This window comes from Zosterops lateralis, assembly GCF_965231275.1.
Source record: "Zosterops lateralis genome assembly, chromosome: 5".
Lineage (NCBI taxonomy): Eukaryota > Metazoa > Chordata > Aves > Passeriformes > Zosteropidae > Zosterops > Zosterops lateralis.
Window position 1 is genome coordinate 42,872,602 of NC_139766.1, and position 144,179 is coordinate 43,016,780.

At 37.1% G+C, this 144,179-nt stretch overlaps 2 protein-coding genes across 4 annotated transcripts; both read right to left on the bottom strand.

Annotated features, from left to right (window-relative positions):
- Positions 1 to 7,015: 7,015 nt before the first annotated feature.
- GUCY1B1 (guanylate cyclase 1 soluble subunit beta 1) lies at positions 7,016 to 48,130 on the bottom strand. Its single transcript, XM_083861166.1, has 14 exons — positions 48,123 to 48,130; positions 47,787 to 47,860; positions 32,874 to 32,974; positions 31,764 to 31,882; positions 27,237 to 27,434; positions 18,606 to 18,836; positions 18,066 to 18,182; positions 17,123 to 17,256; positions 16,228 to 16,425; positions 14,291 to 14,528; positions 13,321 to 13,461; positions 12,050 to 12,204; positions 11,627 to 11,753; positions 7,016 to 8,319 (listed from the first exon to the last, which is right to left on the bottom strand). The coding sequence occupies exons 1-14, from the start codon at positions 48,123 to 48,125 to the stop codon at positions 8,296 to 8,298; spliced, it is 1,860 nt and encodes a 619-aa protein (XP_083717292.1). The 5' UTR covers positions 48,126 to 48,130; the 3' UTR covers positions 7,016 to 8,295.
- Positions 48,131 to 52,955: 4,825 nt separating this feature from the next.
- GUCY1A1 (guanylate cyclase 1 soluble subunit alpha 1) lies at positions 52,956 to 89,121 on the bottom strand. 3 transcript variants are annotated; one of them, XM_083861045.1, is made up of 10 exons: positions 89,045 to 89,110; positions 87,072 to 87,214; positions 66,626 to 67,043; positions 63,902 to 63,963; positions 62,259 to 62,317; positions 60,809 to 61,515; positions 58,841 to 59,326; positions 58,188 to 58,331; positions 56,440 to 56,594; positions 52,956 to 55,279 (listed from the first exon to the last, which is right to left on the bottom strand). In XM_083861045.1, the coding sequence occupies exons 3-10, from the start codon at positions 66,872 to 66,874 to the stop codon at positions 55,078 to 55,080; spliced, it is 2,064 nt and encodes a 687-aa protein (XP_083717171.1). In that variant the 5' UTR covers positions 66,875 to 67,043; positions 87,072 to 87,214; positions 89,045 to 89,110; the 3' UTR covers positions 52,956 to 55,077. The 3 variants fall into 3 exon arrangements, with proteins under 3 accessions (XP_083717171.1, XP_083717172.1, XP_083717170.1); XM_083861046.1 differs by lacking the exon at positions 87,072 to 87,214 and adding an exon at positions 77,302 to 77,401 and having other exon boundaries at positions 89,045 to 89,060; XM_083861044.1 differs by lacking the exon at positions 87,072 to 87,214 and having other exon boundaries at positions 89,045 to 89,121.
- Positions 89,122 to 144,179: the final 55,058 nt, after the last annotated feature.

The following is a 144,179-nucleotide window of genomic DNA, read 5'->3' on the forward strand; positions in this document are numbered from 1 at the left end:
TCCAAGGGTGAATTGGGGAAGAGGAAGGGATAGTTTCCAACTGAAAAAGAGAGTATTTCTTGTGATGGTATAGTTAATATCTCTGAAGAAAATCAGGAGGGCAAAGGATCCATACAGTTGCTTGCTAAGGGAAACACTAGACTTCTGCTTTCTTAACCTCTGTGTCTTTCATAATGCCAAACAGGAAATAAACCTTCTAAAAGTATAATCTTCTACTGAGTTTGCACCCAGCAATGGAATTCAGCTGTTCAGCTCCATTAATTAACCCTTACGTAAAATACTCACCTTCTTACAGTGTAAAGTCAACAAATATTGTTCTGAATTCAACTGCATAACTCTAATGTTTTTTCCTTATTTAAGACAATAAATAAGACAAATGGATCAATAATTTACTTGTTATCAAGACAAGACCTAGGATATCCTGTAAGGAAAATACGCAACAGCTTCTTATCAATGTGAATGTCATTAACAACAAACTCTATGCAATGGTGATTAAAGCTAGCAAAATTCTGGAGGGTTACATCAAGGACACAGTTTGACTACTTTTTTTTTTTCTGTCTCCCTGTCTTGATTTATAAATACTATGTTACTCAAAAGCTTTCTACCTTCAAATAACTAGCAAAAAGAGGTTGAGGGTTAATTTTCAAAATTGTTCAGCAATCAGCTGAGCAGAATGGCTCTCCTGCTGAGAAAGCTACAAATGGAATGGATTTCTAGCACATATTCTGAATGCATGCATTTGGTTTTGTATTACTAAAAGCAGATTAATTAAATAAAGTATTTACAGGACTTGATAATTAAAATGAATGCATAGTTCACATTCATCAATAGATGAGTATTTGCCCTAAGGGGGTGAAGGACAGCAGAACAGAAAACAAATGCCAGGCTGCTCTCAGATCCATAAACCAAAAGAATTCTTTTGGCCATGCTTACAGAATCTGTTAGTTCTCAAATTCTGTCCCTCTTTTTCTTGTTAAAAGTGGAAAAGCAACAACATTGCTTGGTACTGTCATTGCTTTGGATGCTGACGAAGATAAAGTCCTCAGCAAGGACCTGGGCCTCCAGCCCCTTGCCCAGGTCCCCTGCATCCACAGAGCCACACTGCCTCTGCTACAGGGCAAGGCAGGTGCATCCCAAATGCTGCTGCTTGTGGAAGTGTCCAGAAAATGAGAGAACTCCAAATGAGGCCTGGTGCTCAGGAAGCAACAAGTCTCTTTTTCTTCACCCTCCTGATTATCTGTTCCACCTGCTCCTGCAGGAAGGAAAGAAGCATAGTTGGAAAAGCCATGGCAGTACTTAAAGTTATTGCCCAACCAAGCTGTGTGCTGGTGGGTGGGGACTATTCCTTTCATAGCCTAATTTCCCACTCAGAATCCTGTTCCACTGATTACTACTAATTTTTTTTTTTTTTTTTTTTTTGCACCAAGCTGTGCACTGATAGAATTCACTCACTTGCACATCAGCCAGAATAAAGCTGCTTTTTGTTCTTCCACAAGCAGGCAACTTTCCAGGATATGTTTTTTGTTTAGGAGCAAGAGATGTTCCAACCTGACCTAATGACTGCAGTCAGTAACTCTAATGACCTGTGGATTGTTTCAAGTAGACTGAACAAGTAAAACTGATAAATACAACCCAAAATTCAAATCTGCATTACTGAGATGCATAGAAGGGAAAGGAAATTGTTAAAGAAACAGATGAGGGAAAGAAGCAAAGACTCTCTAACATAAGTCCCTCTAGTTGTCCACATCCTCACAATTAACAATGGAAGTAGTTTGAAGGCTGCAGAACTGCAGAACAGAAGAGAAACAGATGCAGGGACTTTTGGCATACTCCAGGTACGGGCAACAGCCTAGAAATAATATTTTAGTTTTTCCTGATTTACAAGTATTTTTAATTTCTGTCTTCAATTCAGAGACACTTTCAGTAGTTCTCCATAGAACTATTCCTGTGTATTTACTAGAGAGGTGTTGAGAAAATGAACATTAGGTATAGAAAGAGATGTGTAAAATGGACTTCTCTGCATCAGGAGTAGTTGGTCAGCAGAAACTCCTAGCAGGAAAGTGAGCACTGTACAACAGAAACCATTCCTGAAGTGCTGACAAGATCTTTCAATTAATTAACAGACCAGACAAAATTTTTGCAGCAGTGTTAAACTCGCCATGGGCCTCCACATTCATGGGGACAACAAAATCAATTGCTATGCAAGCAGAAATGACCCAAAAATATTTCTGTGAGAAACTATACATGAATGATAAATTTGAATGTTTAGAAAGACCTGTCAGTGTACAGTTAAAACAATCTCTTCAAATAATGACCTACATTGGAACAACCTTTAGTTATTTCTAAGATTCTTTCCTTCTAAGAGCCTCCTGTAAATGTAGCTATAGGAATGCTGGTGCTGCTTGGGCAAAGTTAAACTCCTTTTCTTGAACTGAAGTAACAACACTATTGTTAAATAATCCTTACCAAAATGTTACCAAAGATCCATGCCACTGTAACCATGTCTTATGTTAGATGTTGGACTATTATATTTTCATTTAAAATGACAGCTTATATTACATACTTTTACAGGAGACATGTTACAATACAAATTACTGACACATCCATCAGAGACAAAACACCTGACTTGTGTATTCCTGACCTAAAATGTAATGAGTTACATGATGTATGTGTTTTGGATAGCAACAATAGCACCAGTAACAGATGAAACAACCACAAATATTGCATTGACATCTGAAGTCCAAGGCAGAGTTAGGAGTCAAGAAGGAAAATGCTTTTGATTTTCTTCAGCAGGCCAGGGGTAGTCAAGGGTAAGGTGAAAATTTAACACTTAGTAAAATAAAAACCAATGAACCAAAAGGATGGACAGTGTTCCTCAACAGCTATGCAGCATGGTTTGGAAAATAAGGTTCAAGTGAAAACTGAGATTGAGTCTCTCATAGAGATGTTATCATTAACCTAGCACTTCTGCCCAGCTAGCCTCTCCTTTCAGACTGTTAAAATGAGCAATGAAAGGAAGCAATTGCTTTCAAAACTAAATACTTATCTGTAAAAACAAAATTGATCCTTCTTTTCTTCCAATGACAAAAGCGAAGCAGTAGCTATTTCCATGGTCTTCCTTTGGAGAATCCAGACCTCAGGAAAGCAAGTTCTTCCAATATCTGTTGACTTTAGATTTAGCAGTCTGTACACCACTTATGCTACTTTATGCAAGAGCATGCAGCACTCCAATGTGTGTATGTATATATACACATCCATCTATAAAGTCTGAAGGGTAGGATGATTTGGAAAAGGCTGTGTGAAAAGGCATGTATCCTTATTTTGGGGGCAAGTTTCTTATCTTCTAGATCATTACAAAATTGCCCAGAAACACATCTAAAATGTGACAGAAAGCAAGGCTTTGATTTCCTGTACACGTAGTTGAAACTCCGAATGCTTCACTATGCCCTCTGTGGAAAAAGGATACTCACTCTTCAACCTTCTTATATATATATATATATATATATTTTTTTTTTTTTTTTATTAGGTTGTTTCTGAACACTTTGCGTAGGAAAGCTTACATTTATTAAGTTGACTTGCACAAAATATCTGAAAATAACAAAGCATAACAGGCTGCCTTTTCTTTCCAGGAACCCTACACACAGTGTTTAGGACTTCCAAGAAATAGATGTGCATTTCTTCCCACTTAATACATTGCATACTTCAACGTGATTTATGAAGCTGGTTTATTTTTCATACACTTCATTAGAGCACTATGCTTATACTGACATAGGTGCTGAAGGCAGCAAAACTGAACCCAGAGCTTTAATTCTCATCTGAAAGCTATGGCCATGTAGTTTTTGTGGGGGGTTTTGTTTAGTTTTATTTTTAAATAAAGGCTCAAGGACTATTGGCTTAATTGGTCTCCAGTTCAGGATCATGATTAACACCAGATAGGAACTGTGAACATTTTCAGCCTTTTGTTGGGACTCAGCTAAGTTCTGTCATTTTAATCACAAGTCAGCTGTTTGAGCACTAGACAGGATAGCACATTTATCAAAGCGTAAAATCTGTTTTGAAAGGCTAAATGACCCTGAGAACCTGCAATATAAAAAGGCATACAGGTTCCTGCCAGAGTGTCTAGCATATAAACATATAGATCCTCAGCACACAAAATCACTGCCCTTGAAAGCACAGCTGTCCTGTGGTGTTGAATCTCTACTTAGTGCATAATCATCTCTGGAAAAAATCAGTAACAAAGACAATGCCAATCTGACTGCTGGATAGGGGAAATAGTCTGGAACAAAATCTTAATAACATATCTTCATCACAGAATAATAATAATATTGTTTTCACATTCTACTGTTGTCATTATCTCCAAAACACTTATATTGGCAAAAAGACCCGTTGATTATGATAAACGTCAACATTAGCCTTTCCCTGTTACTAACAAAGAATGAATTGGTGGAGACAGCATGTGTTGTTGCAGTTTTTCAAAACTGTCATCCAAAGTCAGATAAATACCTTACAAACAGTAGAAAAAGCCCCAGTGCCTTCCCCTATAGACTGGGAAATGGAATCTCTTTTTTGTTGGTTTTTTTTTTTTACACTTACATTAGCACAGCTCTGTTTACCGGCTTATTGCTTGCTCCCTCCCTCATGGTCAGGTTGGGTGCATGAAATGACAAGAGTTTCAGACTCTCCCTCCCAGGAAAGTAAAGATCTTTCTGGACTAAAACAGGACTGTAAGTCCAGTAACTTCCCTTTACTTGGAGACAATAAGGCAACAGAGTGAGTGGCAGAATTAACTTACAAGTGCCCAAAAGCTCTCATTTGTACCAGTATGCTGACTGCCTGGAGAACATGAATACTAAATTGTCTTCCAAGTTCTCATAGTGCTAGAACCTGATGAACCAACTCTTTTCTCTTTCTCTTTTTTTTTTAGCATTTGATGGCTCTAGAAATGCATGGAATAACCATTTCAGTTTGGGACAATACAGTAAAGTGTTGACTGTTTACATGGTGAATGAAAAACACATTTCAGGATACAGATGCCTCAGGCCTTGCTCTGGCTCCATGGAGACAGGTGTTACTGACAATGTCATCAACATTTTAGAGTACAAGAGTGTATATTGTAGTGAACAACTGCCTGCAGCACACTCGTTATTAGCTCTAGATTTTACTAGAGGTTTGTCCAAAGCAAAGGTTCTGAGGTCTCCAGTACCACCCAGTTTTTATTCACATCAGATGCTAGCACATCCCTTCCTATTTCCTTCTTGTGCATGTGACTGTCTTTCGAAAGTGAGCTTGGGATCAATCAGATATGATTTGCACTACCACCTTAAACACTTGAACCAAGTCACAATAAAAAATCTCACATAACCTTATTGGTTTTGTCTTCATGTGTCCCTCCTGGAGGATGTCCTTTACAGAGAATCGCAGTTTGGAAAACAGCTCTTAAGACCATCAAGTCCAACTGCTAACTTAGCACTGCTGTGTTCACTGCTAAACCACATTCCCAACCGCTGCATCTATGTGCCTTCTGAACACTTCTAGGGATTGTGACTCCACCACATCCCTGGGCAGCCTGCTCCAGTGCCTGACTATTCTTTCAGTGAAGACATTTTTGTGATAATCCTGTAAGCAGATATCCAAATGAGCATCTCATCCATTGTTTATCATTCTGTTAAAAAAATCAGACATTAAGTTATGTTCCCAGAGGTTGTTCCTATCAAGGACTGAACCAGCAGTTTGGAAGCCAACTGCAGCGTCCACCTTAAGACAGCAAGAGTCACAGAGCGCCCTGCACAGCCAAAGCACAACCATCACTGAAAATCAATTTCCCTTGCCTGTCTGAATTCAAATGAATGCATAAGATCCAGGAGATTGCAAACTACTAAGCATTCCTTAATTTGCAATTTCATGGCTTATCTCCCCTTTCTTCTCCTTGTTCCATTTTTTTATTTTTACAAAAAAATACAAGAATAAAATACATCCATTTATAAAGACCTTTGAAACAGACTTTGATAATTACTCTGCCTCATGTTTCAGCTAGAGAGCTTCTATTGAAAAAGCAAATCACTACAGTTAAATACAAGAGGCAGTAGAACACACATAAAAGAACTAAATACCTACAGAAGTGTTTAACTGTTAGCTGAGAGTAATATTTAACCGAACTACAAATTTAGTAGTTGAATGCAGCATTTAAGTGAAGACCAGTTTTAGTAACAGAAGTGGTTAAAGTGCCTAAATTGCACTGAGATAAAAAGCTCTTACATGAACACAGTATGAGCTATTATTCAACGCTTTAAGAAATTGTTATGTTACAAAGTAGCTAAATGGGAGCTTTAATATTTTGAAATTATTAAGAAGGTACAATATAAACCCAGAGCATTATTTAAATTTTCTGGCACGCCATCTTCCATCAGCTTGAAGTGTGATACAGAACGTCAATTTCACCATTTGGATATGAATTATACCAATACACAACCACAGCTGTCACAAATTCCTTGTCTTTCAGTGTCACTATAATGGTTCTGTAAGCTTCAACAACTTGATCAATCCAAATTGCTGCTGTGCACCTGAGGGAGGGCAACTTCTGATGATGTGCTGGGATGTGTTTGCCTGGCAGTGAGATGATGGGGAAGAAAGTATGGAGTTTCCTCTCTTCATTTCCCATTCCTAAAGCATTGGTTGCTAATGCACATCCTGTTCAAAGTGTACAGCTTATAATTTTTGATTGTTAAATATTGCCCAAGAGTTTCAAAGGAAGGTTTTATGCATTTTTGTCACCTCATCTACTATTTTTGAAGCATTAACTTCAATTCATTTGTTCATTTTGAACAGTACTTTAATTTGAGGATGTGATCCATTAACATGAATGTGTGAGACACTCAGACATTTGCAAACATTGGAACAATGACTCAACAATTTATTTAAATTTGAACTGCAAATTATTTAATGGAGAAAATACTTGCTTTGTATCAAACAATGAAATAAAATGTTCTACCAAAAGAAAATCACAAGATTTCTGGAAGTCAGTGGAAAAAATAATTTATTGCAATTTCTTTTGCACATTAACATGAAACATTTATACATATATATTCTGTGCTAATAAGGTATACTAGATATAGACAATTTTTATACACAAAGTAATTGCACTATTCTATTTTATAATGCAAATATTCAGAAATGATCAGTCAGATAAGAACATATACTATTCACATAAAAACGCACTATATATTAAAGTTATGGAAGGTCTATGCATCTGAAAACTTGTCCACTTTTACTAATTGTATCAGCTGATAAAACACTCTAGGTCCCTTTCCAAGTTTTACATCCCTTAATTATGTCATGATGCCTAGAATATTATCAGGTCCTCTCAAGGAATAAAATAAGATCATTTCTGAAATTAGAGAGACCAAACCAAAAGGCAACCATGTCCCAGCAGCATGCCTTCCAACTCCAGGGGGTACATCAGATGAGAATCAATGCACTATGAGTGGTCTAAAATTGTCCAGCAATCTATTATTGATATGACAATTTAATTTAGTTTATATAAATCAATGAGAAATACATTGCAGGTTAACAGCTTTTCAGTAGAAGTACATTGGCACATGCTTCAAATTGCAGTATCAGAAAAACAGCTGCCCCCTTCCAATACAGAAGATGTTTACAGTGTCCACAAAGGGAAATGCAGGATGATATCAAATGAGAAACCTTTTTCTAACCAGGAATTTACAGAGCATCAAGTGTTATTCACAAAATGAATAAGAAGCGTGGTAATAGCAGAACTAAATCTGATACTATTTATGCAATAATTTTCATAATGCTGCTTTAGTTTGTTTTTTTTTTTTTAATATAGTTCCTTAGGTTCATTGTTCTGCCAATCAACTGAAACACCTATCCTTCCAGTAATGTCATCAATTCACATAACCACAGTACTTCAGAGATGAAGATGAAGATGTGAAGCATCAGACTGAAGTGATTAGTTGTGGTGTGCATATGACATGGTTTCATTCAATATCGTCTGGTGGTAGGAATGGCCACATGACTGACATGCAAAAATGCATATCAAAAAAAGGTAAGCTTGAAATACATGCTCATAGCAGAGATACAACAGTACCAAACAATAAGCAAGCAAGCCTGGAGAAAAATGGTAAGTATGACTTCAGGAGTAGGGCAAAAGACAATGGTATTGCACATGGCAATGGGAGATATAATGTTGAAGAACATCCATAACATAACCTTACTGCCTGGCACCTATTTACAGACAGTATTGCACCCTGTTCAGCGTCCTCTTCCTCTTCCCTCAGCTCAGAAAGCATCTTGCTTTGTTTCCTTGAGAGCATGCAAGCAGAATTTGAGAAGTAAGGAATTTTCTTTGAAGCAAAGACATGGTGTGTTAAATCAGTGACAAAATACATTTTACAAGTTGCAACCAGTATCAGTAAATAATAAAAATTTAAAAAGCATAGGTAGAGCATGTATTCCTTTCCTATGTATTGTATGTAGGAATAAAACAATTCCTACATGCCCTGGTGAACTACCAGCTCTGCCTGTGATATTTCAATTTGTTCCCACCAGTAATGTGGGAAGAGGGCAGAAGAGAAAGATATCAAAAACTGGAGAGGGAGTAAAATTGCAGTCATACATCTGAGGCTCTCAGCAAGATTTATTTTTTACAACAAATCTGTTTCTCAACAGAGAAACTTCAGCTGAACCTCTGTTAAAATAATGAAAACAGTATTAATCAATCTTATAACATGCAAACAAGCAGATGCAAAATGAATAATTGGTCACAGTTGCTTTGTTCTTTGTATATTTCTGATGCAATTCTACTTATTGCTGTACTGGTATCATGGAAGAGATATCAGAGAAAAAAGGTGAAGGAGCAACACTCCAAACCAACACTTATTCTTGAAAATTAGGCCTTTCTCAGAACTGCAGCTCATGGGGGCTGATATTAGAGATGCCAACCCAGGAATCAAGTCTGAGGCATGCTGAGCTGCTTCAGCCCTATCATTTTCTACCAGCCTAGTAGAGCAAAAGCATATTTTAAGCCTTGATTTCACATCTCTTACGGCATCTGCAAATATTTTGTCCTTTATCCTCACCATGTCCTTATTACTGATCTTCAGAGTAAAATATCATGCTGATAGATTTGCAAATGCTGAGCTAATAACTCTCTAATGGATATAACAAAAATAAAAATACATCACTAATGTGCATCAATCCTAGATTGAAGATATTGGAGGTAGAAAACTTCACAATAAAAGCATAATGAGCAGAAGTATCTTCAGGATGATTTAAGAAATATTTTCATGCTTACTTCTATATGCCACTTCTTGCAATATTCTGGAGTGACCTTTCAGGAAGTTTACCAAATAGTTTCTGAATATATGTTAACATGCCCTTATTTATTGTTATGTACAGTCCCCCTGAAATAAACGGCACTGTACATAATAATACATTAGCATTCTGAAAAACTTCTGGAAAGAAAACCAAGACTATATGTGTTCATAAAGCAAAGTGATTATTTTAAAGTGATCAAACATTAAAAAGTTGGTTATCTGATTCTGCCTTTGGATTAAAACTATTATTCACAGCCTATAAAGTACCAGAAAAAAACATGAAGAGTACCATCACAGCAGAAACTGCAAACAGTTCAGAAAATCTTAAAGGAATAAAACTTAGTGCATTCTTTGTGTATGGGCAGATGAAATCATGCAGGGAGTGAAAAAGAATCCAAAGATTAGAGGAATATATTCTTTCACTTTTCAAGATCACCTCTGACAAAATGATTATCAGTTCACATCATCACATCAGTGTATTTTTCTATTCTCTAATGCTCCCAAACTTAGTACTATTTAGAAGAGATACCTGTCTTGGGAGAAGCCCTTCCATCTCTAAGAATTACATCTATATCTGAATTTCAGAATTAACAAAAACTAAAAAAATTAGACTGTTTTTGAGTGTGCTTAAACTGTGAGTCTTAAGTGCTCTTGAAAATCAGGCTCACAGTATTTCTCGGTCAGGTTTATTCCTGCCCCCATGTCTCACTCTACAAAGCTCAATTGCTGGATAATTGTATCAGCAAGTGTCTCTCAGGACTGCTGTGAGGATTAACAAAACCAGCTGTTGTACAAGATTTCTGAAAAGCAATTGCAATATTTAAAGTCTTAAACTACTTGAACCTTATATTCATATTAAATGGGTTATGCTTAAACAAGGAAAATACCCACTTGACTCAGTACCTCTCTGAAATTTACATTTAAAATTATAATGTGCCTTGCTACAAATGATAGGACATTTATAATGCAGAAAAAAGTGAAAGGTGTTTAATTAAAATATATTTTAAATACAACAATAGATTTGAAATAATTGTAGCCATGTGAAATTATAGTTATCTTACTGTAGAATAAGAAAAGAAAAATATTCTCAAAAGTGGCACCCAAAATACAGTTGTAAGTAATATATATTAAAATACAGAATTAAAATGCAGAGGTAAAGTATAGGGGGTTAATATTGGGAGTTACCATTAAAAAGCCAGTATTCATATACTTGGGTTCCAGTGGTAATAAATCTGGATTAGATCTCCTAAAAAGCCTAAACAGTTTAACAGCTTAAATTATGTTTTCAGAAGTACATGAGCATTAAGATACATAATTAATTTCCTCTGACTTACAAGAATTATTTCAGCCAAGGTAACTGATTACTTTCATTATTTTAGTCAAGTGTGTTTTTAAAATTAAATCCATTAGCTGAAAACTCATTCTTTTTGTATTACTTTAGGGCAAAATCCAAACTATGTAAATTATTTTCATCTTTTTCTTCTTCCTGTTGACAATGGATGGAATATATGCACCTGCTCACTATGGCAAAGCAGCTGGAATACTATAACCTCATTGTCTAAGTCTGTAGCACTCTTTGAGTCTGTTGTTCATTGGCTTTTACTGAAATTCTGGATAATACATGTCCAGAATTCTGAAACTGAGGCATAAGCTTAAAGGTCCCTCAGTGCTTGAAGAGCTTTACCCTACCTCATTTTGAGAAGAGGACTTAGGCTGATATATCATTTACAATAAGTAGTTTTCACCCTGTATGTTTCTAAAGCAGGACCTCTGCCATGCAACAGTCTCTGAACAAGCAGGTGCTATCTGGGGTTAAGACACCACCATACACATCAGGTGTGAACCTGCTTGCAAACAGTTGCTTGACTGTTGCCTAAATATTTGAAGGCACATTTTTTCACTCACTGCAAGAAAGCAAATGGCAAATTTTGAAGTGCTGATAACCAGACATGTCAGCTAAACAGAAACCAAAATTATATTGCAAATCTAGTACAGTGCAGAAATCTGTAAGAGGGAGATATAAATATTTAAACACTTGGCATTCCCTCAAGGACTTTTTGAAATCAAAAGTATTCTTTCAGGAACTGCACAAACTGCAATGACAAATAATCAAGGATTTTCAAGTACTGTCAAGATAATAAATGTGTTAATGAAAGAGTGTTGCACAAAACTCTTCATTTTTTTCCTATGGAACATTTAGTTTTGCAAATGTAAATGGATCTCCGTGGTTTAGATTAAATTTTTAATGTTTAGGTTTGAAAAAAAAACCAAAATTATGCTCTAGTTACTCATACCTCTGTCTCTGTACTCTTTCTGGACAAAAACCAAACCTGCATTGGCTCTTTTTTGCCCTTCATAGAAACTGGACCTCTGTACTCCAGGTGGAACTGAGGATCTGAATTTTCTGGTGTCATAAGACACCTGAAATTGAAAGAGAAAGCATGTAAATGAATGGACTTTGCATACACACCATACACTGTGTAAACTATTAAACATGCTACATGTACATGAGCAAGCTATCAAAAGATTCAAATCTATCATTATTATATTTGCACACCAATAATTGTATATCATAATACAGTTTCATGAGAACTCACATATTTAAATAATGCTTGCAGGAGGACTGTCACTTTCAACTCCAAAAAAACTTTTATGGTATGCTGACAACGTGATTTATTTTAATATGTCAACATCAATAAAAATAATACATCACTCACCTGTAAGTATATTCAGAGACATTGATCTTCCCCTTTTCTCCAGTGGTTTCTGTTCTGCTTGTTAGATTGACAGTATTTCCAAAGAGACAGTACCGTGGCATCCTTTGACCTATGACACCTGTGACTACCTCACCAGTATGGATTCCTATGGTTATCTTTAGAGAAAAAAAATTAATGTAACTATTCTGATGCTTTTGACTAAATACAGGCAAAATGCCACTTATATCTACGACAGTTTATTTTTCCAAAGTGCTACTCCTGCTTCTTCAAAGCCTTGCATTTTGTTTTTTAACTTTAGTACAGCATCATGCCTCTGTCTTCCACATGAACAATCAAACTCTGTAATTTTCCAGCATGCAGCCTGCTGTTATGATGTACTATGAAAATAAAAAAAGAGGTGGGCAGAGAGACATACTCTGCAGGTCTGTGTTTAACGAGTACTCAGAAGGTGCAGAAAAGGATGGCATAGGTCAAGAAAAAAGATGTTTCTCAAAGGAAAAATCATGGTCTTTTGTATTCAGTGGGTCAAGAGATAGGACAGATGTTTGGAGAAGCTCATTCCTGTAGCATGTTACAGTTACTGCAAAGCCCCAAATCAAGCCTTCTCACTGCTTTGCTCCCTGATAAAATGAAGTACACAGCTCTAAGCTAGGTGACAGAACAGCAGCATTCATGTAAATAGAAATATGCATCACACTCATTAATAATTTTCTGCTCACAGCCTTCTGATGAGGACAATCAGTGCTGCTTGCCCAGTTCTGTATCAATGCTACAACATCTCCAGAAAGTCCCACAATGAGTGAAATTCCACTAATATACACTGTGCCAGTAATCATTGCTGTAACTATCTATGGAACTGTAATCCTCTTTTTAATGCAATAATTTCTCATTCTGCCATGAGGATCTGAGGCATGATCAAAAATATCAGGGAGGAAATATTATTGTCCTGCTCCCTGAGTTGAACAAGATTCAACAGATTGTACTTGATGCACAATAGGAATTCATTGATTATATTAAAATGATCAGAAAACAGACATAAATGATGTGGACCTAAATTAGTCCTTTACCTTTTGAAGCACAATAAGCATTTTAAGGTCTGGGAACTGCACATGTCACAACTACATGTGACTTCTCATATTATTTGTATATATCAGTCTCAAAATCTAACAGTAACAAAGTTCGCATGGACTGGGACTAGAGCATTATCTTATTTCAAAACATTATCATTCTATCAAAGAATGGGTTTTTCATTCAAGCCCACATTTACTAACCTGTACAGGCTCACCATCTACTTGAACTTGGCCTGCTATTTCCATCATATCCAAAGCCAAGTGGCAGATAGATCGTGCATGATGCATGCAAGGCTCTGGTAGACCACTCACTGTCATATACTTGTCCCCAACTGTTTCCACCTATCAAGACAGATATTTTTCAATTACTTCATTATTATGGCTTTTAGAGTACTAAAACTCATGTAATGCTTCCTTCAAGACTGCTTCTCCTTTAAAATAGTTCCCTTTCATTCAAGTCATCCTAATTACTGTCATCTCTGCTTGTTATTGAAGAGAATTTACTGTAAACTCACAATGTAACAACTTACTCTGACACTGTGATAGTGTAAACCTGAGTCTCTCTTCTGGTGTCTTCTGAACGAAACTGAGCTCTATTTTTGTTCTGACTCACACCCTTGATTCACATGGTACAGGGCATAAAATTCAGTTTGAGCAAAACCTAGGAATGAACTTCCATAGATACAAACACAGAAACACACATATGTACATATGGGATGCATATGTATCTATCTCCATACCTTCCTGCTACCAGCTATTTGCAACTACAAATCACTTCTAATGAGGGAATGAACTTCACATTTAGTAACTGAATAATAAGTTATAATTTACAACTAGAAGACCCAGGAATAGAACTGAAAAACTTTAAGCACAAGGTCAGAAGAACTACAAATAGCTTGTATAAGTTCACATCTCCTAAATGTGGAAGTACATTTATATGTCCACCTAATGGGTGACTGCAGAAATCGTGATGAGAACTTAGCACTTTATGTTCCTTCAGACATTTAGAGATAACCAACATACTCTACTGTAGCTATCTAATATCAGGTAACATGGTTGAGACTGAGAACATAAGGGTTTTTTTAAAAGCCTGAAGTCTAAGAAAGAGTGGAAAGGACTGACACTATAGTAAATCATGGGAAAGTAACAGATTAAAAAAACTTATGCTTACCTTATAAACAAATGGATTCCTTCGTGAATCAGTCAGAATATCAAATCTTGTGTAAAGATCATTTAAAAGATTGACAATTTTCATGGCTCCCTCTCCAGAGGCATGTTTACTACAGAAGGCATTGAACCCCACAATGCCACTGAAAAGAATGGTGACGTTGTCATAGCGCTTGGCGGGAACAGGACGCTTGTGTCTCAGCTCATTTGCCACTGATGGCGGCAGAACAGAGTACAGTAACCTACACAGGGAAGGAAAGAAAGGCAAAAGCAAAACAGGAAGAATGTGGAGAAAGATGTTTTCAGCAGCACTCATCATATATTAATTTCCTACCCTCCCACAGGGTTTATAATGTACTCCCACCATCAACAAGCAATAGAAAAGGTGTTTATGAATGTTATTTAGAAAACAGGAAGTGATCTACATCAGCATACCATTTCAAACACATTAATACATCTAAATTATCAACAAAATGAGACATGTATTACTAATTCTTCTGATAGAATGTGTTAAGAGTGTCTTGGATCATTTTTACTTCTTTCTGCCACATCCTTGGCTAATATAATCTGGTTTTGCTCACAGAACCATAAAAACTGAAAAAAAGACCATGAAGAGATCAAACAGTTCTCCATCTCTGATCAATTCATGCACTTCTAAATGCTTCCTCTCTGTTGAGCAAACTGCTTTTAGGGTCTAGAGTGTCTTTTTAAATTAGCGGTCTATATGATATAAAAACACTTGTTCATATTATAAATTATGCAAATAAAATTCAATCACACACATAGAAAGTCACCCTATGTGTACTCCTTCAACTGCTATCTTAAGGTCCATTTCCCTCCTGACACAGCTAAGTGGACAAGCTGAACATCTCTGCTTCACAAATCTTGAACATCATTTTGTACACAGCCTCCTGCACAAACCCTCATTACTTGCATTTTTGGCAAGTTCACTACTTGAGTTATAATTAGTGAATACTTTTGGCACATCATACAGTAACTGACACTATCTGTTCCAGCAGCTGCCACGAAGGCTAGAATTCCTGAAGATAAAATGCCTTTATAAAGCAAGCCAACAGGAATGAAGAGAAAAAATAATTCTTAGGCTTTGTTTTCTCTGGTTCTCCTGTACATCCCTTTCAAGTATTTTTAAAATAATTTCCATTACTCCATTACAGAAAAAACATATCTGTCAATAGAATTAATACAGAGATGGGACTGTGTTTTATAAATAAGAGTCAATCATCACACAAGCTTTTGTTTAATTTGCCAGTGACTGTTAAGCTGAAATGTCACAGACTAATAACATCTGAATTTGACTTTATAGTTATCTGTAGAACTGGATTTGGGGCCCAATTCACACTTACTGTTACATGTTATTTTTATGTATTTATATCTAGATAAACCGAAATTCATTTCTACAAGTAACCGTTAAATCAAATTCATCGCATTAGGCTATTGCAATATTTCAGCTTTACACAAACTGTTTTCAAAGTTTGTAAGATACGTTTTTCTGTTCTATTATCCTGTGCCAGAAATACAAAAGTTGGTTTACTGAGCTCTGTCAAATAATGACATAATAATAAAGAATACCCAGCACTTGGGTATTCATCAAATTCACCTTCGCCACAGTGACTGTGTGTAAGTTTCCAAAATTTTAAGTAATTCACAAATAAAACCCAATTGTCAGCTCATTTTTCATAACTTTTCTTGTCAGGGAGAGAGCCATCAAAACATCTAGGCATATGATGGCCTAGACTGTGGGTGACATTTGACAATCTAAATAAAGAAATACCCTATTAAATGTTCTTTCTTGACTCCAAAATTACCAGTCCTGATTATCTCAGATATTCCTTACACGATTCTGTTATTCTTTAAAGAAGGTAGCTATAAATAATCTATTGCTTTGAGTGTTTCAGCTCAAAATCAAGATGTGGCTCTTACGTGTCTGTCTTTTTCTTTTCATCTTCCAGTGCTCTCAGTGTGTGCTGCAGTCTGTCAGTGAGGATCTCAAGCTCCTGGGTCAGTTTATATTCCTCTCGGAACTGCTCTCCCAAAAGAACCAGATCACGGGTAGCATCATGCAGTGGAATATCACTCAGATATAAACCTCTTCTGGTTAAATCATCCAAGTTCATCACACTGCAAAGCAGAGAAATATACAATAATACGGGTAAAATTAAACTTGCCAAAGGAGCATTTGAAACTCAAATAAACTGTTTGCTAAATAATAGTAGAGAGATGAAGCTTCTGAATGTGTGATGATGAGCTATGCAACATATCCCTTCTATGAAACACCTTATTTGTGGTCATTCATTTTAACCCACAGCTCTTGAGTTTTGTGTTGAAGTACAGAATTCTCACAAAGAATTCCATGAACATATCGAATATATGTACTTCAGCACACGAAGTGAGATTATGTAAAGAATCTTTCCATTCAATCCTCCATTCCAACCACTTCTTTATCACCAATCTATTACATTAAAACTACCGCAAAAATCCATGAATCCACATAGAAAACCAAATCAATGTCCCATTTCTTAGCATTCTCTGAGTAAAAAAACAAAGGATAAAACTTGCAATAAAAAAAAAACTGAATATGAGGAATAACCATATGTACAAACTGGGCCAGAGTAAGTCAATATTTATATTGAGTATTTAATAATCAGTCAAGTTCCAATGTTTAATGCTCCTACCTCTTTTAGTATAAACACACCAAAACAAATTAAATCAATACTTGAACCAATTAGTCTCTGTAGTACTACTCTCATAAGTGTTCTTAAAATTAGTGATTGTAAAATGAAAATCAGTATTATAGAACTCTCTAGGTTTAAAGTACCTTGGTGAACAAAGAAAGAGAATGCTGTCTGCTTCAGGCAAGTAGATCATTTGCCCTTTCAGGCGTAAGCAGCTGATTTCTGTGCCAGTCAGTTCATCTTCACACTCCAACTTTTCCACATCCAACAGCCCCTCCTGGTGATAAAAAGCCACAACTGTGTAAGGGCAATGGTGTATTATGCACCAGGCCTAGTAGGTAAGTGCATTCACTATGAAGGCAGTCAGAATATCTGGAATAGACTTTAAGCCCTGATTAATTTCTCATCTGAATGCCATGCACTACCTGTATTTTAATACTACGATTTGCTATCTTGAAGACACAAAGCATGGTATCTTTCTTTACATTCATGTTCGTAACTCTTTATTTCCTTCCACATAATTTCTTAAACAATAGTTTTGACAATAGTATTGCCTGTTCTGTGAAGTTCTATCTGTGCCTGGGACTATCTCTAAGAAATCACTCTGGTTTCTCTCAGGTACAGTTTTCTTTAAATAAACAAGCTCCTTGATGCAGTAGGTGTTACTCTACACACTACATCTGTTTTTATCACCCACCTTGTCTTCTGCCCTATTTAGAGAACAGGACATAGACCTTTGTATGAACATATGGATGCAAGCAAGAGCACATTTCATATTTGTCTCCCGCATTCTTATGAGCAGAAGTAAATGTAATTACCTTTCTACATTTGCTTTGATTCAACACCAAAACTAAACTAGTCCCTTGCAGAAAAAGCATCAGATATGAAGTACATTTACTTCAGCATTTCATAAAATGTTCTGCTTAACAGCTTCTCACAAATTCATACCTCTGACTCTCTCTTGGCTTAAGACTCAAAAAGCATACTATATAGAATTTTCTCTGAAGACTTCTGAGCTTTCTGCACTTCTTATCTCTCCAAAGCACACTTCCTTAAAGAAATGCTGGGAAAATATTCTCTAGTTACCTTAGTCCTCAGCACGAAGACTGTATTGATATGGGACAGGATCCCATGGAAGCTGATATCAATATGAGGCCGGACCAAGGAGAAAACTGACAACAGACTGCAATTTCCTGGCTGCAGCTAGAATATTAAAAAAGAAAAAAAAAAAAAGAAAAAAAAAGGAGAAGAAAAAAAACCAACACAACGGACTGTTATGCTTTTTAATACAAATACACGTAGAGCAATTAGATCCCATTTTCTTAGATGACAATACTGAATCAAAGAGAATATATACTTTATATATTTATCCATTGAATCACAAAGTTTTTAAATTATTCTCTTACTGCATAGGAACATGACCATAAGGAAGAAAGCTGTTGTAGAATTCAGCTATTTTCAAGTCCTTTTTCTAACAAGAGAAGCACAATTTAGCAAATATTATACATTTACATTGGAATGCTGTTTAGAGAATCCTAAATCTATTTTATTCATCTTTAGAATTAACTTGTGAAGCATCTATCACTATGAATTTTCTATGGCTATCATGCATAAAAATCATCTAACCTGTGGAAGGACTCTGTATATAGCATTGCCACATTGTGTGACCACCAGATCTCTGTCAAATATGATGTGGAAAGGAAATGCTTTGCAGAAAGTATAGGGACTGATGCGAGACTCTTGGGTACCATTTTCTTCAAATCTGTCAAGATCCTCATAGTAATCTTCTTCTTTAGACTCTTTCTCTTCAATTAAAAACTGAATGTGGTCACATTCCTCATTTCTCTGTTGAATAACCTAGAGAAATTAAGAAAAAAATAAAACCTGAAAATTCTGCTAATCATTAGTAACTGGAATGCTACTATGGAGACAGGAATGTATTTAGAGGAGAAAGATAAATTCAAGAATGATATTCAAGAGCAATGTATTGAAGTATACCCAAATACAATTTATTAAGCCTGAGTGAAATGCACATCCTGAAATGAAGAGTCAAGACTCAGGTCATGCTTGCTTCTACTGGTACTTCCCAGAAAACAGGGTGGGCCCTTCCCCTGAAATGAACCTGTGTGAGTCTTGAATCCTTATTTTGACCAAAGCTGTTTGCAAGGTCTGTAACACAACAGCAAATAGTGCTGACTGTTTAGTGATGACTAAATAGTGCTAAGAGGGTGGGCATGTCACTGACAGCAAGAAGGAAAGTGGATGGAGAAGATATTAGGATATAGAGTCCTTATACATTCCAGCAGACTCCAAGATCAGAGCCAACAGACAAAATTAAAAGCAATTACAATCCTCTCTGGGCTGTATTCCATATTAAAGAAATGACAGCTAAACTAGAATCATCTACATCACTGTATATCAGAAAGGTGTCCTTAACATAGCATTACACTCTTCGGTAATTTTACTCAAAGTTAGCAAAAAATATGAAATTAATACTTTTATTTGCAGTGAGAGTCATGTATGGCAATATAATTTAAGCTAACAACTAGTAGAAAGTAGAATAACATCATTTACCCTGAGAAGCCAAATTCACCTCTTTTCAAATTTAATTAGACTTAATGATTGGAAAAGAACAATTCTATTTACATGGTATTGTTTAGCAGCAATTTTATGGAACATGTTCCACCTGATACTACTTTCATGCTGAGTCTGATCCTAAAGTCACTGGAGCAAAAAAAAAAAAAAAAAGATTTCTTAAAATGTCTAAGGCATCTTGATTCTGCCCTTTACACATAGTCTTAATTACAGAGATTAACATTTACAATTTAAAAACAGAACAGATATGCATGAACATTGCAATTGATCCCTAAGATGTTAAGTTTATAAAATACTGGTTCTCCAAAATTGCCAAAAATACCAGTTGATGGGTTGGGTAGTGCTGATACCTTTATTTGTTCCTATACAAATGAAGGAGTGTAAAACAAAAAACCAGTATTTTTGTGTTAAATGATGGTTAATTTAAAGTGGCAGTGTTCTTTGATCTACAAATTGACTACTCATTTGAAGGAAAGGAGGACTGTTTAGAGCAAGAGCTCTATAGCTGTGTGCTGCATTATTCTTCACTTTCTATTACTTATGTAAGTAACTTAGATAAAGATCAACCTACTAAATTTACCAGCTAATGTAGGTAACCAAATCTGGATGTACAAATAAATTCAAATGTTGATGATAAAACCTAACTGCCTCAAGAAACTGTATTGGTAATCTACATGCCAGTGTGTGACAAAGAGAAGTGGGAAATCATGACCTAAATAAGGGGTAAGCCTCAGAAAAAAATGTATGGTGGTCATCTGAGGAAAACACATTAAGTGGGTTTGTCTAGGAGAGTGGAACATAGCAGACAGACACCTACTTTTCCTCTGAATTCAGTGTTTAAACGTTTTTCATGTCTTTCTTTAAATCATTATCCCTGAAATTATGAGAGACTGTGGTCATATTGAAGATTATCAGAATGTGGTTAAGAGTCTTAGTTCTTACTTTCTATCACTCATGCACACTCCCACAGGTTTTATTTTAATAGCACTGTTATTGTGGCCAGAGATAGCTGAGATTACACATAGAAACCTTTTTCAAATTGTGAAGATTTATCTCTAGAACTGATCTATGCTTCCACATCATTTCTAGTCTTGGATCTTCAAAGTGCTGCTCTTGCCACAAATGGAAAAAAAAACCTGCAAATTTTGGATGAAAAAGTTCTTAATTCAGCAAAGCTGATTTTAAAGAAGCTAATAATTTTTAAAGAAATGTTCATATTAACAGCACATCGCCTTCCAGAGACATTATCTCCTTATAGCCATCTTACTCATTGCACACTAGAATTCTGTTATCAACCTGTACTGACTTTTTTCTGCTACCATGCAGCACCTAACAGGTTGTTTTTAAAAACTTCCCATTTTATTTCATTTATTAGAAATGAATGATGCATCAGTAAACGAAACTCAGGCTTAGATAAAAAAAAAATACCTATAAAAATAGAACTGCTACATGCTTCAAGATGTCTAGCTAGTCTGAGCCATGACCCTCTGCAGATCCCACAAGCTCACACAGTGACAAACTCAGTCCTTGCACATGCTGTGCTATTTTCCTAACCTTTACAGATTAGAACTGTGCCAGTAACAGTGCAAAGCTGCAAATTTCCCAAGCATCTTCAAGTTCATTTGAAAAACTATTTTTGATCAGACTCCAGGGCATCTAGAAATGCTTGCTGTATTAGTGCAACATGTTAGTGCAGCAAATGGACACCAGGTCAAACACATGGACATGTGTCAGACCTGCAAGACAAGACACAGCACCAGCTGCACATTCCTGATAAACATGATATGCTGTGGACATGGCTGGTTTATGCAATTTTATTCTGATCACTCATGCACAGAAACTTATTAACAGATGCTTTAATCATACCCCTTCTCCAGGCTAGGAAATCTACTGATGTATCTCTAATTAACTTCCCAATGGATATGCAATTTCATGATGTCTTTTCTGCTCATACAACTTACGAACTATCTAATCTTCCTATCTCGTTACTTCATCCACCTTGTCAGCAAATTTAAAATAAGCGCTTTTGACCATTAACGTAAGATGTTAAATTCTGTTCCTTCACTCTTGCACCTATAGATCCAACCTAATTGGCCATATATTTGTCTGGAATAAGGACCTGATCTAGATACTCTGCTAAGATAAGTAGAACAGAATTTAAATCTGTTTATTTCTGCAAGCAAAGTCTGCAAGCCACACAATTTCAGTATCATTTAAATGTTGGTGAAGAAGCCTCTGATAAATGCTTGACAAACCAAAGTTCAGTCACAAAGCAACAAAGCCAGCAATCAAGTTTAATTCTTCCTCCCCCTGCAGTCTTAGCTGGTGAAGTGACATCAGTTCACAACGTCTAAGAGCTCAATCACCATAGTAACTGCAGTTAAAATTGAAGGGAGAAATCACTCTCTTGGTTTCAAAGAGAATATAGAGCATCTAACTGCTAACCTGCCTGTGCCTTCCAGGAGATGTACCTTCAGAGTTTGTCCTTGCCTAATCAAGTGAAAAGTTATATCAGTATTGCAGGGAACGACAATTCAGAGAAAAGTTATTTTAAAATGAATGTGGTTTAATGTTTTTGGAGCTTCACACAAGATATTAAATCAAGTATTGCTGTGATACAGAATATATAATGAGCACATGCTATCTGTTAAGCTGTCATTGATGTGTCTACAAGACTCAATTCTGTAGATCTGAGCATACCCCCAGGATACACTCATATCTTGTCATGGCAGGACAGAATGTCCTTGGACAGGGATCTTTTTTGATAAGATTGAGAAAATGAATACAAAAAACAGCAGGTTTTTGTCCTTTAAAGGTCAATACAGGATGAAATTTTTGATCTCTTCTGATCCAAACTGACTGTGCAATGCTGCTTAATAAAGCTCATTGTAGCTGCTTCAGAATGACCCCAAGACAGAGGGGTTCACTGTGGAAATAGCACCACTTTCAGTTTTGCATACCCAAAGATAGAACCATAGGGATATCTTCCCCTGGCAGCTGGTTTCAATGCAGACTGTGTCACTGCACCAAACCACTGTGCCTGGAGATAGGGAAGTTTATGGCTGCCCCAGTGCCAAAATTAGAGGCTGATCATGCTCCATGACTGACTTATCTTCACACACAGTTAGGATTTTCATGTGTGGACCAGTATTGCTTGTCCTCCATGACAAGTACCCAAGTAGTTTTTAGATCAGCTCTCCAGCTGGTCACATCTTCACTTTGTTTTTTTTTTACATTGGCATTAAGCTTGAAATTATCATCTTGTCAAGAACTTCCCCTGTTCTTTTTTCATTTTACATTTTAAAACATCTTCCCTATGTAAAATATTTTGATAGTCTGCTCTCAAATAACAGAACTGCAGAATTCTGTCTGCTCTCCCAACAGATTTTTGGGCTTTGCTGGATTATGTACAACATTCTTTGTTGACCCATATCATTAGTAGCCTTGAGGGAATCCCTGTCCTGACTTCACCTTCACAGGTCACCCTCATTTATATACAAACAACCTCTGACAAGTGAAGCAAGAGAAGGCATAGCCAGTAGGCTGCTAACAGAGAACTCATGACAAAGTTTGTCACCAGCATTGTGATGGTTTTTTAGTTCTCATACTGAGACTGGCAGAACATGAATATTCTTAGTGCATACACAAAGTCAGCAACAATTTTTGAGACAATACCTGCTGCAAAAATGAAACAGTCTTAGCTCTATTTGCTAAAAATTGATTACCGTATCAGAGAAGATAAGGCAAAATGGATTTGAACTAATTAATCGATTAATGTCAACTTGGGCTTTCCAGAACTATTCAAATGGAATTCTGAATCCAAGTTCAAAAGAAACTGCTTTCCTTTCAGTGCTAACAAGATCCAACAGAAACAAAATGACACTTCCCCTCCCCAAACCCCATACCCCCTTTCCTTCTGCACACACATACTCTAGGTGTTAAAAGAGAATGTATATTTCCTGAAGGACACCATTCTGGATGAAGGAAACTCTACTTTATTTATGTATTGTTTTTATATACATATACATGTATATTTATATACACAAAATTGTTCTGTGTGAGACTAAAGAAAGATAAAACTTTTCTTTTTCTATTTAGCTATTTCTCCACTCAAATAAATAACGTGGGAGAAAACAAAAACAATATTTTTCTTAATATTTAGTTTCCTCTTGTGATCATTAGGTTTTCTCTGCAGGTTGAAGTGATCCTTCCCCTCTCCTCAGCACAGAAAGGCCACACCAGGAGTGCTGTGTCCAGCTGTGGGCTCCTCAATACAAGAGAGACACAGAGCTACGAGACAGAGTCCACTCCCTCTAGAGAGGGACTCTAAGATGATCAAAGCACTGAAGCATCTCTCATTAGAGGAAAGGCTTAGACAGTTCAGCCAGGAGAACAGATGGCTCAGCAGGATGCACACGAATACCTGAAGGGAGGGTGAAGAGAGGAGGGGCCAGGCTCTTTTCAGTGGTGTCCAGTGCCAGGACAAGAGGCAATGGGCACATCTTGAAACACAGGAGGTGTTGTTTGAACATCAGGAAACACTCTTCTACTGTGAGAGAGATGGAGCAATGGCACCTGTTGTCTAAAGAATTTGCTGAGTTTCCATCCCTAGAGATAGCTGAAAGATGGCCCAGAACACCTGGCCCTAGGTGGCCGGGCATGAGTAGTAGGTGAGCTTGAACAAAATAACCTCCTGAGGTCCTTTCCAACCTCAGCCATTCTGTAACCCATGAAACAAAATCTAACCACTTAATGAAACAAAACCAGCATTACCAAAACCAGTTAAGAGCTGCTACCACTTTCACAGACTTGTAAATATATTAGACAAATTCAAACGAAGTTTCATGAAAATGCAGAGACTTAGAAACATGTATTCTCTCAAGAAGATTTATATAAGCATTTGTTCGAAACAGATGGAGAAGAAAAGTGGATAACGAAGTATTAAACATCAAATTGCAGATATAAACATTATACTAATATAAAGAGAACTGCAGAATTTACTAAGCCAGTCCTGTGTTGGACTGTTATGTAAATGGTTTGGATTAAGAAATCTGAAAGGACAACTCAGGAATCTCTTTTTGCAAGACAGAAGATGATTCCTGTAATAACCTTGGAGACTTTGGGCTAGGCACTAAGCTTTTTTATCAAATTCAAAAAAGCCCCTCATTCTTTCTTAGGCAAAATTCTAACTGAGGTCCAAATCAAAAATTTTACAGTAGAGGCACTGACTGGTCCACAAAAACTGAAGGAATTAAAAGCAATTCCATTGTTTTTCTGCGCTGTGCTGTTTCAAACAACGCATTGCTAACAGATTAAAACACAAAAGCATTAATTTACTAAATTATGAGGCACAGAATGGAGATGAAAGAAGTTGGTCTGTCTTTTCTCCTATTCTCAATATTTTGAACAGTAAAACTACCTAGTTATTACAATTCTAGACTTTAACACCTTCACTCCATACCATTCATGATTAATATCTGATCTGTGGAGTAATGGAGGAAGACTTTCTTTGTCTGTGGATAAGGTGCAAATTTCAGCACTCTCATCTTAGAGAATCAATTCTCTGCTTATTTACCACTGACGTTTCTGAGAACTTGTGGAGTACAGCAGTGTGTAATGTCTTAGAGATGTCAAACATAGGCTATATTAACCAGGACAGACATGAAAAAGTTCAGGGTTAAGGGTACATGATTTTCTAAGGGAAAAGGTTAAAACGGGATAACAGACAAAATACGACAATATACACTTTCTTCAGTTTAGAAGTTAACACTATTTTTTAGGCACCTATGTGCTTTTACCTCAGTCTAGAAGAATAGTGTAGATTTAAATTAGACATGGCATTCAGTTCTAGATTACTAATATTTGGTTTGACTAATATTATTAAATACCTATTTACTTACAGTACAACAGTAAAATTTCCAGAAAAGCCTAAAAAAGTCAAATTAAAATAAGAAGTAAATACAAAAATACGTATGTAAACCTCTTTAGAACATATATTATTTGTGAGAAGTTCTAGATGGCTATTACTACAATTTTCTCATCAAAGTAACCTTCAGAGAGAGCACAGTTAATCAAAAGTTTGTGCTGCTAGCTGCTTTGGACAACCCAAGATTTCTCCTCTGCCCCATGGATCACTTTTGTCCCTATGAGAGATAGAACACTGAAGCATGTAAAGGAACACATGAAAGTAAAGAAAAAATAATCCCAAAAATCTCCTGTTGTTTTGAACTCAGCTCATTTCCTCAGTATAGTTTATTTTATAACTTGACACCAGCTGCAAGGCACAGCTGAAGAAACTGCTGTAGGACAAGCCTGAACACTGAGAGAACAGGGATTGCTTAAGCTGCCTGTGCTACCAAAAGACAGGCTTGTCAAGTGAGAGCTTCAACATTTTTGCAGCCAACTTTCCAACATGGTCCTTCTTGTCTGTCTCAACACTTCAAATAAACAGGGATCTAAAAACAGGATTGTTTTGATTCTGTTGTATCCTTCTGTATCTGATTACTAACACCTGCTGCAAAAGTTTGAACTGTGGTTTTCTACAAACTAGAATCTAAACAAGAACACAAGTATATCAACACACTGTACACAACTAGACACCTACTATAAACCTGAGCTAGCTTAGAACAGGAAACCTAAAAGGCAAATACTCTGATACAGCAGTACAAATATCTTTGTCATTGGATTGCTTGCAAATCTCTTACCTGAGGAAGGTCGTATTTTTGTGATAAAATAATGAAAGGATTTTCTCAGCAAGCATACAATGAACTGTGCTAGAAATGTAGTATGGAAAGGAATATTTTAAAAAACTGAAGAATAATTGGTGTACCTGCTTAGGTTATTTCTACTTGATTAAAAAAGTAATTGTATCATTTGCAATATTTCTAACAGAAAAAAGCTTTCATTTTTTGTTTCTCCTTCCACATATATCTACACCTTGCACCAAATTCTGATTTATGCTATTACATATGCAAGGCGTGATCAATTAAATCTTTCTGTTGCTCTGTATGGGCAAAGCAGAAACCTCCTTCTCATTTCACAAGTGACTAAGCAAACATGTCATCATATAAACTCTGTCACTGAAGAACACTTTTTCATTTCTAGAGATTTAGATGCATATCCAGTCACACTTCCACGCAATGACAGCAAGAAACCCACAAACATATATTTTTTCCTGGGAAGAACCTGGCATGCTGGCTGGGAGGAAAACACTACTTGCCACCCAGGCCTCATCAAGGCACATCAGCCTCAGAGTCTGCACACAGATGAACAATCTAGGATAAAGAGGAAATGTCTATGTTCTCAGAGAACACAGTAGACAGTAAGAAATATATGACAAATATAAAATAAAGGGGTAAAAAGCACCCCAAATAAGCCAGTATCTAATGTCTTTACATGTCCTCTTTACAATCCTTTTCTGAATAAGGGGATATTGCTCTGCACTGTTCCCAGTTGCGTCTGGTTGCCAATTAGAGCTGTCCTTCTCAGCACAACCTTCAATTAACACAAATGATGATGGCTCTTCCTGAGAGTCAGTACTGAGGCGACTTCTTCAAAGAAGACAGCAACAGTGAAAATTGCCATTTGCCATCACTTCACTTTTGATTTTGTTTTTTTCTTATTGACATAAGTTTTCAATGAGTATATCACTTCAGACATTACCTTCATATCTATTTCTGTACCATGGATCTGCTGAGCTACTGTTTTGATGATTCCAATGACAATATCCTGCAGACCTTCTCTTTCAGAATAGTAGTGCAGAATGAGTCCCTTCCCCTTCTCGGCGTCAGTGCATCTAAAGGAAGGGGCTCGCATACCCGGGTAAATAGTAGCCAGATGGTCATGCAAAGCATCCAGGTTCTGGAAGAAGAAATTAAAAACATGATTTATAAAGCATTCACTTACTATTTATGAAGAAAGTAAGCACATTTTGTCCAATCTGAACATCTCCTTTCTCTGACTGCTCATAATTCTACACGTTTGCCTTATTCTCTGTAGAACTGTCATCACAGCAGGCTTCTCAGGTAGCCCAAAATGTTCTGTCTACCATGGCAACATTTGAACAATGAATGGCATAAAAATTAGGACTATTATAAATTAATCCACATAGTAAGAAGTCGTGCTTGATTATGCCATATTTTGAAACACTCAGATGATTAAAGGCCTTCTGTGTGTTTCTCAGTCTGGTACCTCATCCAGTTTCATTCCTTCCAATTCTATTCTCTAGAATCTCCTCTTCAAGTACTAATTCAGGAGCCAAATATAAATAAGCAGGTCTGAATAAACATATATCTTTCTCCTTATTATCAATGAAAGCACTTAGTTCTGACACCATAACAATCGAGTTTACAGAGCCTGACCAAGTTCAAATTTTAAAGTAAAGATTTAAATGCTTGAAAGACCAAATTCAAATATAACTTTTTTTGACAATAATTGAAAAACTCCACAGAATAAACAGAAATATCAAAGCTGCTGTAATGATGTATCAGAAGAAGTTGTGCAGGAAAGAGAAGAGATCTTTTTTTTTTTCCTGCTACTGTCCCAGGCATCTCATGTATTTATCCATAAATTTTAACCAGACAAATTGTGATCCGGAGAGGAAAACTAAATTATAAACAGATAGGCATACCTACTAAGGACATTAAAGAGAACAGTGAGATCAAAATCCCACTTAAAACACAATACCAGATTCAACTTTGATTGTGAAGCAATTATCAAGGCTTCAAGTTGTTACTTACTGTACATTTAACATAGAAAGAGCAACCGAGTTTGCAGGATAGAGTTGCAACACACAAGTTTTTATTTATCTTGTAAAACTCATACAACTCTTTACATTTTAAGTCCAGAACATTACTGCATATTTTAAATGTTCTCTCACTGCCCTGCAAGTGACTACTAGCACCAGGCTTTGCATATTGTTTTCTGCCAACATAAGAAGTGAAGTGAAAATATTTTCAATGTGCTGTCTGGGAAATTCTCCACCTTTCATGAGCATCTGTCGATCATCAAATTTGTGGAAGCATACTGAACTTGTTTTCATGTGAGCTGTGAAGTGCTTGAACAGCTGCCTCTTCTCCTGGAGACCTCCAGACAAAATGACACTCTTAGCAATGAATTCCGTGGGATGCACTTAGCCTGGAATTTCCTCCTTCGGTTTTTTAGCTTGCTTCAAATTCATGTTTTTGTTGCTATATCAACATCTCCAAATTAGAACATGAAGAGGCAACAATCTGGGTTGTCAATTCATTCCAGCTGTTAGTGGGCACTGACAAAAAAACATAATGCTTGGAGGCAAATTCTGTAAGAACTTTGCAGGGCTCAAGACAATGAAATTGGAAGAGATTGCTTTGAAAGAGTGTGCAGGAGAAAAGAGCAAGAGCGATGACTGCCCGGCCATCTCCTTAACTGCATGCAGAACTGCAGTTTTAGTATATATGCCTCAGAAACAGCCAGGATATATTGACCTTTTGGAAAAAAACTTAGGGAGATACATGGGAAAAGATGATAATCTTTCCATTACAGTCACCAGCTGAAGGATTTCAAACAGGGTCAAGGACAATGTCAAGGAGAGAACTGTTGTAAAATGGCTGTCTAAGTATTAACATTTAAGTCTGGCACAAGTGTGCCTAAAAACTGGCAGCAGCCCCAGTCTGCAAAACCACTTTGCCACCCTTCTACTCTTCTACTGCTGACTTTGTCAAAGCAGTGTCACAAGTAAAACCCATGTGATACATCCTTCAGTTTTTACTCTCTAATATTCCAGAGTGGGGGACCTATAACTCACTGTATTCAAAACCTCGCTCCGACACACAGTCAAGGAGTAGACATGTTTTTCCAGATCACGGAGCTGAAATCACCTCTACATCTAGACACTGTCATTGTTACTCCTACTTCTATTTTTTTGTTGTGTTTGATCCAAATTGATATTGCAGCTTCCAAAAGAACAAATGTCTTTCTTGTTGTATGTTCACGTGCTGTGAGTCAGAGATCAGGTCAGGTACAGATTATAACAGGCTAAGCTCTCTCCCTGAATTTCCAGCTCCTAGACTGCTCAGATGTATGCCAGAGCTTGTGCTGGGACCAAAGAACCAATTGTAGAGTTATGAGGAACAGTGATCATCAGCTCCATAGGGAAACACAAGGGAATCTCCAAGCAAGTTCAAGCAGTACTATCCTAAATGAGGTTGATCCTGGTCTGACTAAAAGTGAGAGCTGTGGCTGGCACCTGAAATACAAAAAATACAAATACCTGAAATGCTGTTCAGTGCTGTGTGGTACACAGCATCTGGAGACTTATCTAAAAGAGGAGTTAATCCCTGAACTTCATTGCACTGCAATCACAAAAACCTAAGTAGCCATGTAAAGAATTCCCTAAATGACAGAACCACTTTGATTTTCATTCAATAGAAAGCTACGAAATTGATCATAAAAGCACACTAAGTTTCTTAGGAGGTACCTCTTTTCACACTGCTTTTCTTTGGAACAGTGTCTTTCAACATGATTTGCAAAATTTCCATGCTTGTGTTTTTCACATGAAGTATAAATATTTGATTTAGTTGCCCTTTTTGTTTTACTCTTTTATGAAACTTGAAGTACCTGTGTTTCAACTATGAATAAACTAAATTTTCTTGAGATGTCAAAGAAACAGAACATAAATGTGAGATTTATTCTCATATATTTTAAAAAGATGCAGTTCTCAATTATTTTGTATATATCCTGGACTCAGTGTACATTTCAAGAAGCACCTTTTGGAACTCTATTATGTATTTTAAGAACCTGAGAAAAGTTTGGGACATTAAACCCAACCTGACCTATTTTTGTAACAGGTATATAAAGTAGTTTCCTGGCCTAATATGACTGCTGGAAGATGCAAAAGTAATAAATCACAGATAATGTTGATTTTCCATTGTAATAAAAAAAGCTAAAAAGTACACTTCTGGCACAGCTACTAATACATTAGTCCTGTTAACATTTAGAGAAGTGTATAATAGCCAAGGTCATCTGTTAACACTGAAAATCATACAAAGTAGCTTAAAATGCTGTCATTAGAAAAATATAAATGTAAGCTGTTTCCACTTTTATAGGTGTTTGGTGTGTCTAACAAATATGCCCAGTCCTTTCATCAGCACATGCGGTAAGGAATGAAAGAGAAGTATATAACATGGAAAAGAGCATGAGGGAAAGCAAATAGTACCTGCACGAGTAACCAAAGTGATGATGCAATGGGCCAGCTACACCTTTTTTTCCTCCCCTATTCCTGCTCTACCTTAGCCACACCTTCAGTACATGAGTTATCTTTGGAAATTACTTTTATCTGAAGGCTTGCTTTGAGAGTAGCCTGTGAATGAAGCTATAAAATACATAGGACGCTGTCTGTAGACAGACAGCGGTGTACAGATCACTCATGATATGCACCTGTTGCAATACACACATACCCTGTCTGCCCAGCAACTACAGTTTGTGGGATTTGTACAAGGAGTCTGGCTGGATTGCATCTAGGATGCTCTAGAATGATGCAGAGCATTGGGGTGGTGAGACAGTCAATTAAATATTCAAGTAATCCAGCAAAATATGATTCTCTTTCCCTTAATGCTGGAGAGATTTTAAGGGTACAGACGACAAGAGGCTACTACACTTTCAGAGAAAATCAACAGTTTTGACAGTCAGCTTTTGGGTAATCTTCAGTGCAATGCTTTTAACCTCATTACAGTACACATCTCTCCAAGAGTGATACAGATCACAAATCTTAAATACAAAGTGCTTACTGAATCTTCAGGTGAATAAAAAGGGAAGGTCATTTTTCTTCACTTAGAAATAACACTTTAAAGAAGAGCCTACATTTCTTCCATGCTATTAAAGAACCTTTTTTTATTTTGTTCTTGTTTATAGTACAGTATCATGCTGTTGTGATCCCTAGCTCTGTAGGTAACATACTATTAGAAATATCTAGTATCTATAATTAGTCAGAGACAATAAAAGAAATATCATAAAATCTGAATATCACATTTTCTGTTACTATAAATAAGGTAAGTCTTTCCACTTAACACACACACCCCTGCCCCCCCCAACTGATTTGCTGCATATGAATACTCCTGTCCCAAATTTCTCTTTGCAATTTCAAATTAAATTTCTGTTGACTGGGCCATAATTCTGTTTGGTGTTTGAAACAATTTGGCACAAAATTCTTACCTGCAAAAACTCTCTGACATTTGAGCCCAAGACACGTAGAATTGTATCATAACCAGATTCTTGACAAAACACAAAAAACATCTTCCCAAACATTTGAAGAATTTCTCCAGCATTTAGATCTAGTTAAAACAGGAAAATATAATTCAGTCCAAACACTGTATATCATGCACTTGCTTATTTCTTTACTCTTATATTCATAAATGCTACTCAGATGCAGTAGGTCAAGAAAAAAGCAAGATTCAGGGCTCATATGGCAAATACTGAGTATCCTATAAATCCTGAGTATTCTGTACTGAGAAATATATTAATTTTATTAGTATTTACCAATTACCATTATTACTTCACTGCACTGTATGTTTCACACATATATAGCATTTAGATTTTGATGCAGAAAAATGAATCACTTCTTGAAAATAAAGGAACTTGGTTGTTAGTACTGCTCGCCTCAGCAGAGTTAATTCTAATTTACAATAGCATGAAACCACATCAGCTGCTCCAATTCAGCATTACTACAGTCATCAGTCTTATAGATTCTTGGCTAATTACTGATGCAGAACAATTTCATACTGCACTTGGGGCTGCAGATAAAATAATGCTGATGTGCATAATTCTATCTTTTAAATTCCAGACCAGAGCTGCAATGATTGAAAATGAATGCAACCCAAATCAATGGCTGATATGCAATTAAATGAAAAGTGTCCACGCCACAAGCATTTCTGTGACTCAGCACTGCTCTTCAGCAGAGATCAAGGATTCATTCATTCATTCATTCATTCATTCATTCACTGCTCTTGCAGCAGTGGTTGAAACTTGGGTGGAAGCTGGAAGGCAGTTGCAGCAGGATGTTGTTACTTCACAACTGCTTGTTACACACTCCATGTTGTGAAGGTGAGGTATATTTCTCCAGTTTAAGATTAAATACTTTGGAAATAATAAAAATAATTACAAGCAATAAAACGAATAATAAAAGAAATACAATTCTTTCTCCTAAGATTTTAAAAAAAATTCTCTAACTAATGCTCCATTTTCACTTCTGTGCTAAATCCTATTCCTCTCTGCTACACAGATTTGGGGTGATGAATGGGCAAGGAAGATTTCTGTTTTACTTACTAAGGACCTTGCTTGCAGCTGCAACGAGGTCATAGGTTTTGGAATCATCGTAAATTATTCTGACCAGAAACTGTCCCTCTTCATCCAGCTGCGCCTCCTTCCTAAAAAGAAAATAGAATAAATAAAATCTTTTTGCTTGAGGGAAAAGCACCATATGGATAAAAGTATTTTAAATAAAGTAAGTTTATAGAGTTATTCAAGACAGAACATTAGAAATAAATGTGTTTCCTATCTCAGTGTACAATACAGATATTTCAGACCACAAGTGTTCTGAAAATAATAATTAGCAACAAGAAAAAAACCATGATTTTTCAGTACAGAGCCTCAAAAAAAGTTGCTGTACTAATAAAGACACAATTTGCATTTTAAAATAAGAGACTATCCAATAATGCAGCCCATGGTGGGCTCTTTAAACACTTTATAAGCTTTTTCATTCCATCACATTTTAATTACACTTTATTTACAAAAGGCGTGGGATGTTTCTAACAATCATTTGCACATATGTGCAAAGAGGAACTTTAAATGCAGATGTAGGTACCAAATCAAGTATCTTTTTTCATAATTCTGCACATGCCCAGTAGATAGGAAGAAAAAGGATGCTAAGATTTTGGAAGGCCTTGTTTTCACATTGCACATCAATTCTCACATGTAAAATGTTACAACTTAGCTAAAGCACAATAAAAAATATACATTTCTTCACTAAAGGAAACAACTCTCTACCCCAGGTTTAAGACAAGACTCATATATATGTCCTCTGCACACTTACTACTGCTACTAAGTAAAAAAAACAAAAAAAATACTGCTTTGTTTTTTGTGTCATTTACTATTCTCTTTAACTCGAGCATCAAGTCAGCAGCTTGTCCAAAAGGCAGCACAAATCTGTAGGTTATATTTTTTAACTGAGGAAAACAAGTTGATCTCCCAGACAATGAATGAACTGTCGTGCCTTCCAATCTTTGCATTTGGCACAAGTGAGTTACTAGGGATGACCCACAAATGCTTTCCTCCCTGTTTTATCCTGTCTGCACAGCACAGGAGCCAGGCCACTGGTGCTGCAGGAGTGACCCAGTCCCAGCTCTGGGGAGGGGGACAGGGAGCACCACCATGGGCAGGCAGAGCCCAGGACACAGAATAACCAACTGCCCATGTGGTTGGTCCTGCTGTACACAGAGCATGCCAATGGGCACAGCCCTGTCTCTGTCCAGTTTCAAGTAAAGCAGTATTCTGTATTTGCTCTTATTTCCCTTGCAAATTTTCCTTCAGCTCATGAGATGTGTAGAGGGGCCTGCTGTGCTCTCTGATGAAGCTGTGCCCTTTTTGTTGAAGACCTCATCTGGAGAATAAGCACAGCTTCCTTTCTCAGTATGTTTTTTAAAATAGGTGTTCACCTCCTGTGGTGTTGCCTACAATGAATCTCTATAGAGATAATGTGCTTTGCAGAAATAGTGACTAAAGAGGAGACATTTTTAAGTACTCATGCTCTAATTGATGTACTTTGAATGTATTTTGCCTCAGCAAAACTAGTATGATCATGGATGGCATCATTAGTATATTTGCAGGTGGAGGGTCACAGCTACCTCGTTAAAAAGAAATTACTCTTTCATCGAAATGTATCTCTATGCTGCAGTTCATTCAGGAAGTCAAAAGAAAGGCAAAGCCACAGGAAAGCCTTGAAGTGAATTACTGAAGCACATCTTATGTCATACCAAAAAAAAAAAAAAAAAAAAAAAAAAAAAAAAAAATCAGACCATGATGTCGCTCTTCAGAAAAAAAGCCCTTAAAATTAGAAAAAACTATATAAAAGGCAGACTATGGGTAGGTTTTTGAAAAAGTCTAGGCATAAAGGATGCAAATCAGGACATTCATCAACTTTGTAGTGGTATAATTATTTTACTAATGTACAAATGAAAGAGGACAACGAGTAAACTATTATTTACTAGTACCATGGTAATGAAGAGCTTTTACCAGAGCATGACTGGTAAATTGAGTAAATACAAAGAAATGCTCTTTGAGATGTGGCTCAAGCCTACAGAGCCAATATTTCTAACTTCTGAATTTATCTTGGTTTTATTTCCTAAAGTGGTGTCATTGACTTGAAAAATTAATTAATGTAAAATAATAATGCTTGCAGAACAATTCAAGCATTTACAGATGTAGTGGAATTATTAATCCATAGAAACAGAAATGTTTCCTGAGGTACTCCATGGGGAGAGGTCTGAGAGTTAAGTACTCTTGTTGATCCTAAAACTGCTAGATGGCAAACAGCACTGCTCAGAAGGACTCATTCCAATCTCTTATGGCACTATTCTATTGACCTAAGTGGAATTATTTGGTTTTTAACCCTCCAGTTTGTAATCATCAGTCTTTGATAATCTGATCACTTAATGGGTATCTGGAACCCATTATTTTCTTTTTCCTCTTCATCTTCCTTTAATCTTGCTCCTCACATTCTTCCCACCATCCAAAAATTACATAACATTGTTTTTACATTTCAAAAATATATTTTTATTAATAACTGAAGTATTGTAGCTGTTACTTGAAATAAACATTTTATACCCACTCTAAGAACGATGAACTGAAAACAAACTAAGCAACTTTCCTAAAGGAATATGACAAAGCTATAGGGGAGGTGTGACTAAATATTCCTCATCGTTCCACATAAAAGAAAGATCATCCTCTATTCAATGACATGAAAAATATTATAACCTTAATTAAGCAGGATCTTAAGCAGGAGGAGTTGTTAGTGGGAAATGATGTCTTGAAACATAAGAGATCAGCCAAGGAAAAGAAGGTAAAGTTTACATTTCCTAAGAACAGAACTGAAATGAATATGAGAAAAGAAAACCATTTGATTCTTTGATTCTCATACCATGGTATGTAACTACAAGTCAGCTACAGTTTGGAGGGATGTTTGGAGGGATGCAAAGGGTGAACCAACTTTCCCACACGTCTGATACACACTGTGCTTTCTTTTAGTCTCCCTGATCTGAGCCAAACCACAAAGGATAAAACACACATCTGGAAAAGCAATGAACATCCTCAAAAATACTGCATTCTTGCACAGTCCAGTAGACACAGCTTTTCTGTGTGAGAATTTTCTCTATGAAAAATTGACCCAGTCTGACAATGTTGGTATCTCTTTCAAAACTTGTTGCATTTCTTTCCAACTACATTGACTGGAACTTTTCCTGTTTACTTCTCTGCGCCAAGCCATGCTTCTTTTTTCTTATATTATTTGTCTTTAGTTTATTTTGTCAAAATTTTTGTCAATATCTGCAATTTCTCTGAGCTTTTTAAAATCACCATTGGTTATTTCAGTTATTTCAGCCATTTAAGTATTTTAACAATTTTTATTTCAAGTTTACTCTAGATCCTTTGGATCACTCAGCAGCCATCTTCTCTGCAGCCTTACTGATGTATTTCCCATTAAAAATATTTAAAGTTGAGCAAAATGTTTTCAAGAATTTGTCAAAGTAAATATTTACTCCTGCAGGAGATTACACTACTCAGTTAAAACCAAGCAGGCAAAAATTTCTTTGCTTGTTCTACAAATATGGCAAATACCATGACAGTGGCTAATCTAAGCCGCGTCAAAAGATAAACTGCTTTTTTAAGATGAATGCTAGAAAATTATTAAATTTCAGAACTTTCTTCTTCTTTTCCAAGTCAATTTCTCCTCTATACCTCTAAGATATGTTGCACTGGCACATCCCAGCAGTTTAGAGAGGTGTTGAGCTGAAATAAAATTCAGTCAGCTTTTCTGTATTATTTTTCTGCTAGATGAATTTCCCTGTCTGCTCTATCACCTGCTCACAGAAACTGCTCTGCATACAGACAACACATAGTCAGAGTGATCTCCAGCAGCTCAGGAAACAGGAAGTGTCATTCAGGTGAATACCTCAAATTGTTTCCACATGGCTGCTGTCTTCCTGCCTAATTACCTGACCCTACCTGATTTCTCAAAGCTGCCTGCACTTACACTAAGGAAATGATAGGAAGAAATATATGACTGTGTCACAAAAACTGTTATAATTAATGCTAAGAGTGAGGCTGCTTTGTCAGCTTTGCAGAGCTGCTGTGCTCAGCTGTCCATCGAGCATAACTCCTTACATTTGTATTTTAGAGAAAACTTCGTAATTCACAGCTTTACAAAAAAACCTGGCATTTCTCTTGAAATGTTTTGCTGCAATCTTAAGTTACAGTTTTTGACCAGATAAAATTATAGGAGGAAATTAGCATAGTTCTAATGTTTTCTGCAGATTGTGGTGTTTGATCACAAAGACATTAACAGCAATAACATGTTGGTAGCTTTCTTAAGAACTTGACTGGAAATGAACCAAAAGCAACAAGCTCTGGCAAATTCCCAAGCCCTGCTTAATTCTTTAGTGAAGAAGCAGTATTACAGTAGCAAACTTTTCACTTTAATATGGCTGTTCTTTCAAAATAACCTTCAAGTCAAATAGAACAGAATATACAATTAATGTCTAATTCACATCTATAGAGAAAAAATAAGTGTGGCTTTTGCTCCCCTGTAAATTTATGTTCAAAACATTAAAACACCCTAGGATTTTAGTGCTCTCACCTGAACTGACTCCTGTCACACAAGATGTGATATTTCATGGTTCAAAATTTACATCCTGTGACATGCCTGTCCTAACTTCTACAGTCTGGCAGCCCTTTTTATTTACTCTAGACTAATTTTGAATGATTACATAGAGCTGTTTCAATTGTGGTAAACAAGGATTCCAGCACAGACTTTTCTAAAATGCTTTTGTTTTCCTCCAGAATGTTTCTATTATCCAGGTTAATGTGAGGCAGTTTACTTGGGCAAGAGTAGAACCTTAACTACTACACCATGGAAAATAACAGCTATACAAAAGATATTTTTCACACAAAGATTTGGTCTTGAAATCAGTGGAAAAACTCCTATTGAATACATCAAAGCAGGATCAAGTCTTAAAACAGCCTTTCCTCCATCAGTCATGCTAACACCCCCCAAACTGCTGTTGATTTAGCAGCACAGAATAGCATTACAGGTAATACATCTGTGTACAATGGTCCTTTTGAAAATCTTTCCCCTTGTGAAACTAGTTCAGTATTTGTAAACACACTACTAATGTTCAAAGGTAATGTTAATAATTCACAGAAATGGCTGAAAGCCTATGGGTAGACAAGCATTCCAAGAAAAACTGTGCTTAAAATCATAACAAATCCTGCACTTCAGATTTTTAAGCATAGGATGCATACAATGTTATTTGTCATAGAGGTTTGATGTAGAAAGGATTTCTTTTCCCATCCTTGGAGATTTTACAGACAAGAAATTACATCAGGCTGGTCTTATACAGCCCATTCTACACAAGGTAGTTTTAATGAACAACAAGGAGTTTTAATGAATTTTGCAGTCAGACTGTAGTATTTGAAGTGAATTTACATAAATCATAATCAAGAAGACTTGCTGCTGCTGACAGAACTTTTTTTCCTGTGAAGTTGTACTTGCTATCCTGCCTCTGTAGCCAGTCAAAAAGCTGAAATCTTAAAAAATTCTTACAGAAAAAGAACTCTTTCCATTTGCATGCAGGAAGTATTGAGAAAAAAATATGGTAGAAAACTGGATGGAACAATTACTTTGCATCCTGAAGATGTATAGGCTTCTCTGTGATATAACATTATTACTTAGAAGCTGCTGGTGTCACTTTAAGAGATCATCCAGTATCCCAAAAGCACAACTGGATCTCTTCCTACCAAAACTCAGTCCAAATTGTGCACACTGGGTGTGTCACCTTGAACACACCAAAAACAGCAGCCAGTTCCAAGACCACCTCCAGGACTTCTTCCACGACATGTATTGTTTCTGTTGGGACTTTTGCCACCATTGTGCTTCAGTATTCTTGGTGTACCAAGGATGGAAAAAGTGCTTGTTAAATTGAAGAGATCAGTCAAAACACTTTTAATGACAAAACAACTCTACTGCACTTAGAAACACAGCATAGCTCTGATCTCACTGATAGGAGCAAGTCAAGTGTAATTCTGTTCCAAGAGTAGCACTCTTAAACAGGATTACATGGGTCAGAACTAAAGATGGTATCTATGAAACCAGAATCATTGTCTTTGCATCTCATTTACATTAAAATGGTAAACTCACTGCTCATACTACTTCACAGACACCTGTTTTTTTCAAAATGCTTCCCATCTTTTTTTCATGTATTTCAGAAAGATGCTTTATTAAAAGTTATTAAAAATATTGAGCTACTATTCTGAAAAGGAAAAAAAAGAAAATAGACTTGGACATGTTTTGGATGGTCGAAAGATATTTTAAAATACCCAGCTGGGAAGAACATAAATTATATTAAGTTACAAGATTAAATAAAAATGGGAATCTGTCCAGGAAAATGATGTTCTGGGTAAAGTAAATAAGTGTATTTATAGGCTTCACAGTTCTGAGCTATTTCCCAGTTTTACAGGCTGGATACAGGAGTGTTTAATGTAGGTTTTCAAAACAAGATAATACTAAAAGATACAGTTAACAAAAGTACAAGTTCCTTGCTGCTGCTACAAATACTAAAAATATTATTAAAAATATAAAGCTAGTATTATTTTGCTTCCTTTTACGTAAGTGGAATAAAAAGAATGGTATTTACAAAATACTCTTCCATGCATTTCATTAACAAGAGTGAATGATGTGTTTATAACACCTGTTATCCTGGCAGTCTAAAAGCACTTAATTCTGGGAAAACTGGAATGTACCTAAGAGATACTGCAAGAACACTTACACCAAGTTTCCTAACATGCCAGTATTTCCTTTTTGCCAACCTTTTCCCAGAGGGATTAAAGAATTTGGCATCCACTTAGTTTAACTCCTGACCTTCAAGCGGGTCCTTCCGCTGTGAGGAACTGAAAGAGCAGGAAGTAGTGTCCTGACCCTATGAAGTTTGTAAATATTAACCTCTCTACCCATGAAGAACCATGTATTCAGCACCACTTAAAAAATACATATATATATATATATAAAATACTGATTAGACCTTTGGAATAGTATGAAATAAGGACTTAAAAACATAAACAAAAATAAATGTTGCCTTCTGGATAAAAACTCATTAATGTTAAAAGGAGTACGGATTTAAAGGATATCGGGTATGGATTTAAAGGATATCATCTATTGTCATTTCACCACTAATGGCTTTCCAAAGTGTCTTTCTCATATCTACTTGTAGGCAATCTGTATTTTTTTCAAAATCACTGAGATTGGTTGAACAGTACACAGCCTTCAGCACTGGTTAAACTCACATGGTGCTAAAAGAGGCAGCAAAACCTCAATTTTCTTGCTTTTTAATCGATCACTGCAATAATTTACAACTACATGATCCAAAATAAGAATGGATTCACAATCTAAACTCGAGTGAATGGTCAATCTTTTTCACCAGTGTTCATTGGGACAAAGGTAAAATAATTAACACAGTACATCTGCAACACTTTTGAGCACGAAAGAATTAGTAATTTCAAGTAAACTGTAAAGCAAGCATTTTTTACAATAATTAGTTGTGGGCTGGAAAAGGGAAATACTGAGGAAACTCCCAGCAGCTCAACAAAGAAGTAAAGATTCATAGGGGACTGACTGCCACCACTGCAGTACACAGGTATGCATATCTATGTGGTAAACTCCTTAACTCACCTGTTCACCACCCAGACTTCTGCAGTTCCTGGGGGGAGAAGTACAGAAGAAAAGAACAGGAAAGCCAGCATTTTGATGGGAGAAATCCCAAAGGCATTAATAGGAGAAAATAAAATTGAAGTCCAAGACACACCAAAACCTACACTTACAAATTTACAAGGAAGTTGGCACCAAGGTTCTCCTGCAAGTCAACCCCTTGACAAGAAATACCAAAGAAAACTGGAAGGCTTTTCACTTGCTTCCACTACAGATGATTACTAACTGAAGTGCCACACCTCACATTTTGTACCGGTATTTGATTCTTATTTCCTGTTTAGTTTGCATTTTTATTGTCCAGGCCACATGGTGATTATGCAGATATGATATGCACATACACATAGGCACGCACATCAACATTTATTTGCATGTGTACCTACATATGCAAACAGATTTTCTCAAAAAAACTTTACATTCTAAACTGATGATTATCCAACTTCTACCAGAAGTGATGCTGTCACCACTGCAGACAGATTGTTACAGACTATGGTACCGTTTTACATGCTTTTTAAAGGGCTGCCCTATATATAGAAACTACGGTTGCCTGAAAACTTGAAAAACACTTTCCAGAACAATTACAAAGAAATAAAACATGTCTCATAAAGAGCCACAAGCGTCTGGTGATTTTTTGTTTTGGTTTGGTTTGGGTTTTTTTGAGGTTTTTTGTAGTTTAGTGAAAGCAGCAAAGATGGACTCAGGTCCACTCAGCAACACTAGAGCAGTTTGCTCCAAGCAACATCCCTGTCTGTTCCTGAGCCCATATGACACAACATCCCAGCCACACCCATGAGCCCACAGAACCTGTTCCTTTTCCTCCAGGCTTCCAGTTCCTTCAGCACTGAGGTTCAATCACACTCCACTAATGCACAACTATTTTGTGTTTTATTTTATCCCAATCCTCAATATATAACCTCAGGCTTGATTTACAGCAGTTTTCAATTCCGGTTCTGAAGAGAGAATTATTCCTTTCTAATAAGTCTTCCTGTGGAATTGATGTCCACTAATTGCATGCAGAAGCATTAATTAGCTCTCCAACAATCTCATGAGGCCAATTATGCCATTTCCATTTAAAATAGGCAAGAACACCACAGATCAAAAAGGTTTCATTCATTAGGGTGCCCAGTATGTGATGCATGGTTTTGGTTTTTTAAGATCCTAAGCACTTTTTATGCTCAGAACACAACTTTCATGGACTTTACAGCCTAGCAGCATCAGACCTAGAAATTATCTAAATTCCCACAAATCTTAAGAGCTTACTATTGCAACTTAAAACAGTCTTTCACTAGAGCTGTTGTGCATATTTTCCTAGCTTTCTGAAAAAGCAAACTATGCTATAGTAGCAGCTATCATTACTTCTAAACGCTGTGCCAAGCAATAGCAGTAGGCCAAAATCTTGATTCTCATAGGATTTGTCAACAGATATAAGTTGTGCTTTGATGTATTAGTAAAAAGGAAAAAACATCTCTGACAAAGTGACATTCTGAACTCAGCATACAAAGTAAGCCAAGCTAGGGCCTTCATTCTGCTTAGTTTAAGTAGCATAAAAATGGATAATTTTTGCTATGTGAGAAATTCCCAGGAAACAACGCAATCCAAGTCCTTGTCCTGTAAAAAAATGATTGAATTTTTTAAAAGGCATTTAATATTTATTTTATATTATATATATTATTTACTATTTTGGAATGTAACTACAAATATAATTAATCAGAATTGCACATCCTGTCAATGAGTTCCTAATTATATAAATGCTAGTGAAATCAGTGGAGTACCATTTTTAGATACGTAAATGAATAAAAACCTTTCCTGACTTTAGTAGGCAACCTACAGCACTACTAATAAACCTAACTGCTAGGAATGCTTTTGAAAATTTACCCAATAAGATGTATTTTTAAATTATCTACATTTCACTGCAAAAGCCACACCAAGTCACTACAGTCTGACCTACATTAACTCTCACCAATAGGATGTAAAAGTTCCTGTCTGTTTAGTTTTCATTTTCAGACCCTGCAGTTTCTTTTACTTATAATGGTATAGTCTTCTACCACTTCAGCTGAACCCAATCTGAAACTGAGCAGAGCTTTCCACTTTCCTTTTCCATATTGCTCCAGGACAATTTCTCAATCCTCAGTGTTTCAACATTTTAACCATAACAGAAACTTAAAGAAAAAAAATCTTGAAGAGCCTGGAGCCTTGGTAAGTGACAATCTGGCCAGTACAAACAATCACTGGGTCCCTGTAAAGTTTGTACTGGCCAGATGGCTCCCCAGACCCGAAGTCTTGACACTTAAGAGTGTGGACAGCACACACCATCCTAACCCCTCCAAAGGACAAAACAGGGCAAAGGCAAAAGAAGATGCTTTACTTCTACATTAAGCACTGAGCGATGCCTCCAGAATTAAATAAAAAGTGTTTTCACCTTAAGGTAGTTGCTTTTACCAAAAGTTGAGTTTCAACCTCCATTCCAATTTTTCCACACTACATGTTTTTGTGGGGACTTCTACCATAAAAACAGAAGGAAGATGAAGACTGTGATTGACTATCTGTGCCATTTCATTTCTCAAATCCAGATATTTCATATACCTGTGTGGGGAAAATACTAATTGACTCTATGAGCTTGTGATGAGCATTTCTTTATTAGATTTTTGAGCTCTCATTCATTTACTTGGCAGAATGTTTGAAAGTGTCACAGTTTGAGCATCTAACCTGGCCCCAATTCAGATTTAGGAGCCCATGGGAAAATCCTGTATTCATTTAATCAAACACAGAGCAATAGTGTTGGGAAGCACCAGAAAAAAGACTCTGTACATATTCCTGGCTGACAACATTGCTCTAGCTCCCACATAGTGACCTGGAGCTGTTTCAAGAAGACATCCCTGTCAATGATTGTTACACAATTAAACCCTTAGAACTGCTGAATGGAGTGATCAGAATTTCACATATATTGGTTGTTCAGCTCAGCCATAAATGACACCTGTTGCAGAAAAGCTCAGATTTTATGATAGAGGCCACTTTTAAAAATGTATTATCACACATAAAAAAATGCCCACCATAGAAACATACTAGGGAGTATCATTTCTTAAGCCCTGGAAATTTTTATTTATTTTGACAATATGAGTAATCTCTCTGCATTGTTTTGGACAGGTACATGGACAGTAATTCCACGTGCACAACCTACAATCATGTGCACACACTACCATATCACCCAGCAGGACAAACTTGGCCTTAAACAGACATGAGCACGGAATTGCATGTATGTGGGAATGGCCAGGCCTGACAACTTTCAGTTTATGTTGGCTGCAGAGGACTTGAAGATATCTAATGCCAAAGGAATCTTGAGAACCACCCCTGAGAACCAGCCATTGGAATTGCGGCCACACGATCTAAACCAGCCCTCTGGATGTAACAAATACAAAATAAAGGATTCAGAAGAGGTTTTCTCTTGAGTATGGAAGGAACAAAGGAGAAATGTGGTTAACACTTCTACATTAACTGTTTATTTACTAGCAACTCTTCACAGAGCTAGTGAAGAGCTGATAAAAGGAGTCTGTCCCCACTGCACTGCAGGTCCTAAGTCTTCCCTTCCAAGGACTGAACTAGTGAATGACAATGAGCAGTGTACCTGCAGCTTACAACTGCCAGTAAGCAAAAGAAAAGACTGTGGTGAACCATCACTTTCCACCAAGAAAAATCTGCTACTGCAGAATTCAGCAACTACAGAAGAACTTTCCTCTCACTCCCTCTTGCTCATCCAGCTTTGCTAAATCCCTCTAATGTTTCTAGGGCTTCATCACAAAAACCCTGTTTATTAATTCAAATTCTCAGTTCTGCAAGTAGCAGTCAGAGAAAACCCCAAAGCAGAAGTAAATTTTTGAGGCTTTGCTGTTGAGAAATGAGGAAAGGCTCCATAAATCAAGATTAACTTTCATTACTTATATGCCAGTTTTTCTCGTCTTATTTTAAATTCAACCTATTTGGGATTCAGAATGCTGGTTCAGAAATAGAAGGCTTTGAACCATTTTATGTGTCAAGCATTTTAATTCTAGTTCTTCAGGAAATCTAAGCCCTATAGCAAAGTATATACTGTAATTTTTCCATTAACTTAGTGCCTTATTATATGATGTATAAGAGAAGTCTGTTGTTTAGTTATGCTTTTTTTTAAAGTGGATGAAAATAACACAGAGGCTAAGTTTCCCAAGAATTCCACCCTGGGCCATTAACAACCAGTATATATCTTTTCCTGATAGATCATGGTTTTACAATAATGCTGAAAAATGAACAAAATAATAGACATGGAGGGTTGAAATCATCATTCTAACTCAGATAACAGTAAGTGATGGTGCTGAAAACATCGTTCTTGTAAGAGCATCAAATTCAACTATTTGTGTACCCAAATTCTCTATGTAAGAACTTCATTCAACACCACTTTTGACTGAATAAGCTACAGAAGAGTTTCCATGTTTCAGATGGAGAATACTCTTTCAATTCAGTATTCAACTTTTTTAAAAGCACTTTTTTGAAGAATGAACAGATTTCATTACTCCAGTTTATTTAGTTCTGTTTTCCTTTCTATCAATATTAAGTACAAATCCACCTGCTGGCATTTGAGAATCACTCACCAATCATAACCCACCCCTCTGCAATGCTGATTCACATCTTCTGTGGTGACTTCAGAGAGAACAAAATAGCAGTATGTGATCAGCTCAACATTGAAAAAGAATCAAAACCAAAAAAGCTTAAATAAGAAATTCCAGAAATTTTGTACTGAACTACCCAGAGGCCTTCCTCTGTACTTCACAAAAATGCTGAAGTTTTATTGCAAATTCAACCTCAGTAACAGCACAAAGTTCCTCCAGTGCAAAGTTTTTTCTTTAAACAGCCAAGACTGTTGATTTCAATAATTATTTCTCCAGTAAGAAGTGATTCAACTGATTCAACTCAGCATCAACAGTACACAACACTGTCCTGTACTTTCTTGCTGTTTCCAAATGATTAACAAAACAGCCTTTGCAAGAAGTTTGTATTTGTTATAAAAGATGAAACATCCAAGCTTTCCCCAAACATCACTTGGCTACCAATTGACACTACCATTCCCTAAACCAGCACCACTATAACGTGTTCCAGCAAGGATTGGTTTACTGGTTTCCAAACTCTAGGATATACAACTGAGAAATCCTGCTGAATAAATGGTGACCAATTTCACATAAGGAACTATGGCAGCTGTAGCAAATACACTGGCTCCTTCTTGGAGATCACATTCCAATCCTCTGCTGAGTGGTGTTGTCCTAGTTTCCTTCCAGAGAGCCATCTTCTTGTGAGCTAACAGCAGAGCCTACCTGCTGGGCTGCCACAAGACATAAATATTTCTCATTTGAAAAGCAGAAACAGGACATTATCAGCTCCCTGAATTTTCACAGCTGACCTTAGAAAAGTACTTAGTATATTTCTATTAAATTTCTCCAAAAGGTTATATGAGTAATATTCCTTATATGGGCTTTAGTTATCTTCAGTTTTCTATTAGGTGCTTCCAAAATCTAAAGAGATAGGATGCATCAGGAATTATGGCTGTGTTCTTTCAGTCTGAAGCATGATCTTATACTAGATGAAACTCTGTATCTTCTCTGATGGATTGATCTTAAATGCAAATACATATTCAGTGAGTGGGCAAAAAAGTGGTCTATGATACTTAAAGGCATCTTGGTAAGGGATGCCATGCCAAGAAAGAGCGAACATCATATTTTATACATATTTTATTTCATTCATTTATTTTAATTTTCATGAAAAATGACGCGTGTGGCACTATTTTATCACCTCTTAATTTACATATGTCATATTTCAAAAATCAAAACCTAGGAATTCAGAATAGATCACCGTGTTTAGAAATGTTTAGTACGGAAGGAAAATAAATGCCTCACTTAGATCACAAAACTCCGTGGCACACACTAAAGGTTCATCTGTGGTAGGCACAGAACTGTATTTGCAAAGAGTAATTTACAGAGTAGCTGTCAGGGATCAATAGAACAATGCATGCCTGCTGAACCACAACTGTGCACTCACCTTTGGTGATTTCAAAGACTCAGCTGGACCAAAGTCAGAGCTGAACCCTGATCTAGTGCCCATAACAATCCATGCTGGACTAGATGACCTCCAGAGGCCTTTTCCAGAGAACATTTCTGATTCTCTGATTTCATGGTACTGAGCAAGGTTACCACATTCTTAACAAATGATTTCATGAAAAAGTATGTCATGGTAGCAAAAATCTCACAATCAAAACTGGTCTTTGAATCCAAAAAATTGTATTAAGATAACAGCAATATATTATAAAATCAACATCAACACTGAGATATTAAAATTGGCCCAAAATAAACGTGACAGAGGGATACAGAAGGCAGCCAGTTGAAAAGGGACCACTTTCTCCAAGTTGGATAATCTCCTTCTGCCTTATCAAGAGACCATATTAAACCATTTCTTCTGACCACATGTTGCCTAAAGCCCAATGAAGTAAGCCTATAACTCTGTAAGCTTTTAAACAGTTTTAAAATTTTTTCCTGTCATTTTGCCTAGTGATTCATACTACTATTTTTAAGGTAAACAATTTTGTTTGCACACTCATTTAAAACTTTTAGTGCAATCTCAAAACTGATCGGAGGTTTAAAGTGAAGGCAGTCAGCTCCTTAGAAAAATGTTATATCTCCAGAAAAGCAAGAAATGAGGTTCAAGAAATGAAGCCAAAAAAACATTCTTCTACTTACATTCTTACATATATTTCTCTATAATAATCAGTGACTTTTTTTTGATTTCAAGCTGAGGACATCACCAAAATCTGACGGTATTTTTAGACAGCGTTTTTTTAAATAAACACGGTATCTTAGTTCTTTCAGGGATGCAAAGGGATGCAACTGTTGCACGGTTCACCTGGCGGCCTGACGCAAGGACATCACTTCTGCCACACATTAGTATATATAACACACTCCATACAACCGAGGGCACGGCGGGGATCCACGCCATCCCCCTGCGGCTGCTGGAGACCGGGAAAGATGGAACAAGGCGGGTGCTGGAGGCGTTTAAGGGAGGCCAGGAGCGGGGCGAGGTGCGGCAGGAGCCGCGTCCTGGGGCCGTGCCCGCCCGCAGAGCCCACCGGTGCGGCAAACAGGGCCCCGGCCCGCCCCGACACACGGACACACAGACACCAAACACGCACAGACACTCACTTGATGTCCTCCCAGACGGCGGGGCCGTAGTTGCGGATGACGAGCAGCTCCAGGGCGTGATTGACGAAGCCGTACTGCGGGGCAGGATGAGCACGGTCAGGCTCCGGGCGGCCGGGGAGCCCCTTCCCCCGCCCCGCACATCCCACCCCGCCCTTCCCATCGCCCCCGGGAACGGACCCCGCCGAAATGTCACCCGCCTCCCCCCGAAACAAAGGTCTGAGGCCCGGCTTCCCGCTCCCCAAGCGGATTGAGCCCCTTCCCTCCCCGCGCGGGCCGGTGCCGGGCAGAGGGGACGCGCCCGGCCGCGGTGAGGGCGGGCGGCCCGGCGGAGCTCACCATGGTGCCGGTGCTGCCGCCGCCGCCGCCAGCACAGGATGGGCCCGGCTGCCTCACCGCCTCCCCCGGCCGCCGCCGCCCCGAGTGGCACCCGCCGGCAGCCAATGGCGAGCGCGACCGCTGCCCTGGGGGCCAATGGCGGGCGCGGCCGCCGCGCTCTCGTCCAATCAGGAGGTGGAGGCGGGGCTGCTGGGGGCCGAGGGCTGCTGTGCGGGGGCCGCGGGCCGGCGCCGCCCGGGGCTGAGGGGCTGAGGGGCGGCCGGGGCTGAGGGGATTGATCCCGGTGTCTGCCGCCTTCCTGCCCGTGCCCATCCTGCTCCAAGGGCTTGGGAGGGCACTTGTGCTTGCCCTGCTGTCAATTCCCTATGCTGTCAGTTCCCTGTGTTGTCTCCGCAAGAATGCTTCAGTTGTTTCTCGTACCATATGCAACCGCTTAGGCTTTGAGGAAGAAAAATGTCCCCCAAAAAAGGGAAGAATCTGAGCGACGAAGTGACCGCAGACATTTCTGTTCCTGTGCATTCGTTGCTCAAAGGCCAGTGAAGTTAAGAGCATGATAATGAGTGCTTTCAGTAGTGGTGTTTTCAGTCTTTTTCAGGTGTCAGTGTGCATAAACACTGTGCTGTATCATTAACGTGAGTATGGATGCTTAGAGGGCTCTCCGAGTAAGGCATGGCCCTCACAACAGGAGGTTTTGAGCAGAGACAATATGCCAAGGCCATTTCAAAAACACCACACCCTATCACTGCTGGCAGTGAAAAGACAGTACCTGGGATTTTTGCCCTCAAGTGTGGCTAGTTTTTTTTTTGTTTTTTTTTTTTTTTCCTTCAAGCACTTATAGAACAGTTTTGAGGATACAAATGTCAAGGAATTCCTGGCAGCATGTCCCAGGCAGGAAACAAGTTGATGGTATTGAGAATAGGTGTAAAAAAATTCTCAGTTTTCAAGGGAATCCACTTTGTATATGGGGTAAGCCCTCATGCTCGTGAAGTATTAGAGAGATTATGTAAAATTATTTTTGGTTATGGTTTTCAGGAGGTAGATTATCTGGTGATTTTGTGTACCTGAGTGACACTTTTTCGAATGTGCTGGTATCTACAAGGGTCAAAGTTGCCTTAGATAAATATGAAATTGCCTTTCTTCTGATTTGGTTCCGGCTTAGTAGGTTGCATTTGCAGGCTGTTCTTGTGATTAACTCATTATAATACAAATGGAAATTCTAGCCAAGGTGAGATTTGTAAAATGTGAAGTGAAAACAGCATGGTCAGAGTAAAAGCAGGCAGTGATTGATTTTGTTTTCTAAAACAGGAGTCTTCTTTTAAAAGTTTGGGAGATGCTGAATTAAAGAATTCAACCGAGTGATTTGTTGAGAAGGACAAGCCTCCATTCCAGATACCTGCTCAATCAAGACTCTCTGGAAGTCTTAGACAAGAAGATTTGCTTTTATTTGAAGGAGACGCTTGAAGTCAATAAGATAAATGTCAAACTAAGCTGTTAATACTGAGGTGTGTTTCCAAGGCCCAACCATGTCAGCATCGGGACTGTTAGGCCACATGAATTATGCACATCACACAAACATTTGGACTGTATCTGGTGCACCTCCATAAAGCCTGCAACTTATTCCACTAAAGCACACAATCATGTTCCTATTTGGGGACCCTCATGCACTAGGTACATGTTATACATGTTTTATTTTAACATGTTTCTTCCTGATTTGAGATGCTGACTTCATCTGGCAACTCATGAATCTCATGAAAGCAAAATGTAGCAAAGGATCCTTTTATGTTGTGTGAAAGGGCAATTGCTGAAGCAATAACAGGGAAAACCACTAGCTGGCCAAGAACATCTGCATTCAGCTCAATATAGTTTGTGTTAATGCACAAGAACTATAAAACAAAGGAAGTATTTTAATAAGTTGCATTTTTTACTTTGGACTTTTCTTTTGCAGTTTAGTTTGTTACTGAAGTCCTGAAAAAAATAGGATTGCTTTATATGGTATTGCTGGATTCCACTTACTGAAGGTGGAGTTACTTTACTGACATGGACTGAACTATTTTCTAGTTATGGTCTGAGACCTGACATTTGCAATTGTCATAACAATAATTCTCAGGTGCAGAAACACTCTCTTAAGTTCACTTCAGCAAGATTCATTATTTCTACTATACCACTATATAGTGTTCTCCTATACCATTACATTAATTTTTCAGTCCTGGTATTGACAAGCTACGATGAACCAGTGCTTGATATTTCCATGCTATTCTGTAATGCAGTAACGTGTACATTTGAGAAACTGAGAGCTCTATTGCATCCTCCTGTTAGAGGAATGTAATCTTAGCCATGCAGAGTGAACTAATCATGTCTACAAATTTTCCCCAACATCATCTGCAATCAGTGGAAAGACTCCTGTTTGCTTTTACGTGATTGTAGTCCAAAGCCCGTGGGAATGCCTTTGTCTTTGATACTTCTTTGAAAGGTTTTTTTTTGGGCTGAAAAATCAGAAGAGTGGAAATATCTCTATGTCTAAATCCACCCCTTTTCACATTCTTGGGATGCTACTGCATGTATTCTCTCAATTATTTCCTACTAAGTGCTGCTACTGTGTGCAGGACATGTATTTGCTGTAGTAGCACAAAATTTTGTAATTTCTTACTGCTCAAAAAATGAGAAGCAATTTTAGCACAGATCTTCAAAGGCCATCTTATAATGAGGCTGCAAAGCAATGTGCTCATTTACATTTATATTAGGAAACCACTGGCTTGACTTTGCTTTCAGCATCAAAAGTCTGCCGAAGCAGATGAGACACACAACTTTATAAGGTTGTTTACTTAGTTTCAGATTTCTTTCACAGTTTATTATTTCTTTGACTGGCTTTCCAGTTTCATGTTCCACCCTAACTGCATATTTAACATTCAGATCCTACTGCTTGTACTCTGGAGAGTATGTATCTTTAATTGTTGCATCTGGGTGTCGCAAAGGTTCCAGAATCATTGATTATCTTTCTTCTTTATTTGTGTTTCAGTATCAGAGCGATGCTCAGTAACCTAAGACAGTGGCTTTTACTCTCCCTCCATGCTCTGCAGAAAAGGACTGCCAGTGAACATATGCAAACAGGCTTGAAAAATTGGAAATAAAAACAAAACCAACCAAACCTTATACCTGATTAATTTCTTCCTACGCAGTTGTGAGCAGCCACACCATCAGTGTGTGGCTGCTCACAAAAGACCATTGTGGCACACACCTTGCAGACTTGAAGGCAGAAAAGCAAGTCCTAGGTCTCATTTCAGAAAGTTAAATTTAATTCCTGCCAAGCTAACTTCTGATAAACTGGAGCAGAGCTTTGAAAGCAACTCAGTACCTTGTACACTCTATGGCAAACAGCCACAAAAGTCCTTGCTGTTGCAGGAAGCAAATCTCCCACTGCTTTTGCAGAACAATGGGCAGGCATAACAAAAATGTTTGCAGCTTGAGTGGCCTGCTAGGCTGTAGGATGGGTGGGGTTTGAAAAAGGGTCCCCTTGCCAAGATTCAAGAGCAATTCCCTTAATTCTGATGGTCTTTAGTTGGAAATACTGATTTTCCCCCCTGTACTATTAATTGCAGCGTTTCTGGAAAGACTGCGAAAGAAAATGATGGGAGAAATAAACTGGGTTTGGGGGAGGTCTGAATTCTGCCTTCACAAGTTTTCCCAGGAAGAAGTAGATCTGTCCCAGGGGCTCAATTATCTGTGCGCTTCAGTGTTCTCTCAGTTTCTGTGACTCCCTTTGCTCTGGTTTTGCACAGTAGTTCAGAGAGAAAGAAAGCATCAGCTCCACACTAATTGCACTTTCTCTGACACCAGCAATGCAAATTTTTTTCCAACATCCCCTTGAAATCTTATCAGGTCATGCCTGAATGAAATAAAATTAATTGAATTCTTTTGGTATAGCTTTCACTTTAACTATGTCAGTGTTATGATTCAAAGGACCTACTTTTTATTTCAAGGGCCACTTGCACTTCTTTGGCAAAGAAACTGCAGTGATAAAAATGTATCTTCCATCACATAGTGTAAGTGTGAACAGGAATCAGCAACACAGAAATTTCATGAACTAATAAAATAAAATTTCACACATAACAAAACTGGTTTTGGACATAATACTAAGGTATTTTGATATTTATATAAATGGCATTGCATAGTCTCTGAAAATTTCCACAATATCATACACTATACTACAGAAGAGATCAACTTCAAAGCAAAAGTTATTTTCTTTCAAAATGTCCCAGTAGTGTGTCAGTTAAATTGCCTTCTGTTTTCCTCAACAATTTGCTTATTAGCTTTCTGATTCCTTTTTTTTTTCAATTTAAGTGAAATGATTAGGTAAAAGGTGAAAGGAATGTTTTAGATCTAAGTGAAAAGGCCAATTAAAATATTTGCCCTTTATTAAATACATTTTCAGCAAAAGAATTTAAACAGAGGAACAGCTTCAGTGAAACCTAAATTATTAAATTATGTTTAAAGCTAAACAGACTTATGGGGGCTTTTGTAGAACAGATCTGAACACAAGTACATTTTAAAGCACTTTCATGAATCATGGTCTTAAATACGTGCCTAAATTTTATTTACTTCACTGAGACTCAAGGATGTTGCTTTCTGTGTGTACACTAAAGCACCTTATCAGAATTCCTCCTGGAAGGTTGTCACCACTAAGGAAGGTATCAAAAACTGCCATGATGAACATCCTATGTCATGACAGATTTATATGGAATTTGGCTTTGAGCATGGCCATCATCCAGTTCAGCAATAGCTGTCTCCTAGGGACAAAAGGAAATTCCCTCCTAAATACACTTCCCATTCGGTAGATCAGAGAAAGAAATTCTTTTTATTCAAAAGTGTACTTACTTCTTAACAGGTATGGACAGATTCATACTGACCTCAGTCACTTCTGGTTTAATGACATAAGCCTAATGAACTGTCAGGTGTCAAACACTCCCCATTTTTATAGCCAGGGGTACCCACATGGGAGTGCCAGTAACCTCTGCATATTTCTCTCAATAGAACAGAATTGTCTGACCAATATAATATAGGAAAGATCAGTCTCCAAGATTTGCAAAGTTCTTGTCTCCTTGAAACACTTCAGTCTGAAATGTTGCAAATACATGTGCTTAGATATATATTTGTGTGTGTGTGTGTGTTTATCTGGTGTGCAGAGAGAGATGTGTTTGTTTATAATACACAGACTTTCTGTTCCATTTTTGTGCCACAGAACTACTTCTAAGCATCTTGGATGGGTATAGTAGACCTCAAGGATTCAATAGTTCAAGTTTTGTTGAAATCCTCCTTAAAGAGAACCTTAATTGAAATACGGCTTTAAAAATATTCTTAATTCTAGTCTCGTTCTAAGGTCTTTTCTCAAGATTCTGATGGTATCTACCAAAAACTAGTAGGATAAAATGGCTTATTGAGCTTCAAAACGTACCAGTCAAAATCAGAAAATGAACCAAGTAGCACCTTAGTCTAATGTAATTGCTCCCTGTAAATATTGAGAGCAAAATCTGATTTAGTGGCTAGTGGTTTGAAGAGACTTTTATGGCTTGATATGCCAAACCTCAGGGGCTGAAGAGGTTAGAATAACTAATAATACCTGGTATTACTGGGAGTAGTAGTATGTGTGTAAGCTGTGTACTTCTCCAGCCTGCAGTTGGGATCAAACTGTACAGCACAGAGAAATTTCTGAGCAGATGTATCTGCTAGTTAGAGAGGCAGAATCCTAAACTCAGAACTCTTAACTAACTCTATTCTGCCAGTTCCAGAGGCAAAGCCTTTAGAATTCTCCACTCATATTCCATCAGCCACATCAGAAAAGCTTGTACTGTAGTAGTATTAATCTTTTGAAATGTGCTCATATGTTAAAAACCATCTTTGTTCACCTGACAATTCCCCTGGCAATGAGAGCGAGCATTTAGAGCAAGCATGCAGTGGGCATTTCCACAGCACATCACACCCACACTGCATCCTTGAATAAGGATCAGAGCTTTAGGCTTGTGTGCTTCCATTTCATACTGCCTGACTGGAATTCCATTTCTAAACAAACATTCCAAAGCATAGTTTATTACACTTCTGTTAAAATATTTCAAATTTAAATGACAACAAAAAGAAAACATTTATTGCTGTAATACATAATAACAAGTGGATATTATTATTTTTAAGTACTTTAAAAACCCTAAGAACTAAAATAGTTTGATGATTACAGAGATGTTAGTATGTGATTATACAGTGTTTTAATCTATATTCATTTTATACACAAAATAAAGTTCATGAAACAGTAAGCAGCAACTCTGCTATGCAAGTGTATTAGCTACAATTAGCAGCCTGATCCAGAAAATGCTGAGCACCCTCATACTTTGACCAGTCAGTGTAAGAAGATGGTCAGCAGCCTTCTAGGATGGGGCCCAAATGATGCACTGGAAGGAGTATGTGATGGCAATGACAGTATTTTAATGGACATTTTCTTATGGAATCTCTAAGAAAATACATTTTCATAGTCATCGATAAGCACCAGCTCACAACACTGCATGTGGCTGCATCACTTGCACATTACATTTCCTGACAAACTGCATATACAATACATCTAGAATTCTCAGTATAGAGAGAACTGCAGCACTTACAAATTACCACAGGGAAAATACAGTTTATAGTAGCATTTCCAACAGTGACGTTGCAACATTACTTTAGCGACTATGTTCCTTATGCAAAGGAAAAATGAAAAGTAGTCAGTGACATACTTCCTGAAATGTTAATACTGGCTTTCAGGTGTTAACAATCTAAAGTGCTTTCATGTTTCATACAGTTTTAAAAATTTTCAATTCATACAAAAAAAAAAAAAAAAAAAAAGAAAAAAAGAAAAAAAAAGGAAAAAAAAAAAGGAAAAAAAAAGAAATCCAAATATTTATAAATTTATTCTATGCATTTGTGAACGTACAATTTAGTCTATTCCTGTTTCCTCACCAAAAAAATTGGCATTGCCATCTCCCAAATCTCTCTTTTGAAACCAAGTCTGTGAGTTTGTTCCTTGAATATAAGCATCCAGAAAATAGCAAATTCCAGGGATATCACTTGGAAAATTTGGTGGAAGCTCCTCTCTTGATCGCGGTGTGAACACAAAACCTGGGTATTCCTTTAACAACCTAGAATAAAAATGAATGAATAATCTTGATTAAAAATCAATCAGTCACTAATAAGTGCAAATATTTTCTTCACATAGGGCAAGGAGAATCCAATTTAGTTTTTATAGTTATTTACTAGAAATATAAAAAATAATGTTTATTTGCTAACTTTGATAACTTATTAACTCGTGCAACAGTTAAAATAACAGTATTGCCTCTTTTTTTTTCTTGTCAGTGTTTTGCATGTAGGTGCTATGTTAGTTGCAAATATTTTCAAAAATTATTTAGTGCTGAAAGCTGGCTCACATCTGCACATCAAATGCACCATAATTACTATTTCAAAGAATAGAATTCTGTGAAACTTATTAGTTAAACTAGACCCTCTTATCAATTCTAATATTATTTGCTTTTTTACAGATTGAAACAGACTGCTAATCTGTAGGGATAGATGTTGTAACTCATACCAAAGCTTTCAAACAATTACTGCCATATACAGGAGTTGTGCAAGGGGCCATAATGTTATCGGTGTGTCTTTAGAATTGGTAAATGAATCAAAATTTAAAAAAACACCAAACAAAATGGAGGTTAACACCTCTTTCACTCAGGAAAAAACCCCAACAAACTCCACAATAACAACAGTTTACCCATTAATCAAACTGCCAATTTTCTAGGGGTGTGATTCAAAATGATTTTCCATATGAGTGGAATGGAAGAACAATCACTGTTGACCAGCACTGCTTCTGTTGACATAACATAAGCACTGATGATGCTAATGCTCTGTGTTTTCAGAGTGCATGATCAAAAGCATTACTTGCTCTGTGCTCTAGTACCTGTACTACTTTTTCTAAATCATCTATCCAAGATCATCTAAAGCTTGGCACTGCCTATGTCACATAACACATGCTGCAGGGGATGTCAGGAAGGATCCTGTGCCAGATTCTCTGTCTGATGTTGGATGCAGAACCTTGCCACAAGGCATTATCAGATATGTGGCAGTGGGTACAAGCTGAGTAGGAACAACAGGCTACAGTCCAGGCTACAGTGAGGGTAGCAGAGCTTCCTTAAAAGGTTAAAAATATATATATAATTTTGCTTATTTTACCCAGCTGAAAAACCATCCGGAAGGTAATAGGCTACTACAGTGACTACTGCAGGTGGACATTTTACATACTGCACTGTACCTGTAAGTTGTTGGGCTGACATTTATTTTTCTAGGTATACTGCAAGACTCAAACTTATTGGCAAGGGTTACATTATTTCCAAAAAGGCAGTAACGAGGCATTTTAACCCCAACAACTCCAGCAAAGACGGATCCAGAATGAAGGCCAATACGCATCTTTAAACAAAAGAAAGAAAGAAAACAGCATTTATTAGGTAAAATAGAATCGTTAAAGTCAATTTTATAAATTATTCTTAATTAAAAAAGAAAAAAAAGAATGGGCTGTGTTCTTTCCCTCATGTACATTAAACATGTGTAGAGATGTTTTCTTCAGAACAGCATTCTGACTAAATAATGGCATGATGTCAGAAAGCTTCTGTATCTGCCCTACATACTAACTACTCTTTACATATCAAGAGAGTATCATACCATTATGAAGAAGTTGCAGTTTCTAACTTTGACTGTAAAAGCAGAAAAACCTGCAACAAAACCAAAATCTGCCCACATAGTAAAGGTGGTTGAAATATGTGCGTTGAAATATAAGTCTGATTCAAACTATGCCATTTGCAGTCACACCTTTTTTTCTTGGCAATTGCTCTGTAAAATGACAGTAGACTGTGTGACAAATTTATTGCTTTGCACAATAGCCAATGGTTTCATGAAGCATTTAGTTAAAATAGATGCATGCTTTCATTACAAATAGATAGTTTCCTTCTAAGAAGTTTCTGTTAGGTACTTAAACAATACAACCTTTTTCTCCTTATTTTAAAATAATTTTTAAAATGTAGTAGTAGCATTTGCATGTAAATTATAAACTTGTTATAATATTGCCAGGATGTTTCCATATTTTTTAAGTGTAACTTAATTTGATACTGCAAAATACAAAAAGAACAACATTTATTTATAATACAATACAATGCTGTTCTCTGTGATAAATTTGGAGCATATAATCCTCTTAATAACCATTTTCTTTGTCTTGGAATACAACTATTCCTTAATCCAAAATTTAAAAAAAAAATTAAAAATTAAGCTTTCTGGAGGAACAAATGAACAGATAAATGTTAAAAATTAGCAAATTAAAGACATAATGAACTGAGACACCTCTATTAAAAATATCAGGATGCCATTCCAGGCCATTTGAACTACGGCAAAGTTCCACATCATTTTTCATGCACACAGGCCTTTCTTTTTCTTTCTCAATAAGAGATAATCCTGTATGAAAATTTCATTACATATGTAAGTTCTCACTGAAAGGAAGCCATAAATATAATTACCACTGAATTTAACAGTTGCTTTGACAGCATTAACACTATTATCTTATGGTGGTTCAGTATCTGACTGTGAAACAAGAACAGCAATGGAATCCTTTCAAGATGTGTGGATTACTACAATCAGAACGTCTTTGGGCATTCATATTCATAGCTTCTGCGTCAAAAGACTTGGAAGTCTAATTTGGAAAGAGGATTAGTCATTTCCTTAGAAAAGAGAATATTTCATGCCACTGACAGTTTTATTGCTACTGAAACAAGAACTGCAGTGTGTCAGATTGCACCTATTGACTTCACTGCATTTGTCTTTTGGGTTGATTTTCAGATCTCTATTTCACCTTTACCACTTCACAAAACTCTCATCCATAGATCTAAAAAGATCAGCTTCTCCAGCCACAGTCTCTTGATTCCCCAAATTCTCTAAGTTAATGAAATGATGTGAAATTTCCTTGAGACCAAATCCCAGAAAGCAACTAAATAAAAATACAATAAAATATATGACCTTGATAGGTTCTCCATGGGGAGACACCACCTCGTCTGAGAGTTCCATCATCTTCAGGGCCATCAGTGCTATTTGAACAGCATGTGTTTCACTTTCTTTGTGTAAGCCTCCAGCAACACAGTAGGCATCTCCAATGGTCTCAACCTAAAACAGGCATATTTGTTCCTTACTCTTAGACCATTTAATAAATATAAAAAGTACAGCCTAACTTCAGTACGAATTGTAGTTACATACAATTCTTGACCAAGTCTTAGTTTTGCTGCAAAATTATTTAAGTACTGGAAAAATCCTGCAGCATCATGCAAAAGGAAAAATTACACAACTTTTATTTATTGCTGGGCATAATTCTAAAATACTTTTCCATTTTCATTTACTGCCAGGCAGCCCCGGCTACATCAAATACCTATTTTACTCCAGTCACAGCACTGTCATTGAAATTAAATTTTTAAATGACCTCTTAAGTTTTGATGGGATTTTTTCTTGGCTGAATGAACAACTGTTTATGTTGACTTTTTGTTTGTTTTGTTTTGTGATTTCATTTGAAAAAAAATTTATGGCAAAATAATTTTTGGACCTCTATTATCTTCTATCTCACATAGTCTTAACTTCCTTTCCTGCCCCAGAATCCCACAGAAAAGCAATGAATTGTGTACCTTGTAGACATCTAGCTCTCCACACTGGTAATCAAATCGAGTATAAAGCTCATTAAGCATGGTGATAACCTGCATAGGTGAGCATTGGGAACAGATGGCAGTGAATCCAACAATGTCAGAAAAAAGCATTGTGACATTATTAAATTTCTTGGCTTGCACAACTTGTCCCTGCCACAGCTGCTGAGCAACTTCTCCAGGAAAAATTGAAAACAGAAGATCTACAGTCTTCTTCTTCTCTTCTTCAAGTGCTTGATGGGCTTGCTCAAGGGTTGCTTTTAGCTTTCCTAACCTCTTCTTCAGTCCATCCTGGGCTCTGGCCTGCTCTCCTATCAGAACAACATCTCTTAAAGCATTGTGAATGGGAATATCAGAGAGGTACAATCCACGCCCTGTAAAATCTTCTAGTCTGTCCACACAGGGAGATCCCAAGAATAGAATGGCACTGGATTCAAAAATATAGATCATTTGGCCTTTAAGATCCATTACCTGAAACAGTTAAAAGAAACAAGAATTCATGCAAAACAAGCATGGCAATGGACTAGAAACAAGAAGTTTTAGAGAAAATATATTTTGCTAAAATGTAAGAAAACCACGTCTGGTCCATAATTCTTGTATTTTCATTTAGTTGCTTAGGGAAAACATGGGGTGCTGAATCACAGAGCCATCAAGTAAATTAATTCTTATTCAGTCCTCTGGTACAAGAGGACTCCAGCTTCAGGATAAACACCTAATTATGCCTGAGTATCAGTTTATCTTAGGGAGAAAAGAAAACCAAAAAGAATAATTTTGTGCATTTTCAGCAAGTGATAAATGTGTTCTTACAGTGGCCTCTGAATTTCTACTAATAAGTAGTTCATGCACCACTTTCTCCATAGGATAAAGTGAGAAAATCTGCTTCAGTTTTATCATAGGATGTTCAGTACTCACTTCAATTTAAAATTAAAGGCAGAAATGGCAAGACTATCCATTTAATTTATCCATTTATGCAGACTAAAAAGGTTTTGTGTGAAGTGTTTTTATGCCCCTTCTGTAGTTAGTTGTGTAATATGAAAGGTGCTGCAGAGCTTAGCTTAACATGGCTTTGAAAGACTTTTTCAATAAAATCTGTTCCTTACTAACAGGATATTTACTAATAAAATCTGTTCCTTACTAATGCATACTTTGCATATGCAAGCACATGCAAAATCAAAGCCGACTCTACTACCCCTTGTAGTCATTCTAGTGCAGAAATGGATCTGAAATTAAGTAGCTACAGCTTTTAATAGTAGCCACATTAGTAACTGGGTAAAACTTTTTTACCGTTCTTCATTTAAGTTTTTGGAGTGTTGAGTTTGAACTGCTAATTCATCCTGGAGTGCCTCAGGTGCATATAAGCTGGAATTCAGCTGGAACCAGGAACAAATAAAAACAGTCATTGAATACTCAATGTTTTTACTGTCCCAGGTCATTTGTCACAGACCGAGCTCCAGCAAAGATAGTAGTAACCCCATCAGCTGAAATTAAGTGGAACCTTTGGTGATTGTATCTGATGAAAATATCAGAGTATCAGAGATATCAAAACACCAAAGGCTGAATGATCACAGAAAACATCTGTTTATTCTCCCCATACCTAGAGCTGTTCCCAAATGACTCAAGGACACTTTTCCTGCCACTGTCTTTGTGCTGAAGATGCCCTTATTCTCAGCAGCATGGCATACCACTGACTTTATCTCATTATTTCAAATTATTCAAATAAAAGCAAATTTTCAGTCAGATTTTACTTGTGTAGAAGTCCTAACGCAGTTTTGACTGAACATTGGCTTCAGAATCTGAATTACATTTGACTACCCAAATAAAATTACTACTATACAGTTGTATCAGATGTTCAGATGTAGAAAATGCAAAATGCACCATGTTTTGTGGCTATTTTAACTCCATCTGAAGAAAACAAATTCCTCGTAGAAATAATGGTGATAGAAAGTCTCTTACCATGGACGGTTTCATATCAGTATTATCCCATCTTCTAACTCGTACAGTAAACTGCATATTTAGCATTGTCATTATTCCACTAAAAGTGCAGCTTACTTTGGGGGTAAGAATTTCAAAATACTCTTCAAAATTTGGCTTAGCTTGAAATTCTCTCCTGGTCAAAAGTCTTCTTATCCCATTTCCAATTTGAAGAACTGACATATCCTTGTCAAACATAAAATGAAATGGGAAAGTCTTACAGAACACAGAGGCAGGAATCACAAGTGAAGACTGTGGTTTACATGGAGATAAGGAAGGTTTTGTACTTTTGACTTGTATAGAATACAGCAAATAAGGCTGATTAGCAAACTCAGTGCAGTCATTATGGAAACAAGGAGGCATGAGCATCACTTCCACCTCAGTTTCATACAAAATATGAGCTGCTGCTTTAATGATACCAGGTAGAATAAGACTTGTGATTTTCTTAGGAAAGAAATAATAAACATTTAAGAAGTCCTGATCTTTCTCCAGGCATAATATGGAGGCATCTTCAAGTCTGTCCTTTTTTCCTGCTTCTTGGCTGTGGCTCTGCTTCAGCAGAGTAGTGAAACTATTCAAGAAGTCCTTAAGAGTACCTCCAATAACCCCTAATATGTGTTCATCCTCTTCATAGCATATTTTGAATAGCTCTTCACCAAGAGATTCCCGTAGAGACTCCACGGGAACACCTGCACAGAACCACATTTTAGTCAGAACTGCACTCATCATCATCCTGAATCACAGGCTAACTGCCACTAGGCCAAAACACACTATCAATTTCCTTCCCTGATGCAGCATTGACACCTGAGAGCACTCTCATTTAGGAGTCCTGCAAACAAGGCCTGGAAATGAGGGGACAACTGGATGTAGTTTAGAAAGATCCAAGACTCAGTGTTCTTTGTAGAGATGCAGACAACACGGATGCAAGTTTTGGCACAAGATTTAACTCAACTCTCTTAGATTGATATAAAGGAGTAAAATAAGAAGTTAAAAAACTAACATAGGAATAAAACAGGATCTGCAGATTTAAGTACTATGCATAATCCAGTACATTCAATGACCCTGGGAATATTCTGGAGCACTGAGGCCAACTGGCATTGAATGGCTCACATCTTTGCTAGTAAATTTGTTTTATCCAGATGGCTGCATGCAGAGAATGTTCCATTTCCCCAACTGTTACTGGGAATCCTTTGAAAAAGTTTTGTCTCTCACAGACCAAAGTAACTCTCTCTCACACTCTCTCACTGTGTGCCTAAACCAGTTTAACAGTTACATATTACAAATTATAGAGTTCTCTTCTGACACACAACAGTCTTCAGAATATGACATAACATATTAGCAACAAGACTAATTTATATAAAATAAAATATTATATATTTATAGAATAGATACTCTTTATATAAATATATATTATTAAACAAGCTTACATTACCTGCTGCATTTGCATGATCACTGATTATTTTTTCAAAATCTTCTCTATCACCAGTTTTTCTGCAAAGATCATAAAATATATAAATAACCCCCCTAATTTATCAAGATAAATATGGTAAAAATAGTAAGTACAGATGTTACCTACCTTTTCTTTAAAGTGTATATACCCAGTTCTGCTGATCAAGTAGGAAACTTTTAATTCATTCAAAAGGGGGTCTTGGTACGATCTTAGATTATTCTGTGCATTTCTGGTAAATTAAAGTTTTGGTGGTCTGAGCTCCAATTATGGATTTCGGTCAAATGCTATTGCCCATCATTGTAACAGTCCTGGGTTTTTGTTTGGCTTGTGGTTTTTTTCCTTGAAGCCAAAACTACGTTTCCTAATATATTGTATAATATAATTAGAATTTATATTCAAGCATTTTTTGGAATTACACTGCATTTAATTCAAAAGAGGTGAGAATGTATTTCTGCTTTAAGAGGAGATACAAATAACAACTATTAACTTCAAAACTACGTGTTCATTGGTAGTAATGTAGATATTTGACACAAAACTGAAGCCCTCTGAGTTCTCTGAGGACAATAAATGTCAAAATGAATGTTTGACTCAAAGTTATGAGAACAACATATAGCTTAGATTAACCTCCATATAAGAAATAAACTCCTGATACATGCCTTCTGAATTTCTTCACTTGGAATACCATAGGTATATTAATATGCAAAAGCAATACAGACATTTAGATTTGATTTACATTTGCATTATTGCCTCCTTCAGAATATCACAGTAATTTTTTCTTTTCAACTAATACTCCAGGGAAGCAACACATAATTAAAGAATGGGAAAACATTCATAGCAATAAGCCAGTCAGCAATTGCAAAGCACATCTGACCCGCTATCTTTGGTTCAGTCAATGTATGTAAAGTGCTTTAAAAATATCAAGTATAATTTAAAAGATACACTGCAATTATCTATTCTTATCATGGTGAGCAACTTGTGTGTAGTTTCCAACTTGATTATTTTTCTTCACTTCAGAAAGCAGATTTAAACTGATGGGCTTGTGTTTTCAGATGCATTCAATAAACTGAATCCGCAGTGTATCATGAGATGCTATGAAATTCTTACTCTTTACAAGGCTCAAATGATTAATACTGGATTAGTACTAAGAAGCGCTGGAAATTGAGCTGAGTTCCTCAGAAACAGAAACCAGAAACCAAGTGAGCTCAGGAAAACATCCAACTCAGTATCTGTACTGTATGAGTGTTCACTGTATCAGTAACCAAACCCTTTTGTATAATACTAATTGTATTTAAAACTCTTTCCCTGGGATCTTAGAAACACTGGGCTAGATCCATATACAACCATATCTATTGTTCCATCTACGCCAAGCAGTCTCTGAGCTCCTCTGAAGTCCCTGCCTGTTTGCCTGTACAATTTGCCCTTTAAGTCAACTTTGTGAGCAATGTAAATATTTGTGAATATTTAAAAATAAACTAAATCATTACTAGCTTACGTTACATGAAATGTTACACACCAATTTGACAAGATAATTGAATATAAATTCCAGAAGTCTTGACTCCCGGTCACCGCCCCATTCCTGTCTGAAAAACATTTCTGTTAGTTACAAACCCATCACACTTACATACCTGGTTTCTTTTACTCTGTGTTTTGCAAGTGTTCTCTGCAGTGCAAGATTTAGCCTTTCAAACTAGGGAAAAAAATAAATACGTCACATGTATCTATGTCATTGCTGAAAATCATGAGATAACATTCCTATAAACAGAATTATTTTGCCATCCTTGGGACTAACAACTTTTTTTCAAGACAGTATCGTTGTTGGAAAAAGCATGTCACTTCTGTGGTTATGGGGTTTACTTTATATTCATCTCTTCACCTCCAGTACCACTATAATTAAGACCTCAATTCACGTGCACCAGGGCTTGTGAATTTTAAATACAGTGATGTTCTTTACCTCCAAGTTTTCAGATGACAACAAAGACAGTGCTGCTAAGAAATAAGTATAACTAGCACAGCTTTCTATTATTACACATCCCACCCACCAAAAAAAACCCACAATGTACCAGGGTTTGAATACAAAATCATTTTAAAGAAAAATGACAATTTTCGCTGTGTATGCCACGACCCCAAACATCCTCCAGATGAAAATCTAGTCACTGTAGATAGCCTTTATAAAAGGATTCTCTAATAAAGGACACTTTAGAGCATAATGAATATTTGCCTTAAAATACTGCAATCCCATGATGCCATATCCCTTCTGCAGTTCCTAATTGGAACAGATGGAACATTTTCCAAATATGCATATTTCAAATTGTTAGGGCCAGTAAAGCTGTCAGATGTATGTGGTCTCTGATATTCAAAACCCAAATTTCCCACACAGATAGGGTCATAGAATAGTACTATACTGCATAACAGAATTCAGCTGTGAGGCTTCCTGTGGCCTGGCTTTTCTTTGGTTCTCATTCCCTGAAGAAACTAGCAGCTTTTACTGCATCTTTTACTTTTTGTATTTCCAGGAGAAAAGTTTGCACAAATGAAAATATCATGTGAAAGAAAGGCAATATATTCTGGAAATGTTTTCCAAGGAAAAATCCAAAGTGAATTAGATACATATATACATATCTATGTATATACCATATACCATATATATGAACACAACATAAATTACATCTGTGTAGAAACTGATACAGCAAGTGGAATGTCATCCAATCCATTACCTATAAACAAGCAACAGTGCCCATATTTCTGTAAAGAAAGAAACAAATTAAACAACAACATGCACTACATTGTATCTCAAATTTAATCAAAAAGTTGTCTGGATGCACTTTGTCCTAGACTTCCATGCATAGCTCGCTGTTTCCATGAGACATTCACAAATCCATAGGGGTGATGATACAGCCCCATTTTGGAGCTTCCAGTTGGAAGGAAGATGAAGTTACTCAATGACATTTAAGTAAGGCAAATTATCTTAGCAATGAAAAAATATGTTTCTAAACAAGCAAAGCCCTTCTACGGAAAAGCAGGATTAGGAAGATCCTTAGGGCTTGACCCCAAGTCAGTATGGGACAGACTTGGACAAAGCTCTGATGAATATGACTTGGATAATTGTAAATAGTAACAATGATAACCTTGAGTTTCACTGGTTCCTAGGGTACATGACCATAATACCTTCACTTTGCCAAGTTTTGTCCCAGCTGATGAATTAGCCTATCGAAATTATGTAATAGGCAACTGCATATATTTATACTACTCTTTAAAGAGAAAAAAATACCAGTTATTAAAAATCCCACCAACAACTATATACTAGAAAAGTAATACAGCAAACATGACACACCCTGAAAGGGGTGCTTTGCCAGTTCATTTTTGGGTTACAAGTCTTTTCCTTTATAAATTTAGATATCAGTTTAAAGGGATGCATTAAAGGTTTAAAGGGATACATTCCATCTATATAAATGCAGCAGAGGTAAAAAGGAGTTTTTCAAAACTTAATTATCTAAAGGTTTAGTGAATGGGTAATAGATGAAGAGCTGCATAACCAGATCTGCAAATAGATTTACCAAAACTCCAGCATTTTAAGTAAGGTACACTGGATGTCCAAGTAATGGAATTGTAATTAAATGAGTGTACAGAATTGCCCATTTGCTATTTGTAGTCCCAGTATGTCACAGTCAGCCCTTCAAACTTCCCACTGAATTTGAGACAAGGCCAAGAGCTGGATGCTACAGAGCTGCAATTTTCATGTTCTTTTTACAGAGATAAACCATGGTATTCATCTCCACTTAAGCAAGCCTGCACTGGGCCTGTTTTCAGTTAAGTTGAGCAGAGACATAAGAGTATCTTTGTGGTAAACACGAACAGTAATGGTTTTATAAATAGTATGACAGGAGGTTAGTATCACAGCAGATGGAAACATCTATTTTAATTTTTTTTGTGATAATGACTAATGCACTTAGCAGTTTGGATTCAGTTAGGTGAACTGATGAGTTGACCACATAATTTACATAATTAGGTAACAAGGCAGAATTTCTATTACTATATCTCTATGTAAAAAAAAAAGAAGTAGAAAAATAGATGGATTTAAAAAGACCAATTAAAAAGATCAGTAGAAAGTTGAAAACACAAGGCAAAAATAAAGGAAATACAGTGGAAGGAATGGTGTGTACAACACAGTGTGGCAAAATTATATCCAGAAGGAATGAAAGTGGATTTAAACTATGGAGAACTATGTAAGAACACAAACTTTTACATCAAAGCTACCTTCTAAGGCTTAAATCTAAAGGCAGGCATAGAATGCTACTTTAACATTTATAGTTAAATACTATTAAAGTTTTATCTATTTAGTATCTATTTACCTCAGGAAAGATTAGTTTGCAGATGCTTTCAGTTAGTGTGTGCAGGTATACTCTACTTCTGCTCGTTTTCCTCTGTGGAAGGTCTCCTTGACCATCTTTTTCATGAACTTCTTTGCAGATGGGCAAAGCTGCTCTAGAGCTGTTTTCTGTGCAGTCCTTGTCATGTTCCTCAGTAATGTGACCTTGAGTCAGTAAGGAGAAAGGACATTCTCCTGTGATCTTCAAGTCTTTCAGTTTTGTACAGAACATACTGTACGAAGTCTCTCTCTTGAGATTAGGAGTATTTAGCTCTGTGTTTAATAGTTCTCTTCTGTTTACTAACAAGAGCAGAAGATGCCAGAATAAGAAGTTGATAAGGCAACCACTGTGGAAGGTTATTGGTAGCTATAAATCACCACAGGAAAAAAACATTGTGCCCCTGCAAAACAAGAAAGGAAAAAAGAACGATAAACATTTATTTTCTCTTTTAAATCCCCATGATGTGCCAGTATTACCTTAAGTACATTAAAACAATGGCTTTTTGAGGACTTAGCTCAGGATAGAACTTACTCTCGTCCTATTTTAAGCATATCTATTGACTGCAGTGCTTCAGGTAACTCAAGTTGCATGCATGGTTAAGTTTTGTATGAGTTGGGACTCAGGTGATTAAGGCAGAGGACTTGACTTACCTGATACATATATTTGGTCACATTGATGGATGGGATTTCTGCAAGAGTGGAATTCCAATGAGGAAACTTTTCTGATTTTTTATAAGTAGCTATTAAAAACTATCTTATACGGCACAATGAAACAGATTAGTTATGAATACTTAAATCTAAATTTACTTGATGTCCAAGATATCCTGTATGTAATAGAGAAACATATGACTTAAGTTAGTGTGTGTACTTCTTAAACAGTAAACCATCCAAGACCAAAGGTTAGAGTTTCTTATAAAAACAACTGACTGGTGACAACTCACATCTTGGGAATTTGACCACACAACTGTAGTTGCTTGGAAACTCTAAGGGATTTTTATGCTTTTGAAGGTGGTATTTTCCAAACAGCACATTAAAAAAAAAAAAAAAAGGCTGCACTTTTTATTTTAGCAACGGTTACATTTGTTACAGGGTCAAAGCCCAGCCACAACGTAATTTGACTACTGCTGTAAAACACAAAAATGTTTGTACAAACACATCAGCAACAAAAGGAGGGCTAAGGAGAATCTCTATCCTTTACTGGATGCAAGAGGAAACAGTGGCAAAGGATGTGGAAAAGGCTGAGGTACTTGGTGCCTTCTTTGCCTCAGTCTTTAATAGCAAGAACATATCCCTCAGGATACCAAGATTCTGTGCTGGAAGACAGAGACAGAGAGCAGAATGATGCTTCTATAAACCAGGAGAAAATGTTCAGTGACCAGCTACACAATTTAAGATACACAAGTCCATGGGGCCAGATGGGATTCACCCAAGGGTGTAAAGGGAACGGGCAGAAGAGCTCATCAAATCATCTTCCATTATTTACCATCAGTCCTGGCTAAATGGGGAGGTTGACAGGAGGTTAGTTAAGATAATGTCCATTCACCAGAAGTCAGAGGGAGGATATGACCTGACAGCCTGACTTCAGGCTCACTCAGCCAGGGAAGGTCATGGAGCAGATCATCTTGAGTGCCATCACACAACACACGCAGGACAACCAGGGGATCAGGCACAGCCAGCACAAGTTTAGGAAAGGCAGGTCCTGCCTGACAAATCTACTTAGTGGATGAAGGAAAAGGATAAGGTCTACCCAGACCCAAATAAAGCCTTTGACACCATTTCCCACAACATTCTGGAGAAGCTGGCTGCTCATGGCTTTCACAAGCATACCCTTCGCCAAGCAAAGAACTGACTGGTTGACTAAGCAGGATGACTAAGAGAGTGTTGGTGAATGGAGCTACATCCAGTTGGCAATCACTAGTGGAGCTCCCAAGGGCTCAGTACTGGGGCCAGACCTGGTTAATATCTTTATCAATGACCTGGACAAGGGGATTGAGTGCACCCTCAGTCAGTTTGCAGGCAGCACAAAGCTGGGTGTGAAGGCTGATCTGCTGCAGAGGGATATGGACAGGATGGATCTATGCACTGAAGCCAGTCATATGAGAATCAACAAGACCAAGTGATTGTTCCTGCCCTTGGGTCACAACAGCCCCACACAGTGCTACTGGCTGAAGGAGAGTGGCTGGAAAACTGCCTGGCAGAAAAGGACCAGGTGCTGGAGGTGCTGGTCAACAGCAGCTGAACACGAGCCAGTGTGTGCCCAGGTGGCCAAGAAGGCCAATGGCATCCTGGCCTGTAGCAGCAATACTGTGGCCAGCAGGACCAGGGCAGTGATTGTCCCTCCCCTGTACTCAGCACTGATGAGATCACACCTTGAACCCTGCCTCGTCCTGGGCCCCTCACTGAAAGAAGGACATTGAGGTGCTGGAGCATGTCCAGAGAAGAGCAACAGAGCTGGTGAAGGGTCTGGGGTACAAGTTTTATGAGGAGCAGCTGGGGAAGTTGGATGTGTTTATCCTGAAGAAAAGGATGCTCATCAAAGACCTTACTGCTTCTAAAAGGGAGCTGTAGCAAGGTGAGGGTCAGTCTCTTCTCTCAGGTAACCAGTGTCAAAATGAGAAGAACCAGCCTCCAGTTTTAACAAGCAAGGTTTAGACTGGATATTAAAAAACATTTCTTCAAAGAAAGGGTGCTCAAAAATTGGAATAGGCTGCCCAGGGAAGCAATAGAATTATTATCCTTGGAGATATTTAAAAGGTGTGTAGATGTGGCACTTAGGGACACAGTTTAGTGAAGATGATTTATTCCAGTTAGGCAATCTGAAAAAGGCTCTTTCTTTCATTTTCTATTGACTGTATCTCATTGAATCAGATCCTCTCATCCTCATATAATACTCTTTAAAAATAATCCTCCAGAGCTTTTGGCGACTCTGGAAGCAGCTAAGTATTACATTTTTCTCTCAGGAGATACAACAACTACTTCTCTCAAAGGACTAGGGCTTTAATAAGCCTGTGCATTACACCATTTGTTTCTGCCCCTGAGACACCCTAAGGGTATTTGGGTTCACACAGCAACTGTATCAGGGTTAAAAATAACTAATTCCCTGATACAGGTTATCAGCTGCTGCTTTTCAAAGAGCTGGAATGAATGGCACAGCAGAGGAGTGCTGCAGACACAGCATAAATGGCAGGGATAAAAGGAGAAAGAGGCAGGAGCTACTTTGACTGGACCTGCTGCTGAAAAAAAATATTTGGCAGAAAAGCCCCTTTTAAAGTATGCTGTAATACTGATGGTGTCAGACCAGGTTCTAGGGGTTATCTATCAAAATTAACGTCTTATTTTAAGAATCAATAAACACAATGCTAAGAACAAGAGGCTGAAGAATGTTTACATAACATTTATATTTCTGATTTCAGTTTTTGCATGGAAACTCATTTGTTCCTGCTGCATGGACATCAGCAATGCTTCATTTTTTATTGCTGATAGCAATAATACTGCACTGGGTTAGCAAATAAGGCAGTGAAAAATTTAAAGCAAGAACCATACTCCAAATACATAAATATACATAATATTTCTTACTGTAAGCTTTTTTTTTACATATATATGTATAGATATTTTTATTCAGAAGCCATTACATACCCAATATTATTATACTAAGAAAGAAAAGCAGAAAAGAACCATATTTTCTGTAGTTGGACTGATCTGCACACTGAAGTAAACATACATATAGACATGCACCATTGTCAAAACTAAAAATATTATGGCTCTCATGGATCTTACATATATACTCACATCCTTTGCTGAATTTGGGCTTTAAATTTCAAGATAAATTTTTAATTTATAAAATAGCTACTGAAACTTCTTAAGTGAAGTATATCAGCACTTTGAAAGGAAAAAAATCCCTCTGAAATATATTTTGGTGAAAAAAATATATAGAATTAAACATTTAAAACATCTCACAGGGAATGGAAGATTACGATTAGACATGCTGCTATTTTAAACAGTCTTTTCAAAAGTTTCTCAGCAAGAAATGTAAGAATGACTTAATGGCTAAATTAGATAACAAAAAATATTTACTGCATTTGTACTAACCCAAGAACAAAGAAAGTGACCTTCAGCAACTACCAATGATTTTCATGGGTTTTCTGTTTCTTTCGGTTTTGTGGGTTTGTTTTTTGTTTGGTTTTTTTTTTTTTTTTTTTTTCCTGCTGATGAAATTATTTCTCTATTTTGAGAAAACAATAATCTGGAACTATTTGGGGTTCACTTCTGTGCTAGCATATTAAATTACATCCATTGTGATAGGAAAAATATCCAGGCAGGCAGCATCAGTTCTGCATTGTTTTACACCTGAAAAGTCTCTAGAAGCTGCCAAGTGAGAAGAAGTCCCATAAGATGGTCATGGGACAAGATTTTTCAGGGGCATAATGGGTGCTGATGTGAAGATCTTTAAGTCAACCAAGCTGCTGGACATGCAGCAACTGTGTCTGCAGCTTCTTTTTGTGATGCCATCCTTTGTGCTGCACAACACCTACATTCAGCTTCTTCCTGCCCTGCTAGGGTCTGGAATCTTTGCCCTTGATCTCAACATGACACTGGGCTCCTGCCAGTTGCTAGTTATGAACACATCATCATTGATTTACAAGAACGTGGATGTCCATGATGTTTCTAGCAATAATACTGTTGTACAAAACCAGTATCGGATCTTCTAAGTCCAAATAATGAAGACACAGTTCCTAAAAAATGTTTTCTGAGGGACCATTTTCTAAGCATTCTGAAGTTCTTGTTTTCCCAGAAACTTTGATCCTAGTTCAAAACCATTACCAATTTAACAGGTATAACAATTTTCAAGCAGTGGTCAGTTCAAAACTCTGCCTAACCTCTGCAATGACAAAACCCCCTAAATCACATCTTTAAATAAACAAAGTGGAAAACCTAATTCCATGACACTTCAGAGGACTTAAATACTGAAAAACCTCTATGTACAGACTAGGTCTTCTTTTATTAAAACATTAGGTTTGAATCTGGTATCCTAAGTGCATCTTGCACTTAATTCAAGTAATATTCAGAAAAAAAGTCTATTGTATTGCATGAAAATCTGTCCCACTCATACAGTAATTAGAGAGTGGCGTTAAAGCCTGACAGGAGAAAGATAATGAATCCCCAGTGTAGAGATGACATAAGGAATTTCAGCAGTAAAATGGACCTTATAAAGAGATGATACTACACATCACAGTTTAAGTCAAACTTCTGCAGATGTCTTTCAGGAATAAGGAACACCAGCCCTCCCACTGTTCACCATGTCTTTAGACATTTTCTGACCATAACAAAAAAAAAAATAAAAAAAAAAAAAGTTTCTGGTTTTGATTCCTCTCCAAACATGGAGAGAGCTCATCCCAGGGGAGCAGGGCAGTGTCTAATGTGAATTCTCCAGCTCTGCCATATTAATTGATGTCGTAGTTACCTTGGGAAACAAATTGCAAATTAAAATTAAATAATCTGCTGTGAGATCAAGCTACAAGCAACCACTTAGTGTCTGACTGAGTACAACATGGCACTGTGCCACTCAGAAAAATGAAGACGACTTTACGGAGTATAGTCATAGCTGCAGAATAATTTAACAGTGCTCAAAATGCTCCGTACAAACATTTCATTCTAAGTTTACATCTATACTTGTCTCACAGTCAAAATGCATTCCTCTATGTTTATTTTTACTATCTGCTTCTGAGTATTTCCTTTATTATAACATTTCTTGACATTGTCATGCAACAGAGATCAATATATCAATCATACTATAAAACCCCTAATATTAACACAGACATTTATAAGAATTAAGCAATACCACCTATCAACAGTAGCTAAAGGCAGTTTATAATCTTAATTTATGGACATGGCACTAAAATTAAAAGCAATATTAAATACTTTTCTCTTATGACAAGCAGAGTAAGACAGAATATGGTATGATGGCATGTAATTTTTTATTTTAAATCATACATATCACTTTGTTAGTCGAACTGCTGCATGTTGAGCAATAATTTTTAAAAAATTAGTTTGTTTTGCAGCAGCCAAATGATATCACTCACTGAATCTAACTTTCTCTAGTACAAGAGTGATTGCAGCACTTGCAGGATTGGTGTGAAAGCCTTTGCCTCCACAGAGGCAGCTGTTAACTTTCTTTTTTTTTAAGAAAGGGGTTTACTATTCCCACTCAGTTCTAATTTCTATGGGGTTCAAAAATCCTTGCCTTTTGCCCCTTGCCAATCAGTGCCTCTGAAGAGAGCAAGGCAGGAGCCGTTCTTTTTCTGCACGGGCAAAACACAACCAGCTTCTAGTGAGACAGGTTAGGACCCAGCACCCTCCCTATCAGTAGCAGCTCATTTCTGTTTCAGTTGCTGTGCCCATCAGCTAACAAACACAGCTAAAATAACTAAATCTTATCATTTTTATTAGTGATACGAAGTACAATATCTGCACATTATTTTTTCTAATTCAAGTGCTGTGAGTAGCAACAAAATCTAAGCCCTGGTGATTGGTCCGTTTCCAAGGATCTTAAGGAGGTTTCTAAAATAGTAAGAGAAAACATCTGAAATCCACATCAACATATAAGCTCATATTTTAAGAAGCCGAAGCAAGTATTTATTAGTCTTATTAAATCCCGTACAAATAAGTTAACCTTTTATTGTTTGCTTCATTGTTAGTTTAAACATGTCCTGGGTACATACACCTTCAAAGCATTAATTTGTTTGGATATTGCAAAGCCAAGGAGTTGAGGTCTAGAAACCCCTTAACATACATGACCATTCAATCCTAAATCATTACCACCTTGTGCAGAGATGGGCTTTACTTAATTTACAAAGTAGTACTTTTCTTTCCTGAAAGATTCTAGGTTTTTTCACAGTACATATTTCTGCTACCTGAGCAGATGAAAAGGTTGTTATCCTCTCTACAGATCAGGATAAGATGTGATATGGGACTGTGGACTTCACAATAATTTACTGGTGCCCAAGAAATTACTACAATCAGCAATCTCAAATTCCAGCTCCCAAAAGGAATATGCTTTGCCAGGCATTAACTTTTCTGTTTCTTCACCCAAAATTTCCATCCTCCTTTCTTTCAAGCCAATCCTGGTTCTGATCTAAGAGCAGTCTTTCACCATTTTTCTCCAAAGCACTAAAATTGCTATTGTGGGCTGCACAAGCCTAGTTCCAATGTTCTCACTCGCTGTTTAGGGCTATTTCTAATACAAATAGTCAATTTTTTTCTGTAAGTCACAGCATACTTTTGATAATAAGGAAATATCACAGCACACAACAGAACTTACTGAATTAATGGAATTACAGTGATTACCAAACAAAGTAAAAGACAGTAAAGCAGCTATGATAAAATAATACAAATCACACCAATCAATCATTGTTTTAACAGTCCAAACATTTTAGTAAATCCAAATTCAGTGTTGTAACTCATCCCAGTGATTGTCCTATATGACAATATGACTGCTTAGGACAAGTTAAAAATCTAGACCTTGCCTACAAGGAATCTTCCCCCCTACATAATATGGAATTTCCTCACCTTTCTACCATTTTTTTCCTGTATAAATTGTTGCAAGAAGCAGAGAAACACAATCAAGTGTTTCCTCTATGCACCAAGTTGAATAGATTGTGATTTGTAACATTAGACAGCTACCAAGCCAGGAGATGAAGAAAATAATTACCTTTGTTTTCTGAGAAAAAACCCAAATTATCTAATTTTGTACCTTGTCATCTGCCTTGAAAATTAGTTTCACAGAATACATGTCAACACATAGAACTACTAATATGTCTTATTTTAAGGTCACCAGGCAGATATTTCTGCTGCTTTAAAATATTAGCATTTGTGTAGTAACACCAAACATTATATCTTAATATTGAAACCACTGTTCTTGAGGACAGGGCAAAACTCTAATTTTAAAGTATCACTGAATTTCTTACAGTGGTTTTGTGACTGACTCATTTCCCTGTAATGGTCTGAAGCAAGTCCCTGGATCCAAACATACCCCTGGGAGAAGCCCAGACTCCAGATGTGAAAGTTGTGTTGCAGCCACATCTCTGGTTTCAATTAAGAGCGCAAAGGGGAACCTTAATTACTACACCCCTGTTTTGGCACGTAGCTAAAGGAAGGACCGATTCCCAAATGCTGCTGATAAAATACGTATTTGCCATTTTAAGTATCACATTAAGTACTTTTGTAGGGTAAATATTTTCCTATGCTAGGACCGAATAACAGGGAGGCATGCTGAGAAGACAGCGTGGGAAAAATATTCTCTTCCTGTGAGTCAAAACCTCTGTGAAAACACTCCCCAGCAAGCCCAGCAGGCAGGCTCACAGCACCTGGTCCTCTGCTCCCTCTGTCACACACTCAGGATGAAGTGGCAGCCCTCAATCATGGCACCTCCACACACCCTCAGCCCTGGCCCAACAGCCCCAGCTGAGCTGCTCCCCATGGAGACACCCCCGAGAGGTCCCTACACTGCACTGCTCACGGCCATCTTTACTGAGGCAGATATAAAGACACCTCAACAAAAATTAGAAACCTACTGTACTCAACAAGCATTATTCAAGTTTTGGGCTTGCATTTTGTTTTTTTGAGGAATCTTGATACTGAACTGACATAACTGATGAGACCTTGAGTGATTGGGGTGCCCAGATAAGGAAGCATTTGAAGGAGAGGAGCTGCTGCAGTGAGGGCAAGCAATCCAAAGCATCTGGAAAGTATTCTCACACTTTAAAGGAATATCTTTTTAAATACAGCATAATCTGCGTTTGCAATCCCTGGAAGTACAGTCCTTTCATAAAACTTGAAAGAGAAAAGCTAAGAAAAATAAATGTATGTGTTCTTTTTAAGAATTGAAACTCATCCTGAGGACATGCAGTGGTCGTGACAGCCAGCAGGAGTTAAACATAAAAATCAAAGTGTTGCCCCATAGCCAATGGAATTTAATTAGAATCCACAAAAGAAGCACTGACAGTCTAGCACATGAAGTCATTGTTAATTATTGTGCTTACTGATTCCTTCCAAATACCTACTTACAGCTCAATCTCTCAAATTTATCAATGCACAGCAGTTCACTAATTTAACTTGACCTTTAAATGTCTGCAAAAGCTGATTTTCATTTATTTCATAGATGAAAAATATGTTTAAGGAGCAAATAAACTAAAAAATAATAGTAATTATTTTGTGACAAAAGTGGAATCTTATAACCTTTTATCCCATACCATTAGTGAAATCTTTAGCTGGTATTCATGACCTAGCCAGCATTGCTGCATCTCTTTTTTAATAAATGAAACAACAAACTGTTTAACAACTCCAAATTGCTAAAGCATGAAGTAACTTCTCGTTTGAGCACCATGGTCTGGATTAACTGTGAAGCATCTTTCAGAGATGATGAAGAATTTCCCCTACTTCTTGAAAGACACTTATCTGGCTGAGATTTGTACCTGCAGGTTTTCTTGCTGAAGTTGATGTAACTGTTTACACAACTGACACACAGGTTTGCATAAATATTATTTTCTCAAATATACTGGAGCATGGTAGAGCAATATAAAACATTGATTGTAGTGTCTAATGATAGCACATATAGTTAAATATTCCCTTTGTGTTCACAGCTTTAAATTATAATGAACAGTAAGTTTTATAAATAAAAGTACTAAAAGTATAATGAATAAAAGTACTAAAAGTTTCCATGAACTCAACAGATCTTAGAGAAATGTCTGAAAACTAGGTCTGTAGAAAGAGAAGTGTTTCATTAGCACACTGGAGTTGCAGAGTTTTCTGCCTGGGTATTTGCCACCTGTCACTTCTGTTTACAATGTCTACAAAATCATTTTCATGCTGAAAATCACTGATAACTACCTTTCATATTTATTCATAGCTAAGCCCTCATGCCAACTCCTGTTGAAGTCAATAGCAGATTTCTGGATATAGCAGGAATAGGATTAAAACTAAAAGGTCTGTCACTGCTGTCACTGAAATACTGATTCGCATGTTTTCTTATTTTTGAACCAAAATATGACCTTGGCTTTTTAATGTTGGGTTTTTGCAGCTAAATGTGCAGATGCAATAATCACAGAACTGAGGTCATTTGAGATCACAGAAAGGTTAAAAACTATGCATGGGAAGGTAATAACAGGAACTTCTAATTACCAAAAATGCTTTGTCCTGTGCATTGAGGTCATGTCCTTGTACTTTAACTGAAAAAACATAATAATTGAAGATGTGAAATCAACCCAAATAGATGGCTGAATGGGTGTTTTCATAGCCATCATACAGATACTGATTCTGCTTTACATAGGTCCCTGCAAATAAAAGCAGCTCTGAAGAAGCAGAGAAATCAGCTACTTTCCCAATTGTTCTCTTCCATGGTATTTGCAGAGCAGGACAAGGAGGCACCTTCCTTTTTGATTAAATACCTACAGATGGTTTCTGCTACAAAACATGTTTAAAAATAATTGGAATTGCTGATTTAGCCCATGTGCAGTGTAAATTAGCACCTTCCTTTTTTATTTCGCTGATTGGCCTGTCATTTTGCACACAATGGCACAGGCACATACAGTTATTCATAGCCCACCTCCTTCAAAATCTGCTCTTCTAAAAAAGATTTGAGTACACAAAAGCAGTGCATCTTACCTTTGAAAAGATTATCAGCACATCCAGAGAGACTGAGTGCTCTAGGAATACATTACAATACCACTTTGAGTATCTTATTTAGGTGCTTTCTAATACTCTTCTGCAAAATAAAGCAGATAGCCATTTGAAGCAGAGAGAGCTAGGTAAATACGTGAATTTATATTGTCTTGAAAAACACAGGCTTCTTTTTTCACTAGAATGATAAACTAAATAAATATGAGAGCTTTTGTGAAATATTGAGCTTGCAAATGTGGTATTAAGAGGAATTAATCTTGTTAATCACAACAAATAAGGACTTAATGGCTAACATTAGCCTCTTAGTGTATACCACCTGTGTAACAAAACTGAAGATTAAATAAATTCAGAAGCAGATTTTGGCTTCCCGTTGAATGTTCAATCTGTGATGCTTGTTATTGTCTCCCGTGCAATTGCTGAAGTTATGACAGCTACTGATCTTTCAAATCCTTCCGTTCCATTTATTCAACTCTTCTTTTAAGCATGTGAAAGAAATCAAATTGCACAGAATGTTTTTCAGCTTACTTTTGCACAGGGAAAGTCAGCACATGTAAATGAGACCAGCAGGGAGAAGGAATGCAAAATGAACTCAGAGCTGACTGCCACGTTCACCACGTATTTTGTAATAACTTCCCCTTGGCCCTGGTGGCAGTTTGAGGTAAAGAGTGGAAAAGTAAGCTGAAAATATTTATGGGAGATTCAGCTTTGACATATCTAAATCATATCAGGCTATTGAGATATACAAATGTGAGCTCCTTTATAAAGAAACTTCACAAGTAATTAAAATGTGGCTTCTTGTTTTAAGTGACAATCAGAGGATCACTGAGGTATTGATCATGCCCATCAAGGAAAAGAAGTGATTTATAATGCTACATTTCCAAACCCTCACCAGTGATAAACAATAAAAAAAGATACATCCTTACAGCTAAAACATATCAAATAATAGAAGCCTTGGTCAGTGCTGCTCCTCCAGTTAGAACAGATACATTTAGAAAGATTTAGCGTGTTTCAAGCTATGCATTACACGGATTCAAGTATATTAGCTGTTGAACTGCAGCCTCTCGTAACAATATCAAAGTTGAATATTCAAATAGAACAAAAATAATATCATCCAGCTTTTTGAAACTCTCTTTCAGTTTTGGATATTTTTGTGCTGGTTACAGACTGGCACAGAAATAGATGCTTAGCTTGCAATGCTTGCAAATTCCACTGACATTCCCCAATTTCTGTGGCAGGTGTTTCAGATAAACAGAGATTAAACAGATTAAGAGATACTGAAGAATGGAAATCCAAGAAAAGGTTAACAAAGATCAGTGCATTAACTTTGATCAGATGTATCAACTGCCAGCCTCTAATCAGAGGTACAAATTCAGGGTTTACTTACTGAGGCAAATTAAATGTATTTTAACCATAATTCTTCTGCTGCTTTTTTGTGACTTTTTGTGCAAGGTCCTCGGGTCTTTCTCTCATTGGGTAAACACATGTGCATTGCATGAACCACAGAGCAGCCTTCCTGGAGTTATTCTAGGCAGGGTATCTAGAATTACCCACATTTCTTCACTTCACAACCTGTATAACTGCACTGGCTGCAAAGATGTTAACATCACAGTATTCTTACTGAAGTCTGAAAGATGACAGCTTGTCTCCACTTCTCAGATTGCAGTTTTTCTATTTTTTCTAATTTATTTTGCAGCATGTGTGTATTTTTTATGTGAAAGATAAAACAAAGGGAGATACAGACAGAATAAAGGATCAAGGAAGAAAGAACAGAAGACACCCTATAGACGAAGACGAGGATCAAATAATCCATAAGAAATAAGGGAAAACACAGGCAATAAAGCAAAACTATTTGTAATGGAATGGACAGTTCTCTCAGTGATAAAGTGCTTTCTCTCTACTACAAATCCACTGAGGTTTGGTATGTTCTTATGCAAATAATTTTTCTGTAATCTGTCAGTATATCCTAGAGAACATGACATGCTATTTCATTGAACTTCCTAGCAGTATTTTAGGATAATTTTTTGTTTGTTGTTTCTATGTTTCAACCAACCCTCCTGGTTATACATTACTCTCTGTTGCACAATTAAGGAAGGATATGTGTTTATTACTTGATTTGGCCATCAAGATTCAATTTCTAGTTTCAATGATTTGCCACACTAGCATCTATTGGGGGGCTGGGAATGATATACCTTGTTTTGCATCATTGTTTGATGAGGCTGCCCTGTGCTAATAAAGAAGTAAAAACTACCTATGTTATTTTCTAGTATTTTGTTTTAAATGGCCATGATTTGTAACATAAAGACTAAGTGTCCATTGTTACTGATTTAAGGTTTCATTTCATAATTTTACATTTTCTTTTTTCAAAGTTTTTTCACTTGTGTTTTATAGTATGTCTATAAGTAGCCTTTTGAAATACCAGGCCTTCTGAAATACCAGTTAGTGCTGGACATGTATCTGAGATCCCAGGATGGAAGCATTACTTACCTGGCTTCCTTTAGGGCCCTGACCTGCATTCCAGTTGAGGCAACATGAAAGTGGTGTCAGCAATAACCACAAGCAGACCTTCCTCTTACTGCCACCATAGAAGGTAAGGAACCGTACAGGCATCCAGTTCTTAGTTCAAGGTGCGGCTATTTATGATTCAGTGCTGGGAGGCTCTGGGCTTCAGGCAAAATGAGCACAGAACACAGCTGAGCATCTTGGTCTGGAGGAGCTCCCAAACAGGAGCAACAGCCAAAGAAAAGTTGCAACAGAGTCATCTCAAATTGACTTTGTTGAGAATCCAGTGTTATTATAAAATCAAATGTTACTGATAAACATCTTTGTCCCAACACTTCAGCTACCCAGAGACCTAAGGCTCCCTATAAGTGTAGGGGTGTACCACACCAAAGGTCCTTCAAGTACAATTTCCCACCAAAAATGTTAATGAATAACCATCCTGTATGTGCTGTTTTTTAAATCTGTAAAATGGAAATCCACCACTGAATACCTGTTTTCTTTCATTATATTAGGAAACTACATTCATTTCAAAAAGAGAGCCATATAACAGGATGTCTCCAACTTGCTGTGCTGCATACTAGGGCTGTGAATAATAGCTCCAAGCAGCAAAGAACACAGTTCAGCTGCTTCAGAGGTGAAAAAGCAGAGCAACTGGCCAGTGAACTGTGGCAGAAAACCTAAAAATGAACCAACATCATATTCTGGCCATAGCGAGTGCATATGTATTCCGAGGAGTACCTCAAATAGGTTTTGAATGTCATTTGAATATTGCCTTGAAGAGATATGCTCCTTTGAGTGGACAGTTAAAATTATTGTTCACTGGACCCTTGAAAAAAGAAATCATGTAACAAATAATAGGTTCCACCTCCGTACTTGTTTACGTGCACAGGAAAAGGATGGCACATAGCAAGTTCCCCCTTTTCTGAGGGAGTGAAGGCTGAGAAGCCATGAGAATAGCTGGGGCACAGCGAGGGAATGAGATGCATGAGCTCCTGGAGGAACTGGAGGATGTAAAGCAGAGACCTACGTTTAAGGATAAAGAAAGGTAGTATCTCCTTCTCAAGTATTTTCCTGCCAAGATGAAGACATCATTTTAATCATTTTGGCATTCTAGAGCATTTTGAAGCACCATCACTTGCAGAGTGCACTCTCAACAGGTAAAAATAACACAGGGAGGAAAGAGAGTCTGCTGCACTGTATAGTCTTCCTTTATATGCGGTCAGACATACTGGACATTTCTGCTTACACTTTTGTGATGTGGAAAATACAAAATGTTTATTTTAAATACTTGTACCTGACAAGCTTTAACAAATCACAAGCACTAACTTTACAAGTATCTTGTGACAATGGAGAAATTAAGTTCTCAAATATCTTTGCAGCATATTCATGTTGTAAACCTTTGCTCTGGGTTTTCAACTGTTTATAACAGGCATCTGAACCCCATGATGCCCACACCATGTTGAACTGACATTAGGATTGCATTCCTAAGTAAAGCAGCTTCACTGCTAAAAGACAGAGTGCCAAACCTAAGTTTAAAGATTGGAATGCATTTACTAATATTTTACTAAAGATTATGAGTGTTTTCCATTACTGTAGCGTAACAGTTGGGAAAGAAAACATTGAGTATTTGTTATATAAACCCATAGAGCTGCCTTTTTTGGCATATTTATTCCAGCATTAAATAGATCAGCCATTTACAATATAGTAACTTACAACAACGGCAATAAAATCTAACTCTTTTTTTAACCCCATTAGATGCTTTTCTGCCACTACCACTCTCTCATTGCAGTTTATCATCTTATTTTTCCATATACCAATTTACTGCTAACAAAATTCTGCCCACAACACAGGCAGGGATAGATGTTCTATTTTAGTTTTTGCTATGGGTAAATTATATGGTAAGCCCTGTGTCCTATCAGTAGTCCTTGCTCTTCACTGCTTCAAAGCCTCTTTGAAAAGATACTTTTTCCTTTTAATTCCCCTCTATCATTTGAACCCATTTTTGCTTAGAAGTTATTACTACTCAGAACTGCAAATAATTTTCAAAGAGCAACTCAAAGAAAGATATCATGAAACCACATTTCATATATTAAGCAACCACTAAAGCCACTTTTTACTGGCATTTCTGAGTGCCGGTCTCTAATCTGCCATGAGAATAGTCAGTGACACGATGCCCACCTCTATCTCATGCCTGGTATAGCTGCACACTTGAAACTGTGACTAGCCATGCCTCTGTTGGTTCTAAAATTTACTACTGTTGTGGTCAATGACTTTTTCCACATATAGTTGACAATCATGATGCCTCTCCCACAGATCTGGAGCATGTGATATACAGGGTTAAGTGTGAACCTGATCAAAGCTGATACTAATTTTCAGATCAGTGGCAGATTTGCAGTGTCACACTACAAATGCGGTCTCTGCCTCCTGAGCACATCAAAAGGTTTTGCAAGCTGTGCCTAATTTGAGATGAAGACTGGTCTCCTCTGTCATTTCACTGCCACCACACAACCAAATGTTTTTGTCTGCAAAGGGAAATGTTTCATTACCTTCTAACATTCATGAAGGTCTCACTATTTAATCAGCAAGACCACAACATGCGAAAATTCTTCCAGAACTTTTGTTTACACTTAAATACCGGTATTTAACCTTCTGTGAGGTCATCCTTGGGGACGTTGCTCAGCAGAGAAATAGTGCCACTGATACCCTTTCTCTCTCTATTGCTGTTGGTAGGCCTATTACTTGATTATTTTAACCCAGAAGGCTCCAATTCAGAGCAGGGCCATAACGAAATATACAGTAAAAGATGATGTCTGACCTGAAGGGTTTGCCTGCTGAACGCCTAAGACAAAAAAAAATGGGATATGAAAGGAGCATAACAACGCCTCCTTTTTAACTGGGGAAATAAGGCATGCTGGAGGTCACAAAAGAAAGACTGCAGCTGAGTTAAGAATTGAATCCAGATGTCTTAGCACAAGTTAAGAGGTTGCACAAGTTTGCTGGGCAGTTTAGTAGATGTGGGTGATTTAGAAAAGTCATGTTTGACCTTATAAAAATTGACAGCCAGATTTTAAAAGCAACGATGGGATGGAAACACTTTACACAGTAAAATTCTAATAGGTTTTGCAGACAAGATTCATAAGAGGGTGCAGGTGCTAAATGTACAAGCAGAACAAGGCAGGTATCCTCACACTAAATCTTTATGGCTAATGCACAGGTATAATGTCATTCTGTTATTTCTGAAGGCTTCATAATTCCTTAAAGGAAATGCATTTCCTCTTGGTTGGTTTTTAATACCATGTAACTTGTTTGGGAACCTTTACCTGTATCAAAATAAGCATTTAATTCAATCCATAGTTAATTGTAATTATTTCTGTCATGATTTCCTGAAGTTTTTGAGAAAAAAAAAAATCAGTTCCATATTGACCAAAAGCCTTCTAAGTTACTTAAGCCATAAGAGTCTCTCCCTTCATACCATCCTTTCCATGGGAAAATTTTAAAATCCTACCTAAATATGCCTTGTGAGTTCCATGGACTAAAGGCTCTATTTTCACTAAAATTTAAAAAAATTATCAGTCCGCCCAAGATTCTTCTCATCAAATGCTAATGGTTTTGCACTTCCAGCTTGCCAGTGCAAAGAGACAAGAGACAACTATGAAGACAATTTTGGCAAAAACAACAAAAAAGGAAATTTAAAGTAAGATTGATACATGCTTTCTCTGAAGACATGGAAATTTTGCCATTTTTAGCAGTTCTATTTAAAACAGGAACTGCACTGAGTATTTTAGGCTCCTGGATGCCTGCAGTCAGGGCTAGGGAGAAACACGGCTATCCGTGTGCGCAGATGCCACTCCCTATTAACCAGAAGGCACCACCTGAGTATCTTGTCTTGCGTTTTCAAATCATAGAAATCTTTATGAGCAAACATAAAATGCCAATTTTTCCCAATAACAAACCAGAAATATTGCTGAGGTGTTCCTCTGTTGTATTCAGGCTTTTACTAATGCTCTTTCGTGTGTGAAGAGTTTCTGTATTTGCCGAGGAGGGTAATCAGCTTTCCCCTGAACAATTTTTGTCAGTCTGCATCTGTATCAAGTGCCAAGTGAAATACAAGGTTAAAATGAAATTAAGCACACGTTTACCTTGGTCAGCATTAGAAAGGCAGTCACCGCTGTACAACACACTTCTGTCTAATATACTATTGAGAAATTTATTTCTGTGCTATTTTTCATTAAAAGTGGAGAGTTTAGTAGCGACTACTATATGTGGCATCACAGAAACCATAAGTTTTACTGCACTCTCTGGAATCAGTGACATTCTAGAATTACACCAGGAGGATTCCCACAAAATACATTTTCCACAAAAGCATGATATATTTTTGTTCTGAATAACTCAGAACAGATTCAATTCAAAAATGTATTTTTCTTTCAATTTTCATTTGTGGAAGGGAAAATAATCAAAGAATTTTAGCATGCTGCCTTCTAACAAGAATTTTTAACTTTATTCACAGGGAGGCAATTGGATGACTTGCATGGGATATTCCCTGCAGCTCTCTAATACAAATAGCTGTCTAAGGGCCAGATTCCACAATGCTTGATAACATCTCTGGAAGTGGTTCCAGTCTCCTCCAAGATGATACACACGTCCTGTTTCTAGATTACAAGCACACAATTAAAGCTCTTCTCCAGAGCCACTGCATGGCTGACCTATTTTCTATATGGACTTAGCTGAAACAATCAATGGGCATAGCCATGCATGAAGTGCCAGGCATAGCCAAACCATCCCAAGGGAGAGTTCCAGACAGCTTCATGCCCCACAGCCCCCTGCACAATCTCCAGGCATTTTCCCCCTTGCCTTAGGGCAGAGAAAAAAGTGGCCTTGTCACTCAAGCAGTGACAGCACAGCACTCTGTTTACAGGCAGATAATTGTGCATAGGAAGTGCAGACAGGGGCTCTCACGAAAGAAATACTCTCTCAGAAATGACATGTAAGGGCACAGCTTGGTTATCATCTGGGCTCAGTGTGCTCCCTGTAAGGAAGAACTCTCCTCAGGCTGACTTGCATGAAGGGGCTCGTTTGAATGCTCCTGCTGGCAGGGCACTATTCTCTTGGAACAGCTACTTCGAGTGTGAATATTGAATATGCAAGAAGAAAATCAATTCACAAATTGACTTTAAGTAATACAAAGGAACTAATTTAAAGAGTCAGAGCAGTAAGATCAAGAATAATGTGTACCACAATACTGCCAAGTTCAAGTAGCTGGGAGAGTGTTTAAAAGTAGCAGTGAAGACCTGAACTGTGGAAGGGGCATTTGAATCAAATAAGAATGTCAGTTAAAACACGATTAAATCTCAATTAAATCTGAAAGCAGTAATATTCTTAGCAAGGGCATCTATTCCACTTAACAAAACTATCATATGATAGGAAACATGAACGAAAAACAAGTGGAAGTGACTATCACAAAATACTATGCTCTGATAGGGTGGGATTCTCCTAAAGACTGAGGCCCTGAAGCTCACAGAGGTGCTTGGGGTCTGGATCAATGAACAGGACATGATGAGGCCTCTCTGTGGTGAAGTAAAACTAACCTGTACAGATGGTATTTGCTCTGGCTTAGGTGATGAAGCAGCAGAACAACTGAGAGCAGTGAAACGTGAACTCCTACAAAAAGGGAGTAGATGTCAGCTTGCTCCAGACACCACATCTACAAAAATAAATATCCTGTGTGGTGAGCCACTTCCTAGCACTGACCTGCAACTGCCATCACCCGAGGAGGACAACCAAAAAAATGGAAGAAGGGCGTGTTACCAAATGAACTGCAGTCAGTACTTATGTTAATTACAGATATTAACATGGTTTTTTCAACTGTCCCAAAGCATGTGAACCTATAAACGAAAACCTTATAAAACATCTGCTGTTTCTAGCAAGTTTTGCTGCCTTTATTAGAAAAAATTAATTTGTTGTTTACACCATAGCTAGAAGCCCCAGTCAATTTAAGCACGTGCTTAAATCCTACTGTAATTTTAAAATTAAACAGATACTAACGTTTTGTCCTGAATAGTGTTGCTTGTTGAACAACAACCAATGCCTTGAACTGACTTAAAAATATAGAATGTTTAATGATAAACTTGAATCTCTACTAGTCATACAACTGAACATACATCATACATACAGCCATATCTCAAATGGTGAAGACGTGCTAGAAAGAATATTCAAAGTAATGTCAAATATGAGATTTGGCCCTAATTTAATTTCAAATGCTAAAAATCTTAATTGCAATAGCAAACGTCTAAATAAATGCAGTAAATTTTAGAAGACATGTAGACAATAAAGGTCTTTATAACCTAAATAGTAAAAAAGGTGCAAGGAATCCCAGCAAAGATGGCAGCTCTCCAATGGCCCAAATTTCATTTGTTAATAAAATGTGCAATCTGAAATGTAATGATTTCTAAATAACATTACAACAACATACTTTAAATCATGTCCTGTAGTTTCCAATAATTTTTTAAAATAAGATTTCTTTTTACATATACAGAACTTTTCTTAAATTATTATGCTTTTATCAAGAAAAACTAAAACCTGTTGTTACTTTACAAAGCAGATACAAAATAGAGCCAGTACTTCCTTACACATATTTCCTTGTTGATAATTTAGAACAGAGCATATGCTTGCTTAGATTACTGAGGTGCTTGATTTTTAGTTTTTGGGAATTTTTTAAAGTACAATACTATTTACAGTATTTTTTGTTAAAATCTCATAGCATTTAAAAGGAAAATAGCTGTGTTTGCTACAGACTCTATCTTGGCTTTTTGCATTACTTATTTTGAGTCTTGGGAGTTTATTTTTTTTTTAGAATTTTAAACAGATGGCATTCACACTCATAATAGCACTGATATTTTATTTTTTATGGCATGACATAACCAGGTTTTGACTACTACTGATATTTGGCATATTAGATTTTATTATAAACTCTTACTCGTGTTTTGATTTCACTATGGGATTGTTTTGAAACACACTGTCATAGTAGGCTAAGGACAGATTTTATTAAAGAAAGCATTAATCCCAATAAGACAAGTATACTCAACTTGAGTACTTACTTTTACAGACCCTGATTTCTCATTTTTAGTGTTTGATCAAAAATTTGATTAATTTATGTGAGCACTCAGCAAGTGAACCAGTGGAAGAGAGGACAGTGAGACCTCAGTGAAACATTGATGCTAAAAAGAATAAAAATCCCACTGTAGATCTAAATTCCTTACCTTCTCCTCCAATGTCTGCCTGATGATCTTGCATTGTCATGACTCATAATAGCTGCAAGCTACATATTTCCACAAAAAAAGGAAGTACAACCAGGAAATCTCAATATGCGTTTTCCTTCTCTCTCCTTCCATACTTTCCCTGCCTGTTTGGATGAGCACAATTTCAGCAAATGCCTTTTTTTTTTTTTTTTTTTTTTTTTTTTTTTTTTTTTTTTTGGGGAATGAGAGCACAAAGTTTTATATGACTGCTACAGTGCTCCTTATGCTTCCTTACAATCTCCTGGCTCATTTGAGGTTCTTGCTACTGGCAAAGAATGGTCATCAGAATGTGGGGCCACATGTAGCACCCCAGAGCAACACAATCTAAGCAAGAAACTTCCCTACGATTCTCTTCCCTAGAAAGAAAACATCTGTAACACATTTGCACACATTCTCTGGATGCCTGAATTGCTTATCTTCTCTGATTAATTATGTAAAATAGTCTTTTACAGGAACCTCTTCCCAGTACAGGCTGTCACCACCTTTTGTTCCTGACCCTAGAAAAGTAATAAAGCCATTTATATGATTTTAAGTGTATGTTTCCTTATGGCTACTTTTTCTAGTTTGGAAACAAATCATCTTAATTCTAACTACAAGAAAAGGGAGTGGCTCCATTGGGACTTTTGTCTTAGGAAAAATTCTAAGATTAGACCACTTCCAAATAAGTAAAACACTTTGTTCTATTCATACAAATATAATTAAACTCTTACACTTGTTATGAAGAATTCCTCTGTTACATTTTCTTTTTTCTGTAGCTCTGTATTCTCAGGCTTAACAACGGAAAATCTGAGTGAATAAAAATTTTGGTTTTCCTACTAATATTCCAAACAGCAAATGTCTGACCATCTCTCTTTAGACCAACCTCCATGCAGCACAGTGTAACCTGCAGCCCAGTGGAAGTGAAAAGCCCAAATACAGCATTACAGACAGACTGCATCCTTGCTTGTGACTTTTTCCCCTGTTAAATCACCCTCTGAACTCAGAAAGCCATCTTACTACATCCACAGAAGAAGCGACTAGCTCTGAAAATAGAGGAATTTTAGAAGCTTGAGACAGCACATAAGATGCATAGAAGACCTATAAAAGCACTTTTTTATATATGAGACAAAAAACTTTTCAAGTATCTCATGATTACAGCTACAAATGATTTTATAAAGGGAATACTAACCGTAGGCTAATAATGGTCATTGAGCTTTAGCCACAGAAACAAAACTATTCACTCAGAAAAGGGATTACGAGCCTAAAGTCTTGAAAAAAATAGAAAGAAGGGGGAGAAAATTGACTGAAAAACTGCTAATCATCGTGAATGCAACACAGTTAAGAGGTTCATTTATTCTTCCAGGAAAAAGAAATTATCAGAATAGCAGAGGCAGAGATCAAGTTATTGCTAGAGCATCAAATGTGTGATGAAATATCAGCTTTGTGTCTAATTCATGATGTGGAATGATACAGACCACTCTGAAAAACCGGCTAAGAAACCTTACCTAAGCATAACGCAGTAACACCAGCCTGAATTCGGGTTTAATTATCTCGACGAGCACCGGCAGTTGGCCAGTTCTTAGAAAGCCCCGCAGGCACAAAGGCCGCCGGAGAGCCCACCCCTCACGGCCGGAGCCCCGGCGGCTCCCCGAGCCTCCCAGCCCGGATCGCTGCCTGTTCTGTATCTGCCTGGGGCACGGCACTCGGGGCTCGGGGGATGAGGGGAGCGGATTTCCCGCTCCCGGGGGCTCGGCACCGATCCCCGCCCGGCCGGAGAGAGCTCCGGTGGCGGTCACGGCCGGGCGCCCCGTCCCACAGCGCTGTCCAGGGTCCCCGCCGCCCCTCTGCGCGCCCGGGCACCGCTCTCCCGCTCTCTCGCTCTCTCCCTCCCTCCCTGCCTTCCTCCCTGCCTTCCTCCCTGCCTCCCTGACTCCCTCCGTGCCCCCGTCACTCACCGTGGCCCGCCGAGGGGCTGTGTGCAGGCGCGGCTGCCGCTCCCCGGCGCCGCCAAGGTGTATTTGGGGAGCGGGCGCGGCGGCGGGAGGGGCCTCCCCGCGGGCCCAATCCGGGCGGGGCGGGGCGGGGGCGGCGGCGGCCGGGGCGGGCCTGGGCTGAGCCGGGGCTGGGCAGGGCCGGGGAGCTGAGGGGAGAGGTCCCTGCCCGGGGATCGCCGGGGGCTGCGAGCCAGTGCCCCCTCGCCGTGCGGCCCCCTGGGGTGTGGGTGTCGATAAGGCCGCTGTGAGCAGTGTACAGCCGGCCCTCTCTGCCGCCGCCGCCCCTGAGGGAACCCGTGTGGTGAGGGGCCACGGCGCCGCGGTTACTGACGTCTTTTCTACACCACTGTCCTTCCTCACAGCCTTCCCCTTTGAAAACCTCTGCTGCCATTTTTGTTTTAGTCGAATTTCCTCTATCGCGGCTTATATTTACTTGTTGCTAGTGGTATTCCTAGTATATACCTATTTTACTGTAGGCTTGGAGTGCTGCTACTTAAGGTAATACCTGAGTGTAGAATTTTTTTTTTTTTTTTTTTTTTTTTTTTTTTTTTTTTTTTTTTTTTTGTGGATGGCAGGGACAAGGAACTCTGCACACCTGAGATGCTCTAGAAACATGTGGCTTTATTATTACAAGGGTGGTGGGTAAAAAGGGCTTTGCTTCCAGCCACCAGCCTGGGCTGGAGCAAAGCCCTAAAGAGAGAATGGGGAGAGAGATAGAAGAGAGCTGAGGGGTAAAAACGGGGCAGGAGCAGGGAAAAACGTGGGGAGAAAACAGGAGCAAGCGAGGTGAGAGAGAGGAGAGGGGATGGGCCAAGAGAGGTAAGGGAAGAAGGGTGAGAGGGCCAGAGGAGAGAGGTAAGGGCAAAAGGAGAGAGCCAGGACAAGAGAGGAGAAGAGCGGCGAAGAGCAGAGAAGAGAGGAGAAGAGCGGAGAAGAGAGCGATCCTCTTGTTACAATACATTATATCTCTTTTTCTGTTGAATATTCTAATTTAGAGTGACCAACCGGTGTGAGATACAAAACCTACAAACTTTGCATGCAGCCTATGAGAACTACTACATTACCATGTCATTTTATATTCTAAGCTCTATAGACTTCTTTCTTATGCACTTGTTCCCAGATGTCTTTGCCAAGGTGGAAAGGCAACACTCTTGTCTTTTGTTTTCCTGTCTCCAGCTCATCACCATCTTCCTGCCTGCCATGCTCACATCTCGAAACTGGCTTTCATTTCTATTTCACTCAGGTTTTACATCTACAGTATTTCTTGCCATGCAGTCATATTCATAAGTCCTTCCTGTCCCTTCTTTCCCAACACCTGAACAATGAAAGAAGGGAAACACCTTTCCAGATAAGCAGAGAAAAAAATAATCCTTTACACAACATCAGTGTATCAGATGGCCAACTTCAATTTAGAACACAGATTCATAAAACACTCCTTGTAGAGTTGCCCAGGTCTGAAATCGTGCTCTCAATTCTCACATGACATCAGAATGATAAGTCAACAAATTTAAAATCATTACCAAAGCGTTTTCATGGTATTTTCACTGAATGGAACCAATGGATAGTTTTTGGAAGCTCAGCACGATAAATTTGTGGGGCTTGAACAATTAACAGTGACTGAGTTCACTGTAGGAATAGTTGCCTTATCATGTCGCATGGAAGCAAACAGAAAATTTCACCAGGAGAAACAGCTGTTGTAAGCTGAAGGATGAATTTGAAGGAGCACCATACCTACTCAGCAAGAGAAGGGTGTTATTTCTTGTAGCTCACTGACTGTTGTACCTTAATAAGCTTGTGTGGAAGCACATGTCAAAATCAACCAAAGTGAAAGTAGCACATCTCCCAAGTGGTTTTGAACAGACCAAGTTTATGCAAGAAAGGGTATCAAACTTAAGGTGTGAATGTTTTGTTGCTTCCCTGACAGACAGAACTGAAAGATGGTTTAATAAATATATCTGCTTCACACCATGCTTCCCTGCCTACCATGTTAAGAGAAATCTGTCAGCTAAAGAAGTGATTAATTCCTTCAGCCACCAGATAGTCAACTGAAAATAATACCAAAGCCAAATTTTTGGTATTTCTGAAGTTATTGACAAGCAATATGAAACTTGAGTGATAAAGAACATAGGACATTGTGTACCTCATAAAATTACTGTATTAATAGATAATGCATTGATGCAGTATCTTGCCTTCAAATACAAAAATTAGTCTCAAGGCAAGGTGTGGCCGTGCTAATGTTTGCCCTCATTTGGAAACTACCCTAACTCTTGCTTTTCAGACTCACTTTTCTTGCTTCAGGGAACCAGACATTTATGGGAAAAAAAAAAAAAAAGAAAGTAGAAACAGATTCTGAGCAACTCATATAAGTGAATTCCATTATCAGGTTTCTGTACCAAAAGGAGTAAGAGCTTCTGTTGCACAGAGAATATCTATTCCAGGATGTGCAGTGCAGATTTAGATATGATGATCACTGCAGTGTAAACCTTCTGTGACCTGGGTGACAAATGAACACTGGACAAGAACAATGAATTTGGACATTTGGTGAGGAACTGGATCATCAGCACACAAAGGTCTCTCATAGTTCTTGGAAAGCCACTGTTCGTCCCTGTCATAACAATTGTTATGTGTGTACTTGCAAACTTGCACCAAATAAAAACAAAGAACATGGTTATGAATAGGATCTTTGCAGTGAGTAATTGAAAGAATAGTATTTCATGTTATATTAATCAAAGTATTAATACAAGACAGTATTCATTTTACTTTAGTATTGAAAAGTTAGTTCTCCAAACAAAATTAGATTAGATAAATTCCTTCCATAAGAGCTGTGAGATCCTACAAATGCCAAAAAAAGATGTCACGTTTTAAGGAACACTTATGTCACCCTTAAAAATGGCAACAAATTTTCTTAATTTTCTCCTATAAAATAAAGTTCTTTTTTTTCAACCAGTAAGATGAAAAGATTGTATTATATGTAATGGTGCTAAGATATATGTATAATCAAATATAAGGGCATCATAATTCAGGGCATAATTAACACTCCTAAACTACCATTTACTGACATCTGCTGTTTTAATTCAAGTTCTCAAATCAAATGTCTTCAAAGAAGCACCTCTCAAATGTATCATCTCCCCCATGGCAACTGAAATTTCTGAAAATACAGAAAGCTGCAGCCCAGAGCTGTGGAGCTGAGCAGCTGATGGCTCAGCCTGGATGGCTTCAAGCACCAGCACCATGGGGCTGGAGATGCTGGCAGATAACAGAATGGCAGAAAGAACGAGGGTGGAAGTTACCTCTGGACTTGAGCTAATCCAACCCTGCTGCTCACAGCAGGGTCAACTAGAACACATTTTTCAGCATTGTGTGCAGCCAAATTTCTAGTGTCTTCAAGGACGTAGAGTCCACAACATCTCTAAACATCACGTTGCAGTGTTTGACAACCTTCACAGAAAAAAAAAAAAAAAAAAAGTTATTTTCCTATATTAAAAAGGAATTTCCTGTGTTTCAGTTTGTGAAATACACATCCACATCCTCTTGTCTTACCACTGTGAAGACTCCAGCTCCCTATTCTTTTCTCTTCCATTAGATATTTATACATGTGGATAAGATCTCCAGAAGCCTTGCATTCTTTAGTCTGAGCAGTCACAGCTGTCTCCTCATCTCTTTGTACATCAGATGCTGCTGTCCCTTAATCATTTTAGCACTTTAACCTTTGCTGCACTTGTTGCAGTAAGTCCATGTCTCTCTCTTGTACTGGGGAGCCCAGGCTTAGACCCAGAAATTCAGATGTGCTTCACCACTACTGAGTAGGGGGGAAGCATTACCTCCCTCCACCTGCTGGCTATGCTCTCCCTAATGCAGGCCATAGAATGTTTATGGCAGCCTAAAATGATCTTATTTGCATTTATCACTGTAGCAAATGTGCAGTGCTCCAGGTAGAAATCCACTTGGCTATAGTGTTCATTTATGTTTTTGTTTGTGAAGTCAAGCTGGTCAATCAGAGTCCCTGTGGATTCCCTGGCTCAGTCCATCTCTATTTGGTGGATTATTGAACCCAGAGGTGATGTGGCTGTGCTATGCATCTTTTTTTCAAGGCACAGACAAATTTGATTCTTGCTTTAACTGTAATGCTTGGCTTTGTAGGTTTGATTTTTTCCTTTCTCTTTTTTTTTTTTTTTTTTCCATCATGCTTCTTGTTTGTAATTGTAATTTCTACCCCACTGTGTAATGCTGCATTTTCAGGATTGCCATGTAATGACATTTATTGGAGTGTCCCATGAGAAATACATTACCTTTCCACTCCAGTGCAGAGGAGGTGCACACAACACAGAAAGGTGACAGTCACCTAATCCATGACACTAGTAATCAAATCAGGGTTTACACAACAGGAAATGAGAATTAAACTTGAAGATGGATGAAAATTTGAAAAACTTAAAAAACTATGTATCATTCACTGTGCCGCTTTAAGAGCCTCCTAAGATCAATCCAGGTACCAAAAGGTGTGATGCCAGTTGAAGGGTTAATTTAGTCTTCTACTGTATAAAGAACATCTGAACTGAAATTAGTTGTGGGGTTTTGATACCTTTGCCACCTGGTTAGTATTCATTTATTGATTCACTTGTTCTTGGTATAGGAAGTTGAAAATACTGAGGAAGACATACTGCCACTGATGTGTCTAAAGGCATCTTACCAAATTACATCAAATTCAGAAGAAGTTTCAGTGATTTATCCACAACTAACTCAATAGGTCCCTTTCTGAACAATGTTAAATCCTCTCAGTTAGAAATCACTCTTATTTAAGGCTCATGAGCTCCTTCTTCAGAAACGTGTCTGTTTGAAAACATATCAAAAAGGTACAAATGTTAGATGTTTTACCTTCAGTTTTTTTCACCGAAAGACTCCCTTTTGGAGTAGGACATCTCATTTTCTCACAGTTATTCAGCCATGATCAGTCAGATCTGAGTATTTATCAGGATTAATGTCTATATTTTCAACAAAGAAAGTCTTGCACAGTTTCAAGTCTGCCTTGAAGAAGGGATTTTCAATGAACTAATAAAAACACAGGTTTCCTCTTCTTTCATGGACTTCGTACATCTGCAAGCAAGCTGTCCTGGAGCACAAGCTTTCTGAGGATCTAAAAGATTTTTGTTTCTGTTGCAAGTTTTCTTAGTAAACTGCTGTTTCCTGGAGGGCAGATTAGATTTACTATGTGTGCTCTAACAGTATGTCTGTATCTTGTGTACAGAAATACAATTTTGTGAAGTTCTCACAATAAATTACCATGGAGAGTCACAGGGATGTTACAGAAGTTGTAACAGCACTGACAGATAAATAGGATTCTTAGTTTTCATTTTCATTGGAAGATAGAGGCAGTCAGACTTCCTGTGGAAACATCTTCCAGCTGGATTTGCTTTCTTGCCCAATATTCTTATTTTTAGTTGAAAGATGGGTGTAATGCTTGTTTGAACTGATCAAGTCTTATTACGTCTTTTTATGCAAGAAAGCAGTGATATTTGGCCAGATGATAAAATTATTTCATTTATGAATTCATATTTAGGAAACTATCAACTTTAAATACAAGCTTAAATACAGCTTTAAATACAATTGCCATCTTGGGTAATTGAAAAATTTTTGCATCCTCCTCTAATTTAAATTGTTATGGCATCCTTCCTGTCTTGAGCGAGTTGTTATGAAATCTTTGTCCTGTGTTGTACTAAACATTGGCTATGCTTATGATGTGTGATCCTGAGTAAGTTTTCAGTTCCCTGCTGCAGGTGTGTGGCCTGGCAACACCCTGACTTTGTCATGGACAAGCTCTGCAAATGGATTCTTTCCCACTGTGGCTTGATTTTCATTAAAGGAAGCCTAGGCAGGCAGGCAGGCAGGCTGGCAGCAGGAAAGCAGCTGCAGAGTGCTTTGAAAGGGAGCACAGAGCTCAGGGACTTAGGAGTGCAGGGAGCAAACATCATAAAGTGCATGTATGCTGCAACACGTTTTAGCCTTTTCCATATTTTATAATCACATTGGTGAATTGATTCCCATAGGCATAAGAATTCAAAACTAGCAAAAAATTCGGTATTTCTTCATCAATACGCTCAGTTTTGGGAAATGTTTGATTTATATACTGTAGTCCACTCTTGTGGACTTTCTCTGCTACCCTCTCTTCACAGTCTCTGAATATGAGCTTAATTCAGCTGTTAAAATGATGTAAGGAGAAAAAAACCTGTGCACAAATTGGCAATCACATTTGAGGCATTCATATTATATACTGTTTTAGCAATATTGCAAAATAAGATCAAGTATAATTTGTATGAACAAAAGTAGCTCTCATTCAATGTTTCAGTCTCTGATCTTCTAAATTAGATAAAGTTTTGTTATTATGTAATTATAAAAATTGCTCATTTGCTTTTTGTTAAGAAGGTTCTGTTTGCATTGTGTTAAGTATGATGGATTCCAGCCATTTTTTATCTGTTTGGATGCTATGAGAGGACAAATGCATGCTAAAATCCTAGTTCCTATACATATTCCCTCTCAATTTTCTATAGAAAAAATTGTTGATGAAAATATTCTTGAACAAGTTCATGAAGTTTTTCTTTTAGATACTGTTATGCAAACATCTGGATCTACCCTTGATTTTGTGGGGAAATACTGTGAGTAGTTAAAGGGACATTGTTCTGGGAATCCTATTGTGTCCAAAGAAATACATTTCTGAATTGTCATCACTGGAAAAGCAAGAACATAATTTGCAAGTAAAACTCGTTTGACCTCTGTTTTGCAAATGTTGGTTTGTATAGGTAAATATTTATCTTTTACTCTAATTACTTACCATGGCAAATGCTTACTGACTTTACTGAAGGTATGGGTTTCTTCTTTTCAGTTTTTTATTCCTGGATCATTTTGGTTTGCAACTTTTCAGCATGGTTCGCACAGAGTTAAAATATAATGGGCTACTTACAGAGCTAAGGTAATCTCATCATCAGAATCTAGCTCTTGCAGTTGCTACTGAGTTCTGGAAATTTTGAATGGGCTGATCATACTGCTAAGAACTGATTGGCGTTGGCTTTCTAATTCTTCATAAAAAAGCCTGCAACCCCTCTCCCCTGCCACCTTATTAAACTGTGTTGCTTGATATTAGTAAACTCAAATAAATACTAAGCTTGTGACCTCATTAATGAGTGACCTCATTAACCTCCAGTTATCTAGTCAGACAAATCATGACTAGATAATGAAAACCTAGCTCAAAATTCATAGGGAGAAAAAAAACAATTCAGTCTTTTTCATGTTGGGATTTTGTTTGGGGTTTTTTTGTTTGGTTGGTTTGGTTTGGGGTTTATTTATTTGTTGGTTTGTTGGGTTTTTTTAGGAAAAATGGAAAAATACCAAAGGAGGAACCTTTTTCTTACAGGACTTACAGGACTACACACATGCAGGCAGTTCTATTTTCTTCTCTGGGAGCACTCAAACAAATGGAAACTACATTATCAAGGAGGTTTCTATATTATTTTTATTTCTCCTGCCTGTCAGATCTTTCTTTTTTTTCTTTTCTACTTTCCTGTACCTCACCACCCCTACCCACCCCCAATTCCTTTTTCCTTTTTTTTTTTTCCTTGTACTTCCCAGCAATAGTGAAGGCTACTGTCCTCTTCTTTTATTGCTTCTTAATTTCCTTCTGCCTTCCATGGGAAGAAATAAAACATTTATTGTGGAGAGATAGAAATGGATTGGCTTACAGAGAACTGAAAAAGGAAGTGCCCCTCCTTGTGAAGCCCAGTGCACTGTGTCAGCTGAGCACTGATGGTGTAAGAACCACCACATATTAACCAGCTCAAGACTGACTATAGATGAAAGTGTATTATCACCTGAATTTGACATACTAAACATATTCAGCATTGATTTCCTACAAAATAAAATGTTGATTTCTCACTGCATCCCCCCAAAATATATGGGTGTCTTTTCCTCATTCTAAAACTTCCTAATTTTTTCCACATCTTGGGAGAAACCTTCTATTTTATGTTAAATGTGAGCATGTGTCATTATCCCTTCACCTCTCGCTTGTATTCATAACAGAGAATTAGTTCCTTGCAGAGCATATTGTCCTATAATGAGCCTGACATTCCTTTTGTTCTGTAGACCTTTCCATGGAATAAGTGTATGAGTAGATTCTTTGTATTAAATCAGTACAAAGTAGCATGCTCTCAGTTTTGAATAACTAAATATGATAATAAGACAACAAAAGAATGAAATCTGGAATTGACTTAATACAATGACTAGAAACAGAATAAGAAAAAGAGAAAAGAAGCCAAGTTCTGAAAAGCCAGCAAAAAAGCTACCTGGCAAAAGATTAAAATATATGTGAGAATAAAAAAAATAAAATTGTGAATTAAATAAAAGAGCAGCACTACTGAGTGATTTTATGCTTTTCTCAAATTTCCAAGTCCATACATACTAGCTGTTCTATGAAATTTCCACTGCTAGATTACACCAAGTGCCACTGCTCTTGCTGCAAGATAGGCATTAATAAATACATGCCTGCACTGCCTAGACTTGTTCTGTCCAAACTGATACTCATAAAATTGATGGGGAGAAATTAAAAAGCTTCTAAAGTGGTTTGTGATTTTGCTATTCTTATAATAACTTAGTTTTTGAAAATACTCTGAAAGGGCACTGTGATAGAGGAGTTTTGCACAGCTGGATCATGCATCCTTAAAACTGAAGTAAAAATATCCTTCAGCCAGCAGAGTAAAAGGTTTCTTCCTCAAACAGTAAAGATCATATGCACTTGTTAGCCTCATCACTTCCCCAAGGACTTACTCAGTGTCCTTAGGTTTAATATGATTTTCTTGAGGTAGCTCCTTAGGTGGAAAGATATTAAGAAAGCAGAGTCTAAAGCACATTTTATTATGTTTGTAATATTTTCAAGTTACGTACTTTACACTAGCAACCAAAACCCCACAAAGCACATCCATGATTTTGCAGACACATGCACCAGTGCTCATTGTCCTCCTACACACCCACATGCTGTTATCAGCATCACCATGGCATTTCGTGTAACAGAACCACAGCTCCTTCACCAGTAACTAATCATTTGTAGGTGATATGTTAAAGATTGTCTCTTCATAAAAGCTTTTCTAATCTCAGAAGTGTATTTCATTATTTTTCCTGATTAAGAAAAGCACAAATACACCCCACAAAACAAACTATAAAAAGCCAAGGGAAAAAACCAAAAACAAAAGATAAAGATCATTTTGTGGTCCTGGCCTCTCTGTCCTGGTCTCCTTCAGTTTGATTTTTCATTCAAAAGACTAAAATAGACCTCGTTAATAAGCCTTTCCAACATGCATCCAAACAATGAAGAATTTTCGAGAGAGAGAGAAAAGATTCAAAAGACTGCTTACCTGCCATTCTGTCTAAAAAATGCTTAATTTAGTAAGCTTTAGAATGAAATATAATTTCAGAGTTTCTGGAGGCAGTGGTACATCTGTTTGAATAACTGCAGCAACATGACCTTGTCAGTGATTTAATTTTTCTGGTTTTATATGTAATTGAATTGCAAATTGAATTAAGCCATAAATGTTTCACTGTACTGAAATCTAAAAATGCATGTCTTGAATGCTATTAGTCAAAATAATAATAATAAAAAAATCTGGACTTTCTAAAAGGGATTGTTCTGACAAAAAATATTTGCTTGTTTCCATATACAGAATGGCCACACCTGCTCAGGTCTGGTTTGCAGACATGTTCAGACCTAGTTCTGTTGCAAAAGAGATTTTCCTGTTGTTGGGTTTAGACTGTATACTGAAATACCTGAAACCAAAGATGTTCTAAAGTAGGTTGAGAATTTTTATCCACTTTTTTTTTTTTTTTTTTTTTTTTTTTTTTTTTTTTTTACCTAGGTATTCTATGCTTTTTTAATACTCTTTTGTTGCATTTTTAAATTCTTTGCAACTACTCTGTGAGTTTTCCTAGTTAACATCTGATTGAACTAGGCAACCTTACAAGTCAGCCTACTTGTGTGTGATAGAAACATGTCTACAGTCAGATTATCATTTAAATAGTATATTCCCAGTACTTACCTACACTCAGGAAAAAGTCTGGCAAAATCTACTCTTCCTGTTCGTGTAGCATACACTTAGCCAAAGTCTTGTTCTTTTACTCACGTGTACAGATAGACAATCCAGTTTCTGGACAAGTCCATAATGGATGGATTATTTATAAGAGTTTCTAAATGTTCATGGGTAAAAAAATTATCTACTTGCTGCATTCATGAATGAGCTGAAAATCTGAACATTTACCAAAATGATCCTTTTTTCCTAGCAGCCACAGCTTTAGAATTGCCAAAACTGAGATGTTGTTCCATTTCTTTCTTTTAATCCTAATGTTGTCAAAGAGCTGACAATAACTATTCACAAACACAGAGTTTAATGTAGCATTTTAAGAGTTTGTTAGTAAAGGAGGTCAATTCAAGTTTCTTTGACCAAGCCAGACTACTGCAAAGCTCTTCATTGAAGCTTCTGTAGGATTAGAGGAGCTAATTGTTGTGGCCATCAAATATATTATCTCTTAGTAGGCCATGCATTAATAGAACAACTTTGAATTTCAAATAGTCATTATATTAAATCAACAAGAAATTTATTTTAAAGAGCATGATAAATTTTCTGAAATTATTTATATTGCCTTTTTGCAGGCAATTCATGTTGCCAATATTGCTGAAAGAAAAACAATCAAATCACAAACCACTGAAAGTTTAGCAAAAAGTATTGTTTAAAGGGCATGTGCCTGCTGATCTCTGAAATGTAAAAACTTTGTGTCTTACCTATATAGAATACTAGGTTTTATGGAAAATACTGATTACCTAATGTGTGAGTCATAGCTTTGGCTTCTGTTAAGTAATAGAATTTTTTATCCAGTAGAATCTTTATTATCACTGGTATACCAGAACAAAAAAAGTATAATTGTCAGAGCTTTGGCTAAATTTAAAAGGACACAGATTTACTAGAAGCAGAAAAAGTAAAAATTAAACAGAACTGACAGAAAATGAGAAGTGTGAAAAGGAGGGAGGATAAGAAATAATTCTGATTATTTTTAGTTCTACTCTTTGATCTCCTCTTTTGACTCTGTCAAATATCACCACCAGAAAAATTATGTGGAAAATTTCACAGAAAGAAAACATAGGTCAAATATAGATACAATGTATAAAGGGAATTTATTGTAATTTTTGCTTCCTGCTGTAGTTTAACACATAGATAGAGATATTTTGAAATGTTTTTGAGAAATGGCTGCATAATACAGTTTTATGGTCACTGAACTTCTTACATAATAGAAAAGCTCCATCTTTAACCTCCTGAGGGAATGGCACATAGGCAACTACTTTTTAAACCTGATTAGGGAAATACACTCAATTGTGTCATGAAAGTTTAGGAAGTGCAGTTGTGCATTTGGGACAAATCCTAGTTTTTTTACAATGTAGCAGATTGATCATCAGATTGTGACTGCCTCATCCTTGGCTGCTGTTTCCCTCCTGCCCCCCCTTGCCTTGGAACTCTCAAGGCTTCTACCCACCAGAAAAACATTCTCCTCCTCCAATCTACATCTTCACAGACATCTCTCTTCTCATCTTAGCTGGGTGAAAGACTCTTTGTCTTTTCCCTTGTTTCCTCTAAAGAGGTAGGATACAACATGACAACAGTATCATGTATTGCAATATCATGCAGCACATCGTGTCTCAGGTTCCAAGTAAAACAATTTTTCCATATGAATTCTGTTTTCCAAAAGGTGATTCACTGTGTCTTACTCTCATATGCACAGACTGGGAGCAATGTTTACATTTCTTTTATGCATGAGAATAAATATGCACATTGTAATGCCCTTTTTTCTATGCAAAGGAATATTTCACAGGATTGAATGTAGCATTTTTTATGCAATGGGTTGACAGGTATTGTCTAAAGCAATTTAACTTTCCTGTCCCTAGATGATATCAGAACAATTAATTTATTTGTTGCTTCAAAGGAAATATTTTTTACTTCTGCAGGCCCTAATGTAGATAAACACTTGAGTTTATCATATGAAATGGAATTACTTGAAATATATTTGAAGTACATATGCTGATACTTCTCAGTATTTTGTTAAATGAATTTGCATGTACAAAATGTTTTAATATTCCTGATGTGATGTGTAGGAATGGGTATTGAGAGCTATAGCACAGGATGAGCCAGATCACAACTAAACGTTCACCTTGGCTGTTGTTTCATTTCTGCAGCTTTAGGTCCTTAGGAACTTTGCATCCATTCTTCTGTCCTCAGGTCAGGTAATGACACCGCATACTCAAAGTAATAAAGACTGACCATTCATTTGTGTTGATCTCTCTCAAGCAGCTGTTCTGGGCATTGCAGGCACATGAAATGCAGTGTATATAACATATCACTTGTTACTTCCATCTGGCTTTTTGGAGGAAAAAAAAAAAAGAGATTTCTGGTACATGAAAAAGGCTGCTGCTTATGAACTAAGCTCATGTTAGTAGCCTAGCTTCACACTCAGTTACCATATCCAAAAGCAAGAAGTGTAGAAAGCTGAGGTGCAAAACTCTCTTCACAGCACTGACATGCTGGCTTCAGGGGCAGCCATGACACACACAGATAAGGCAGATGTAAGGCAATATGTTAATTCAGTATCTACTCTCACTATTTGATTTCTACTGGATGCCATTCTTCATTCACTTCAGTAGTGCTACTCCTGGGATAGATGGATGATACACAAGAAAGATTGTTTCTTAGATAATAAACATGTATTTATTCAAATGCTCTTTGTTAGCTTTTTACCTTAAATATTAACAACAACAACAACAACAACAAAAAAGGTTTACAAATGACATTGGCATTCAATGACCCTGAGACTGCTGGCTTCAGTTCTGTACAAAGCTGCAGTCAGCTGGAGCTTCTTGATTTGCCATGCTTGAACAGGTTCAAGGTTGCAGCTCCTGCCCTGCTGAAACAGATGTCAGTGAGATCAGGATCAGACCTCTGTATTTTAATCATTATTTAGCATAATTTTGAGCCAATTTTGAGCTGTTTTGGCATTTGTACAGGTGCCACATGTGTTTCCAAGACTTATCAATTCTACTTGCCCTTGCATAGGGGATCTGACATAAACTGCTTCCAGCTTCAAATCAGGCTTGTCAGCTGGGACATACACTCCAAATTTCTATCCCTTAGGGGGCTAAGGGGAGCTATAAGCCACCTAATCAGTGCTCTGAGAGATATCCCTGCCCTGCCAACAGGGAAAGCAAAAAACCTCCTTTGGCCAAAATGTTGTCATTGTCAGCTGGCTGTCTCTGTATATTCCTATATTGCTGTGCTTGCTAAAATAAGTAACATTAAGTTATGTAAGCTTCCACTTTACCAAAACTATGAAACCTGATGATAAAGGATTTGTTCATAAGTTTTTAAGATCCATGTCTAAAAGGCAATAAATTTTCTTTTCCTTCCAAGAAGGTTGTTTTGGCTGCTCCAAAATGGCAGATGAACCAAGTGTACAATGAACAGAAGGAGATTGTCAGTCTGGATTGTTGGGTCCTAAGAACTATGCCAGCTTGACAGTCTGTATTATCCTCCACTTCCTCATCCTTTCTCTCTCTTTCCTAGGTAGAGGAAATGAATTAAGTGAAGGAGTGAACATTTTATGTGGGAACACAGTGAAAAATAAGAACAGAGTATCACATATAAATTCAAAATAGTAAGTTGCCACCAGTGTTATATTCTCGTCTTCTTTTGAGCACTCCAAATTAACTAGGGAGCATTTATAAAAGGTATTTATTTCTAAGGAAGAAAGAAAAGGACAAAAGATAGGAAATACTGTGTTAGTGTCTCTGTTATGCATTCTGTAAGGCTTCAAGAAGGTTGAGTTAAAAACGGAGGCTTTTATTTCCTTCCCTCAAAACAATGGAAAAATCTTTTGCCATTCTGGTAAACCTGTATGAGAAAAAGCAGGAAAGAAATAAAAGAAGTTCACTTCCTTGACTACTTGGGTCCATCTGGTAACTCTAGTTTTTATTATATAATAGAGGGGAAATATATAAATATATAATATTTTATTTATTTATTTATTTATTTATATATATTTTTTTTTTTAGTTCACACTGTTCTTTTTTTCTTTCTTTCTTTTTTTTTCCTATGTATAAACTTCAAGGTAAAGTAAAAAGTGGAAGGCAATAGGTCAGATTTCCTTCTATGGTCCAGTGACATACTGAAATAAGCCTTACTGTTTATCCTTCTTACATCCTCCTGAAACAAATCTTTATTAATTCTCTGTTTGAAATAGAACACAATGTGTGTCCTCATAATGGGCCATATCCTGCTATCAATATTTTAACAGATTCCCCACAGACTGTAATATGGAGTTCACTAAAAAATTGATGGCACCATTATGCTCAACTGCAAGTATATTTATAATTAAATTATTTTTCTTTGTATTCATTCAAATTTCTGTCTATGAGAAATTAAAGTGCCCTGGTTAAACTAATTAATTGTGAACACATTGTGTTGTGTTTATTTTGGTAATGTTTGCTTCAGTCTGAAAACCTGTCAGAAATGCTCATGCTTTTCTGCTGTGGATTAACACACAAAAGTTCAGCAGCTTAGTGCGGATTCAAAAGACAAATTACAGCAAACGTAATTTGCTCTGATTATAGGAAGCAATTGTTATAACTAAGTATAATATATGTACAAGTCGAGCCTTGTTGAATAAAGCTGCATAAAAGAGAGGAAGGAAAGCTAGCAATTGCAGAACAGTAAACTTTATTATTAAAACTGAAATAGAAGAATTTATGAAAAATTCCTATTTTTGGCCTTCTGACTTCCATCAGGGTTCAGAGAGCTCGGAAATAAAGTACATGAAGTTTCAACAAATACCACAGAATCTCAACTCAAGAAGTATGTGCTTTAGAAAATAATTCTCCATGCCATTTAAAAACAAACAAATTTATTGCAAAATATATCATGCAATTTATTTAAGTGGAAAGACTTTCCAAAATAAGAGAGAGATTAGGGTAATTTTTTGGGTTGTATTACATTGGACTAAGCCTTTTAGCTGCTGTTTTCCTTTATTAACCTGAATTTCTTATTTCTGAGCATTTCCCACCACTGAGATGTGGGATTAATGAATTGCTGGCTGAATTTGAGCCCATTCTGTCTTTCATTATGTTCTCTTTGTTTCTCTTGGTAGCTTTCCAAGGTTTTCTTTCCTTCCCTTCCTTTAGTCCTTTGCAGCTTTTGGAAATCTTAATTTACTCAATTCAAATTTGCTTTGAATTTGCTTTCAGAAACCACCTGGAAGATAAGCCTTTGGTAACTATCAATGCACAAGATGATCAAAAGCTTCATGAATATTATACTTTTAATTTTTTTCATCATCTGTGCTGGATAAAATTTAGATTGTTAGACTTCCTACTCCATAAATACATATATAAGTCTGTTTTCATTTTTTTTCAGGTGTTCAGAAACAGTATATCATTAGAGTAGATGCGTATATCTATAAATAGGGTTTATACATACATTTTTAAGGACCTAATTTGGAATGGCTAGATTTTATGTGTCTGTATGAAAGTTTTTTCAGCCCATAACAAAAAGCAGCATAAGCCAATTGAGCAAAATAGAAGAATAGAAAGAACATCCTGTAGTATTTTACAGAATATGGGAAGCTTTGGGCTAGGCTCTCTGACATACTGAGTATCTTTCACACAAAAAATAAAGTGGAGCATTCTAGACATCTTTATTTTAAGCAGAAAATCTCTTCTTGTCACAAAGTTTCTGACAGGAATGGAAAATGGCAGGTTATAAATGATAATTTTTGTAATAAGAATGGAAAACTGCTCCATCACAACTGCTCCTGCCTTTACCATATTAAAGCTGGGCCTTGATATCCCTTCTTGGGTGCAGCAGGAGAACACATACAGCATTCCTTTTTATGTTGCAGTGCATTCAAATCATTATTCAGTAAATATTGCTGGAAGGATCTTTTGTAGTCACCACATTCAGTTTTCCTATTGTGACAATCAATGTATACAAATCCACTGGGCATGTGTTCTTCCTCCCAAAATCAGATTTAACTTTTCTATGGAAACTAGCCTAGTAATTTAGGAGAGAACAGGAGGCAAGCAAAATTCTTCTCATCTGTAATTCTCAGCAGTAAATCAAAATAAACATACAGGTTTATGAACTGTTTCTCTTGCTTTTTGCAGTGCTGCGGGACCAGTGTTGTCTTGGTTAGTTGCTTCATGAATTCTTTGGTCTTGCAAGCCAGAGAAGACACACAGAAGCTTAAAATATTTTCGTACTTATGTGTAGAGTTTATAAATATGTGTATATGTGTTTATGTATAGAACATTATCTAACCCATTTAGGCCAGGTTATAAATGAACTCTGTTTTCAACAAATTAAAGGATCCAATACCCCATCGTAGAAGAAAGCTCTCTCTTTTCACAACTGCACAAATGTCAGTTGCTCAAAATGGGCAGAATGACTAAAGGATAATTCTCTGTTCCCCACCCTGGTGCATGAGAAGTGCTGCAGTGTGGGTGGTGTACTCTTGCCATGTATTTTTGGGCCACCAGTATGAGACATGCCACTCAGAAGATTATAAAAATATTTGCATCGATGTCTTTTTATGGAGTTTTTATCTTTATATAGCTCTTTCAGTCTGCTTCTTGGTGTAAACCTGCAATATGAGAAAATATCTTAAAAAAGAAAAAAAAAAAAGGGAAAAAAAAGCACTACCAAAATTAAATTTACACAACACAGTGAGGGTGAGCATGCTCAGTCTGGTTTGTTTATAGTTTCTTTCAGCAGATCTGCTTACAAGTGCTGTATGCTGATATGTCTCATTGATAAGAGACAGCACAGTAACAAACAGAACATGCAGGATTTTTCATAAGAGGCTTGAATTGAGCATTGTCCCATTTGTACTTACAGCTTAAAGATGAACTTGGTTTTTATGCTGTGACACAATACTAAGTCAATAGATTAAAAAAAAATAATTGTAGTTTCAAGGCTGATGCACCAGTGTTTGTTATTGTTGAGATGCAGATTTTTTGCATGTGTAAATTTTGCACTAATATCATAAAATCGATTAAGGATGATGTTTAATACTATTAAGGAACATTTAGGAATATTATACATTTCACATAAACTATTAGACTTCCTATCTTTAGTAAAGGCACTAAGTTTCTGGAATAAAGCTGATCCTTCTAGATGCATGATGCTAAACCACACGTCAGTATCATTTAAATGAACCATAATTATAGTTACAGTTGAATCCCAACACCTGCCTTAGCTGATTACAGTAAAAAATCAACAAATAAGCATAACTTCAAAGGAATAAAAATTAAACCTACCAAATCCCTATGACTCCATCAAAGCTTTGGGAAACGGATTAGAAAATAGCTCAGTGAGATATGTTGTGAGGCAGACAATATAATATTCCTTTTGTAATACATGGTAGAGGAGAGAAGCTTTAAAGCATGAGCTTGAAAGTGGAAATTCAGCTGGTGTTGAATTGTCCTTGGCTGGAATAACAGCAAGAAAACAGATTTTGCATCTCTCCTGGTCCTCTATCCCAAATAAGTACAGGTAGACATATCTTACAACTGTCTGATGCCATCATGTAGTCACCATGCAGGCTTAGGAGGGCACAAAGAAAGCTTTCAAGTTTCCTGTATTAACCACCTCCTGAGAATGATTTTTGTCTGTTTGAGGCAAAATTACATGCTTCAGGTGTGGATGAAGTAGAAAGAATCCTAATAACCACTCTTGTAAATGTTTTAAGAGAATTAACACTAGTGTTATCTAGCACGCAATCTTAATTTATTGATAGCAGTACAATTATCTTTTAATGCACCAGTCTAGGAAACACTGTGGATTTGAACAGGACAGAACTTTTTGTTTTTTAAGAATCTGATGCACATTCTATATATCAATCATGTCTTAATTTGTCAGCTCTTATTCTAAACTTAACATTCAAGCAACACAGCAAAACCACCTTTGTTCTGAACTCAGTGGGATGTGAAATGCCAGCATAGCAGAAAAATACCATTTCTTCATGTAGAAACAGACCATCAGACCATCAAAGATGTCAGGATTAATATGAAGTGGGCTGTCAGAAGTACTATCTACACTGAAAAAGCAGATAAACAGATTTCAAAATGGGAGTTAAATGCTGCTTCGTTTAAAATATTAAAGACCAGCTATAAGTTCATTACTGTGTCAGGAGTAAAAACTATGCCATCTGGTAGGAGGGAAGATTTTCAGGCTCTAGTCACAGTGAATGAAGTTGGCTCTGCTGAAGACTGTCTACACTGCACATTGCAGCACAATGTAGAATTGCCAGAGTTATGTATAAGAGGATGCTGAATACTGGGAGGAATAAAGCCACATTGATTTCTACTTGCATTAATACATACTGCTTTTCACCATAGTGTTTGTGTATTAAAATTTCAGTTGGATTGTCTTCAATGGAAATGTTGCTATAGTGTTTCTAGTTTCCAGTCTAGTGCCAGCATGACTCTGTGCTGGGATATCCTGAACATGATTTCGTAAGCAAAATTAATACAGATCATCATCTTGAGTATGTGCTACTGTAGTTATGTTAGAGCCAATTTACCTACACACTAGTAATATGAAGAAGTCTGTTTCTTGTCACAAACCCAGACTGAGGATGTTGCAGAGGAATTGCCCAGGCACCATCTCATGGGAACTATTACCCTTTCCTGCTCGCAAGGAAAAAAACCAAGTGTGAAAAGCACGCTTTCATGCTTCCATAGATGTTGAAAAACTGGAGTGTACAGCCACCAGAACATTTGGCAGGCTGGAGCACATAGTGTGAAAAGCTGATAGACCTAAGTTTGTTTGGTCTGGAGAAGAAGTGGCTCATGAAGTTCTCACTGGTTTCTTTATTATTTCATAGAAGTCTATACAGGAGATGGAGCCAGAATCTTCACAGTGCAGACTGCAAAAAGTGACAAGGTAACAGACACATCATCAAGGTCATCAAACACAAAATAGTGAAAGGAAAAAACTCTTCACAGTGAGTGTGGTCAAACACTGCAGGAGGTAATCCAGAGATGCAGCAGGGTGTCCATCTTTGGGGATACTGAAAACTGCAGTGAGAGGGGACTTTGGAAATGATCTAACTGAAATTAACCCACTATGAGCAAGGGTCTGGACCAGGTAACCACCATGAGCCCATTCACACTGAAATTATTCTATGTGTCTGTGATTTTTAACGGACTATGGAATTTTACCTGGCGTTGAGACATACATACTCATATCCATTCATCTAAACCCTTTTACCCTCAGAAACTGATCACAGGGACACTAACACTGAGACAGTTCCTACCTCATGCTGTCAACTGAATCTGGGATTGGGTAGCTGAAGCAGGTCCAAACACCAGGGATGTTAGTGATGTTTAAAACAATGAAAGCTGATCACCCTTTGGTCAACCTTGTGGTCTGATTTCCCCCTTTAGCTATTACCTTGTGCATAATCATGCTAATGAGAGTAAATAATATAGTTTAAAATCAGATGTGATCATCTAGGTGATTTCATCCCATCTGCATGTTTTATATATAAACCATTTGAACAGTTGCTATAGTGTCTCAATTCCATTAGTGGACTTTCTCCTATTAGAATGTAAATATGAATTAGTAAAGTTCCCCTAAGCATCACGAGTAGCTGAAAATGGCTATGTATATCATGAATATTTAGAATTCTTATCCTAAAAAACTCCCATGTTTTAATACTAATATGTGGGGTTTTTTTCATTTTCCTAAGGATGACTTGTTTTGAAAAAATATTGTCTAAAGAGAAAGTGTGGCAATTCATTTCTTTTGAAATACAAAGGTCTTTGGTACAAAGTATTTATGCACAAACTGGTTTGAAAGCCTTTTTTTTTTTTTTTTTTTTTCAAGTTGTCATAGAGTCAAATTCTGCTTTCAGAGTGAAGCATGCTACACTGGAGTCAGCATACATGAAGCCATTGAAAGTTTATAAACTTATATTACAATTTGGTTTGAACTTTTTAGCACTTCTGCCTAGAATTTTTCAACAAATTAATCTCAATGCAAAGCTTTATTCTAACTGCTTTTTGATGCATTTTGTATCAGCAGCTGACTGGTACTCAGCATGCAACAGTCATGAATGGCTGACTTTGCAGTATGATCAGCAACCATTTTTTTTTGAGATAAAAGGCCCCTTGGGCTCAGCCTTGCAAAATACACAGTATTCTGGCTTCAGTCCTGCCAACTTGGTCAACATATACATGATATAAAACATCTGAGTCAGCTCACAAAAATAATGAGGTTGCACTTGCATTCAGAGATAAACACACACTAAAACGTCTCTCTGAGCACAGCAGGACTGGCTTTCTACCTTATGTGCTTATGCATGAGCATCAACTTGTCAACTGCTCTACCAAACCACAGTTTTACTCTTAGCAGAATGGCTGACAGCAGCTTGGGAATATGTGAGCTGCAATACGTGTCAAGAATTTGTGTTATTGTTTGCTAAGAAAATGAAAGAGGTCATACCCACAGTTGATACTGATGTGCAAGCATAATCAATTGTCTGTATTGTAGATTCATACAGCACTGATCAAGTCAGAGAGTGTTTCCTGCATGTTAACAGCTAGCTAATAGTCCAAGCCCATTTACAGTTGTAGTGAGAAAGAGAAAGTAAGTTTAATAGTGTTGCAGCTACAGTGCTAGAAATACATGCTTTCCAGAGCAATGCTTGAAAACAGAAACTGTGTGCTTGAATACTCTCTCACAGCCAAAGAGTAAAGACCACTGTTCAGTGAAGATGCAGTCAGATCCTTCTTTCCTGGAATATATATACAAGCCATGATTTTGGTGCTTTTACAGAGCTGCAACTTGTTTTTCCTCAGTTTTTTCTTTTGTTTAGGAGATGCACGATTTTGCATCAGACCAAAACAGACTACTGAGGCTAAAGTAACATCATGTATTTTACTCTGTCATAATTCTTTCTCCTCTTATTGCAAATTTTAAAAGTGAACCACATCATTACATTTCATCAGTTGATATTATTAACCAACCTCAACTTCACATACAATGACATTGAAAGGACCATGCAAAGCCTGCTCTTTTGTCAGGTGCTCCCAACTGGCAATGCAAAGATTTAGAATATTTTACTGGTGTTTTTGAAATCCATGTATCTGATGAGAAATAGATTATGTGAATTGCTGCAATACAGGGTGCCTTTCTTGTCCTATCCTGCAAGGGCTGGCTGGATGTCCTACAGTAAAAGGGTGAGGGTTGCTGTGCACACTCCTCCTTTAGCACATTGGCCAAGGCGTGCTTCCTGAGGGTACATTATAAATGTACTTTCAAATTTGAAGAGCATGGTGATGAATTAGGATATACACTGCAGAAGAGGGTGCTGACTCTAAGTTAGCAAGTCACAGACCTTTGCTGCTGACTCCACCATCCATTAAGAAAATGCTTGATCTCTCTCTCTCTCTCATCTGACATTTCAGAGTACACTGTGGGAAAAAGAAGTTCCAATTGAAATTGAAGCCAAGTAAAACAGAAGAGAAAAATGTTTTCTGTGAACTGAAAAACTGGGTTAGAACTTTGTGTAGATGGAAGGGGCTCCAAAGGGTCAAACTTCTGAAATCCTTCATACAGTTTGACAAATAACTGAAAATAACAATGAACTTAAAACTTCCTTATTTTATTTTTTTTATAACTTTTGCAGTTCTGGTACAGCTTAGGATAATTACCACTGTTTAAAATAAATAACTTGTCCATAATATGATTAAAAATAGAATAAAATAAAATCCCAACAACCCTCCTTAAGTCACTTGGCTAAGAAAACAGTGTACTTACTTATTTCCATGTAATATACATATTTTTTTAAACATTTTAATATCACCAAGTACATTTCTATGCCTATAGCTATATAAAGAGCTAATAATAGCTAAATAGCTATATAATAATATATATTAGCTGTTAAATATAATAAATATTTAGCTAATAATAGCTAATAATAGCTATATAATATCTATTATATGCTATTGCCGAGTCTGTAGTGGATACTGATAACAGAATTTGATAAGAATTATAGAGTATTACCCAATTAGCTGGAATACACATACTGAGTTGTCTGAGACAAGCTACTTCATAAATCTGTAAAAAAAATTCATTGTGATTACTAAAAATCTGCAAAGGAAACATTGTAGCACATTTATGGCAATGAGACATATTGAATGATGTACATTCTGAATATTTCTTTTTGTTATTCATAGCATTTATTTACATTGAGTAATTGCACAGCAGGCCTCAGGGATAGCAAAATGAAAATTAAAATATTGGCAAGTCCCCTGGTAATGATGCTAATAGATGACATGCACAAGCACTAAGAAATAGGACTTTTAAGGTTATTTTAATTTGCTTATATACTAAATTTAAAACAAGAAAATATGACTGGACAAAGAATTCTGAATATGCTAGTGCTCATTTAGGGTTGCAAGTTCAAGAGCAGAGTTTGGGTCTTATTCTTAATTTGCCAAGAAGTGTGGAACCAAATGATCCTCGAGGTATCTTCCAACCTGATATTCTATCATATGATTTTCTATCAGTATATGGCTTGTGTCAGAATACCCCTGGCCTAGAAATGAACTGTTCTTTGTTTACACTGACTGAGCTGAAGATATTCCTCAAATCCATATTCAAAGATCATTAATATAAGAACTCCTCCACAGTGCCCCTGGGAAACCATCGGGTATCAGGTAAAGATAAAGATCCTCACTCATTCTGTGATTCACTGAGAAGGGAGAAATGCAAAATAAAGTCTTTGTATGAGGGAAAAATGCAAGAAAAACTTCGTCTAAGCAAAGACAAATTTATGTTCACATAAATTTCCATTTAGTCAGGTACAAAAACAATGCAACTTAATTTAAAATAGTATTAACCAGTTAAAAATAATACTTCTTAATGAAACCCAGAGAACACAGCATTGAAATTGTGCCCAGGAAGACTACTTTTTCTGTGGTTTTTTTCATTTTTCATCAGGAATATCAAAACACTGCATTTCTTTTCATATTGTTTGACTTGAATTGGAATACTGCATTTCATTTGACTGTCTCCAAATGTTTAACATTTGTCATTTCAATGCTCTCAGGGGTGAGGGAGAAGTCTGCAGTGGTGCCACAGGCATTGTGTTATGGAAGAAAATGTGTAATTTATTACATCTATACTGACATTCCTGGTTGAACTATTGCCTTCAAGAAAGCTGGGGCAGATTACTCTCTGCCTGAACATCAGAGTGCATAGGAGAGTTAGCACAGCTGACTGTGAATCCTGGAAGAAGAAAACTTAGATTTTGGTACACCTGGGCTGCTCAGGGGGCTCAAGGGGCTGTAGCTGAGTCAGTATTCATCTCACCATCTTTGGTACTGACAAAATGTGTCTGTGGCAGCAGTAACTTGGTGCATGTTGACATCATCTGCCAAATTCAGGAAATACCTGGGAGGGAGCACACAGAGTTCTCTGTTGCCATGGCTACCTGCACTGCCATGCTCTGAAACCAGTGTCAGTATTTTGGTCTTTTGTTCGTGTCTGCAGTGGAATAAACCTGAAAATAATAACAAAAAATAAATTTAATTTTACATACTTGTTGTAGTCCGGATTATGGGAAGTTATGAAACCATAATTTGTCTTAAAAAAGAAAAATCACCGTGCAGGGCACTAACATGCCAGAGTTGATTTCCACTTTTGTTTAAACTGTATAAATGGTTTATTCAAGATTTGCAAACATTATTTCTTGATTACAACTGAATTTTTCACTTGCAGCTCTTCAAACATGACACGATTAAATATAACATGGGTTGCATTCAATCCACATAAAAATAATCATAATCTGACAAAGTGCTAAGTAAACTTTATTAGTCCTTTCAACAGACCAAGTGAGACTACCCAGAAGCTTTCTTATGATACTGTGTAGTAAAGCCTATTAAGGAAAGAATTTACTGAAACTGATATAGCAATATGTAGTCAGAGAGGGATATAGGGACTTATTGGTGACATAAGATGAGAAAATATAAAAATATGCAACTGATTATAAAAACATGATAGAGAAATTTCCCTTTAGGTTGTTGATGAAGTGTTAGGCTTAAATAGTTCCTAGATGCATGTCAGGAAGGCAGCTATGGGAATATAAAATTTTATTAATTCTACAGAACAGTTGCCATCTTTGGTCTGCATATTTTGTAGCTAATTAATTGTTATAGTCCAATACTTGAGAGAGCAAGACTCTGTGACCAGGACACAGAGACAAGGGCCAAGTGTTCTGCCTTCCTGGGAGCACTATGAAGCTGGTACAATCCCTCTCCTTCTGCAACAGTATACTGCAATGTAGTCAATATATTATTACCTGGTTGTATCTTTTTTAAACATTAGAAGTAGTCTGATAAGTCAGAATAAAAAATTGCAATTTTCAAAGGAAAAAAAACCTCAAAATATATTCTGGACCTGATCTGTAACTTGCCTTCATCTCTTAATTAAAGTATTAAGACTCAATTAAATTGGCTTCTATTTAGTAAAATCCTAGGAAACTGTGATTTTAGAGTATCATCAGTATACATAAAAGAGCTCAGAATAAAACAAAATACCAGCCATGTAATTGACTTGTTGAGCTATTTAGGGAAATAAAAGATATATCATAGGAGAAACTCCTGTCTGGTGGTCACAGTGGAGAATATCAGATATTTAAATAACAATCTTCATGGAAAATCTCACAGAAAGATTTCTGAAATTTTCTGCTGATTCTTTCTAAAACTGATTTTTTTCAAGCCAAGATCCTACTTCCTAGAGCTATTGTCTCAGTAAAAGTGAAAAAAACTTGATAGTATCCATCTGAGTACTTCCACAAGCCTGCTGGTATTTGAAGTAAGTGAGGGGAATACACAAAAAAATACACTAAGATAAATTAAAAATTTACACCTTCAGACGTCCATGTCCTCTGCTGCTTTAACATCTAAGTCTAGCGCTAAAACTTGAATTGCCTACTCTATCTATAGTATAAAGCATGTTAGTATAATCAGTTTCAGGAAAAAAAAAGAAATTGACTCATGGAGTCAGGTTTTGCTTTGCCTCTGACAGAGTTGTGCAGTGCATATGTTGCTGTAAACTTGTATCAAGAAAGTTGTAAGTGTGATTTAGGGAATTTAAAATAACTATAGTTGAATCAAAAAGCTTTGTTGGCAACTATTATGGCACATTATTTCAGTGAAAAAAATATTGGTGAGAACTGGGGAAAGGTTTTCACAATAATTAGATGTAATAATAGAAGTAGCTGGCACAGCAACATAGCATTTTAATTTCCTTACAGTTATTTTTGCACTTAAGTGCCCCCCAATCCAGCAGATAATGGGCAGATCCAAAAGCAAGCAGTTTGCCTCCTCAAAGGCATGGATATAAAACTGGCTGGTTTATATCTGCAGTTTCTGAGATGGTTTCATTCCTGGAGCACTGTTCAAAGCACCGTGCAAGGCATCAGCTCAAAGACTGCTGAGACTAAATCCAGCCCCCCAGCAAGGGCTGTCAACTCTTTCATGTAAAAATGACATAGACTGTTCCTGAGGATCAAATATGAGAGACTTTCTGCTTCCAGTTATTGATCAAATACATCTGGAAATTTGAATCCAATCAGTATTTCCTACTAATAATTAATGTTTCCGAGTAAGTTAAAGTGTAACATCTTCAGTCTAGCAAAACTGCTATTCAGGGACAGCAAATTCACTTTTAATCTATAAATTTATGGTATTAGCTGAGCTTCATTCCAAAACCACAAATCCTGGATGACTTCATCTGATATTAAAGGTTGCATATCATCATACAAGCAGTGAGTATGTAAAAGCTCCCAGTGAGAAAGGAGAGAGGCACATAAAATATTACCAACCTGTGTGGAAAAAATTAGGCAGATTTGTCCCATAGTACCATTTGTTCTCCTTTGGTTCACACAAGATATAGGAATTTTATTTACAGAAATGAGTTTGGGGTAAAATCTACAAAGAAACTTAATGAAATGCATCTGGTAGGTTTGGAAAGATGGGGCTCATCATTGACTCTTTGGTACAGAGTGGAACCTGCCTGGGGTTGATGGGCACTGCCAGCATTACAGTGATCATATTCCAGAGAATAAGAATTGGAAATGGGATAAGAGGAATATAACTAGTACTGCTTCCACTGCCTGTGCAAACATCCTTATTGAAGCTCATAGCAGAAGGCACATAAAATAACTTTGATAATCAGGCTATATATATTTATCTATGACATTTCTCTGTCAGAGGATCAAATGATTATACTAAACAAAACTGTGAGTGGTATTTATTTTCACATCTATTTAAAGAATATGTAGCAATGCATGCCAGGATTTCTCAGTTTTCATTTATTGTTTTGACATCAGCACGCAAAAGTGGGTGTCTTACACCACCATATGACAAACAACAGATGATATTGCATGGTCACTGTGGAAACTGCATTTCTGAAAAAGAGGTTCATATTTGTACTTTTTTAATGAAGATAAACCACAGCACTTTTCTCAGTGTGCATACTGTAACTTTGGTGCCAGATTGCCAAAGTTATAAGTAAAAAGAAGGTGCAAAAAATAGCTGGGATTCTTTTATTTTTTTTCCCCTGAAGTCATTAACATCATTCAAAGTTTAAAAACTGTAATATTCTACATGGAAGAAACAGACTTTCCAGGAAGAAGGGACAGTTCACTGCTAAAGGTACATTCCTTAATGTACTTTTACAACAGAAAGCACTAACTGATTTTGATGGAAAGTGGTCACCTGATATAGGAAGTAGATTCAAAAATACACATTTTCCTTCATTTGGGATGTTCTAGGTATTGATTCAGAGATGGTGAAAAGCCTGATGGTGTAGTTACAGAATAGTTTGTTCACCATACAGCAAAGTTCAGCAGCGTTGTAATAAAGGCACAACACTGAATTAGAAAATATTCTCTGATGAGTAATACAGACTCCACACTGGCCAAGGAAGTGTCAGGAGGCTGCTGTAGATTTAAATAACCCTCTCCTATTTACTTTTTAAATTATTGAAGAGGAGAGGTTTCAGTTCAGTTGACAGAGGCTGAAGGAAATCTCTCCTTAGCTGCTGCCTTTGTGAAATTCTGGAGTAGATGAGCAGAGCCAGGTCTTCTTATCAATCGGTTGCTGCCAGCTATGGTTGCACAGGTATAGAGTGTTTCTATTGCTGCACAGGACTGGACTTCTTGACACAGGGTTGTCGTGATTTAATGATGCAGGTCCACTCCAAAGAACTGAAAAGGCAGATATGAAAAATACACTTTGAAGAGGATGTCTGTGGAGTAGTCTGCAATTACATTTCAACAACGTGATGTGACCATCTCCACTGTGGCCAGGTGCTTTGTTTTTCCCTCTTTTGTTGAGTCTTTTTTAGCACATTGAGTCAGATAAGGCCAAAGCCCTGTTGTGTGGTGGTGCTTAAATTCAATTCCAATTGGGTTTTTACTGCTCCAGTTTGGTTTTATAAGTTGTGTTTTATAATTTTGTAATTATTACTGTTGTTTAAGATGGCCTCTCCTTCCCTCTCCTTCTCTCCTTCCCTCTCCTTCTCTCCTTCCCTCCTTCCCCCAGACTTTCCCGCCAAAACCTTGGTTGTCCTGGTAACCCTATCCCATAATAGTTGTTTACCACTTTTCTGTTAAGTGTCAATCTTTAAGTTATATAACTTCCCCACCCCCTCATCATGTATTCCTCCTCCCCAAGTTACTTATTATTGGTTCAAAAGTTGTGCATTCCCTCATTATACGTTGGCAAAAGGTTGTGATTGGTCCCACGCAATCCCACCCCTGTAACCCACTCAATAAAAAGCCGTGCCATCTTGAGGCCAGCGTCTCTCCTCGGAGCGCTGCCTTGGGGACCACGCACCCCTTGGTTGCACACCCTGAGAGTCCCGCCTTTCTATTCTGCGCACTATCCGCACCGTGGTCGGGTTTGCCCACGCCTCTGGCAAAGTGGCCCCCTGGATGTAGTGGCGGCAGGGCTGGCCGGAGCTGCACCCATTGGAGAAGCCGAAACACTGCACTGTTGTATGGAATCTGCACTGTTGAATGTGATGCTGAGCTGGTAGAAAGAAGAAAGTGGTGTCAGTAGGATGTGCCTCTTTGGCAGGGCAGTCTCTGAGAAGCAGGATCAATTCTCCAGTGGCATGGTAATGCATGCCTCTAGTGTCTCAAGTAACAGCTCCTTTCAGTGATGCAGGGTCATGTATGTGTGCACTGAGGAATTTTTAGAGTCAAAGCATGTAGCTCTGTAATTCACTTTGGTGCTTGTTCACTGCAGCAGGAAAAATATTCTTAAAAAAAAAAAACAACAACAGCAACAACAACAACAACAACAACAACAACAACAACAACAACAACAACAACAACAACAACAAAAAAAAAAAAAAAAAAAAAAAAAACCAGCACGATGAACAAGCAAACATGGCAAAACAAAACAAAAACCAAAACAAAAAATCCAAACCAAAACAAGAACAACAACAAAAAAAAACCACCAAAAAACCCAAACCAAACCAGAGGAAGGAAGGAAGGAAGGAAGGAAGGAAGGAAGGAAGGAAGGAAGGAAGGAAGGAAGGAAGGAAGGAAGGAAGGAAGGAAGGAAGGAAGGAAGATATGAATGATTCTTCATATGTTAAGAATTTGCTATAAATTCTTTGGAATGATTTGGTGGCAGAACTGTTTTCCAGTCTTTCACAGCATCTTCAGAAAAGGAATCTGTGTCAAAAGTGTTACCACAAGGTTTCAGGCAGGTATTAGCACTATAGAAGTGGGGTTTTTATTTTTTAATCACTGCACTGATGTCTGTGGTTTTGAAAACAGTAAAATTTCAGCAATGTGAGCTTTCCTATCAGTAGAGATTTTATGGCAACTGCCTGGTGACCATAAATTCAACAATTCATTTGGATGTGACTTTGTTCATTTTTGCAAGCAGTTTGTGTCTTAAAATCTGTTTGACAAAACAACAAAAAAAGACCAAAATAGAAGCATTACCCTTATTTCAATTCTCAATAATGGTATGATGAATTAGAAGATATGAAGATATTGAAGCCTTTAATTTGACAAATTATGCACCCACCACTGCATGTTAAATGTTAAGCAGTAGCTGTGAAAATGGCTTTTCATTAAGATTGTGCTTTACTTAGTAAATATTTGATGTATGCCATCTTAGATGGAGTAGCTCACTGTAAATTTCTTTTGCTTCCTATGGGCTAAAAGGCTAAATAGCCTTAACAGTAATTTTAAACATAACTCTGTTATTCCAGACTTGCTTAAGAGTTATCTTGCAAAGGATGGTAAAGACCATTCTGGAATGTAGCAGCTAACAAAGACCTGCAGCAAATTCAGGACAGACCAGACATCTTATACTTTTAATGAGTGCCACAGGGATAGGAGAGTTGATCTGAAGTGGAATTAGAAACGTAAATTCTATTTAAGTCTTTAAGTATTATTTTCCAACAACTTGCTCAGTCCCTCAAGCTCATTGCACATTATTTCTGACTTTAAGGTCTTTGCAGACACAGCCATGCTACAATAGTCCAGATCTATCTCAGTTTTTAGCTGTCTCCAGCCACTTCTTGGATGTGCCTTGTAGCAGATGATAACCCTTTTTTCCATAGCCAAGGGGCTACACCAGAAAGTTGACCTAGTGTCGGATCATCCTGAATCTGGAGGAGTTCCAATTCCAATTTTCCTCTTTGCATTAGAATATTATTCCCACAGGCTAAATTCTCTGTCACTCTGAGACAGACATTTTTCCCTTGGTTGAACTGACCCACAGTGCAGGAAACTCCATTGGATCAGAGAGTCCCAAGATGAAAGCTGTTTTACATTATGCAGTAAATTAATGTGGACGGCTCCAAGTGCAAGGGCCAATAATTTATGCTGGACTGTGTTACATTCACAACTCATGGCCACAGTTACCAAAACTTTATTTCTGGTCCTGGAGTGGTTTTTTCAATTTTTGAGATTTGCAAATCCTGATCTGTTTTAGTACAGAACTGTGCTGACCTTGCTTGCAGGCTACATCTACTCAGACCACAGTTAATAGGTAGTTACCAGTAAAACTTTTTAATAGAAAAGTGTTTAAGGTTTGGTGTGCACTGGACATATTAATGGCAGGCAAACTTAATTAATCTCTGGCTCATTTCATGTAAAATAGGCTGCTCTATTATAACTGTAGTATAGTTGAGCTTATGCAAGTGTGGTTATGTCCTGTTTAGGCTGTGAACATTCTGCTTTTGCTTGTGGACATATTGATTCACTCTGAGTCATTCCTTCTCCTGTCAGAGTTGCCAACACTGATAATTACTCTGAAAACAAACACAACTGGGCTCAAGGCTGCCACATTTTATTCTGTGGTTTCTGAGGCAGGCAATCACATATGAGAAGATATATGCCAGTCCTCTCTGATTCTCCTGGGGAAAGTTTGACCACTTACACCACAAAGGCATTTTAAATACTTCTGATCCTTGCTAATACACTCCCAAAGGAGCGCAGAGCTGTAACAGGGGCAGGAAGCTGAAACCAGGCTATTGTGAGATACACATTTTGTGATTCCTCTTAGGCTGATCAATTTATGAATCTTTAAACCAATTAAGGTGGTTCTTCTTTCCTAGCAGAACTCTGATTGGAGGATTGTCCCATTCCTTTGCTACTGAAAATGGTAGGAAAATTTCTTCTGATTTTCTGAAGTTATGCAGATCAAGTTTTGGCTTTTTAAATTTTCCTCATATAATTTCAGTAGTTCTTTTCCTCCTTGGCATTACATAAGACACATCAGGAAGTATGTCTAAAAAGCACACTCAGTTTTTGTTGTGCAAAGTTAAGTAAATCAATGTAATGCCTCTCTGGGCATTCTACACCACCCCATCACTAATTCTAACACCAAGTTTGCATATGTGTTTTAACTAAAACTCCATTAGTCTCAAAAATGTGTTTTAATCTTGGTACATTAAGAGATTGGTTCTTTTCATATCTCTGCTGTTTCACAAGCTTGTTCTCATATCCATCATATGCCAAACTCACTGATTACACAGCCATCCACAAAGTCTTGTGCTCAGGATCATATGGAAACTGAGGTACGTATGGAACATTAGCTCAAGCTCCAGGATGTGCATAATAGCCTTTCATATTCACTGCCAAATATCAGTATAAATAAAACATCCAGTGTCTTATCATTTTGCATAACAAGCAGAATTTTAGGCTTGTGGAAGTAAATGTTTGCCAGGATTAAAAGCAGCACACTTGAGACCTATGTTGTTGAATTTCACTCTGAATCTATTAACTTACCTCAGGCTGCCTGCATGACAGTCAGGTAGTCCTGCCACTTTAAAAAAGTCTTCAGATTTTGTCTCTCTCAATGAATGTCTTTCTATCATTACTTAACATCTTACCATTCAGATTCAGTTATAATTTTCACTTTAAAAAAAAAAAAAAAAAAAAAAAAAAAAAAAAAAAAGAAGCAAAGGAAGTATCAATATTGGAGAATGTCACTGAAAATAGGTTTCAAAAAATGGCATTTTTTTACCATCCTTGGGGGGTATATGTTCTAAAATGATCATTATCAGCAAACTTTACAGCTGAATTGTGTGTGTTAGTTTTAAAGCTAAAAGAAGGCAAGAAATTATCTTTTTTTTTTTATCCTTCCACCAAGTAAAAATAGAGCTCTGTTGTATCAGTTGATAGAAAAAGATATGTTCATGACCAGCATGAGATAACTTAGTTCTTATAAGATTCTGTCTTTGAGAACTGTTGTTCTGCTTCATGGAAAAATCTTAATGGGTCTGAGACAGGAAAGTTAATACTCACCTTCATATTGAATAAGTCCTTTCAGATTTTCTCCAACATGTTAGACTCATGTCGCCTCATGTGCACATCTTTATACTAAATTGAAGGGAGTACAGTGTGTAATTTCTTTACAAAAGTAATTACACTGTGCCCCAGCCAAACTTGAGCAGAAGATTGGCATTTTATCAAGTTGTATATTCAGAATAATGAAATTCAGTGAAAAAATACAAGTTGCTGTCTTTGACAGGATGGATGATATTTAAAGTCTATGAAAAGTAGAGTTAAATGTGAAAATCTGGATTCTTGATACTGCAGCTAGCTTGGAAACTTGGATAGAGCACTCTGAAAGCAGCTATGGCTTGGCTCTTCTCTTTAGTCAGTTAACTACATAAATGCCATGGACTATGTTCCCATATTTCACATATAATTTTGCTACAGCTCAGGATAAATGCAGAAATCTAAAGGGAAGCTGTAAAGTACAGGCTGGCAGAGGAAATACTTGCTAGAGTAACTAATGAAAAAGCTGAATATTATCTGGCTATAACACCAAACTTCTCTGTTGCTGTTTCTGCTGTCTTATTGGTGAGTTGCAAAGTTCTGACTCTAAATGTGAAGATGAAAGTTGCAGAAAATATTAGTGCTTGATCATCAATACTAGCAGTAAACTAATATTCAGGAAGAGAGCAAAAGGTAGAGGTGTGTGTTGGGTTAACCCTGGCTGGATGTCATGTACCCAGTAAACCAATCTATCACTCCCCTCTACACCTGGACAGAAGAGAGAAAATAAAACAAAAGCCTCATGAGCTGAGATGAGGACAGCCAGAGATCACTCATCGATTATCATAACGGGCAAGCAGGTTCAATTTGGGGAAATTAATTTTAAACCCTATTACCAATCAAAACCAGAGCAGCATAATGAGAAGTAGAGCAAGTCTCAAAACTCCTCACTTTGTCCTCTGGCCCATCTCTATCCCCTCCCCCACAGTGGCTCAGGGAGGTTATAGTCAGTTCATCACACGCAGTTTCTGCAATTGTTCAAGGAGAGGAGTCCTTCCCCTGCTTCAGCCTGGGGACCCTCCCACAGAAACCAGCTCTCCATGAACTGCTCCAGTGTGAGACAATTCTTACAAAAGTTACTGTTAATCACTATTGAGGCTGCACTTGTGCATGAGTGCTGACCATGGACATGGGTAAAAGTGGAAAAAGTAGCATTGCTCATATAACATATATAGGACTCATATAACATGATACAGATAGCTTGAATGATAGTAAATTCATTGTGAGTTGTTTATAATTAAATTCAGATTTATTCCTGAGGGAATACTTTAGTATTCTGGAAAGCTATATACTTCATGTGTAAATGGACTGATACCGTATGTAAGAGAGTATCTATTTATGCACAAATTCAGTAAATTTGAGCATTGTATATTTCAACAAAAGAATAGGAAATGGGATTATTTCTTGATTGAATTATACACCACACAGTATGTGTTAACACCATAGTTGCCAAAACATATATATTCTGGCCTCCAATCTTTCCACATAAATGAAAAAAAAAAAAAAAAAAAAAAAAAGTCAGACATTTAGGGAGAAAAGAGAAATAGATATTTTAGGTAAGCTAGTCCAATATAATATTAACATACATTAATGTATCTAAAATTCCACACATGGTGCACTAATTGAATAGCTACCTACTTAAGCAGTAAGCAACAAGATGGCAAATACAGGGACCAGGTATTTATAAATCACCGGAGAAGCCGGATTTTTTTTTTTTTTCTCATTTTCTAAGCAACATTAACCTTCTTTTCTATATAATGTTACATGGCCAGGATTGAAAAATCCTGCTGTCAAATATTTTAAATCTTTCAGAAGCGGACAAACAGAGATGTCCAAAAAATATTGTAATACCAGACTTTATCAGAATGTGGTGACTTTAACTGTAGATTGGGCCTTGTGCACCTGTCAAGGCTTGCTGTCTTTCTCCTGTGGAAACACAGACATGAGGAAAGGTGAAGTAAAGGAAACCCAGCACAAACCCAGTCTCACTTCACCCTGTGCACCATAGGGTATGCATGTGAGCTCTGCATTTTGTGTTTGGTAGATCACCGGGGTTTACTCTTAACTCCTGTAGTATTAACAAAAGAGCAAAGCATCTCTTTACATATGCAGGACTCAAGTGCATTTTAAAATCTGCCACAGAGTATTTGTTTACAAAGAATGTTTGGATGACCTGTAGATCTTGATTTTTTAAAATGAGTTTTGAAGGGCTGTGAAAAAGAGGGGGCTGACCATGTCTCCATTCTGCTACACAGTATTTTTTGGCACTTCCTGCCCACTAAATGCCTGAAGCTGGAAAAGGCTGTTATCTTTCCTACCAGTAATCTCTTTCTAAAATTTGTAAACTTATAAATAACATATCTAAAGACAACAGGTTACTCTTTAGAAAGGAAAGTAGGCTATAATCTTTGAATCTACATCATGGTCTGAAGAGTTCTGACACATTACAGGAACATCCTCTTCAGTGGTATAAGACTCTTTCCAGCCAGCAGGAAGTGCTGGATGTGACTGCAAATAAAAGCATCTTTCGAGGATACCTATTGCCCCATGTGCTGTACAGGAGAACCTTAGGCTTTCATTTAGCTCCAGGTTCCAAAGGACACTATCCCTAAGAAAGCTGCAAGCTAACTCTAAAATAAACTACTGTATTTAAACATTAAGGTTAAATGTTCAACTTTAAATTGTTTCTGAGACTGGTGGAAGATCCCAACATGTTCTGTGTTTTGTAAGCTGGCAGAAGTCAGTCTGTTTGTAGTTGGATCTTCTGTGTTTGTACACAATCAGCAAGTACTTGGTGTGATGTTTCTCTCTGGATGCAAGAGAAGTTTGTTATCTTTTTTGTAACAAAACTATTAAATGTTTACAGACAAACTTGCACCAGTTAAAATAAACTGGCTTAGTGTTACATCTTTCATTAGGTCGCTGCAGCTCCTCTGTATACAAGTTCCCAGGCAGATATTTTTAGGAAAATGAAGATTCATTGTAAAAGTAATTTTATTCTCTATATTAACATGCAATTGAGAAATAAAAGAAAACTATTATCATGGTCAGATTGTCCTGTGAGACAAGTATTATTTCACCAATGGAAAAATTGAGTATTCCGTTATTATCTCTGTAAATGTATTCTGAAATTATCTCAAAATAACCTAATTGTTAGAGAAGTTGATGACAATCAACTGCCTTCAGAGCAATGTGAGCTGTTCAGAAAATATTAATTTCCTTTTAAATCCTAAATTGATCTGTCTCATTGTTCAGGCTGTAGTCCAGACCACCCTTAAAAACCCATTATGTTTCTCTTGATTTTTTTTTAAACTTGTATTTTGTTGACACAGATGTCAAAAAATCTGCTCTACAGTTTAATTCCATTATGTCAATATCCCTCTTTCAAATAATCGCTGAGTTGACAGACATCAATAATTTAGCAAGTATCTGAGAAGAATATTTAGGAATATGTCAATATCACTCATTGTTCAAAGCCTCTAAAAATCCCTGAGGGCAGGGTAGATGTGATTTATGTGAAGACTGAGATGAAGAGAATTATGTCACGTAAGCCAATGATGTTTGTTCCAAGCAAATTACAGAGTCATTGTGTTTCAAATATTCAGCAACAGAATAATTATGTTTCCATTTGGGATGTGAAGGCAGGATTACTGCTGCTTTGCCATAGTTCCAAATCCCATTTCCAGTGATATCTAGGCTATTCATATTCTAATTCTTGGAATTGCTCATGTTCTGTGCAAGTGCTTTCACATTTCTATTAGTAGTAACAGAAAATAGATTACCAACAGAGCTTTAATCATTATTATGATATGTCATTTTTCTGTCTAGGTTCCTTAAGCATATCAGCCTTACCTATGAATGAGAAAAACTTACAAAAATTCAGGGTACAATCTATTGCATACAACAGTGTGTTCAACAAAATTACAAACCAACAGAAAACCAAAATTTCTGAGAGCCATCATGTGCATTAGCCTGAACTTTTACAGTAATGTGAAGAGAAGACTTGGGAGTCAATGCTGGAAATTACATTGAAGGCTGACCTTACAAACATGGTTCAAAGATAGTTCTTCCTCTTTTACCACTGCAAGACAATTCCATTTTAGATCATAAGTCTGTCTTTGGAACAACCTTAGAAACATGCTGATGTTCAAATGGGATCAAAATAGAATCAAATTCAAATTTACCTAAATATATATCAACTGAATGAAACATAAACATGTTAACTGATGCCTTAATGCTTATACTCAGATGTACTATGCTTTCATAATTCAGAGCATTTTGAAATCCATAAACAGTTAGACTTTTTTTATGCTTTTTTTAATGCCTGTTATTTGTGCAAAGTAGTATTAGGTCTCAAGGTTAATAGGTGCCTGTAACAGACTTGTTGCTTTCCTTGTCACTACCATTTGCTCAGAGTTTGACCTTCTCATTGAATGGTTTTTTTTAGGATTCATCAAAAGACAGCTTGTGTGACAATATGTGACTTTCCTCCTCAGTTCAGTTTGCCTTCTTTTCTTTCTTATTTCTCTGCTACAGATATGCATGTTTTATGTGTTCTATGCTCATCTGCAAATCACTTGATCTTCTAGTTTCTGTTTGGCTTTTTTCTGTTATTATACAAATTGTGTTTAATTTTGCCTTTCAATTTCTTCTCTCTTGTTTCCTTTTTCTTCCTGTACTTTGGAAGGACTTAGGAACTTGACTCCAACTAGTAAGTAGGTGCCTTGTGCTTGGAAGTCAATTTATTTTGCATCTTTGTCAGATGATTATATGTGAACCATGAAACATCTTGCTTGGTTTCTTGCTTTAAAGTTTCATTGTATGCAATAGTTCAATCAAATAACAAAAAATATCAAAAGTTGTGTTAGATATAGCTTTGAAAAATTCTGAAACCAGATTGCTTTCAAAAAAGTTTTATTAGATTTAAAACTTACCAAGCAATGAAAACTTAATAAGTTTTACAGTCTTTCTTGTAAAAACTACACTTGAATCTAACCTAGATATTATTGCCTACTCTTCTTTTAACTCTTGTTGAAAATGCCTGTATTGTCTGAGATTACCTTAATTACTATCTTGTTCATATCAGAGATTCCCAAAGCCCACAAGAAGCATAGCAGCACTACAGAATGTTTCCACTCATTTGCTTTTTAGAGGTACTTCTGCAGAAATATTTATTTTTAGAAATAAACAGAATTTAAAATAAAATAAAATAAAATAAAATAAAATAAAATATAACAAAACAAAGGAAATAGACCAGAGACACTTGGATTCTTCACCTGCTGATTAGTTGCACAAGTTTATGCCTAATTGCTTCAAATTGCCTAGGGTATAAAGCACAATTGTTAAATTTCTGCTGTTCTACTGAAACTACAAGGAAAACCGGGTATTGTGCCAATTTAGATCAGCAGAAAACTCAGCATAATATCATCAAATTATTTTTTTAACAGTTTGACTTCCATTTAATCAACACATAAGGAAAGCAGGACAGTTTAATAAACATTCAGAACAGCAATGTTTTGAAAAATATAATTCAATTTTGTATTAAAACTCCTGTAATTCAGTTATGTCTGTTTACTAGATTTCTGCCAAAGCCATCAGGCATCAGGAGGCTTTGCAGTAACACAAGCATAGCAGCTCTAAGTTGTCAAGGAGTTTGACGCAGTTACTCGATGGGAATATTTACATAAATGAATTATGTGAAGCAATTTTTGCTATTAAAAAAATCCAGAAACTGCAGACAAAACCTTTTTCCTTCACTTGGGGATTCATTATTAAAGCTGGGAAGCAATTCAGCCTCCATTTCTTAGCTATTACAATGAACATTTAGGACAGGGAGCAGATTTTTTGAGGACACAAAGAGCAGTGAACAATAAAAACCCATGCTCATATATATAATGCAACTTCCTCTCCTGCATGTGCCTTTATAATGTGCATCCTGATACAGTGAGAGATAGGGTAACATTGCTGATAACTTGCCTTCAAAGCCAGGCTTTTGCAGGAGAGTAAAATGAAAAACCTAGCCAGATTTCTGTGTACTGTGGAGCAGTGGGAACATCATGCTGGACTCTGTGTTCACAATGAGAGAAGCTGGAGAAGGTATGGTGGATGAGAGGCATTGAGAAGGCTGATACAGACTTTGATACAGTGGCATTGAGAAGACTCTGTTAAATAAGTAATATTCCAGAGCAATTAAAGAAGAAAATATCAGCTTGCTAGAAAAGCAGATTTCAACTTCTCATCTACTTACATTAAATGTTTCTATGTTGAAGTCTTTTGTACAATCAAGAAGACACAGCACTTTAATCTTCAGGCCACAGAAACCACTGGGCCTCTTGCTCAAGTTTTCATTTATTTGCTCAAAATGAACTCTGAATTCAGCCTCAGCTGCTCAGGGTTTGGTCCAGTTTCATTTCAAGGTCTCTGAGGACAGAATTGCCAGAGCCTTACTGAACAGGAAACCTGCTCCAGTGTTTGAGCATCCTTCTGGTAAAAACGTTCTCCCAGTGTTTGGTCAGAACCTTCTCTCCTAGTTTCTGACCATTTTTTCTTGCCCTCCCATCATGCATTATTGTAAAGAGCTTGGCTCTACCTTTTCTGTAGTTTTTCATGGGTACTGGAAAATTGTTAGTAGCAAAACAGCTTTTCCAAGATGAACACACACAGTTCTCTCAGCCTTCCCTTGTGCCTTGTGCTCCAGCCTCTGATGATCTTGGTGACACTTAGCTTGTGGCAGTTTATCACTGTCTTTTTTGTACAGCAAGAGCTCCAAACTCAATGTAGTATTTGGGGTGTGATCTAACAAATACTGAGTGAGGGTGAACAGTCACCTTCCTTGATAATCTGTGTTCTGCCTAGTAAGTTCAATTTACCAGGTGTCCTGGGTTGCAGTGTAGGATGTACACAAAGTATTTATTCTATCACCATCTTCATGAACTGTTAAACCAGGTGGGGCAGTGTTTTCCCAGGCCCCCTGCCTTTGGGCTCTTCTGCTAATGGCCCATCAATGCCTTGCCCATGACTCACAGGTAACTCCCTCCAGGAGTTATCTCTGTTTAATGGGCCATCAAGGACCCACTTCACAACTCATCATCCCATTGGGAGATGCTCCACCCAGGGGGAGGAGCCAAGCATTCTCACCTGGATATAAGCTGGGAATTCGGGACAGGACAAGCAGCCCTTACCCACTGGATTCCCAGAGGAGCAGAGCTACCAGACCTTTCTACAGGATCACTGCTTCAGGAAGAGCACCTCATCTGGACTGCTTCCACCATCCTGCTCAGGTTGTATTCTGACTCTGTCAGTGGTCCTTTGTGTTATTGCATTTATTTTATTTTATTTTTACCTTTTTACCTTTCTTCTTATTAAATTGTATCTCTGACTTGGAGCATCTCACTCGTTTTGCTTTCAAACCACAACAGTAGGCTGTTAGCTTTTGCTGCTGTCAGGGACCACAGCTGATGTGTGTTTAGGTTGCTGTCTACCAGGATTTCCAGTTCCTTGTCTGAAAACTGCTAATCAGATGGTCAGTGTCCAGCCTTTAACAATGCAGAGAGCTGGATCCTGACAGGCACAGGACTCTGCCTTTGATCTTTTTGCATTCTGTGAGTTCTGTGTCTACCTAGTTTTGCAGTCAATCTAGGTCCCTCTGAACAGCTGTGCTGTTCTTAGTGTATCATTTGCTTCATCAGTCTTGTTTCATCCATGGTTTTGTTGAAGCTACAAAGCAGAAGAGTTCACAGGATAGACCCTTGAGGATATCCATTTTAAGCTGAATTTCCAGGAGAGACCATCATCCAGTGCTCTCATGACCCAGGAAGTTTTTCATATATCTAATCAGGCATGGACCCAGAAAATGAAGTTTCCATCTTGGATATCATGGAAGATGGTGTAAAAAAATGCCTTGCTGAGGCTAAGATAGACATCATAGACAACTCTTTGATCACCCACTCATCTAGACATTTTATTGTGGATGGCAAACGGGTCTGTAAAGCATAATCTAGTGTTGTTAAACATCTATTAACTACTTACAGTCACCGGCTGAGAAGCTGAATTCTTTGCCTCCTGACCATCCAGATAAGCAAAGACCTTGCTGTGGTTTTGGAACTCAGATCCATTATATACCATCTGAGACAACCTTGCCCTACCAGTGGGCAAAATTCCAATTAGTTATAACACCTCTAGGGATGAGCAAACAGTTTCAGAGTGTACCCACTCTCACTGTGAGAGAATTTTTTTTTTCTTATTACTAGTTGGCATTCTCTTGCTGCAATTTGTGATCATTTTCTTTGTCAATGCAGTTTATTATACAATGGTCAATAGCTAGGAAACAAAAAAATGCTGAAGACAGGGCTGTGCCTGAAAATGAAAGCTTTAGAATCTCAGCTCCTGAGTGGAGTGGCCTAATTTTGCTATATATCCGATCAGAAGTGGCATTTTCACCAGTTCAACTCCACTGGAACAAATTTCTCAGACATACTAATTTTTTAGTGGGTATAATTCTTATTGTGGTGTTTTAGACTGTGTCTTTAAGGGTACAACTTTGCATTTTGGTAACAACTACTAAAAATCAGTCAAACCAGATTTTCTCTCCTATTTACACTTGAATATTATTGAGCCCATTTTCTCTGATTGCAACACAGTATTAAGACTGCTGGTTAAGCCCTTCACTCTCCACAGCATTTATTAAACCAATTGCATTGTTTGATAGGAATTTCTAGACCTCCCACTAGCTAATATTTAATCAAAAAAGTGGAACCACTACTTACCCTTGACAATGTCTACCAAACAATCAACAGGTCATCCTGACACTACACACCTCCAGGAAAGATCAACTGCTCTCCAGAATATTGTGTGGAGGCTCTGCTTCTACTCAAGTCTGTTTTACACTGGCGGAATTGAGTAGAGAATTTTCTGCCACTTCTTCTAATGTCTGTTCAGCACATACGATAGAAGCCACAATTACTACTGCAGTGTGAGGTTTTATTCCTTATTCACTATCCAAATAGAAAATTGCTTCCAATCTTATTTCAGGGTGGGTTTTTTTAGCAACCCATCTCTAAGTTTAATTTCTAACTGACTCACCAGACATTTAAGTAGTATAAACATTTGCTCTTTTCTGTGATATTTGACCATTTATCTGTAGCCTAACCTTAAAATATTTCCTTTAGTGAAAACTTGCATACTTAAGTCACTGCATGTGCCATACAGTTCTCCCCTCTGGTTTGTGTTGTTTCTAAATTGCCTGTTGCACAATCAACAAAGAGTATGCTTTTTCTGGCAGAATTTACACATTACATGTATAGAAACAATGTTAGTCTAGTATGTATTGATATTAGAAGGGCTGAGAAATGAAAAAGATGCATTTTTTCCATCCTCTTAATAATTTTAAAATCGGGTTTCTAGAAAGTGATGGACTTATTCTGTTTCTTTACATGAAATATAGTCCCTTTTATTTTGCTGGTAAATGTGTTAAAGAAAAGAAGCTCAGTGTTTTCAAATAAAAATTATGTAGTCCCATGATTTTTGCCATTCATTTCCCACTTCTGCCAACTGGACTATGGCCAGAATTTAGCTCTTGAGTTTCAATTCCTCTTACTTCTTTCCTATTTTCTAGCTTTGAGAACAACTATTATTCCTCTTTAGTATTTATCTTGACAGATGCCAGCAGAGTAACCAACTGTGCACCTTTACCTGCTGCTTCAGAGCAATAGTAACTAGTGAATTTATAGTCAGAAACTAATTTTCTCACAAAACTTTCTCTTAACATTAACTCATACTCATTTTTCAGCATACCTTTCACCAAGTTTGAACTGGGCAAACTAGTAATCACATAATCTGACAGGGAAACACTGTCATGTGTCTATCCCACATATAGTTGCTATTGAGCTGTGTATTTGCACATGAGTTTACAGATGGGGGACCTTGATCTGTCCTGCATAAAGAGAATGGCGAGCAATGTCACATACTTCTCTCTCTTTTGTTTTGGCTGTTTAAGAGCAGGCTAAAACCCAGCTAAATATCAAAGTGCTACACCTCTGTTGCCTCAGTTGGCAAGCTGAACAGAGTAGGCAGGCTGACTCATATATGACCTGATTTCTTTCTTGTCGTTTGGCAGCATGTAGCTTGGAAGTGGAACTAATACCAGCATCAGGGCCTATAAGAGAAGAGCAAGCTGGAATGAGATAAAGCTTGACCAGCCCCTTTGGTATTTTAGCCCTTCTGCATCCAATATAGTAAAAAAGCTTATAGTTTACAAACTCTTATCCACAGCAGAAGAATCCCTTCCAACAAGCTACTTGGCATTTCTATGATGAGGCCACGAGAGAGACTGAGCAGCATTGCACAAAATTCTCATGATACACTGTTGGATCATGCATAAACAGTACTATCTCCTTGCTGTGCTGGTATTTTTCTGATTGCAGAAACTGAACAAAGACTAAAGTAGAACTGGGGAAAAAAAGAAAAAAAAGTACTACTGGAGCATCAATGGTGTAGAGAATTGGACATTAAAATAATAGCCTACCCAGACAGTATTTCTTTCTAGACCATTTAAGGATCTCTGCTCCAGCACTTTTCAATTGTTTCTGCCCGCTCACACAGCCACAGCTGAAATAATGACATTTTTTCACTCATTCCTGAAGGAAATGCTGTCTATATATAGCATTTAGCTACAGTGACTTGCAGATTTTAACTGTAATTGTGTTGATTCTTTTCTCATTTTTCTCCTTAAAAAAAAAAACAGAAAGGGAGATTATACTTTAGCCATTCATAAAGTCAGTTAAGCCAATGACAATGTGATGTACATGTCATTACATAAGCAGACCTTGCAAGTGCTTTCTCCTTTCCCTGTCTCTGTGCAATTGTTGGGCAGCTCTGCTGTAAGTAATTGCCCTCAAAATGCTTCTCAAATTGATGTGACAAACTTCACCTTGGGGTCAGCCACAGTAGTGGCTTGTCATAGAATCCACTTATGTCAAGTATAGAACTGGAATGTTCAGAAATGAGATTTCAGTGTGGAACTGTTCCCTACATGAGCACACTAAATGTGAGGCTCATGAGGTTATATTAATCTTCCCTCCCAAACTACCAAAACAGGGAATATGATACCTCTGGCTGGAGGTGAAGGATGCAGGTCACACTACCTTTGGGAGGTGCTAATTTATCACTGTTATTAACAAATTATCACTGTTATTATCACACTATTAACAGTAAGTGTTACAGAAGAACTTAAATAAAATGTTCAGTGGAAAGGATGGGAGAAGAAGAAACATGCACAGAGAAAACCCACACTTGGTTTCCCTTCAAACGGATAAATAAATTTCCCTATCATAGAGGCATATATCTTGCTAAATTTCATCTTTAGTCAGATAATTACAGTGATCTACCTGGAAATTATTCACAGCTCTTAATATGCTTGTCTTAATAGTCCCCCTATGAAAGAAGAAAAAAGTGTTACTATTCCAGTATTGCACAGAAAGAACCAGGGCATAAAGAAAATATGACTTGTTCAAGATCAAGATGTTTGTTATTCATGGCACTTGAAGACATTGCCTGTGATACAATTCCCTGCTGAGGCAAGGAGGCAATGGTAGTTGCATGGCAATGGTAGTATGGTAGTTGCATTATTATGTAAAAAATTCTGTTGCTTTAAAATTAAATTTCTTGGGTTGTTTTGTTTTGGGGTTTTTTTATTTGGTTTTTTTGTTTGTTTGTTTGTGTTTGTTTTTGTTTTTGTTTTGTTGGTTTTGTTTGTTTGTTTGTTTTTGTTTTTTTAATTACCCTAAGGTAACCCAAGATACACGCAGAGCCCTCAAAAAATAAAAAAAGCATATTCTACTTGCAGACTCTGTACTAATTTTAAAAATATAGGAAAGAAAAGGGGCAATAGAAAGTGTTTTCAGCATTCCTCAATTCCTCTAAATAACAGTGTACATTCACAGACCTTGTCTCCAAATATGGTACCATAGATTGATTGCTGTGTGATTTATTCCTTTGCAACACTTCAGAACATTTCAAAGTTTCCAGGACATATTGTTGGATGTGTATCTCTGACTCTCTGTATTGAAAAGTAGCAGCTGCAAAGATCACTCTGGCTTTTTTCACTGAATTGGAGTAAAAGGAAAAACGAACTATGTTGATTAGATTGGATTTATTGATGTGTCAAAGGGCCACTTCAAATTCTGTGCTCTCCTTTTCATACATGCTTTAAAATACAGATATATCTCCTTGTTGCTTTTAGAGCTTCAAGATGAAGCTGGCTTATTTCCTTTCTGATATGACTGGAAAGAGAAATCAATTTTTGCTTAGTCTGAAACCCAGAAAAATCTCAGTGTTCTTAAACTCAATGAAAAGTAGGAGCTGAATTCTTGCCTCTGGTAAGAGCAAAGAACTTCTGCTTGCACATACTGGCCAATACAGCACATGGGTTAAGTGTGTCCTGATGGAATTAACTGAAAATTCACTTCTTGCATTTGAGCATTTATCATTTTGGTTTAAAACCAACACTGCCCACTGAAAGAGTGTCTAATGTAAAATGTAGCTGAGTGCTTTCAGCTTTAGAGGGCTAGCCTAGAGTGGAATGTAAAAATGTTCTCCATATTGCTTGTGTTCTCTGATGTCTGTCTCCTTGTCATTTTAGCTCTTTGGCTTTGTAGGTTCTCAGAGCATTTTAGCCATATTAGTCTTCCTGATATACAGATGCAGGAAAACATAGCTATACTTTGAATTTACTTTCCTACTTTAGTGGAAAATGGACTTGGTTGGAAGAAATGTGAGTATTAGTTTACATCAAATAAGCAGGATTTTTGTAGCTGTAAAACTTGAGGAGTTTTCATGAATTTGAAAGAGCCAGAAGCTGCCAATTATTCATTTCTACAGGACTCCTACTTCAGACAAGATGTGAAGGTTAATCCATTATGAAACTTTTTTCCTCCTTACTTTTCTAAACAGCATCTAAAGATTGAAATTATCATCAGTAACTCTTTTTGTGTGGGTAGTAGAGGAGGAGAATTTTTTTATGTCAAGTATACACTCCTACATATAGAGTTATTAGGAAGGTTAAATACATAGTGACTTTCTAGGTACAAGTTTAATTTAAAGGAAAGAGGTTATTCAAAGTCACAAACCAAGAAATAACTTGCTTTTCACCTTCTCAGAAAAGATCATTTGCTCTCGAAACAAGCCCATTTTTTAAACTGTGTATAAAGCTTTTATATTTACTGTATTAAGGGCAAAAAATTGCCTCACACTTGCCTTGCTCTTTGGTTTGTTTTGAGGATGCGAGGAGCTGTGCAAGAAGTCAAATTTACAATGAGGGCTACTGCTCATTTCCTAACAATGGCAGCCAATCCCACTGTGTATGCTGAATTGCCATAACACTCCAATTACACTCCAATTGCCCTCTGCTGCTCTTTGGTCTCCTTGTGGGACATCCATCCCAATGAACTGTCTATTTATGAAAAAAAAAATATACTCAAAGGAGAAAAAAACCCAAGGTTTTTCTTGCTCTTTTCCATGGGCAGCATTCTCTTGGCATGTGTTCAGAAATGACTGTTGCTTGTAGATGATAGATATTTTCATTATGCATTCAGAAAAAATATTACCATCATATGTGTCAAAATCTTGAACACATACACATGGCTACAGTGATACAAACTAATTGATGGTTAAGATAAAAATAAGTTTTCTGATTTTTTCCATTTCTCATTGTCCTTAACAGAATTAATTTCAAATAGATAAAAACTTAATGATAACCTATATTTGCACATTTTCTGCACGCATCACAAAGACCATTAAGTGGATGTTACACTTCAGTATTTAAAAAAAATATATTCCTCAAACTTCTACTGGAACTGAAGATGACAGGGAAGTTATGTTGTGTTCTAAATGTGTCTCATTTATCTCATAAGATAATTGTGAAATTTTATGGTATTTGGCTTGCATATGGAGGTTTTTCTGTGTGATTATTTAGTAGACATTTATAGCTTCACTAACAGCAGTCACTGTCTTGCTCGAACTAGGTACCTGAAATTCTTTTAAATTTCAGCTGCAACTTTATGAGCCAAAGTATACATACCTTATATCTAGATGCAAACACAAAATGAGAGTCTTTGTACAGAATAGTTTAAAATATTATATCACATTAGTTTAACATTTATGTACAATTTGCAGGAGGAATTTTAGAGGAATTATTTTTTGCTTTTCCCCAAAGCATGATCCCACTTAGTTTCAATACAAACGTAAATCACAATTCACACTCTCATTTTGTGGAACTTTCATACAAAAGTGTTAAAAAATGCAGATTACTTGCATTTTCAGTTTCACATGGCAATGCAATCTGTTACCTAATCTCCACATTTGGCAATAAATAGAAGACAAGCAGGCACAAATGAAAGATGGTTTAAAGGGCATTTTGTAGTAGAACAAAATTCTTCTCTATCTCCTTACAATTAAATTTCATTGTAAGTTCACGTGTTTAGAACCTTCCCAGGGATAGAGCATGAGTGAGGCCAGGCCACTTTCAGCGGTCCTTTTATATAGCATGGTTTCACAACCAAGGAAACCCTTCTGCACCAAATGCATCCTTCAGCCCTTCGGACTAAATAACCCTAGTTCTGCTTTTACTAAGATCAAGCATGTGTTTGAAACTATGGTGTCAAACTTAGCAAGCCCTAAGAAGAACAGTAGCCACATCATATCAAACTGATAGTGTTTGAAATGACACAAAACAAATGCATCAGAGTCTGTATCATTGGCTGATTGGCTTCATACAAACTGAGTATTCAGGAGGAAGCCATTTGAACTTATTCTTGTTTCTAATGCTAAATGCAGTTGCATTCCAAGCACTGAGAGGAAAACTAGTATCACTGAGAATTTGAGTATACTGAGGGTTTGAGATTATTTTATTCTTCTTTGGATTTAATTTTCACACAAGCCCGGTCAGTGTGTTCCTTGTTGATGCTGCTTTATATTCCAGCAATGGATTTTCATTATGAACTTCTGGCCTGGTTAGTTTCAGCGTTACATATTCTTTTCATGGGTTTTTTTGGCCTATATTACTGTATTACTAAGTTACCTACATGAATAATTGCCCTATTTTACTCCTATTATCTTTGTCATGTTTGGGTGGAAACTCTCAAGTAGAGTGGCAGAAGCAGCCTGCTCTGCAGAAATTACAGCACTGTACTCAGCTCCACTAGCATAATAAAGTGCAGGTTCAGAGCAACCTGCCAAAATCTGCAACTCCTATTCTTATGTCTAGGAGGTCTGTTCTGGCTGTACACTTCAGAAAGACACACTGCCTTTCCTTTTTCTCTTTGCAGAGATGTCCAGCCAACTGGAGACTTATTGTGACCTCTGGCCTGCTCTCTATTTGTCTTAATGGTTTCTGTTAAGATTCTTTTGTTTTTAAAAAGCGTTAAAAGCTTGACACATTAGAGTTTTTAATTTCATTTTGATTTTTTTTAAAAAAAATTACATAAATAAGATCATTTGTGGTAGCTGCATGAAAGAAACAACATATCAAAAGACTAATTCAGAAATCATTTTTCTTAAAAAAACCCTTTGATCTTATTCTCCATCAAACCATCAAATTTTGCAGGACACAGAGGAGTCAGTGCATGCAGCATATCAAGGCAATGGAGCATCTGGAAATTTTATTTTTTTTTTACATTTAACAGGAAATAATGCTTATAAAAATGCTTGCAAAATATTGAGGTCAACTTCTTTTGCAAAGACACTGAACAAGAACTGAAAAAAGGTATGAGCAGGTGGAGATTCAGTCCTGGAGTTTATTGTACAAACACACTCTCTCAGGTGTATTCAGCTGATTTTCAAGCTGATTTCTGCAGTGAGTACAATTATTTTTCTTGATGAAGATTTGAACCTCATTTAAAAGCACAGATGGCTGCTTGTGGTTGCTGTTTGTATCCAGTGTGCTATCCTGAACCAACTCTCATTGACAAGAGAAGCCTGATGCACTTGAAAGAGTGATTGCTGTTGCCAGAAAAAGTCTTCCAACTCTTGATAAAATTATGCTTAGGTGAAACTGCTGTTATGATAACATGATGATTTTCATCAGAGTTGACACGGTGATTTATAATCATAGTATCACCTTGTTTACATGGGAGATGCTTCTTTTAGAAACTACGGCACATCTATATGTGCAATTTAATATGTGTAATTAACTAAGTGGTACAATACGAACTACCTTCTAGAGAAGGAAGAATTACTGTGATCCCTCCTTTAAACGAATTGCTGTGAACAAGAGGAACTGGGAGATGTCTCTGGTATAAGATTCAGCCCCAGCTGTGTCATGAGGAGAGAGCACTTAAGTGGTGGGATGCTCTAAGACCTGTGTGAATATGATGCTATTTTTTGAAGTTTACCAGGTTCTGAGATGTTGAGGAAAGATACACTGTGCCTAGTTTCACTAGATCAAAGCTTTATCCCACTCTTTGGAGAACTCAGAAGAAAGACAACAAAGTGTTTTTCCCTTCCCTTTGTTCCTGTTCATGCTCTCTAGAAAAAAAGATGTTGATCCAACTGTTTAGTTTGGAGCCAAATAAAGAGCTGCACGTTACCAAAACCATCAAAGGGGATTTCCAGTATAAATTTGCAAATTCAGCAGCTCTTTGTTTTGGGAAATGGGTTTTTTGCTGATGACCTGAACCAAATCATATTAAAAATTATAATTTTTCGTATGTGTTTAAGAGGGTTTATTCCATGGTTTACTGGTAGAATTTTGACAGAAAATATGTAATTGTTCAGCAACTCTCATTATGCTTTTTTCCCTCATCAAGACACAAATATTTTCATAGGATTTCTATTTTCCGAAAGCCTGAGAACCATAAAGATAATAATCTCATTATTTTGGAAAAATTTTGAAATTTTGAAAAAAAATTGAAATTTTGGAAAAGCATGAAATGTATAGAAAATAGAAGCTCAGAATGAAAAAGACTGCCTGGAATAAACACTGATCAAAGAAAAATCATTGAAGATTTCTGGAATACTCATCCCCAGTACACTGTCCTACCTTAATACATTGAAATTAATATATTATTTTGGATAAAAAAATATGTGCTTGTGTGCCAATGTGAACTGTTGTGTATATGGAAAGTATACTTGAAAGCATAATTTCCTACTTAAAAAAAAAAAGTAGGGGTTTTTCATTCGAGCTTGGTTTACAAAGCTGAATTATGGCAGTTTCACTTTTGACCTGGTTTTTAGAAAATGAAATTATAGAGTATTGAACTGAAGGAAGAAAATTTTAAACTTTTGGAAAAAAGAAACAATAAAAGAAAAAACCCAAATTTAAACTACGCTCACATAACAAACACTATTGACAAATAGAATACACACACACATACACACACAAGAATAAAAACAGATGTAATCACTGAAAAATAATTTAAATGGAAATATTTACTAAGAGCATGGGAAGGTCAACAGTCAGATTATGTAATATGAGATATATTTAAGTCTCCTGGTATAAGGACAATTCTTGCTTCAATAGACTGTTTGCCTTGATGAATTCCCTATTCTCTTAATTTAGTTATCCTAGATTTAAAATCTGATTCCAGCACAAATATACAGAAATATTTTAATTCATAAAACATGATCTCTTGATTAAAGAGGAGAGATGCATTCCTTAGCTAATTCTTTTAAGCAGAAGCAATTTTTTAAAATCAAAATCTGTTCATAAATACAAATAACTGAGGGGGGCTGCAAGCATATTTCTGTGATCTTCTCACTACATATATCCTGGTATGGAAAGCAGATGACTAAGACTGTATGTAAAGCAGAAGATTTAACCTCTCTCAGCACTTTCAAATCAGCAGTTGGGTAAGAGAGAGGTTCTGAAGCAAAAGTTAAATCATACAAACCAGGACATTCAAAATTCACAGTCTCTGAAATCTTCCTGCCATGCTGAGGGCCAAATTCAAGCAGAAAAGAAAAGATGCAATGCATGGTTGAGAAAATGAGATAGGGTCTCATTTACTGGGAAAAAGGGGAGACAGAAAACACCACAAAAAAAAAGGGGCAGAAAACCAAACCCAACCAAAAAAGTCCACTAAACAAAACCAACAATAACAAAGAAAAAAAAATCACAACTAATTAACTTGGAAACAAAGGAAGTCCATACAAGAAGAGAATAAAGACTTCATAAAAAAACAAAGTGGAAACCAGCTGCTAATGCTTTGTATGAAAATGCTACAGGGGGCGTTTTTAGGGGGAAAAAAAAGAAAGAAGAATGGAAGAAAAACATCAAACATGAAAGAAACCACCACTTGAGATGACAGACCCTCTAGGAATTAAATCAAAACCATTCTTCTAAATTTTGGTAAACGGGGTGGTCCAAAGTATGACATTTTTGCTGGTGATGTAGAGTGTAGTTGAAGACACTGTATCAGAAGGTCTCATCAGACATATGTCCTAAAAGAATAAAACTAGGGTAGCTAAACTGAATCATAAAGTCATAAAATGGCCAGGGTGGAATAGACCTTAAAGATCTTCTAGTTCCAACCCTGTGTAATAGTCGGAAACACCTTGCAGTAGACCAGTGGAAAAGTCCAGTAGACTCAAAGACTCCTTCAGTCTGGTCTTGGCTGAATGGGCAGGGAAGTTCTTAAGAACAAAAAGGCTGCCTTCATAAACGTGAGGTTATACACCACTGAGGGTCTCAGACAAGGCCACAAGCACTGGCACATTAAATGCAAATGTATGCCAAAGTAGGCTTTGAGAAAAAAAACTTGCAAAGGCATAAAGAGTAATAATAAATTCTTTTTCCAACACATCAGGAGCAGAAAGCTTGCCAGAGAAGTGTGAGAGCCAATAGATAAGCAAGGCATAAAAGCATTTGCCATGTACAAACTTAGGGAAGTTTCCATGCTGAAACTCTTCTTTTTAGAGGAGGTGTTAGAGAATCTGTCACAAACTGAAGTGTTAGTGGAACAGATTATAGAACAAATTGACAGAAGACTCAAACCACTAGAACTGGATGGCACCTGCCCAAGTTCTAATGGAATGCAAACATGAAATGGCTGAACTATATAAATTCATAGTCAGACTACATAAATTCTCACTTAAAGCCACCTAGGTATAAGGTGGCAATGGGAAGGACAAAAAGACTTTTTAAAAAGAGGTCCAGAGAACAATACAAAAATAGAGAGAAAGGTCTAAGTTTTACAAGTTTCAGCATGATGAATGATTAAGTAGATAGCACTACCTTGCCTGGAAAAGAGGCAACTGCCATGACACTGTGCAGAAAGGAGCACATTACAGAAAGTATTGAAAGTTGGTCATCATTTTTTCTAATGAATGAGCCAATATAAATTAAACTAATTTGTATCAGATCCAAAAGAAAAAAAAATATCATAAAGCTGGGCTCTTTTCCTTTTTTTTTTTTTTTTTTTTTTTTTTCCCATTTGACTTTTGTCCAGTTGGGAAGATTTTTGTTCCCTAATTGGAAAAATCTCATATGAGAACAAAGAAAAAGACTGGGGGCTAGGAGAAAAACATTTACAAATAAAGATTTAATTCATGTGTTTTAAATAAAGAGATCACTGAAGGAGGATGTAAGTTTTCAAGTACCTAAAAGGCTATTGCATAGAGCTAAGGCACTGTTCTCCATGTCCTCCAAGGACAAAAAAGAATAGGTTTCAATCTGCAAAGTAATTAATAGCTGGAATACATTTTTAATGGTAGAGAAGTACTAAAGAGATTCCCTGGAGACCCAGTAGAACCTCTACCCTTGGAAGGTTTTCACTGAACTGACAGGAGTATTGGGTGATTATACACTGATAAGAGGATGGTCTACATTGCTAATTGAGGTATATTCTAATCTTCCATTTGTTCCGTTGCTATTTTCCTCTCCTCAAAGTAAGAGAAGAAACATTTTTCCCCTTTTACTTTGGCTTATTCTGACTATTCTTTCATGCATTTATTTAAGCTGTTAACTCATTTGCCAACTTTCCATTACTTTCCAGATCTGAAGAAGTTATGTGTGAGGTGTGGACATTCTCTAAGATAACAGCTGTCCATGACTGACAGATCTCTAAACTATGCAGAAAAGGGATCCTCCAAACCAATTTAAATAGTAAGGAATTATATGGTAGTCAGATGAATGTTTTGACTGTCTAATTGTTGTATTATTTACACAATGAGTTCAACATACTTTGATAATATTAGTCCAAATATTTCCATGCAAAGATCTTCAGCCCAAAACTAAATGAGGTATGTCAATCAAATTGCACTAAATCAATTATATTCTGTTTTCTTACCTCAGGACTTCCATTTCTCCATCAGTTCAACTCAGGTAGGGCCATGTGGTGCTCTAAAGCAATGAGCACATACTTAATACACCAGTTTTAAAAAGCAGCTAACATAAGAAGAACATTTTGATCAAAGCATTTAAAATTTTGGCCTGAGTTGTTTTTTTTTTTTTTTTTAAATGCCAAAAAATGTTTCTTAATTTAGGCCCTTAAAAGACATAGATTTGCTTTCCAATATCCTGGATTTGACAGACAGTGGAAGACACCCATAGGATATGTGGGTGCTGGCAGTGAAGCCAGACCAGACACTTCCAATATAGGTGTCTATATATGGATTAAACTGCCTCTCTTGAGGCACCCAAATTTGAAAATGATTGGCTGCAATCCCCACTGAAACAGCTCACGCCGTTCTCTTCGTGGACTGTGTGCCAAAGTTCTAGTAGCAATTGTTTTAACTGGAAAGAGTTCAGTTTTCATTTTTTGTGAGAGAAAACTGGCCAGTCCCAATTATGGAAACAAATCTTCAGCATAAAACTTTTAAAAAACACAGAAATTCTCCTGGGGAAGTTACTAGCAGGGCAAAACTAGCTTTTCCAGAAGAGCTGACAGTTGTTTACATTTTAATGTGGAGGAATCCAGCAAGTCTGCAAGTTTATTTTTAGTAGCTGTAAACTGAGTTATTTAACTCCTTTTTTTCTGTGACTGGAGCTGAGACATAAAAATGATTAACACAATGGCCAACTGGTGCCTGAGCTTATGCTAGAGTTCAGCTGATGATGAATACTGTGTTAATAAGAAAGCAGTAGGATTCTTTCACATTATATTTCTTGTGATGCCTCATCTAAATATTTGCAATCTGACAGCCTCTGTGCTGAGAATAGCTCTGGTTGCCACATAAAATGCTGGGCTGCCATCTCTGAGCAGGATGAATCTGCTTCCTTCCTTGTGGAGCTGATCTGGCAAAGAATAGTTTGTTACCAGTGTCCTGGCTTCATCACTGGAGCACAAGTCCTGCCAGATCCAGCTATGAAAGCTGTGGCAGCTGCTCTCTCAGGGCTGTGAGTGAGCTAGCAAAAGCCAAAAGTAATCCAAGCTTCCCTGCAAGAGAATTATGAGAGATCTCCTCCACTCAGTGTCCCCAGTGGTGCAGAACTGTGAGTAATGCTCCCCAGCATGGTCCTAGGGAAAGCATTGCAGGCAGCTTGAGCTGCTCCCTGCTCTCAGGAAAGCCAGCAGTTCAACGCTGCTACTGCTAGTCCTGTGTGATTGTCAGGGAAAGGACTTTGCTGCACTAAATTAATTCCTTTCCAAGTCTGAAGCACCCTCCTTTTAGACAGCAAACTTGCAAAGCTGGTGTAGAACTGGAATTCTGGTGTAAAATCAGAATTGCCTCAATTATAAGTCAATCCAGTCACAGAAGCTCAATTGGGAGATCTTGTTTTCTAAAAGAACAAAGCTGCTTTTTCCTCTAAAGCCACCATTAGGGATTGCATCCAGGGAGCAGTCAGAACAGCGAGTGTCAAATCATTTCACCAAGGAACCATACCAGGAAAATGTGTTAATGTAGGCATAAAGGAAGAAACATTTCTAAATGGTGCATATTGAGGAAGAAAAACCATTCACCATATTATCATGTGCATAAGGCCAAAAAACCAGCTTTAATCAAAAGAAGAAGAGAGGCAGTCACATAACTTAAAATGGATGGCTAGTACCTGCATGGTTTGGCTTCTGTTCTAAACTAAGATGCAGACTTCTGCCCTTTTCTCTGGCACATTATTCAACTTCAGAGTCTGTTTCTGCATATATCTCCCAACTCATGCAATTTAATTAGCTAGCCTCCAAGGGGCCTGGAAAAATATTTATGAAATACTTGCAGATGCTTTTGATCTGGGAGGCACAACAGAGGGCAAAACAGTATTTACATGGGGTTTGACAAGAATTGCAAGTAAACTTTGTGTTTTGTTTTAAAGGGAAAGCTGAATTACAGTGCAAAGTATTGGACTATTCTGGCAGAAAGCACAGAAAAATATCTAGCATAAAACCAAACCCTTTATTGACACAGGTCTTATAGGTCTTTCACATTTCTCACTGTAATGACAAAATCTATTCAAAGTTTGTCAGAAATAAATGCTTTTTGAAATCATGCTTATGTTAGGATAAAGCTTCTAATATGTCACTGGTTCTGTACACATCATCACATAAGGATTCTGCAGGGAATTTTGTATTGCATATCTTATACAGCCTATTAAAGGCAAAGAGGACAATTTGGATAGATCAATCATTTTCTTATCTCACTAACAAAGCCTTTATTGGTGAGACCCATATCAATCAAGCAATTCCTGAATTACTGCTCTGTGAAAGAAGTTAATATTAACAGGCTAATGTTATCTGTGTATTTCTTTGTTCTTTTCACATGCATTCCGAATAACAAAAGAATAGGCAAACTGTTGTTAAGGATCAAATATTAATCCGCTGTGGCATGTGAAATTTTGACAAGGAAATATACAGCATTTTCTGGGGTTTTCTTTGTCTCTGAACTTAATAGTGAGACATGAAAGACAGGTGAAGAAACCTAATGTTTCTACAAGTTTGGGGTTTTTTCTTTCTCTGTTTAGCAAAAACCCCCACCACCTGTTGTTGGAATTGTCAACAGTTATGAGATGAAGAGTTCAACGTAGTCTGACAGATACTGGCAACACCACTCAATATAATTCTTGCCAGGTCACTGTCTTTGCACTGTCATTTTAGTCCCAGAGTCTTGTCTATTGCCCTATATAAGTGGGTTCCTACAGATCTTCAATTGGCAGTGACCTTCCCACTGTTTAAGGGACGAGGCTGATGGATATGAACTCTGAAATTAGAAAAAGCTGTAT

Bases quoted from the DNA above. Each gene is read 5' to 3' on its own strand.
- GUCY1B1 (XM_083861166.1), bottom strand. The intron at 32,975-47,786 runs GTGAGTGTCTGT...TTTTCTTTTTAG, and splicing joins GCCGTCTGGGAGGACATCAA to GAAGGAGGCGCAGCTGGATG. The intron at 14,529-16,227 runs GTAAGAGCCACA...TTCCCTGTGTAG, and splicing joins GAAAAGAAAAAGACAGACAC to GTTACTGTACTCTGTTCTGC.
- GUCY1A1 (XM_083861044.1), bottom strand. From the start codon at position 66,874: ATGTTCTGTACAAAACTGAAAGACTTGAAGATCACAGGAGAATGTCCT. The intron at 63,964-66,625 runs GTAAATAGATAC...TTTTTTCCCTAG, and splicing joins GCAAACTAATCTTTCCTGAG to TTTGAAAGGCTAAATCTTGC. The intron at 59,327-60,808 runs GTAAGAGACTTT...TAACTGTTTCAG, and splicing joins CTGATATGAAACCGTCCATG to GTAATGGATCTTAAAGGCCA.